This window comes from Canis lupus, chromosome 3 (genome assembly GCF_003254725.2).
Source record: "Canis lupus dingo isolate Sandy chromosome 3, ASM325472v2, whole genome shotgun sequence".
NCBI lineage: Eukaryota > Metazoa > Chordata > Mammalia > Carnivora > Canidae > Canis > Canis lupus.
In genome coordinates this window covers 35,731,087-35,875,265 of record NC_064245.1, presented here as the reverse complement: position 1 = coordinate 35,875,265, position 144,179 = coordinate 35,731,087, and the positions used below count along the sequence as shown (strand labels likewise).

At 37.4% G+C, this 144,179-nt stretch overlaps 2 protein-coding genes, 1 long non-coding RNA gene and 3 other non-coding genes across 9 annotated transcripts; 5 read left to right on the top strand and 1 right to left on the bottom strand.

Annotated features, from left to right (window-relative positions):
• Nucleotides 1-49,555: 49,555 nt before the first annotated feature.
• Nucleotides 49,556-76,141, bottom strand: LOC112653420 (uncharacterized). Its single transcript, XR_003132179.3, has 3 exons — nucleotides 75,639-76,141; nucleotides 70,716-70,966; nucleotides 49,556-50,939 (listed from the first exon to the last, which is right to left on the bottom strand). It is a non-coding gene; the product is annotated as an uncharacterized LOC112653420 (long non-coding RNA).
• A 12-nt stretch (nucleotides 76,142-76,153) lies between these two features.
• SNURF (SNRPN upstream open reading frame) lies at nucleotides 76,154-91,080 on the top strand. Its single transcript, XM_035714416.2, has 4 exons — nucleotides 76,154-76,295; nucleotides 85,819-85,914; nucleotides 90,171-90,296; nucleotides 91,022-91,080. The coding sequence occupies exons 1-3, from the start codon at nucleotides 76,282-76,284 to the stop codon at nucleotides 90,274-90,276; spliced, it is 216 nt and encodes a 71-aa protein (XP_035570309.1). The 5' UTR covers nucleotides 76,154-76,281; the 3' UTR covers nucleotides 90,277-90,296; nucleotides 91,022-91,080.
• On the top strand, nucleotides 90,171-101,324 carry SNRPN (small nuclear ribonucleoprotein polypeptide N). 4 transcript variants are annotated; one of them, XM_035714414.1, is made up of 7 exons: nucleotides 90,171-90,296; nucleotides 97,341-97,492; nucleotides 99,311-99,422; nucleotides 99,843-99,995; nucleotides 100,430-100,568; nucleotides 100,923-101,048; nucleotides 101,151-101,324. In XM_035714414.1, exons 2-7 carry the CDS (start codon nucleotides 97,362-97,364, stop codon nucleotides 101,186-101,188), a joined length of 699 nt encoding a protein of 232 aa, XP_035570307.1. In that variant the 5' UTR covers nucleotides 90,171-90,296; nucleotides 97,341-97,361; the 3' UTR covers nucleotides 101,189-101,324. The 4 variants fall into 4 exon arrangements, with proteins under 4 accessions (XP_035570307.1, XP_048963957.1, XP_035570306.1 ...); XM_049108000.1 differs by lacking the exon at nucleotides 90,171-90,296 and adding an exon at nucleotides 95,980-96,120; XM_035714413.1 differs by lacking the exon at nucleotides 90,171-90,296 and adding an exon at nucleotides 95,982-96,120 and having other exon boundaries at nucleotides 97,322-97,492.
• Nucleotides 101,325-104,907: 3,583 nt separating this feature from the next.
• Nucleotides 104,908-104,979, top strand: LOC112654216 (small nucleolar RNA SNORD107). The gene has a single exon (XR_003132877.1). It is a non-coding gene; the product is annotated as a small nucleolar RNA SNORD107 (small nucleolar RNA).
• A 3,363-nt stretch (nucleotides 104,980-108,342) lies between these two features.
• Nucleotides 108,343-108,403, top strand: LOC112654213 (small nucleolar RNA SNORD64). Its single transcript, XR_003132874.1, has one exon. It is a non-coding gene; the product is annotated as a small nucleolar RNA SNORD64 (small nucleolar RNA).
• Nucleotides 108,404-110,456: 2,053 nt separating this feature from the next.
• LOC112654214 (small nucleolar RNA SNORD108) lies at nucleotides 110,457-110,528 on the top strand. The gene has a single exon (XR_003132875.1). It is a non-coding gene; the product is annotated as a small nucleolar RNA SNORD108 (small nucleolar RNA).
• Nucleotides 110,529-144,179: the final 33,651 nt, after the last annotated feature.

Here is a 144,179-nt window from a genome sequence, read left to right as displayed (position 1 = left end):
TTTATTTCTTTTCCCCCGTCTTCCTACCTTGATAGAAGTACGAACTCTTCTCACTGTAGCATTTCAGCTGTTCTCTCTTTCAATCTCAGGCAGAAGTTGTAGATTTTCAGGATAATTTGAAGGTTATCTAGGTAATTTGATGAGGACAGGTGATTTGGGGACCCTACTCTTCCGCCATCTTGCCCCTCCTACCTATTTGCTTATTTATTCTCAAGAGACACACAGAGAGAGGCAGAGACACAGGCAGAGGGAGAAGCAGGCTCCATTCAGGAAGCCTGATATGGGACTTAATCCGGGGACCCCTAGATCACGCCCTTAGCCAAAGGCAGATGCTCAACCGCTGAGCCACCCAGGCACCCCTTGAGTCAGTCTTTAAATGGACAACTTCACCAGTGTCAGTCATAATTAGAATATGCCCTTATTTACCGATGAAATGAACCACGGAATGTGAGGTACTCAATATGTTATGGCAAAGCCATAGGAGAGATAATAATAAGTATCAACAACCTTCTCTCTTTCTTAAAGATTAACTGTAACTATTTCCCCTAAAAATATGTGCTTTAGAAGTAGAATGCTAGTCCAGTGACCAAAAACCATAGATTTGAAATAGTTCTTGCTTTCTTCCTGATTGAGTTTATACCACAATTCCATTCAAATGCCATTATACATATTCAGCTTGAGGAACTTAAGTGGAATTTCTTAATAGGTGTATGGTTGAGTTAACATATGGAAAATATAGAGAGTGCTGTGGAGTTCTGAAATTTTCTAGGTGACTCTGGGGTGTGATAACTGTTTAAAGTAGAGCAGGAAGCCCAAAACCTGTGTGCAGTGTGATCTCAAAGGCAAATGGCAAGCTGTGGGGTCGGTGTGAGAAAAGGATAAGGAAAGTCAAGACTAAAGAGAAGATAGTATATGAGAAATATATCTGCTCTTAAAACCTGTGTAGTTTGGAAAAGACACAAGGTGGAATAAGTAGAAACAGTTGGGAAGGTTTGTCCCTCAGTGGCATTTAAGGAATCATTCTTGCACACTGCATACTTTTCATGTGCAGTGGTACCAGGAAAAATGCTTTCTTTTTTTATATATTTTTATTTTTTATTGGTGTTAAATTTGCCAACATATAGAATAACACCCAGTGCTCATCCATCAAGTGCCTCCCCTCAGTGCCCATCACCCAGTCACCCCCACCCCTGCCCACCTCCCCTTCCATCCCCCCTAGTTCATTTCCCAGAGTTACAAGTCTCTCATGTTCTGTCTCCCTTTCTGATATTTCCCACTCATTTTTTATCCTTTCCCCTTTATTCCCTTTCACTATCTTATATTCCCCAAATGAATGAGACCATATAATGTTTGACTTATTTCACTCAGCATAATACCCTCCAGTTCCATCCACGTCAAAGCAAATGGTGGGTATTTGTCGTTTCTAATGGCTGAGTAATATTCCATTGTATACAAAGACCACATCTTCTTTATCCATTCATCTTTCGATGGACACTGAGGCTCCTTCCACAGTTTGGCTATTGTGGACATTGCTGCTAGAAACATCGGGGTGCAGGTGTCCCGGCGTTTCATTGCATCTGTATCTTTGGGGTAAATCCCCAACAGTGCAATTCCTGGGTCATAGGGCAGATCTATTTTTAACTCTTTGAGGAACCTCCACACAGTTTTCCAGAGTGGCTGTACCAGTTCACATTCCCACCAACAGTGCAAGAGGGCTCCCTTTCTCCACATCCTCTCCAACACTTGTTGTTTCCTGTCTTGTTAATTTTCCCCATTCTCACTGGTGTGAGGTGGTATCTCATTGTGGTTTTGATTTGTATCTCCTTGATGGCAAGTGATGCAGAGCATTTCCTCATGTGCTTGGTGGCCATGTCTATGTCTTCCTCTGTGAGATTTCTGTTCATGTCTTTTGCCCATTTCATGATTGGATTGTCTGTTTCTTTGCTGTTGAGTTTAATAAGTTCTTTATAGATCTTGGAAACTAGCTCTTTATCTGATTACATCATCATTTGCAAATATCTTCTCCCACTCTGTAGGTTGTCCTTTAGTTATGTTGACTGTTTCTTTTGCTATGCAGAAGCTTTTTATATGGATGAAGTCCCAATAATTCCTTTTTGGTTTTGTTTCTCTTGCCTTCATGGACGTATCTTGCAAGAAGTTACTGTGGCCAAGTTCAAAAAGGGTGTTGCCTGTGTTTTTCTCTAGGATTTTGATGGAATCTTGTCTCACATTTAGATCTTTTATCCATTTTGAGTTCATCTTTGTGTATGGTGAAAGAGAGTGGTCTAGTTTCATTCCTCTGCATGTGGATGTCCAATTTTCCCAGCACCATTCATTGAAGAGACTGTCTTTTTTCCAGTGGATAGTCTTTCCTCCTTTGTCGAATATTAGTTGACCATAAAGTTCAGGGTCCACTTCTGGGTTCTCTATTCTGTTCCATTAATCTATGTGTCTGTTTTTGTGCCAGTACCACACTGTCTTGATGACCACAGCTTTGTAGTACACCCTGAAATCTGGCATTGTGATGCCCCCAGATATGGTTTTCTTTTTAAAATTCCCCTGGCTATTCGGGGTCTTTTCTGATTCCACACAAATCTTAAAATAATTTGTTCCAACTCTCTGAGGAAAGTCCATAGTATTTTGATAGAGATTTCATTAAGCATGTAGATTGCCCTGGGTAACATTGACATTTTCACAATATTAATTTTCCAATCCATGAGCATGGAATATTTTTCCATGTTTGTGTCTTCCTCAATTTCTTTCAGAAGTCTTCTGTATTTTTGAGGGTATAGATCCTTTACCTCTTTGGTTAGGTTTATTCCTAGATATCTTATGCTTTTGGGTGCAACTGTAAATGGGATTAACTCCTTAATTTCTTTCTTCAGGCTCATTGTTAGTGTAGAGAAATGCCACTGATTTCTGGGCATTGATTTTGTATCCTGCCACACTACCAAATTGCTGTATGAGTTCTAGCAATCTTGGGGTGGAGTCTTTTGGGTTTTCTGTGTACAGTATCATGTCATCTGCGAAGAGTGAAAGTGTGACTTCTTCTTTGTCAATTTGAATGCCTTTTATTTCTTTTTGTTTTCTGGTTGTTGAGGCTAGGACTTCTATATGTTGGCAAATTGAACACCAATAAAAAATAAATTTAAAAAAGGAACAGTTCCACAAACTTTTTTAAAACTTGAAAATTTAAATATATGCTAAATTAAGGTAAATAATGAATATTCATTGAACATCTTAATCATTCCCAAATAGGATAAATTTTGAAATACTAATTGATGAACAAAATTTTATCTAATTTTGTCATTTTTTAAAAGATTTTATTTATTTATTCATAAGAGATACAGAGAGAGAGAGAGAGAGAGAGAGAGGCAGAGACAGGGGCAGAGGAAAAGCAGACCCCTGGGATCAAGACCTGAATTAAAGCCAGACATTCAACCACTGAGCCTACCCAAGCATCCCTAATTTTGCCATTTTTAAAATACAGTTTAGGAACATATACTGGCCTTTTAATAAACATGACAAATTATACAATGAAAATGGATATAAATCTAGAAAATATGAAATGATTTATCCATAAGTTTGCTGCAGATGATTCTGTGACAGTTAAAAATTGTTTACATCCTGGTTTTCTCTGTACACTAAACATGACAAATTATTATAAATTCTAATCAGTATATATGAATGACAGTACTCTGATTTATAAGGTTAAAATAAAAACTTCTATATGTAGGGACAGAAAGATGTGGTTTTATAAGTAAAGAAATGAGGGATGTGTTTCTGGTAGTGACAATATAAGAATAAGTTTGATTTAAATTAGTGTGACTGTGTGTTCCAAATTGAGAAAAATAAATAGAAGATGAAAACAATGAACATAAAAAAAATCATAGAAGTTTTATGGGGAAAAGATTTTGAAAAAAGAATTTTGTCCTGTGTAGTCAAAGCTGGCTAAAATTGGATAGATTTATTTATAACAATTTTTAAAATTAATACTATAATTATACAAAATCGGAATGTGGCTGTGTCTGTGGTTACACAAAACATTTTACAGAGATTATTGGATGGCTCTTAATAGGAATTGTTAAAAAAACATTTCCCTTACCTTTTAAGTAATCAGCTTGGGAAAAGTAATTTCTTCCATTTCATGTTGTCCTAATCAGACATTTGATTACTTAGAAAAAATCAATTATATCTTTATGAACATAGATACAACAATTAATTTTTCTCCCTAATTAATCTTCCCAGAATTTGAACATTCAGTATTCTTATTTTTATGGGCATATATTTATTTGGATAGTTTCAGTAGAATCTGTATTGTTTATAACAGGAAATAATTAGAAACATTGGCTATATATTACTAAGGTTTTGACTGGAAAGCCATATCTGAGAATGATGTGCATTGAATCAAATATGACCAGACAGTGTTAAGGACTAGGTCAACTTTTAGAACCAATGTTTATAAAGCCCACTTTGGAAAAACTTGCATGAACAAAGCTAATAGTGTTCCTAGGGAAGTAAGAATGACAACTTATTGGCAGAACCTGGAACTTCAGGGTAATTGGGGGAACTCAAGAAAGAGGAATTTGCTCAGCTCTATAGGCATTGCCAGCAAAATGTGGTGGGTGGTAATAACCAGGCTTAAAATCTTACCCTAAAGAGTTTTTGGAAATCTAATCTGAGATTGCTTAAGAAAAATTCCAGCATCAAACCCAAAAGACCCATGTAGCCAATCATTATTATTACTACTGTCTTAGGAAAATCATCAGGCAAAGTTTAGTAAGATAGATGTATTTTGCAAACAAACTCATTTGACTTTGATCTTCTCTGACAGAAAAGATGCTGACCATAGAGAGGAAAAACTATGCTTCAGTGGATAATTCTAATGTACACTTTAGGTTCAATATTACACATTTTGCCTTCCTTTGAAAAATCTCAAATTCTTCTAGTGTCATCAATATCTAATTACAAGTATCCAGATTAATATGCCTAATATTTTCCATTCTGAGTTGGAGAAACTAAAACTAAAAAAGTATGTTTACCAAGTGGCCCAAGCTGAAACTGTACAACTTGATGGGAAAAAACTTCATGGAAATGTTCACAACATATTGCAAATGGGCAAATTTATGCCAGCTTCTGTGTGAACCACTCAGAAAGTTCAGTGGAACACCTGATACCATTACCACAGACATTGAAACTGCACAGCTGTAATACCATGCTTCTTCTGTCCTACTCCACCAATTAATGATGCCTTGAGGCCAATAGTTTCAGGTGCACAATATACTGATTCAACAATTCCATATCACCCAGTGCTCATCACAACATGTGTACCCCTTAATTCCTTTCACCTATTTCACCCACCTCTCCTCTGTAACTATCAATTTGTTCTCTATAGTTAAGAGTCTGTTTCTTGGTTTCTCTATATATCTTTTTCCTTTCTCATTTATTTTGTCCTTCTCTGACTAATTTATTTTGCTTAACATTATAGTCTCTAGCTCCATTCGTAACATTGCAAATGCAAAGATTTCATTCATTTTTATGGCTGAAAAATATTATATATAATGTCTCCTTTATCCATTCATCAGATGATGGATAGTTGGGCTGTTTCCATATCTTAGCTATGGTAAATAATGCTGCTATAAACATAAGGATGCACGTATCCACTTGAATTAGAGTTTATGTATTTGGATAAGTAGTATTTCCAGTAATTCCTGGATCTTAGGATAGTTCTATTTTTAACTTCTTGAAGAAACTCCATACTGTTTTTCACAGTGGCTGCACCAGTTTGCATTCCTACCAACAGTGTAAGAAGTTTCCTCTTTCTCAACATTCTTATCAGCACCTGTTGCTACTTAAGATGTTGATTTTAGCCATTCTGAAGGGCATAAAGTAATATCGCATTGTAGTGTTAATTTTCATTTCCCAAATGATAAGTGATGATGAGCATCTTTTCATGTGCCTGTCTGCCATCTAGATGGTTGTTTTAGAGAAATGTCTGTTGATGTATTCTGCCCATTTTTATAGGATTACTTGTTATTTGGGTGTTGATTTTTTAAGTTCTTTATATACATACTATCCCTTTATTGGGTATAACATTTGCAAATACCTTCTCCCATTCTGTAGGTTACCTTTTCATTTTCTTGTTTTCCCTTGCTTTTGTATTTTGAGATAGTCCCAATAGTTAATTTTCCCTTTTGTTCCTTTTGCTTCAGGAGTCTATCTAGAAAAAGCTGCTACATCTGCCTGTGTTCTCTTCTAGGATTTTCATGGTTTCAGCTCTCACATTTAGACCTTTAATCCATTTTGAATATATTTTTGTGTATGGTTTAAGAATAAAGACAGTTTCATTTTTTGCATGTAACTATCCAGTTTTCTCAACACCATTTGTTGAAGAGACTGTATTTTGTGTGGATATTCCTTTCTGCTTTACCAAATATTAATCAACCATATAGCTGTGGAGTTATTTCTGTGCTTTCTATTCTTTTTTTTAAATTATTATTATTTTTTTTATGATAGTCACACAGAGAGATAGAGAGAGGCAAAGACAGGCAGAGGGAGAAGCAGGCTCCATGCACCGGGAGCCCGACGTGGGATTCAATCCCGGGTCTCCAGGATCATGCCCTGGGCCAAAGGCAGGCACTAAACTGCTGCGCCACCCAGGGATCCCTGTACTTTCTATTCTGTTCTCTTGATCAGTGTGTCTATATTTGTGCAAATATCATACTGTTATCTTTTTTTAAGATTTTATTTATGTATTCATGAGAGACAGAGAGAGAGAGAGAGAGAGGCAGAGACAAGGCAGATGGAGAAGCAGGCTCCATGTAGGAAGCCTAATGCGGGATTTGATCCCAGGACTCCAGGATCATGCCCTGAGCCAAAGGCAGACACTCAACCGCTGAGCCACCCAGGTGTCCCCATACTGTTTTCTATTACAATTTTTTAAATGATTTATTTATTTATTTATTTATTCATGAGTGAAAGAAAGAGAGAGAGAGGCAGAGAGAGAAGCAGGCTCCATGCTGGGAGCCCTACGCCGGACTCCATCTCGAGATTCCAGGATCCCTGGCTGTTCGGGGTCTTTTCTGATGCCACTCAAATCTTAGATGATTTGTTCCAACTCTCTGAAGAAGGTTCATGTGTAAATTGCCCTGGGTAACATTGACATTTTCACAATATTAACTTTGCAATCCATGAGCATGGAATATTTTTCCATCTCTTTGTGTCTTCCTCAATTTCTTTCAGAAGTGCTCTGTAGTTTTTAGGATATGGATCCTTTACCTCTTTGGTTAGGTTTGTTCCTAGGTATCCTATGCTTTTGGGTGCAATTGTAAATGGGATTGACTCCTTAATTTCTCTGTCCTCAGTCTCATTGTTAGTGTAGAGAAATGCCACTGATTTCTGGGCATTGATTTTGTATCCTGCCACACTGCCGATTTGTTGTATGAGTTCTAGCCATCTTGGGGTGGAGTCTTTTGGGTTTTCTAAGTACAGTATCATGGCATCTGCAAAGAGGGAGAGTTTGACTTATTCTTTGCCAATTTGAATGTTTTCTTATTTCTTTTTGTTGCCTGATTGCTGAGGCTAGGACTTCTAGAACTATGTTGAATAGCAGTGGTGAGAGTGGACATCCCTGGTGTGTTCCTGATCTTAGGGGAAAGGCTCCCAGTGCTTCCCCATTGAGAATGATATTTGCTGTGGGCTTTTTGTAGATGGTTTTTAAAATGCTGAGGAATGGTTCCACTATCCCTACACTCTGAAGAGTTTTTGATCAGGAATGGATGCTGTATTTTGTCAAATGCTTTCTCTGCATCTACTGAGAGGTTCACATAGTTATTGTTTTTCCTCTTGTTGATATGATCCATCACGTTGATTGTTTTACAAGTGTTTAGCAGTCTTGCATCCTAGGGCTGAATCCCACTTGGTCATGGTGAATAATCTTAATGTACCGTTGGATCCTGTTAGCTAGTATCTTCTTTAGAATATTTCCAACTGTGTTCATCAGGGCTAATGGTCTATAATTCTCCTTTTTGATGGAGTCTTTGTCTGGTTTTGGAATTAAGGTGATGCTGGCCTCATAGGATGAGTTTGGGAGTATTCCATCCCTTTCTATCTTTTGGAACCACTTCGTAGAATAGGAATTGTTTCTTCTTTAAACGTTTGATAGAATTCCTGTGGGAAGCCATCTGGCCCTGGACTTTTATGTCCTGGGTTTTTTTTTTAATAATAAATTTATTTTTTATTGGTGTTCAACTTGCCAACATACAGAATAACACCCAGTGCTCATCCCGTCAAGTGTCCCCCTCAGTGCCCACCACCCAGTCACCCCCACCCCCCACCCTCCTCCTCTTCCACCACCCCTAGTTCGTTTCCCAGAGTTAGGAGTCTCTCATGTTTTAATTTCCCTTTCTGCTATTTCCTACACATTTCTTCTCCCTTCCCCTCTATTCCCTTTCACTATTATTTATATTGTCCTGGGAGGTTTTTGATGACTGCTTCAATTTCCTCCCTGGTTATCGGCCTGTTCAGGTTTTCTATTTCTTCCTGTTCCAGTTTTGGTAGTTTGTGGTTTTCCAGAAATGCGTCCATTTCTTCTAGATTGCCTAATTTATTGGCATATAGCTGCTCATAATATGTTTTTTAAAATTGTTTGTATATCCTTGGTATGGGTTGTGATCTCTCCTTTTTCATTTGTGATTTTATTAATTTGAGTCCTTTCTCTCTTCTTTTTAATAAGACTGGCTAATGGTTTTTCTATCTTATTAATTCTTTCAAAGAATCAACTCCTGGTTTTGTTGATCTGTTCTACAGTTCTTCCGGTCTCTATTTCATTGAGTTCTGCTTGAATCTTTATTAATTCTCTTCTTATGCTTGGTGTAGGTTTTATTTGCTGTTCTTTCTTCAATTCCTTTAGGTGCAAGTTTAGCTTGTATATTTGAGGTTTTTTTTGCAATTTTTGAGAGATGCTTGTATTGCGATGTATTTCCCCCTCAGGACTGCTTTTGCTGCATCCCAAAGTTTTTAAACAGTTGTATCTTCATTCTCATTAGTTTCCAGGAATCATTTTAATTCTTCTGTAATTTCCTGGTTGACCCTTATATCTTTTAGCAGGATGCTTTATAACCTCCACGTGTTTGAAATCCTTCCAAAATTCTTCTTGTGATTGAGTTCAAGTTTCAAAGCATTCTGGTCTAAAAATATGCAAGGGACAATCCCAGTCTTTTGGCATCAGTTGAGGCCTGATTTGTGACCCAGTATGTGGTCTATTCTGGAGAAAGTTCCATGTGCACTTGAGAAGAACATGTATTCAGTTGCATTTGGATGCAAAATTGTGTAAATATGTGTGAAATCCATCTGGTCCAGTATCATTTAAACCTCTTGTTTCTTTGGGGATGCTGTGCTTGGAATATCTGTCATTTGCAGAAAGCGCCGTGTTGAAGTCTCCCAGTATTAGTGTAGTATTATCTAAGTATGTCTTTACTTTGGTTTTTAATTGATTGATATGCTTGGCAGCTCCCAAATTAGGGGCACAAATATTCATGATTGTTAGGTCCTCTTGCTGGATATAGATCCTTTAAGTATGATATAGTGGCCCTCTTTATCTCTTACTACGGTCTTTGAGATAAACTTTAATTTATCTGATATGAGGATAGCTACCTCAGTTTTCTTTTGAGGACCATTTGAATGGTAAATGGTTCTCTACCTTTCATTTTCAGGCTGGAGGTGTTCTTAGGTCTAAAATGAGTCTCTTATAGATAGCGAATAGATGGATCTTATTTTTTATCTGGTTGAAACCCTGTGCCTTTTGGTGGGATATTAAGCCCATTCACGTTCAGAGTTACTATTGAAATATATGAATTTAGTGTCATCATAATACCTATTCAGTCTCTGTTTTTGTGGGTTATTTTTGGGCTTCCTCTTTCTTTTACAGAGTCCCCCTCAATATTTCTTGCAGAGCTGGTTTGGTGGTCACAAATTCTTTCAGTTTCTGCCTATCTTGGAAGCTCTTTATCTCTCCTTCTATTCTGAATGAGTGCCTTGCTGGATAAAGTATTCTTGGCTGCATGTCCTTCTCATTTAGGATCCTGAATATCTCTTGCCAACTCTTTCTGGCCTGCCATGTCTCTGTTGAGTGGTCTGCTGTTTGGAATTAAGGTTACTTCTCCCCATAAAGGTTAGGGATTTCTTGTCTCTTGATGCTTTAAGGATTTTCTCTTTATCTTTGGAATTTGCAAGTTTCACTATGAAATGTTGGGGTGTTGAACAGTTTTTATTAATTTTAGGGGGGGATCTCTCTATCTCCTTGATGAATGCCTGTTTCCCTCTCCAAGTTAGGGAAGTTCTCAGCTATCATTTGTTCAAATACACTTTCTGGTTCTCTGTCCCTTTCGGTGCCCTCTGGAATACCAATTAAACATAGATTTTTCCTTCTGAGGCCATCATATATTTCCCTTAACCTTTCCTCATGATCTTTTGTTTTTCTCTTTTTTCCTCAGCTTCCTTCCTTGCCATCAACTTGTCTTCTATATCACTCACTCATTCTTCTACCTCATTAACCCTCATCGTTAGGACCTCCAGTTTGGATTGCATCTCATTTAATTGATTTTTAATTTCAGCCTTATTAAATCTAAATTCTGCAGTCATGAAGTGTCTTGATTCCTTTATGCTTTTTTCTAGAGCCACCAGTAGCTTTATAATTGTGCTTCTGAATTGGCTTTCTGACATCAAATTGTAATCCAAATTTTGTATCTTTGTGGCAGAGAGTACTGTTTCTGATCCTTTCTTTTGTGGTGAGTCCTTCTTTCTAGTCATTTTGCTCAGTGCAGAGTCACTAAAAACAGTTTGTATTGCAACAAGGAAGAAAAAAATAACAAACAAACAAAAAAACCAAGTAGGGGTATCCTCTGGTTCTCTATACTGTAAATCCCTTGACGTCCCCTGGAGCTTTCCAGCACTTCTCCACGAAGAACTTGTTCTTCCCCTGTCCTTCCTCTAATCTTCTGTGGGAGGGGCCTGCTGTGCTGATTCTCAGGTGTGTGCACAGGTCAGTGGGAGCTGTTTATCCTGTGAGGCCTCTGTTGTTTATCCTGTGACACCAGGAGGAGCATAACACTGGCCCCGGCCAGCCTCCCAGCTCTGGAGTCAGCCTTCACGGTAACTACTGCAGCTCCCAGTCCACATTGGCCTGGATGCTTCCAGAGTGTGGGGTGATGACCTACACAGCTCAGGGGTGCCTGGGGGCAGGAATGTTCTCGCTGTCCTGTGCCCTCTCCGCTTCCACATGTCCCAGGGGTAGTGCAGGATAGTGGGCTGTGTTTGCTCAGCGCCCTGGGATCCCGGGCCTGTGCTGCTGAAATCAGCTCCCGGGGCTGCGGCTCCCCATGGCAGCAGGGCACAGCCCCCTGTGCTTGGACCCTCCGACTGACCGACAGGCTTCTCCTCAAGACCCCACCAGGCACGTGCTCCAGCTCTTTACCGAGCTTGGCCGACAGTCTGTGGCACACTCTCCCTGGGGCGCACTTCCTCTGTTAGTGACCCCAGGAACCTGGAGCTCTACTGCTCCACCTGTGGTTCTGCCCAGTTTTCCTGCTAAGCACCTTTCCATTCGGGAAGAATCTGGTGCGGATTTTTAAAGTTCCTGCTTCTCTGGGACTGGGCTCTCCTGTCCTGGAGGCTCTCACTCCCAGGCTTTAGCTTAGCTCCTTGTGGGGGCCCTCCCCCACTTGATTCTTTTTTATTTTTTTTTCCTGCCTTCCTACTTTGTTAGAAGCACAAACTCTTCTCTCTGTAGTGTTCCAGCTGTTCTCTCTTTGAATCTCAGGTCGAATTCGTAGGTTTTTTAGGATGATTTGAAAGTTATCTAGGTAAGTTGGTGGGGACAGGTGACATGGGGACCCTACTCCTAGCCATCTTGTTCCGCCCCCGCCCCCCCCCCCTCCTGGTCTTGATTGGCTAATATCTTTTCCAAATTTCGGACATTCTCAGCTACTTTGCTCAAATATACCTTCTGTACTTCTCTCCTCTTCATCTGGAGCACCAATTATTTTAATATTGTTTTGCTTTACTGTATTGCTGATCTCTTGAATCCTCCTCTAGTGATCTAATAGCTGTTTATCTCTTTTTCTCATTTTCTTTATTCTCCATCATTTTATCTTCTATATCACTGATTTCTCTTCTGCCTCATTTATCCTAGTAATTAGAGCCTCCATTTTTTATTGCACCTAAGTAATAACCTTTTTTATTTTGACCTGATTAGATTTTAGTTCTTTTATTTCTCCAGAAAGGTTTCTATAGTGTCTTCTATGCTTTATTTTAAGCCCAGCTTGTATCTTTGTAATTGTTATTCTGAATCTAGCTTTGGCATCTTACTTGTATCCATATTGATTAAGTCTGTGGCAGTTAGTACTGCCTCTAGCTCTGTTTTCTGGAATGATTTTTTCTATCTTGTCATTTTGTCCACAGAAAAATAGTTGAACAAGGGAACAGAATACAAATATATCAACTGTGATCCCAGCAACATATACACTAAACAAATCAGAAGAAATTAGAAACCAAAAAAGTAAAAGGAAAAAAAGAGATAATATAATCCAACAAGTGACAGAACAGAATAATGCACTAGATCCTGGGTGTATTTTTTTAGAAGAAACTAAATTCCAAAATTGTACAGAAAGAAAAACATATATACATAAAACATATACACAAAATGTATATGTGTGTTTGTATATATATATATATATATACACATATATATGTAAAAAATTGAATATAATGAAAAGAAGCCAAAAGTAAAGAATATGTATATAAAATGAAAAAAATGAAAATTTTAAAAAAGACTTTAAAAAAAGTTGTTAAAATAAGAAACTATTTGAAAAGTAATTAAAAAAAGAAAAAAATTAACTGAAAGATTGAAGAATCATGAGGAAAAAAAACAAATTCTACACACTATTTTCCCCTAACACTGGAATTTTACAATTCTGTGCAATAGGTAAATTTGCTATTACCCAGATGGTCTTCTGGGGGAAAGGCCTGTTGACCTGATTCTCAGGTGTCTTTGCCCCAGTGAAATCACACCCCTCTTGCCAAGGAGCCAGATTCATTTTAAGTGGCTTCATATTACTCTATGTGGGTTTTGTTTCCTGAAGGCTTCTGGATGGCTTTAGAGGTTGAAACTGTGCCCCAGTCTCCAGCCTCAGAGCTGAAAATTTGTGCCACCCAACTCTTCAGTGACTCCTCACAGAAAAGCAATCAATCACCCTTGTCTCCCTAGTTTCTGTTTGCACTCTATGTTCACCCAGCCTGAACTGAGCGTTTTTATCTCAGGCACTTGACCCTGTTTTGAGTCTCCAAACTTTTTTTATTTTTTAAGATTTTATTTATTTATTCACGAGAGGCACAGAGAGAGAGAGGCAGAGACATGGGCAGAGGGAAAATAAGGCTCCTTGAGGGGAGACCGATGTGTGACTCAATCCCAGAACTCTAGGATCACGACCTGAGCCAAAGGCAGAAGCTCAATCACTGAGCCATCCAGGTGTGCCCAAAAGAGTACACAAAGTGTAGTAACTTGTATGTTGAGATGATTGTATGTTCTGTATAGAATAACTGAGTTAAGTTCTTACAAAAGCACCTGGAATATCTCATCTAAAAAATAAACCATTTTCTACATTAAAAAAAGAAAAAAATAAGTAAAAGACAGTGAAGGTATATTTCTGACATTGGTATCTGAAAGGAAACTGCTTTTGGTGGGCCACGTGGATAGGTATTAGGAAAAAGGCATTTGCCAGATCAGTAGCTGCTTATCAAATGCCAGGGAATGTGTGAATTTGCTCAAACAATAATACAAGTGTTACAGCAACTACAATTAGCATCATCATTGGTCTAAATTTCCCTAACCTGTTGTTATTCTCCAAGAGCCATCTAGCCTCTGCCCAGGCCAAATAGAAGAGTTTTGAGGGATGTGTGGGAATCACCAGTACTTCATTTTTTAAATTCTTGATAGTGGCATGAAATTCTGCAATTCTAGGAATTCAATATTAGTTTTGATTTACTATTTTACCAGGCAGAGACAGTACAAATGACTTTCTTATGGCCTTTTCACCATAACAGCCCTCACTTGACACTTTAGGAAACCAAGGAGGGGATTCTGACAGCTGTGAAACATTTCTATTCCAACTATACATTCTACATATGGGAAATAACCACAGGATGGGTTCAAGAAACTTCTGGACCAACTGTGAAACAGTACTCAGTTAAAATCCATCATCTGACCTCCATAAGGACTTCCTCTTAACATAAGGTTATTGTGATTTTTTTGTCTCCTGGAAACAATGTCAGTTCAGAGCTAGTGTCTAAGCAGTCCCCAAAAGGTCTGATTGTATCAGTTCCCCCAATGCACAGATTTCCTATCAAAGGCTGTATGCCCCTTTGAGAAAAGCTGGGAAATATTTTAACAGTAATGTAATATTGTCCTCTCTCAAGGAGACTGGTCTCTCCTACATTTGAATGGTTCTATGTTTGTAAACTGGCTAAAGTCATGGAACTGGTTAATGGGCTGTGACTCTATTTTTATGATTCACATTAGACATTCATTCCCTTGATCTAGAAATTTTCTGTTTATACAGATTAACTAATAATTTGGTAGTCTTTCTTTTACTTCTAAGAATACTATGATAATCAGCCAATGCCCTAGGACTGTGACAGACTTTTTGTTTTTATTTTTCTATAATAAATTTATTTTTTATTGGTGTTCAATTTGCCAACATACCGAACAACACCCAGTGCTCATCCCGTCAAGTGCCCCCCTCAGTGCCCGTGTGACAGACTTTTTAAAACATTCCCTTCACCCAAGTTTTGAGAGCAAGCAAGCAGGGAGAGGGGCATGGAGAGAGGGAGAGATAGAATCTCAAACAGACTGTGCTGAGTATGGAGCTCACAGGACTCAATCCCACAACCCTGAGATCACAATCTAAGCTGCAATCTAGTCAGACATTTAACCGAGTCACTCAGGTGCCCCTGTGACAGACTATTCTGATTGTGGCTTTGTCTCCACTGTCCATTATAGTAATTATATCAAACTTGCTTATGTCAATTGAGTGAGGTCATTGGCCATTGCCACCTTGGGATCTAATTATTCCTGGATATTTAGATTTTCCACATGAGTGGTTGTGGTTCCCACTGTAATGTCTGGTCTCAAGAGAAGAGAAATCACAAAGCTTATTACAAATTCTGGGGTTCTACTCTCAAATATATTTCTGAAGTACTATTATATGTCTCCCTAAATTTTAAATCTCTTGCTCTGTATTAAACTAAGGGAAATTGGACATTTCCATTTCACTCTCAGTGAGCCATAACTTAATAATGTCTCAGCCAATAAACCCAATAAACTGATAGTGCCCTTCACCACTACCCAACTGGCAACATTAAATACACAAACTCTAAGTGGGCCCATTTCATTAAATTTAGCTTATCAATTTTATGTTGCTTCCAAATTATCATACAACCTTTAATGCCCATTCCTACAATTCTCATAAATTATGTTTATATAAATTGGAAAACTAAAGTAGCTCTTTTATTTTTAAAATATTTTTTCCTGGGATCCCTGGGTGGCGCAGCGGTTTAGCGCCTGCCTTTGGCCCAGGGCGCGATCCTGGAGACCCGGAATCGAATCCCACATCGGGCTCCCAGTGCATGGAGCCTGCTTCTCCCTCTGCCTGTGTCTCTGCCTCTCTCTGTGTGTGTGACTATTATAAATAAATAAAAATTAAAAAAAATAAATAAATAAAAATAAAATATTTTTTCCAAGTTTCTTTTTCAATTCTAGTTAGTTAACATACAGTAAAATATTAGTTTCAGGTGTAGAATTTAGTGACTCATCAATTACATACAACACCCAGGGCTCATCATAAGTGCCTTCCTTAATACCCATCACTCCTTTAACCCTTCCCCCTGTCCACTTCCCCTCCAATAACCCTAACTTCTCTATAGTTGAGCCTCTTTTGTGGTTTGCTTCTCTTCCCCCACTGCCATGTTAATCTATTTTCTTTCTCAAATTCCACATATGAGTAAAATAATATAGTATTTGTCTTTCTCTGACTGACTTAATTCACTTAGCATAATACTCTCTAGCACGTCACTGTAAATGACAAGATTTTGTTCTTTTCTATGGCTCAGTAAAACACACACACACACACACACACACACATACACACACACAAACACACATACCATAACTTCTTTATCCACTCATTGGTTGATCAACATTTGGGCTCTTTCCCTAATTTGGCTATTGTTGATAATACTGCTATAAACAGGGTGCATGTGCCCCTTCAAATCAGTATTTTTGTATCCTTTAGATAAATATTCAGCAGTGCAATCGCAGAGTCATAGGGTAGCACTATTTTTAACTTTTTGAGGAATCTCCATAGTGTTTTCCACAGTGACCGTGCCAGTTTGCATTCCCAACAGTACAAGAGGGTTCCCCTTTCTCTATGTTCTCACTAACACCTGTTGTTTCTTGTGTGGTTAATTTTAGCCATTCTGACATGTATGAGGTGATATCTCATTGTAGTTTTGATTTGTATTTCCTAGATGATGAGTGATGGTGAGCATCTTTTTATGTGTCTATCAGCCATGTGTATGTCTTTGGAAGAAAGGTCTATAAATGTCTTCTGCCCATTTTTTAAACTGGACAGCAATATGTAAAAGAATGGAACTGGACCATTTTCTTATACCACACACAAAAATAAATTTAATATGAATGAATTACCTAAATATGAGATAAGAAACCATCAAAATCCTAGAGGAAAACAGGCAGCAACCTCTTTGACATTGCTATAGCAATGTCTTATTAGATACATCTCATGAGTCAAGGAAAGCAAAAGCAAAAATGAATTATTGGACTTCAATCAAGATAAAAAAAGCTTTCTGCACAGTGAAGGAATTAATCAACAAAACTGAAAGGCAACCTTCAGAATGGGAGATAATATTTGCAAATGACATATCTGATAAAGGGTTATATCCAAAATATATATAAAGAACTTTAAAAACTCAATACTCAAAAAATCAGGTAGTTCTTTTAAAAATGTAACACACCTCTTCTTGGATCACAGATTGCCCCTTTAGGGGTCTGCTAGGACATGAGTCCAGCCATATGTAGCAACTGCTTCAGGTTTTGCCTCTACCATTTTCTCAGGCAATGCAGAGTTGATCATCTCAGAGTAAAATGAGGGTTTTTTCGGCGGATACGCAGGCTGCAATCTCTTGGGGTGAAACTTCTGCTGCCACTAGTGTTGGTGAGACCATTTCCATAGGCAAAAAGACTCAACAAAATTAAGATTTCCACATACTCAGCTTCAAAAGGTGTTCCCCTGCATCTACAACCAACATTAAAGATAAATGTCTTCACAATAACAGTACACACCTTAAGTACCTGGGGATTCAATTTGTCTTTTAAATCAGAAAATCAGTTTTATTTTCTGCTCCATCTCTGCCTAAAATAAGACTCTCTGACAGGACACACTGAGAAGCTCTTAGGTCATTGATGCATTGACTGTGTAACCAAATCCAGCTTCTTCTGCCCAATGTGCAAAGACAGTCAGTCACTAAGATGTTAAATATGCAGCAAAGAAAGGGGTTATTCAAGAAGCAAATAAGATGGGAGGGTAAGCCTCAAATCCACTTCCCCCAAAAGAAGCTAGTCAAGTAAATTTAAAAGCAAACTAAAACTGTCTGAATAAAAAAGTTGCAGTTGGTGCAACTGTGTTTAGTCCCATTAATCCTTTGGTTACTGGTTTCAATTCCCACTGTCTTTTGAATATTTCTCATTCTTGAGGACATTGGGATAATGACCACTGTAGATACTTCTTGCAGAAATTGTGCTAGAGAAGTGGAAACTATCTCCACTCATTTAGAAATATTATTTCAAACAGCTTGATTTCTGGTGTTCTCAGCAATGGACAATAGTGGATGGGTCACCACTACATCCACTTCTTGTCTTTGACCCATAAAACTGTTCCCATCCATCAATATCTCAAATTCTGCATTTTCCAATGATAAGTCCACCAAATGAGAAAGGTTGAAATGAACTTGTTCAACTATCTGCATGTCTCTGGTAATCTTTCTCAGTGTCTATACAGCAACAGGCATGAACAGGCATGGGTTGTTTTGGTGATTTTTCTTTGAAGATTACCTCAAGTTTTGTAGCTTCAACTTTCAGGGAAAGAGAGCAGTTTTAGTTGTCAATGATCCCAAGCCAAGAGAATGGGAGAAAATTGGAAACAACTTGGCCTAGTTATTTACAAAAGCATAGCAAGAATAGTGATTAACCGGGGATCCCTGGGTGGCGCAGCGGTTTGGCGCCTGCCTTTGGCCCAGGGCGCGATCCTGGAGACCCGGGATCAAATCCCACGGCGGGCTCCTGGTGCATGAAGCCTGCTTCTCCCTCTGCCTGTGTCTCTGCCTCTCTCTCTTTCTCTCTCTGTGAATATCATAAATAAATAAAAATTAGAAAAAAAAAAGAATCTGTAAAAGAATAGTGATTAACCATATAGTGTTAGTTTTTGTTGTTGTTGTTTTTAGACTGCTTTACTGGAACATTCCATAAGGAATTTCAAATTGGACTTTTAACAGCCTTTTACAGCTAATAAGACAAGCCAAATACTTGTCATCAGACTTTGCCTGCAATACCTATAGATTTGAGTGAAGTCTTCTCGGGGGCCCCAAAATAATCTTGAGGTTTCTGCACCTGCCAGGAAGTGACCTTCTTTACTCACTATACAAGGCTTCTGGGAACTCTGTAAGCAAAGTGCCAATTTTTCCAAGGGGCTTCATTGCCTCTGTAAAGGCAAACTTAATTCCTCAAATCTGCATTGTCATACTTGAGTCTCTACCTAGCTCCCTCAAATATGACATTCCATTGATATATATAATCAATTTTTTCTATTGTATTCTGTCATAAATCCAGATTCTTATTGAAGTAATGTAAATAAATACATTGCTATGAAAACATAATAATCTTAAAGTTATCTGAGACTTGTACTTGTCATTAGAATGCAATTGACAAGGAAATTTGGTGACACGCACTTCAATAATTAAAATTATAAGTGATGACATTAGACAAGGACATATCAAAACCTTAGAAATTTTATATAGCAATTAACCATATAATAAGCTAAGAAGGTTTGTCATTTTTTAAAGATTTTATTTATTCATGGGAGACACAGAGAGAGAGGCAGAGGAAGAAGCAGGCTCCCTGTGGGGACCCTGATGTGGGACTCTATCCCAGGACCCCAGGATCATGACCTGAGCCAAAGGCAGATGCTCAACCACTGAGCCAGTCATCCCAGATTTATCATCATTTATTTGACAATACTTCCAAAATGATTTGACATACCAAATAAACAAGCCTAATTAGTCAAGAAGACTTCATTTAGAAGTTCTATTTTGTAACATTTGATATATCAGAAGGCTTTAAAGCACATGTTTAAATAATATTAAAGATTATTACAAAAATTATTATCTAGCCAAGGTGACAATTAGACATTCTAAAAGCAAATACAGAGGATTATACAGTTAACGAAACTTAGCTCTTTTAATGTTGAGAAGATTCAACTTTAAGTAATTAAAGACTTATTAAAGACAAAACATAGGATCCATGTTTTTCTAGGCAGATTAAAGATAAGGAAAAATCTTTATTTACAATTTAAACCAATAATATGAGAAAACTGTCGTTATAATGAAGAAAACACAATTCCAATCTTAAGCAAGTGTACTCCTGATATTAAAACCCATTCATTCCAACAAGATAATTTTTTTTATGTAGTCCCTCTTTTCCCTTCCTGTTATCTCCCATGTTGATATATACTTACTGAAAGGAGCACCGGGCATTATATGGAAGTGTGGAATCACTAATATTACACTGTATGTTAACTAACTGTAATTTAAATAAAAACTTTTTAAAAAACACTGCGTCAAGGGGATGCCTGGGTGGCTCAGTGGTTGAGCATCTGCCTTTGGCTCAGGGCATGATCCCAGGATCCGGGATCAAGTCCCATGTTGGGGTCCCGTCAGGGAGCCTGCTTCTCCCTCTGCCTGTGTTTCTGCTTCTTTCTATGTCTCTGATTAATAAATAAATCTTAAAAATATATTGCATTAAGGATATCCAGTGCACTGCATGGATAGTAATTCCTATGGTGGATGACACAATGTGCTGATCATAATTTCCATCAGGAGTGAAAGACTCTCAGATGTAGGAATGCTACCAACAGTTCTCAGCTGTCAAATACCATCAGGGATTATCTTGATTGAACACAGCTGCTTTGCCACTGTCATGCCCTCTTCTCAGATGGTCCTGTTGAGGGACCGTTGTAGAAGTCCAGCCATTTGCTTCAATTTAAAATGGTTCCAAAGGGTAATCCATTTTTGTATCTCTTCAGAGAATCAATTAAGTTTTCTGTTGATATTGTATCATTGATCAATTTCTGCCTAGTTTTCCTCTCTTATTCTCCCTTCTTCACCCCAGATGTTGATCACCCCCTAACTTTACACACTGAACTCCATAATTTTAGTCACAGCCATGTACAAAAATTCCTTTTCAAAGATTCCTTACAGGACTTCTACAACTTTCCTTTCAACATTCATTTATATTTTTCCTATATTTTTCCTCTTTATTTTTTTTAGATTTATATATTCAAGAGACAGAGCACACAGTAGGAGGCGGGGATAGAGGGAGACAGAGAGAATCTCAAGCACTTTTCTTGCTGAGTACAGAGCTAACCTGGGGCTCAATCTCACAACTCTAACATTGCAACATGAACAGAAAGGAAGAGTTGGACTCAACCGACTGCACTATCCAGTGAACCCATTTTCCTTTTTTAAATAACTGGTCTCAATCCCCTTGCATGCAGAGATGTTTCCCTTATAATTTACAGTAGTCTTAATTACAGTTATTAAAATTTGAAAAAAATTAATTGAGGGGCACCTGGGTAGTTCAATCAGTTAAGCATCTGCCTTCAGCTCAGGGCTCAATCTCAGCTTCCTAGGATAGATCCCCACAGGATGAGCAGGGAGCTTGCTTTTCTCTTTCCTGCTCCCCCCCTTGTGTGCTCTCATTATCAAATAAATAATATATTTTTAAAAAATTAAAATAAAATAAAATTTAAATTTGTGTATTCTTAGATTACCATTAACACTTCATGAGGCCTTAGATAAAATTCTAATGTCTTTTTATTCTGCTAAATTTTGTTTAACTTTTTTTATTGGAGTTCACTTTGCGAACATATAGCATAACACCCAGTGCTCATCCCGCCAAGTGCCCCCCTCAGTACTCATCACCTAGTCACCCCAACCCCCCACCCACCTCCCCGTCCACTACCCCTGGTTGCTTCCCAGAGTTAGGTGTCCCCCATGTTTTGTCACCCTCACTGATATTTCCACTCATATTCTCTCATTTCCCCTTTATTCCCTTTCACGAATTTTTATATTTCCCAAATGAATGAGACCATATAATTTTGTCCTTCTCTAATTGACTTATTTCACCCAGCATAATACTCACCAGCTTCATCCACGTTGAAGCAAATGGTAGGTATTTGTCATTTCTAAAGGCTGAGTAATATTCCATTGTATACATAGACCCCCTAAGATCAGGAACAAGACAGGATGTCCACTCTCACCACTGCTGTTCAATATAGTACTAGAAGTCCTAGCCTCAGCAATCAGACAACAAAAAGACATTAAAGGCATTCAAATTGGCAAAGAAGAAGTCAAACTCTCCCTCTTCCCAGATGACATGATACTCTACATAGAAAACCCAAAAGTCTCCACCCCAAGATTGCTAGAACTCATACAGCAATTCGGTAGCGTGGCAGGATACAAAATCAATGCCCAGAAGTCAGTGGCATTTCTATACACTAACAATGAGACTGAAGAAAGAGAAATTAAGGAGTCAATCCCATTTACAATTGCACCCAAAAGCATAAGATACCTAGGAATAAACCTAACCAAAGATGTAAAGGATCTATACCCTCAAAACTATAGAACACTTCTGAAAGAAATTGAGGAAGACACAAAGAGATGGAAAAATATTCCATGCTCATGGATTGGCAGAATTAATATTGTGAAAATGTCAATGTTACCCAGGGCAATATACACGTTTAATGCAATCCTTATCAAAATACCATGGACTTTCTTCAGAGAGTTAGAACAAATTATTTTAAGATTTGTGTGGAATCAGAAAAGACCCCGAATAGCCAGGGGAATTTTAAAAAAGAAAACCATATCTGGGGGCATCACAATGCCAGATTTCAGGTTGTAGTACAAAGCTGTGGTCATCAAGACAGTGTGGTACTGGCACAAAAACAGACACATAGATCAGTGGAACAGAATAGAGAATCCAGAAGTGGACCCTGAACTTTATGGGCAACTAATATTCGATAAAGGAGGAAAGACTATCCATTGGAAGAAAGACAGTCTCTTCAATAAATGGTGCTGGGAAAATTGGACATCCACATATCTTCTTTATCCATTCATCTCTCTATGGGCACCGAGGCTCCTTCCACATTTCGGCTAATGTAGACATTGCTGCTATAAACATTGGTGTGTAGGTGTCCCAGCGTTTCACTGCATCTGTATCTTTGGGCTAAATCCCCAGCAGTGCAATTGCTGGGTCATAGGGCACACCTATTTTTAACTCTTTGAAGGAACGTCCAGACAGTTTTCCAGAAGGCTACACCAGTTCATATTGCCACCAACAGTGTAAGAGGGTTCCCCTTTCTCCACATCCTCTCCAACATTTGTTGTTTCCTGCCTTGTTAATTTTCACCATTCTCGATGGTGTGAGGTGGTATCTCATTGTGGTTTTGATTTGTATTTACCTGATGGCCAGTGATGTGGAGCATTTTCTCATGTGCTTGTTGGCCATGTCTATGTCTTCCTCTTTGAGATTTCTGTTCATGTCTTTTGCCCATTTCATGATTGGATTGTTTGTTTCTTTGCTGTTGAGTTTAATAAGTTCCTTATAGATCTTGGATACTAGTGCTTTATCTAATAGGTCATTTGCAAATATCTTCTCCCATTCTGTTGGTTGTCTTTTGGTTTTCTTGACTGTTTATTTTGATATACAGAAGCTTTTTATCTTGATAAAGACCCAATATTCATTTTTGCTTTTGATTACCTTGCCTTCATGGATGTATCTTGCAAGAAGTTGCTGTGGCCAAGTTCAAAAAGGATGTTGCCTATAGTCTCCTCTAGGATTTTGATGGAATCTTGTCTCACATTAAGATCATTCATCCATTTTGAGTTTATCTATGTGTATGGTGTAAGGGAATAATCTAGTTTCATTTTTCTGCATGTGGATGTCCAATTTTCCCAGCACCACTGATTGAAGAGACTGTCTTTTTTCCAGTGGATAGTCTTTCCAAGACTTTGATTTGTCGAATATTAGTTGACCATACTGGCACAAAAACAGACATATAGATCAATGGAACAGAATAGAGAATCCAGAAGTGGACCCTCAACTTTATGGTCAACTAATATTCAACAAAGCTGGAAAGACTATCCACTAGAAAAAGGCAGTCTAGTCTATTTAATAAATTTGTTCCAACTCTCTGAAGAAAGTCCATGGTATTTTGATAAGGATTGCACTAAATGTGTCAATTGCCCTGGGTAACATTGACATTTTCACAATATTAATTCTTCTAATCTATGAGCATGGGATATTTTTCCATCTCTTTGTGTCTTCCTCAAATTATTTCAGAAGTGTTCTGCAGTTTTTAGGGTATAGGTCCTTTACCTCTTTGGTTAGGTTTATTCCTAGGTATCTGATGCTTTTGGGTGCAATTGTAAATGGGATTGACTCCTTAATTTCTCTTTCTTCAGTCTCATTGTTAGTGTATAGAAATGCCACTGATTTCTGGGCATTGATTTTGTATCCTGCCACACTGCCAAATTGCTGTATGAGTTCTAGCAATCTTGGGGTGCAGACTTTTTGGTATTCTATGTACAGTATCATGTCATATGTAAAGAGAGAGAGTTTTACTTCTTCTTTGCCAATTAGAATGTTTTTTATTTCTTTTTTGTTGCCTGATTGCTGAGGCTAGGACTTCTAGTACAATGTTGAATAGCAGTGGTGAGAGTGGACATCCCTGTCATGTTCCTGATCTTAGGGTAAAGGTTCCCAGTGTTTCCCCATTGAGAATGATATTTCCTGTGGGCTTTTTGTAGGTGGCTTTTAAGATGCTGAGAATGTTCCCTCTATTCCTACAATGAGATACCAGATGACACCAGTGAGAATGGTGAAAATTAACAAGACAGGAAACAACAAATGTTGGAGAGGATGTGAAGAAAGGGGAACCCTCTTGCACTGGTTGGTGGAAATGTGAACTGGTACTGCCACTCATGAAATCTGTGTGGAGGTTCCTTAAAGATTTTAAAATAGAGCTACCCTACGATCCAGCAATTGCACTGCTGGGGATTTACCCCAAAGATACAGATGCACTGAAAAGCTGAGACACCTGCACCCCAATGTTTATAAGCCACAATGTCCACAATAGCCAAACTGTGGAAGGAGCCTCGGTGTCCATTGAAATATGAATGGATAAAGAAGATGTGGTCTATATATACAATGGGATTTTACTCAGCCATTAGAAACGACGAATACCCACCCTTTGCTTCAACATGGATAGAACTGGAGAGTATTATGCTGAGTGAAGTAAGTCAATCAGAGAAGGACAAACATTATATGGTATCATTCATATGGGGAATATAAAAAAAAATAGTGAAAGGGATTATAGGGGAAAGGAGAGAAAATGAGTGGGAAAAATCAGAGAAGGTGACAGAACATGAGAGACTCCTAACTCTGGGAAACTAACAAGGGGTAGTGGAAGGGGAGGGAGTGGATGGGGTGACTGGGTGACGGGCATTAGGGGGGCACTTGATGGCATGAGCACTGGGTGATGTAGTATATGGTGGCAAATTGAACTCCAATAAAAAATATACCAAAAAATGTTCAATCTAGGGTTGCCTGGGTGGCTCAGTGGTTGAGAGTCTGCCTTTGGCTCAGGTTGTGATCCTGGGGTCCTGGGATCAAGTTCCGCATCAGGCTCCCCACAGGGAGCCTGGTTCTACCTCTGCTTATGTGTTTGCCTCTCTCTGTTTCTCATGAATAAATAAATAAGATCTTAGAAAAATAGTTCTATCTAGAAATTCCTTATGAAAAGATCCAGCAAAGTTTAAAGAGGCTATGTAGAGTCAGTATTCTCTCTCTGCTTATTTAAATAATCAGGTCAAGTTATTTATTTTTTTGAAATCATACCTATTTTGTAAAAGAAATTAGAATTATGTTGGCTATCTTTGGTAAAAATTAGGGTGATTATAGAGAGAAAATATGTTTCAGTAACATCTTTTTAGATACTAGATTTTAACACCATTCATTATAAACTGGACTAGTTCCTGGGTTCTTTTAATGTTCTCCAATACCTGGCTACAAATGTCCAATCTAACATTTTGATTTTGTTCCCACCTTTCTGACTTGAAATCATTTGAGAATTTAAACTGCCCTTTATCCTGAAGCCCTGCAAATTAAATACAAATGACTTTCTGTAAAGAAATTGCTATAATAGCTCATGCATAGACAATCTTTGAACCTTTTCTATGGTCCACTCAAAAGATCATCAGAGACATTTGAGAACACTTGGCAAAAAACAAAACAAAACAAAACAAAACAGGAAAATCTGTCAGATTCCCATTTCCTGCCATCACATTATTCACACTATCTGAAGATGCTACAAGTCTGACATCCTTAAGTCTTTGTAACCAGCAGCATTAGGACCCAGAAACTGTCTTAACATTTGACCCAATCATTAACCACCAGTTTTGTTTGTTTGTTTTTTTCCATAGAAATTCCTCCTTAATACCTGATTTCTTGAATCACAGGCCTGACTTTGAAAATATGCCTACATCACTGCCTCCTGAAGTGACTTCGACTAAACTGATCTATTGTATTGTCAGGACTAAGAAATTGGATTGATGAGATGAAAGAACCTACCAGCTCATCTACTAATATGTGAAATTCTCAAAGAAGTTTCCGGCAGTGAAACTGAAGGGGGGTTCAGGATAGGACCCTTCCCCAGAATGTGCCTCTTTGGCATGTGGATTATCTTGAATTGAAGGCACTTGAGATCCTGTGGGCTCAAGAGAAACTTTTGTCTCTCCCTTAATCACACAGTGGAATCTAAACTGAGGGTCTTTCCCAGAATAGGGTTATTAACAGATAAATTTTATCTGAATGACCCATCTGTATGTTAGAGCAAACATATGATTACCAAAACATCTGTTCCATAATGCATTCCTTTTCTCTGAAATCCCAGACCCCAACTCTCGTCTCCTTAGGTCAGAAAGACATATATACATCAGTTTGCCTGACTGTCTTTGGAATTTCCATGTCTATGTGGATTCTCCGTATGCCTCTTAAATTTGATTTTCTCCTCTTAATCTATCTCCTATAAATTTGATTCTTAGTCCAGTTCCTTGAAAGGACAGAATTTCTTGCTCTCTAACAAGGACGTATGTGAGACTGGGGATCAGAGAAGCAAGCCATCTTTGAAAAGGCAAAAATACTAGTGAAGCAGATGAAAGGTCTGGATATCTCACAAGTATCTAACAATTTAGTTAATTTAGTTAAAGAGGTCTTTGACTAAAAATTATGAATAGGCACTATAGCAGAAACAGCAGAAGAATGCCCTTAGCATTCTGGTCCCAGTTCTGAAAGGGGACAGATTTTGTCCCCTTAGAGCAACAGCTCCTAGCAGTGGACACAACACTCCTCCAGGTAGGGCCTCTCACACTTCAGATAATGCAGCAGCCAATGAGCTGAGCTCAGAGCAGTCTGTCTGGTGATTACTCATGAGCACTTTGCAATCACAGTCATACTCCAAAGGGATTAATCTTACAGCTCAGACAATAGAAAGCCAAGGGATGGATGATTATGAATAAGCCCATGTGAGGTCAAGACATGTAGAGAGACATTTGGGTCCATATGCAAGAGTCTATGGCAGCCCTCACTGTTTTCCATGTCACAGCTAACAAGGCACTATCACCACCTGTCTATGAGGAAGCTGATGCCTTAGCTTGGGTATAAGCCTTAGCTACTGACCCATCAGTAGATACAGCAGATTGAGTGCAGAGAAAGAATGGCTATCGAAAGACCCTGGTGAAATGACATATTGCCAAGGATGTCAGATTTCCTTTAAAATACAGTGACTTAGTGCAATAATAGCCTGTCATGTCTGTTCTAAAAAAAGACCTACAGCAACTGCCAGAAGAATTTGGGGCCGTTCATCAGACTTCTCGGCCAGTGAGGAATTAGAAAATTTATTATATTGGCCCCCTCCCCTGAGAGATGGTTCTAAATATGCTTTGGTTTGTGTGGAAACCACATCTAGCCTAACACAAGCTTTCCCCTGCTGTCATGCAAACCAGGCTGCCACCATTAGGGGATTGGAGAAATTTAAGTACTATGAATGGATACTCCCATTGAATAGATAGTAATTGGGGGGGGGGTCACATTTCAAAGGTCAATCTCTGTAATACTGAGAAAAAAACAAACACAGAAACTTGATATTAAATAGAGGATTCATCTTCCCTATAACCTACAAGTGACAAGGTTAATAAAAATAAAAATAAAATAAAATGATAAAACAGCAGAATAGATTGTTCACAGATAAAACCACTTTGGTCACAGGGGAGAAGTTAAGATGGCAGAAGAGTAGGGGGACAAACTCCAAGTTTGTTTCATCCCTTGAATACAACTAGATAACTATCAAATAATTCTGAACACCTGAGAAATCAATCAGAGAACTGAGAAAACCAAAGCTGCAAGCCTACAAGTAGAGAAGCATGACCATTTGGAAGGTTAAAGGTGTGGAGACTTGAAACCAGTGTGATATAGCTGAGGATATGGTGGAGAAAAGGGAGCCTTCTTAAGGAGGTTTCTGCAAAGTATTACAAACAGAGGAGTGCAACTTTCAGAAGTTGGCTACAGTGGGGGACATCCCTAGCTTATAAGTAGGTGCTCAGGTGCTGAAGCAGGGTGGAAATGCCAGCTATGACAGTGTGGTCTCAGGATCCTTGGGTCACAAGAAGAACCATTGGTGCCTGAGTATGGCAGAATTCCTAGGCATAGCAGCAGTGAAGCCAGCTGAAAACAGGGAGTCTAGGTGCTAACTTTCTGTTCTGCGTTGCCATAAACTGCAAACCATTGCACAGTTGGGTGACCACTTTCCTGGGAGGGGTCTGGCAAAAAGCAGAAGTGTGGCAAGACCTCCCCTTCACCCCAAAGCAGAACAGCATAGGTCTTCGCCACAGGAGTCCATAAAATTTGGAGTTTTGGAACTCAGTAATGTGCCTGAAATAAAAACACTCAGTCACAGGGTGGGTGAACACAGAGTTTGTATGGAAACCAAGGAGACAAGTGATTGATTGCTTTTCTGTGATGGCTTACTGAAGAGTGGGGGACACGAATTCTCAGCTCCAGGGATAGAGAGTCGGGTATAGTCATATTCACCCCACTCATCAGTGTTGAAAGCCTTCAAGGAGCAAAACGGAGCCACATAGTGGAATCCAGAGCCCCTTATTCTGAGCCCTGTCTCTGTGCATGAAAGGCACATTTATACTAGGGCAAGTGTACCTGAGGATCAGTGCTAGAGGCTCCTCCCCCAGAGGACCAGCACAAACAACTCACTGGACCAAGTTTACTGATCATAGAGAGCTGCAAAATTTCAGCTCTTGGGGAAAACAGTATATAGCATTCATTGTATTTTTATTCTTTATTCTTTTTGTATTATTTTTGTTTTTTTATTTTTTACTTCTTTTTAATTGTTTTTTTATTTTAATTTTGTTATATATATTATTTTGCTTCCTTTCATTGTATTTTACTCTTAGTATTTTATTTAAATTCAATTTAATTAACATATAACATATTATTAGTTTCAGAGGTAGAATCTAGTGATCCCTCAGTTGCATATTACATCCATTACATCATTACATCAAATATGTTCCTTAATGCCCATCACCTTGTTACCCCATCGCCCCACCAGCAACTCTGTTTATTTCCTATAGTTAAGACACTTTATTCTATTTTTATACATATAAGTTTTCCTTTCTAATTTTGTGATCTAACTTCCTTTAACAAGCAGACCAAAACACGCCCAGGATATATATAGATTTTTGTTGGGTTTTTATTTTCTGTTGTCGTTGTTTATTCTCTTTTTTTCTTCTTTTCTTTTCTGGACAAAATGACAAGACAAAGAAGTTCATACCAAAAGAAGGAACAGGAGGTAGTACTAATTGCCAGGGATTTAATCAATACAGTTATAAGTAAGATGTCTGAACTAGAATTTAAAAAACAATGATTATAAATATACTAGCTAGGTTTGCAAAAAACATAGAAGACACTAGAGAATCCCTTACTGTAGAGCTAAAAGAATTAAAATCTAGTCATACCAAAATTTAAAAAGCTATTTGTTATGCAGTCCCAGGTGGAGGCCATAAAATGAAAATGAACATGAACAAAGTAGAAGTGTGAATCAGTAACATGAAAGATGATGGAAAATAAGGAAGATGAAAAGAAGACAGAATGAAAACTATTAGATCATGAAGGGAGATTTAGATAAATTAGCAATTCCATAAAGCAAAATAATATCTGTATTCTAGGGATCCTAGAATATGAGGAGTGGGATATAGAGGCAGAATGTTTATTTGAACAAATTATAGCTGAGAACTCCCCTGACCTGGGGAAGGAAACGGGCATTCAAGTCCAAGAGGCACAGAGAACCTCCCTAAAAATCAATGAAAACAGGTCACCTCAACATATTATAGCAAAACTTGCAAATTTACAAGATAAAGAGAAAATCCTGAAAGTAGCTTGGGACAAGAAGTCCTTAACCTATAAGGGTAGGCATAAGGCTATCAGCAGACCTATCCACAGAAATGGAACATCCACCTTGAGAGAAGAGAGAAGTTGGGTGTTCTGCTCTGGTATATCCCATCCCTATTTCATCTTCTCATGTTTGATAATGCTTCTTCCCCTGGCCAATATGTATGGCATTTATAACCAAGGCAAGTTCCTAAAGCTGCCTACCTCCCTCTCCTCACAGCCATTTAGACCTTGTTTTTCACAGGTATGATCATTTGGTCACTGCCTTTGTTCCCCCCATAGGCCAAGAAGATGTTATAGCACAAACAGGATACCTTACTAAATTCACCCAGCAAGCCCTGCATGATAACCAACAAAGCCTGGTCCTACTCAACCCTGAAATGACTCTTATGTCCTCCTAAGTAGGATGGTATTAGACATTATTATGCATCACAAGAAGGCACCTGTACTATTATCCATACAGAATGATGTATGCTCATACCTGATGAGTCTGTTAATATATCATCTTTATTAAATGACAGGAGGACACAAGTAAATGTCGTGAGTGACCCAACCCACAGAAAGATTTAATAAGTTAATGGTTGGATCCTATCTCTTGGTAGAAAAAGTTTTCACTAATTTTAAAAATCATTGTTTTGGGGCACCTGGGTTACTCAGTGGGTTGGGTGTTAGCCTTCAGCTCAGGTCATGATTCCGAGGTGTTGGGATCAAGCCCTAAGTCAGGATCCCTGCTTGGCAGGGAACCTGCTTCTCCCTCTCTCTCTGCTCCTTGCCTGCTTGTGCTCTCTCCCTCTCTCTGTGTCAAATAAATAAATAATTTTAAAAAATATATTGCCTTAATCTGAATTTTCTCTTGCATGTGCCTATATTATTGTTGTGACATCTGTCTCTAATGTGGCCAGATAGCCACCACAAGAGCCACCTCCATGCTATGAAACCCTTTGCTGACCACTCAGGCCCATTGCAGAAAAGAGGGGCATATTATATTGTAAGAGCCAGTCACAAGGGGTGGAATGTTGGGGAATGTGATCAAAAAAGATATGACAACTGATTGTGCCATAAGCTGGACCCACTAATCTCCCCCTGGGTGTAGGTTCCACTTGCCCTTTTTGCTCCAAGGACATGAGCCTTGAGTTGATGCTATAATACTGAAAATGTCTTCATCTTAACAGTGACTGAGCCCAAACACATGCAAAAGATGCTCAACATCACTCGTCATCAGGGAAATACAAATCAAAACCATACGTCATTTACAAATATCTTCTCCCATTCTGTAGGTTGTCTTTTAGTTTTGTTAACTGTATCTTTTGCTGTGCAAAAGCTTCTTATCTTGATGAAGTCCCAATAGCTCATTTTTGCTTTTGTTTCTCTTGCCTTCATGGATGTACCTTGCAAGAAGTTACTGTGGCCAAGTTCAAAAAGGGTGTTGCCTGTGTTCTCCTCTAGGATTTTGATGGATTCTTGTCTCACATTTAGATCTTTCATCCATTTTGAGTTTAGCTTTGTGTATGGTGAAAGAGAGTGGTCTAGTATCATTCTTCTGCATGCGGATGTCCAATTTTCCCAGCACCATTTATTGAAAAGACTGTCTTTTTTCCAGTGGATAGTCTTTCCTCCTTTGCCAAATATTAGTTGACCATAAAGATCAGGGTCCATTTCTGGATTCTCTATTCTGTTCCATTGATCTATGTGTCTGTTTTTGTGCCAGTACCACACTGTCTTGATGACCGCAGCTTTGTAGTACAACCTGAAATCTGGCATTGTGATGCCCCCAGATATGGTTTTCTTTTTTAAAATTCTCCTGGCTATTCGGGGTCTTTTCTGATTCCACACAAATCTTAAAATAATTTGTTCTAACTCTCTGAAGAAAGTCCATGGTATTCTGATAGGGATTGCATTAAATGTGTAAATTGCCCTGGGTAACATTGACATTTTCACAATATTAATTCTGCCAATCCATGAGCATGGAATATTTTTCCATCTCTTTGTGTCTTCCTCAATTTCTTTCAGAAGTGCCCTGTAGTTTTTAGGATATAGATCCTTTACCTCTTTGGTTAGGTTTATTCCTAGATATCTTATGCTTTTGGGTGCAATTGTAAATAGGATTGACTCCTTAATTTCTCTTTCTTCAGTCTCATTGTTAGTGTATAGAAATGCCATTGACTTCTGGGCATTGATTTTGTATCCTGCCACACTGGCAAATCTGTATGAGTTCTAGCAATCTTGGGGTGGAGTCTTTTGGGTTTTCTATGTAGAGTATCATATCATTAGCGAAGAGGGAAAGTTTGACTTCTTCTTTGCCAATTTGAATGCATTTTATTTCTTTTTCATCAGATAAAGGGCTAGTATCCAAGATCTATAAAGAACTTATTAAACTCAACAGCAAAGAACCAAACAAACCAATCATGAAATGGGCAAAAAACATGAACAGAAATCTCACAGAGGAAGACATAGACATGGCTAACATGCACATGAGAAAATGCTCTGCATCACTTGCCATCAGGGAAATACAAATCAAAACCACAATGAGATACCACCTCACACCAGTGAGAATGGGGAAAATTAACAAGGCAGGAAACCACAAATGTTGGAGAGGACGTGGAGAAAGGGGAACCCTCCTGCACTGTTGGTGGGAATGTGAACTGATGCAGCCACCCTGGAAAACTGTGTGGAGGTTCCTCAAAGAGTTAAAAATAGATCTGCCCTACGACCCAGCAATTGCACTCCTGGGGATTTACCCCAAAGATACAGATGCAATGAAACGCCGGGACACCTGCACCCCGATGTTTATAGCAGCAATGTCCACTATAGCCAAACTGTGGAAGGAGCCTCGGTGTCCATCAAAAGATGAATGGATAAAGAAGATGTGGTCTATGTATACAATGGAATATTACTCAGCCATTAGAAACGACAAATACCCACCATTTGCTTCGACAAGGATGGAACTGGAGGGTATTATGCTGAGTGTAATAAGTCAATCAGAGAAGGACAAACATTATATGGTCTCATTCATTTGGGGAATATAAAAAATAGTGACAGGGAATAAAGAGGAAAGGAGAAAAAATGAGTGGGAAATATCAGAAAGGGAGACAGAATATGAGAGACTCGTAACTCTGAGAAATGAACTAGGGGGGTGGAAGGGGAGGTGGACGGGGGGTGGGGGTGACTGGGTGACGGGCACCAAGGGGCGCACTTGATGGGATGAGCACTGGGTGTTATTCTATATGTTGGCAAATTGAACACCAATAAAAATAAATTTATATTTAAAAAAAATCAAAACCACGATGAGATAATACCTCACACCTGACAGAATGGCTAAATTTAGCGACACAAGAAACAATAGGTGTTAGTGAGGATGCAGAGAAGGGAAAACACTCCTATGGTGTTGGTGGGAATGCAAACTGGTGAAGCCATGCTAGGAAACAGATTAGAGGTTCCTCAAAAAAGTTAAAAATAGAACTACCCTATGATCCAGCAATTGCACTACTAGATAGTTACCCAAAGGATACAAAAGTATTGATTCAAAGGGGTACATGCATCCCGATGTTTATAGTACTATTGTCAATAGCCTATGAAGAGAGCTCAAATACAATGCCCATCAACTGCTGAATGGATAAAGAATTTGTAGACATACATCACATCTTTATCCATTCAGCAGTAATGGAATAATATATATAAGGAATATGACTCAGCCAATCAAAAAAGTTAAATCTTGGGACACCTGGGTGGCTCAGCAGTTGGCCCAGGGCGTGATCCTGGAGTCCCAGGATCGGGTCCCATATCAGGCTCCCTGAAGCGAGCCTGCTTCTCCCTCTGCCTGTGTCTCTGTCTCTCTCTGTGTATGTCTCTCATGAATAAATACATAAAATCTTTAAAAAAAAAAGTTAAATCTTGCCATTTGCAATGAGGTGGATGGAGCAGGAGTGTACTATACTAAGTGAAATAAGTCAGAGAAAGAAAAATACCATATCTCACTCATATGTGGGATTTAAGAAAGAAAACAACTAAACATACGGGAAAGGGTAAAGGAAAAAAGAAGAGAATGAAACACACTACAAGACTCATAAGGACAGGGGAGCCTGGGTGGCTTAGTCAGTTAAATGTCTGCCTTTGACTTGGGTCATGATCTCAGTGTCCTGGTATTGAGTCCTGTGTTGACCTCCTTGCTCATTGAGGAGCTTACTTCTCTTTCTCCCTCTGCCTGAAGATTCCTTTGCTTGTGTTCTGTCTCTCTCTATATATATACCTCTCTCTGTCTCTCTGTCTCTCTGTCAAATAAATAATTAAAATCTTTTTAAGGTGCCTAGGTGGCTCAGCGGTTGAGCATCTGCCTTTGGCTCTGGGTGCGATCCTGGGATCCAGAATCAAGTCCCTGGGATCCCAGCTCCTGGCTGGGAGCCTGCTTCTCCCTTTGCCTGTGTTTCTGCCTCTCTCTCTCTGCATCTCTCATGAATGAATGAATGAATTAATTAATTAATTAATCTATCTTTAAAAAATCTTTTTTTAAAAAAAGACGATAGAGAACAAACAGGATTGATGGAGGGAGGTAGCTGGGTGATGAGCTAGATAGGTGATGGGTATTAAAGAGTGATGAGCACTCATCATTTGTGATAAGCACTAGGGTTTTGTTTTGTTTTTTAAGATTTTATCCACTTATTCATGAGAGACACAGAGAGAAAGGCAGAAACATAGGCAGAGGGAGAAGCAGGCTCCATGTGGGGACCCTGATGTGGGACTTGATCACAGGACCCTGGGATCATGCCCTGAGCTAACAGCAGATGCTCAACCACTGAGCTACCCAGGCATCCTGAGCACTAGGTTTTTGTTTGTTTGTTTGTTTGTTTGTTTGTTTGTTTTTTAATGTTTTCTTTATTCTTTGGCTTCTTTTTTTTAAGATTTTATTTATTTATTCATGAGAGACACAGAGAGAGAGAGGCAGAGACACAGGCAGAGGGAGAAGCAGGCTCCATACAGGGAGCCCGATATGGGACTCGATCCCAGAACTCCAGGATCAGGCCCTGGCCGAAAGTAGGCACTAAACCGCTGAGCCATCCAGGGATCCCAGCACTAGGTTTTATATGTAGGTGATAAATCACTGAATTCTACTCCAGAAACCAATATTGCACTCCATATAAACTAACTAAAATTTAAACTTAGGGATGCCTGGGTGGCTCAGTGGTTGAGCATCTGCTTTTGACTCAGGGCATGATCTCGGGATCTGGGATTGAGTCCCATAGTGGGATCCCTGTGGGGAGCCTGCTTCTCCCTCTGCCTATATCTCTGCCTCTCTCTGTGTGTCTCTCATGAATAAATAAATAAATCTTTTAAAAAAATAACTAAAATGTATTATTTATTTATTTTAACAATAAATTTATTTTTTATTGGTGTTCAATTTGCCAACATACAGAATAACACCCAGTGCTCGCCCCACTCAGTGCCCGTCACCCATTCACCCCCACCCCCCGCCCTCCTCCTCTTCCACCACCCCTAGTTCGTTTCCCAGAGTTAGGAGTCTTCATGTTCTGTCTCCCTAAAATTTAAATTTAAAAAAAAAGTGTCTGAGCCAAGTTAGGGCCTTTTTGTAAACTTTTAAGATTTGATGAGTCAATGTGATTATAATAACAATATCATCATCATTATTACTATTAATAAAATTACCATCTACCAAAAAATAATAAAATAATTAAAATAAAATAAAATAATTAAAATAAAATAAAATAACCACTTACCAACCTGTATTGGCTTGCCTTTTTCTTCAGTCTTTTCCTGCCCTATGCCAATCACAGATTATTTCAGAAAGGCTTCTGAGAGGGTCACGAATCTACACTTCATTATTGACTTTTAATTAATTAAAATGTAGACTATCTTTTGTGAGATTCATCTGATCAGATGAATCCTTTTTTTTTTTAAAGATTTTATTTATTTATTTATTCATGAAAGACACACACACACAGAGAGAGAGAGAGAGAGAGAGAGAGGCAGAGACACAGGCAGAGGGAGAAGCAGGCTCCATGCAGGAAGCCCAATGTGGGACTCGATCCTGGGACTCCAGGATCATGCCCTGGGCCTAAGGCAGGTGCTAAACCACTGAGCCACCCAGGGATCCCCCCAGATGAACCCCTTAAAACAGATACTAGGCCACCTCTGAAATTACTGCATGTTTGGAAGGGGAGTCTAAGGTGGTTATAACAAGGAGGGAAAATATAACACCTGATTGGTTTGAATTAATAATATCAGTGCAATTACCAGGGATTCAAGATTTATCATGTTGTCTTCTTCAGCTGCTGATGGCTTGAATAGTTTTGCTTTTGTGAGAACTTAACTGCCACAGTCATGGTGTATGATTTACCATAAAGTGAGGATATACTAGTAATCAGAATTTTTACCACACAGAGATCTATGATAGTAGAGGGTACCTAGAACTAGATGGGAAGCCTACTGGAGTATTATTTGAGCTATAAAAGAGGAAAAGACAAAAATGCAACAGATTTCCACCTAGCTTCCAAACTTAAGTCAATTCACAGACTTGGAGTGGCATTAAATACACCATGAACAGAACACTTTAACAGTATAAAGCTGAAATAAAGAGGCAATCACCTTATTTGATCTTAGCTGGGAACATACTCTCAAAGAAAGACTTAAAGTTTTTGTCAATCTTCACTTGTCTGCAAATGACCCTGAAAGCACCACAAACACTGATTTTGCTGTTACAAATAAATTTTAGTAAGTGGATTTGCAAATATTGAATCCACAAATAATCAGGATCAACTCATATCTTAAAATACCATGAGATATGAACATTGGTCTCTGGAGTAAAATGAGTGACTTCATTCTTAAAGGGTGAATACAGATTTCAAGTGCACAGAACATAGAAAGAAAAGGACACACAAGCAGAAAAGAAAATTTGCCAGTGTAAGAAGGCAAGAAGAAGCATGGCGCAACACTGACAAATTACAAAAAATCAGAATCACCTATTCATAGAGTTGTAAAATGGAGGTTTGGAGAAAGAGATGAGATAGGACAGGGAGAGGACTTGATGTCATTTTTATCTCTATGTAATTAGAAGAAACTGAGAAATTGTAATGTGGTAAAGGGTTTAATAATATTTTTGGACTTAGAAGTGGTACTATTTAAATACTAAATTGTGTTTAATTTGGGGAAGAGTAGATGAGTATAAGGAAACTGCTGCATGTATGCAAATTTTGAGTGGCAATCACATGGCACCTACTTTACCTGTAGTGGATGAAAAGACAGCTTTCCTTTTGTATTTAACATCAATGGAGTGGGAATTCAGATGAATTAATAGGCAATTAAATTGTGCATAGTGAGAGGGCTCAGGAGAGTACCCCAACATATGGTACCTTGGCATATTATTTTAAGCTGAAGGAATTTGAGAAACAATAGTTACTGAAAGGACTTGCTAACCTTCTTCGTGAAGCAAGTGTTAAGACACTCCTGTGAGAGCCGCTATCCCTATACCTGGAGGAAGGACCATCCTTGTCTCCTAAGACAGAGGGAGACACCAAAAGGAATCTGAATGAAAATAGGCCTTGTTAAATTTCCTCCAGTTTATTATAGTTAGCCCTTAACCTTTCGTCCTATCATATTTTTCTATGACTTTCAACTCTTATCAAACCTTGTATAAAAACATTCAGGTTTAAAATTCCTCTGGGTCCTCTCATTTCATTATGAAGGCTCTCATATCATGTAAAACTTAATGTGTAAACTTTTCTCTTGTTATTCTAACTTTTTGTTACAGTCTCAGTGGAGAATCTAGAATGATACAAAGAAAAACTTTTTTTTTCTTCTCCCTTAGTAGAAAAGTTGTGATTTGGATTGTGCACAGTACTGGAGGATTTCAGAGGATATATGAGCCTGTAGTTTAGATTTAAGTGGTCAGGGAAGACTCCCTGAAGGAAGCAAATAATGACTGATACATAAAAGGTAAATAGTAGAAACTAAAGGAAAAAAAAATTAGGGAAGATAAAACTAGGATTTCTGTTCCAGGTAGAAAATAGGGTATGAACAAAAGACAAAATATTTGAGGCACCACAAATAGAAAATATTTTATCTACCTGAAACAAGTGGAATATACTTGTAGGAGCTAAATTTTGAAAATGTTTAATGACACTTCAATTACTTGATTGTATGTTGTTCTTAAATTCATTAGCTACATTTGACATCTTCTCAACAGGAATATTGCTATTTGTCTATATTGAAAATTTTGTTTTCTTATTATCTGAAAACTTACTAATTCAAACCCTTGGTTTTAGAGAGAGTTTGTGCAGGAAAAAGGATAAAGGGTTTGTCAGAGAGAGAAAAATAATCCTGAAGTCCAAGGTAGAGACCACTAGGAATAATGGTTTGTAACTCACAGCATTCTCTACATCCACTTATTCTTCCCTGTGAGAGATCTCAAATCAGTCCATGAATATTCCATGCACAAGTTATTTGCATGCCTTTATTGCTCATGTTCGGGAATAGAAACTTCATTTCATTTATAGGACTCAAGATTGCAGTGCCATCTGGCATCAAGAAAATGAGAGGCCAAAGTCAATCTCATTGAAAAGCTCACAGCAGCTGCTGAGGAAAATGCAGAATTGTGTTGGGAGGGGTCAAGTCTCACTAGGCTGGAAAGAGAAAAAGTCTTAACAAGGAAAAGATGGGCTCAAGATCCAAAAATAACTGCATTCATTTGAGTAGGAATCTGTTTTTAAATCCTTATTTCTAAACTGAAACATAATACTATGTTTTGCTTCCACGGAAACAACACAACTCAGTTATTTACAGTAAAAACACAGGGAAGTATGGCTACATATCTATTTTGTAATGTCACTTCCTATAGTTAACTATTGTTCAGGTTGGTGTGAAACTCTGTTAGACTGATGGGTTTCATTTACAAACATGGGCTACAACAGGGTGTTTCTTTGGACACACATGCATAGTTCATATTTTCTTATAAAATGAAATGTTCATGGTTGTGCTTGTCTTGTGTCAAATTCATCCTTCTATAAATATGTGTCATTTTCCTCACCAATTGCAAGGTGGTTCCTAAGATAAATGTAACTTCACAGCCTAAATCATTGGTAGGTTGTTTTTAAAAAGTATTCCAATATGATTGAGGAAAAAAAATAAATCACTTTATATTCACCTTGTTGGAATTTCTCTAAGTGAATCATAGTGTTACTTTTCTTGATTTGCTAATCTTTCATTTGAAGGAGTCCAGTTACTAATTTTGAATTTTTCTATCCTTCTAACAACTAAAGTTCTGTTAGCATTTGTTTCCACCTACCTAGTGTCTTTACTTAAGCCATTTTTTCTACAGTTCTTCGAAATCGTTGGGATATAGTCAAAATTATATAACGATACAATTGTTAACTTACAGAGCATTTGAAGTTTTAAAACAAGACAAACCTGTCTTGAAATCTGTGGTTTCCTGACAGCATATTGGTACCTACTGAGTCTTGGTTTATAATGCTTTTATGGAAGATTGAATTTTATGTTATGTCAATTTTAGATTTTCTGCAGTGATCTGAAAATCTTACTTCTGGACCATCAGCAGGGTAGCAGGAAACCAGAAACAATGCAGCCTTTGTCCCAAAGCCTAGAAGCCAGGAGTTTGTCACTCCAGGTTCTATCAGGGCACCAGAACTGGCATTACCACCAGTGGAAAGCCCATAATCCTTCCATCCTGCTGGATCTCTCCAGGCACACCAGGGAAGGTCATGTGAATGGCAGGAGGACAGTGACCCCCATGGGATGATCCGGAGAGCATCTGCACTGCATGGGGATGTGGTACCCTATATGACTTCCTTCTGGCTCCTGGACTCTGTCTTCCTGGCTTCTGTAAGATTCCTCCTTTAGGGGAATTTCCATCATTTGTTTGCTCCACAGAGGAAAAGACCACCTATGAAGGTGGGGGAAAGATGCGGAATAATCTTGTGTTTTTGGTTTTAGTATTTATGCATGTAGAGTAATTAGCATTGAATCAGAAAAATAACGTGATGTTTTTATGTCCATAGACATTTTATTTTATAATTATTGTCTGTAAAATATTGCATAAGCATTTATTTTTATTTCTCTTTTTTTAATTTCATTGGTTTCAACTTTCAAATACTTTTAAAATTACATTGAAGCTATTAAGTTTCATTTGTTTATTTAAATGGGAATGCTATTTTAATACAATGAAATTTTAGGTTTTGTCTTGCATTCTTTGGGACTTACCTTAAAAATAAAATCATCAAATTAACTGAAGAACATTTGCTTGACTGAGACAAAATTTCCCGAGTTTCAAGAATTATGTTAAAAATAATAAAATGTTGAGTTTAAAAATATTCTTAGTTTGACAATTTTGGTGCATTCTGCAGAATTTTGAAATAAATAACTCTCAAAATTATATTCAAAGTAGCTACTGATCTTTGTTTACTTTCACCCCTACTCAATGCTCCACTGCTCCCTTTCTTTCCTCTCATCAGCTTGCACTGGAACTCACTATCTGCCTCAACTTTATTGTCCAGTGGATGCATTTCCTCAGTGCTGGTCCCCACTTTCTGATTTCAATGTGTATTACAAAGATATAGAAGAAACTTATATCTGTTGCATTCCTCAATTACTCCAAACTATTCCACAATATAGGATTTCTTATTTCCTTTATTCTTAATTATTTGGAAGTTGACTTGTAATTTTTAAATTCTATTAATTATTTATTTTATTATATAGTTTTTAATGTAATGATAGAAAATATTAAGACTATAGAAAATCTAAGAGGAGGCAGAGAATAATTCCAACATGATAAAACTCCTGGTACCACATTTAGGAATGATCCTCAACTATGTCCAGTCTTTTTTAAAAAATAATCAATTTTAAATAAATAAATATTTATAAAATAACATATATTTAGGTATTTTTCACCATTTTGACTTTTTTTTAAGAAGGACTACGTTCTAACGTAATTAAAAGAACAATTCAAAAATTAGGAAACTAAAGTTTACCTCAGCCTCTAATTGAGGTTACACAATGTTGCATTTTGGTTTCTTTCTGTTTAGATATCCACTTAAGAAATACCATCATTGCATGCTTCTATGTGTTTCATTGTATACATGCATATGTATTATATAAATCACGTTAATATTATTAAATTTAGCCAGTAGCTTGTATACATGCATATGTATTATATAGATCACGTTAATATTATTAAATTTAGCCAGTAGCTTGTATACATGCATATGTATTATATAGATCACGTTAATATTATTAAATTTAGCCAGTAGCAGCATGTATTTGTACAGTACGTACTGCATTCCAAGTTTGAAATTTTAATTAAGAACGCATTTCTGAAGGTCACAAATTTCAGAAAAATGGGAAAGAACGAAATAAAGGGAAACTTCCTTTGAAATGATATGGTGTCTTTTTTTTTTTTTTTTGGTCAGTGATTCAATTCCTGTGAATCAAACACTTTTTGTTTTTTTTTTAAGGTTTTATTTTTTTTAAGAGTTTATTTATTTATTCGTTGACACAGAGAGAGAGGCAGAGGCACAGGCAGAGGGAGAAGGCAGGCTCCATGCCGGGAGCCGGATGTGGGACTTGATCCCGGGTCTCCAGGATCACACCCCAGGCTGCAGGTGGCGCCAAACCGCTGCGCCACCAGGGCTGCCCTCAAACACTTTTTGGGATATATGTTTTATCACGGTGTTATGGTGTCCTAATGAGTTAGGGACAATGGGGCTAGGCAGGGCTAGGTGGGGGGCCACTCAGAAACAGGCTCCCAAAACAAAATCCCAAAAATGCTGAAGTGTAAGGAAACCAGAGATAAGGAAACAAGCCAGACAACCCGCCCTAGGTGTGGACAAGGGAGGGTGTCTTTTTTATGACAGTCATCTGTGACCAACAAAGAATAATCAGACCCCAAAGAATAAGTAAGCCGTTAAAGATGTTATCACTAGTACTTACTCAATGGTGATGTCAATAGATCATGTTAAAAGGATTTAGGTTTCCTGGTTGGCTTTCAATAAAAGGCCAAGTCTATAAGCCCTCAGTGGCAACCCAGTCGGGACCCTTCTCACTTCTGAGAGCTCTCTCTCCTCCACTTAAAACTTCTATCCCTTTACTCACTCTCCTTTGTCCACAACATTCATTCTTCGACTCCATGAGACAAGAACCACTCCCATATCACTAATTATTTAAAACTTATTTTTGGAGCATCCTGAAGGAATGAACTTAATTAGTAATTTTGAAGTTGTTGTTTTTTTTTTTTCAGGCTAATGGAGCCTATCCTGAAAACGAAAATCATTTAAAAACTATAATTATTACTAAAAGTATTATATTATAAGAAGTTTCTCTTGAGGTTCCATGCCTGCTAAGCCCTTGCTCCATGGGTTGGTTTCAGCAAACCATCCCTGGACCACATCCTGGAGGAAGTGAGCCAGGACCAGCATATCTCCGCCCCCATTCCTAGGCACGGTGGTAGGGAGATCTTGCTGACCAAGGCCGCCAGGGGTCAATTCTGCTGCTTCTGAGCTCTTCCTCTGTTTTCCTTTTCCAGGCCCCAGGAAACCTACCTGTTTCATATTTGAGTTTTTCAGTGCTTTCGTTATTATGTTTAGGATTTAGGTTTCTAAAACATGAATTTTTTTATGGGACACCTGGGTGGCTAGTGGTTAAGTGCCTGCCTTCAGCCCAGGACGTGAGACATCTGCCTATGTCTCTGCCTTTCTCTGTCTCTCATGAATAAATAAATAAATAAAAATATTTAAAATAAATAAATAAATAAATAAATAATAATAAATATGAATTTGCAGCTACAGCCTTAGAAATGTGCCCATATGATACACAATTTAAATGATTGAATTTTCCCCATTTATCTTTTACCTTCTTCCTTTAGTTCTGACTTTACAAATGTGCCCTGAAGAGAGCTTTGAATTTCACAGAAAACAACATGAAAACATTTTTTTGCATTAATTCTATGGCTACAGAAATCATCTGGGCACAAATTTGCATATGTGCCTTCCTTTCAAACCAATTATTTTGTGTTGTTTTTAACATTTGTTAAACACTTGAGATACTTTTCATTAAGTAATGGTAATTTTGTTTTTTTTTTAAATAAGACTCATATTATAAAAAAAACTCAGTTTTCTTTTAATTCCATCACTCTATCACTTTTCTATGAAGCCTGTCTGCTCACATAGAGCTGATACAAGGGCTTCTTAGAGCAAATTTGCCACAGTGCCACTTATTTTATCTTAAAAAATTATGTGGGTTTTATGCAACATATCAGTATATAGTTATTTCAGGTTCTTGCATGTGTGCATGTCTGCAGGAAATCAAGTGTGTAGTTGTTGTTGTTTTAATAATCTCTACAGTTGGGACGCCTGGGTGGCTCAGCAGTTTAGTGCCTGCCTTTGGCCCAGGGCATGATCCTGGAGTTCCGGGATGGAGTCCCACATCCGACTCCGGGCACGGAGCCTGCTTCTCCCTCTGCCTGTGTCTCTCATGAATAACTAAATAAAATCTTTAAAAATAATAATAATAATCTCTACACTCAATATGAGGCTTAATTTCACAGCCCCAAGACCAAAAGTTACACACTCTTGGGACGCCTGGGTGGTGCAGTGGTTGAGCATCTGCCTTTGGCTCAGGGCATGATCCCAGAGTCTCGGGGTCAAGTCCCACATCAGGATCCCTGCAAGGAGTCTGCTTCTCCCTCTGCCTGTGTTTCTCATGAATTAATAAATAAAATCTTTAAGAAAAAAAATTAAAAGAACCATTTATCAGGGTGCCAAGTTGGCACACTCGGTTAAGTGGCTGACTCTTGGTTTTGGCTCAGGTTGTGATCTCGGGGCCATGAGTTAGATGCCCACTTGGGGCTCTGTGCTCACCATTGAGTCTGTTTCTCTCTCCTTCTCCCTCTGACCCTCCTACTCATGTGCGTGCACTCTCTCTCGCTTGCTCTAAAATAAATCTTTAAAAAAAGAAACATTTTTCATATCAATAAAGCAATGAACATTTCAATTATAATATTGTGCAGTTATAAATATAATTTTTGGATATTTTATTTTCTCCAGTGGTTTTGCTTGATTGTTATAGCCTTCTGGCAAATGCATCAGCATAATCTGAAGACTTATCACCCCAGAATGAAACCCCTCTGCCCCCCTGCACCTCAGGTTTCTAACTTACTAGGTCTGGTTTGGGGCCTAATAATTTGTTTTTAACAAATGCCAGGATTGATCTGAAGATCACACTCTGAGAGATCACAGTAGCACAACCAGTGAGTGAGACTGGGGTTCACTAATTGGGATAGAGAAAATTACTGATGTGCCAAGTCTGAGAGTGCAGAACTGATGCTTGATTTAATATGTAAATGAATGCTTGACATACTCAAACCTCATCAAGGCAGAAGTGGGAGGAGGGTTAGTCATAAACTCAACTCTGGACGGAAATGTTCAAGATCACACAGAAGTTTAGTTAAAATTAGGATTCTATCTATATATGTCTCCCTGACAAGGACAACCTTAAGCAGGATGCTTAATCTTTGTTACTCTAAGTGAGGTTTGTGAACAAGCACCATTGGCATCAGCTGGAGTCTTCCGAGAAATGCAAATCTCAGCTCTTAAAAAAAAAAAAAAACTCAGCTCTCATCCAGACCTACCGAATCAGAATCCATAAAGTCTCCAGTGATTTCAAAGTTCCTTATAGTTTGAAAAGCACTCCTCCAAATCTCGAATCCCTGAAGCAGAGCTCTCAGCTCACTGAGAACATTTAGATAGCTAATGTTTTGTGATTATGTTGTAAGCTACTTTTCAGATTTGTTTGGGAGTGTTACCCAGGTGTGGCATCCTTTCAAGTAGGGATTTAATGAGCATGATCTAAAGGTACATTATCTTCTATTTCTATCTCAGAACAGCTTCTGACAGAGCAGAGGTATCTACAAGTTGCCTGGTGGGGACACTCACAAATTCTGGGATTGGCATAGATCCAAAGACAGTTACAATATTCCAACTGTATTGCTCTTCTTTTTCTCCTTTTTAAAAATGTATTTATTAAATTCAATTTGCCAGCATATAGTATAATACCCTGTGCTCTACACATGGCCAATAGGCACATGAAAATATGCTGTACATCATTTGTCATTAGGGAAATACAAATCAAAATCACAATAAGAAACCACTTTACACCAGTGAGAAAGGCTAAAATTAACATGATAGTAAACAACAAATGTCGACAAGGATGCAGAGCAAGAGGAACCATCTTACACTGTTGGTGGGAATGCCAGCAGGTGCAGCCGCTCTGGAAAACATTATGGAGGTTCCTCAAAAAGTTAAAAATAGAGCTTACCCTATGACCCAGCAATTGTACTACCAGGTATTTACCCCAATGATACAGATGTAATGCTCTTCTGACAGGATTGCCTTAGTGCAAGACTGGGTGTGACCCAGTCAGTGGAACTGGAACTATAAGTTCAGCTTTGTGAAGATTTCTGATGCAGGCATGTTTAAGAAGATTGACATTAGCAGGTGAACAGAGTTTGCCCTGAGGATTATTTGGGGGAATTAACAGGGAAGCAGGTGGGTGCTTTTATATGCTTGAAAAACACGGATCCTGGAAGAGTTGTAGTGGCTCCCAGAACGTATTGCTGCAGAGTAAGCTGAGAATCATGCCTATTTGCACTCAAGAATGAGTCTTTCTTCTATTAGTCTAAGGAGATCCCAACTAATTTTCCAGGTAAGGGAGTGGGAGTAACACTGATGTAGAATCTTAAAGCATGGGGTTTATTGCAACAGGGAACATATACGGTCAGTTTTTCCAAATCATCCTGTGGTTACTAGAGTTCCAGCTAGAGATAGATGAACTGAATGCCATTGTAAATGAACAGCCTTGGACTCGGTGAAAGACCTTATGTTTTGCCTTGAGCCTGTGAACATTTCAGAATGAGGTTTCAAGACCTGTTTCCTGCTTTTGCATCTCCAAGTCAAGTGGCCATTTCAAAAGGGCACAGTCATTTCAATGAATTTACCATGGTCCTCCTTGGTCTGTTAGAACAATTGTGCTTTTGAACAGAACCTCAGATTGTTGGGGTTGAATATAATAGACGATGTGAATGTAACCACCATCAGCAAGCATCTAGTGAATACTTGCTCTGTATTGGCCATTGTCCTTGCTTTCCATGGAATATTCCATCTTAAAAGTAAAAAATATCATACAGGGGCAGCCGGTGGCTCAGTTGGTTAAATATCCCACTCTTGATTTCAGCTGGGGTCCTGATCTCAGGGTCATGAGATTGAGCCCCACTTTGGGCTCTAGGCAGGGAGTAGAGCATGCTTGGGATTCTTTCTCTCCCTCTCCATCCCTCCCCCACCTACACTCCCAATCTCTCTCTCTCTCTGTCTCTCTCAAAAATCATCATCATCATCACCCAAAGAGGCTTATTCAGGCTCACACCCAAGTGAAGGAAGATCCCTGGATCTCTCACAACTATTGAGTATTCCTTCTCAATCTTTTGGTTTTTGCAGGGTGGGGAAGAGCAGTTTACAGCATTTATTGAAGATCTTCATATACTATTAAACAGAAAAAAAAAACAAAAAAATAAATGTAAAGCAAGACTTTTCAGCAAAAATTCTCTGCTATTTCTTATTTGGAGAACAGAAAATTTCAAGCCTACTTAGAATACATTTGTTAAAGAATTAACAACTGTGATACAGGAAGGTAAATTTTTCCCCACAAAAAGTTTTATCACTTTCTTTCTCCATCCCTTCCCAATTTTGATGTTCTCTTTTAATGGAGATGAATCTTCCATGTAGTCTTTAGAGTTTTATCCATTAAGATTACATATTTAAGCTATACAGTTTATAGAGTTTACTTGCTCTTACCTGCATATTTTTTTGTTTTTCCCCCCACTTACAACAGGCATACTTCATTTTATTGTGCTTCACAGACATTACATTTTTTATGTTGTTTGTTTTTAGTAATTTCTGTACTAAATGTGGGCCTCGAACTTACAACCCCAAGATCAAGTGTCTCACGCTCTTCCAACTGAGCCAGCCAGGATCCCCAAATGTTGCATTTTTTACAATATGAAGATCTGTGACAATCCTGACTCAAACAGCTGTACCTGTGCTATTTTTCCAACAGCACTTGCTTATTCCATGTCTCTGTGTCACATCCATAAAACTTAAAACTTTAAATTATTTGCATGATGATCTATGACAGTGATTATGTTTTATCAAAAGCTAACATGATGGTTAGCATTTTTGAAGCAATATTTTCAAAATAAGGTATGTACTTTTTTAAGACTTAATACTATTGCACACTTAAATTATAGTATAAACATAACTTTTATATGTACTGGAAAACCAAAAACTTCATTTGACCCACCTTATTGTGATAGTCACATTGTTGCAATGGTCTGAAACTGAACCCACAATATCTCCAAAGTATGGCTGTTATGTTTTCAATATTTATCTATGTTGTGTGTAGCTCCAGCTGTTAATTCTCCTCTCTAGACAGTTATCATTATCAAGATCTATCACCACTATAAATCTAATACCAACAATTATTCATATTTATGTATATAATATATACCATTTTATATGATATCTAAACAATTCCCAAGGCAGATGGGGCCCTCTGTATCTGATCATTGCTTGGGTCCTGTGTATTGTACAATATCAACAACACTGCTGCCATGAATTCAGTATGTTTATCCTTAGACCATTATACTTAAAAGTAAGACTAGACCAGATCCTTACACTCAGTAATGTGAAAACAGATAAATGACTATTGTCAATAGATGCAATACATACATCTCTAGCAGGAGGTTTGGGTACAGATTGAGGGAACACAACCTCTGGTTTAGCTGTAGTTATTTTCTTACTATTTAAATTCAAGCTTCATTAACTAGTTCTAATTCCTTATTAGTCTGTGAACACAATAAGGTTAAAATCCACATGATTATATTTTTGTTGACTTAAATAGAATTATATATGAAGGCATGCACTGAAGTTATTCAGGAGTGAGGCAGGTAAAGTTAAGATTTCAGGCCTTTTTTTTTTTGCCTATGCCACTCAGCATTATTATTAAGTTTATAAAGTGCTCCTGTGGGATGCCTGAGTGGCTCAGTGGTTAAGCGTCTGCCTTAGGCTCATGGCATGATCCTGGAGTCCCAGGATTGAGTCCTACATCAGGGTCCCTGCATGAAGCCTGCTTCTCCCTCTGCCTATGTCTTTGCCTCTCTCTCTATGTCTCTCTCTCTAGTCTCTCATGAATAAATAAATAAAATCCTTTTAAAAAAATAAAAAGTAAAGTGCTCCTAGGAGAGAGGACATTTCCATTGTTTTATGTCATTCATGGGTAAAGCATCTATATATCTACTAATTCTGTGATTCTTTGATTCTCAAAATTAGGATTGCAGGGCTTCCTTATGCATCCCACCCCCCCCCACCTCAATACGCCCCTTCCTCTGCTATCATTTCTGCCAGTGTTCTACTCTACAAAGTTCTCAATATTGTCCTCTTGGAGTCTTCCTTTGGGTATTAATTTTCCCAAATTATTTAGAAGGAGGGCTGAGAGAGAGAGGGCTAGAAACTGCAATCCAAGTGAAAGTGATGGTGGCTCAAAACATGACAAACCAAATGTGGCAAAATATTTAAAATTAGTGAGTCTAGGTAAAAGGTAAATGTGAATTCTTTTCAATATTTTTGCAATTTCTATATATGTAAGTTTACTTCAAAATAAAGTTAAAGGGATCCCTGGGTGGCGCAGCGGTTTGGCGCCTGCCTTTGGCCCAGGGCGCTGATCCTGGAGACCCAGGATCGAATCCCACATCGGGCTCCCGGTGCATGGAGCCTGCTTCTCCCTCTGCCTGTGTCTCTGCCTCTCTCTCTCTCTCTCTCTCTCTCTCTCTGTGACTATCATAAATAAATAAAAATTTAAAAAAATTTTTTAAAAAAATAATAAAGTTAAAATACCGTGGATATATTCATTTCTTAAAAAAAAAAAAACAGAATTTACGTATGTATTTACTTATATGCATAAAGTTTCTCCAGAAGTATACACTGATAACACAGGTGACTCTGTATGTCTTGGAGCAACAGCACGCTGAATGAAGAGGGTTCCAAGTAGACTGATAATTTATCATCCAAAATAGCATACTTCTGAGAGAAAGAAGGGGTTATTCATTATTATGCCAGGATAATGATTGTAAAATGAGTCTTCACTAGGAAAATGGGGATATATGGTCATTGGGCATGGAAGGCAGATTTTACATGGTATGCTATTTTGTACATTTTTATTTCTCAACATGTGACTATATTAGCCATTCAAATTCATAAATAAAAAAATAGACATCAGGAAAGTTGTTTATGAAAATAAGGTCTCAGCACTACTAATAATGCTTTTAGGTCACTTCAGATAAAGATATGTAGATATAGCTATATACATAGCTATAGTTATAGTTATATATACATATATACATATATATATATAAGAGAGGAGAGAGTTCTAGTAAGTATGATAGTCCCCAATTTACAATGGTTTGACCTATGATTTTTTAGCTTTACAATGGTGTGAATGCAATACTCAGTAGAAATCATACTTAAATTTTTTTAGAGTATAATCTCCATTTTATTATTTTTTCACCCCAGTTTTTCTTCAATGATTAAGGATTTAGCCCTTTACATGGCCTTTGGTGGAGGTGGTGGGACAGCACCCATGGATTAAATCAGAGTGAGGTGTTTAGTCCTTCTGTGCTTCACCAGCACAATTCCTGGCCACCTTTCTGTGAATGGCACAGTTCACATAGTAATGGACTTTCACACACAGCTTGGGAAGCACAGAGACATCAAAGACACTTGCTTTGGAAATGTTCCTGCTGGCGGTGTTCCCATTAAGAACTTCTCAATTGTGCTGTCCTCAGACACACAATGATTGCAGATGGTGCAGTGAATGGGCTGCATGTGGCCCTTTTTGGCACACCATCATTCCTTCTTGTCTTGGTCATTTGGAAGCCAGAATATGAGAGAGCAATATTTCAAATTTTAATTTTTACTATTTTCTCAGGATGATGATACATCATGATATTGATCATGTATGTGTGATATTCTCCCACGATGCTGGACAGAGAGCCACAGCTACCAGGTAGCCATGCAACCATTCTGTTTTACACTTTCAATAAATTACATTAGATATTCAACACTTTATTATACAATAGTCATCTACTGCATTTTGTCCAACTATAGGCTAATATAAGTGTTCTAAACATGTCTAAGTTAGGCTAGATTAAGCTATGATGTTTGGTAGGTTATGTGTGTTAAACATTTTTGATTACAATATTTTCAACTCAGTTTTATCAGGACATAACCCCAAAATAAGTTGGTGAAGATCTGTGTACAGATATATAGATATTTAAAACTGTGTGAGCATGTATCTTTTCCATGTATTTATAATGATACTTTCAATCCCAATCTGGTTACACAGTTTTGGTTTGCCTTCCTCCATTCCCTATCTGCATGATATTCTTCCACACTGAGAACACTCTTTCCCTGAGTCTTCCCTGTTTTGTCTTCTCTCCTCCTTTCTTTTCTCCTCCCTTTTCATCTTCTGTTCTCCTTCTTTCCCATTGGTTGACAAACCAGAGGAGCACAATGCAGGTATCATAGGTTTAATGTCAAATTTTTAAAAATGTCACAGAAAATGCAAGCAGTTTTCTGGAAAGTGAAAGGGGTTTGGCCTAGGGGGATGAGGAATACTTACAAGTACCCAGGGCCTGAGGTTACCTTGGCTCAGAGAAGCTGCAGGGACCCTGTCAGGTGGGTGTCCCCTCATGAAGTTAGCAGCTTGTCTGCCTGAACCTTGGGTAACAGAAGCCCAGGGCCTTGGCCAAGGCCCAGACAACCTTCCATGGTGCTGCCCCACAGTTTCCTATAAAAGCCGAATGTGCATTTTTTCCCAAGCTGGCTCCAACAATTCTTTTCCTGTGGAATAGAATTTTCAGGGTACATGTGATACTTTTCATGTCAGCAACCAGTCTCTGCAACAGGAGAAAAATAAATATTTTTCAAGTGAACTGAATAAAGGAGGTAATAAATTGTATTGTTATTGTTTTATTTAAGAGAGGAAAGGATATTTTATGCATAGATATTTTTTCATTCATTCTGCCTAGTCCTTATTTTAAACTCTCAGAAGATAGATCACCATCTCCAGAAGTTTCTGAATGTGTTTCCTGTTGCATCTATACATTATCAGAAATGAACTTTTTTTTTAATTATTTGAAAGCATGTAATCACAAGTGGGAGGGGCAGAGAGAGAAGGATAGAGAATCCCAAGTAAACTCTGTGCTGAGTGTGGAGCCCCACTTGGACATCGATCTTCTGACCCTGAAATCAGAACCTGAGCTGAAACCAAGAGATGGATATTTAACCGACTCTGGCACCCACCCAGATGCCCCAGAAATGAAGTATGGTTTCTTTTAGTTTTTAAATTCTAGTTAACACAGTATAATATTAGTTTTAGTTCTATAATATAGTGATTCAATGCTTCCATACAACTCCTGATGCTCATTAAAAGTGTATTCCTTAATCCTTATCACCTTTTTAACCCATCCCTCCAACCACCTCCTGTCTGCTAACCATCAGTCCCTTCTCTATAATTAAGGGTCCATTATTTGCTTTCTCTCTTTCTCTCTCTCTCTCTCTCTGTCTCTCTCTCGTTTTTGTGTTGCTTGCTTGTTTTGTTTCTAAATTCCACATAGGGGTAAAATATGGTATTTGTCTTTCTTTGATTTGTTTCACCTAGCATTATATTCTCTAGCTCCATCCATGTCTTTGCAAATGACAAGATTTTATTCTTTTTATGGCTTAGTAATACTCCATTTTATGTATTTGTAAGTGTGTGTGTGTGTATGTGTGTGTGTGAGTGTATACACATATATATATCACAATTTTACTCATTCATCCATCAATAGACACTTGAGCTGTTCCCATAGTTTGGCGATTGTAGATAATGCCACTATAAACGTTGGGATTGATGCATCCCCTTGAATTAGTATTTTTGTATCCTTTGGATAAATACCTAGTAATGCAATTGCTGAGTCAAAGTGTAGTTCTATTTTTAGCTTTTTGAGGAAACTCTATACTATTTTTCCAGAGTGGTTGTTCCAGTTTGCATTCCCAGGAACAAACAGTGCAAGAGAGTTCTCCTCTCTCTACATCCTTGCCAATACCTGTTGTGTCTTGTGTTTTTATTTTAGCCATTCCAATAGATATCTCTTTGTAGTTTTGATGTGTGTTTTCCTCATGATGAGTGATGTTAAGTATCTTTTCATCTATTGGATATACATATATACACATACTATGTAGCATAGTATATATATAGTATTATAGTATATATATAGTATTATATATTATTATATAGTATTTATTATTATAATTCCTAAATATAAAAGAGTTAAGCACGAAATGGAACCTAAAGGCATTAAAAACTATTGAAACTTAATGGAAAATATTACATTAGCAACATCATAAATAATTTTCCAAAGAATATTGCATGAAGTAAGGTACATTAAATATTTTATATTAAGTCTAGAATTTTTTTTTAGTCTAGAATATTTTTAATTGCCTACTTGTCCATATAGTTTAAAACTCCAAAGCAGTAACTGAATGAGAGAGGACCATTTTAAAATAATTTAAAATAAGGGACCTGACTGGCTCAGTTGGTTAAGTGTTTGCCTTGGGCTCAGGTCATGATCCTGGGGTCCTGGGATTGAGTACTAAATCAGGCTCCCTGCTCAATGGGGAATCTGGTTCTCCCTCTCCCTCTGTCCCTCACCCTGCTTGTGCTTCCTCCTTTGCAATCTCTCAAATAAATAAAATCTTTTAAAAGTTAATAGATTGTGTCATATGGCTTTTTATTTTAAGGTTTTATTTTTAGGTAATGTATATACCCAACATGGCACTTGGACTCACAACCCAGATATCAAAAGTCACACATTCTGCTGAGCTAGCCAGGTACCACTTTGGCACATTCATTTTAATGACAAAGGGAAGATGGAGTATGTGCTTTGAATTGCAAATAATGTTCTTTATCCAAGTAGTCCTCAGTGTTTTCTTTTTTTTTAATAAATTAATTTTTTATTGGTGTTCAATTTACCAACATACAGAATAACACCCAGTGCTCATCCCGTCAAGTGCCCGCCTCAGAGCCCGTCACCCATTCACCCCCACCCCCTGCCCTCCTCCCCTTCCACCACCCCTAGTTCATTTCCCAGAGTTAGGAGTCTTTATGTTCTGTCTCCCTTTCTGATATTTCACACATGTCTTCTCCCTTCCCTTCTATTCCCTTTCACTATTATTTATATTCCCCAAATGAATGAGAACATACACTGTTTGTCCTTCTCCGATTGACTTACTTCACTCAGCATAATACCCTCAAGTTCCATCCACGTTGAAGCAAATGGTGGGTATTTGTTGTTTCTAATGGCTGAGTAATATTCCATTGTATACAAAAACCACATCTTCTTGATCCATTCATCTTTCGATGGACACTGAGGCTCCTTCCACAGTTTGGCTATTGTGGACATTGCTGCTAGAAACATCGGGGTGCAGGTGTCCCTGTGTTTCATTGCATCTGTATCTTTGGGGTAAATCCCCAACAGTGGAATTCCTGGGTCATAGGGCAGGTATTTTTAACTCTTTGAGGAACCTCCACACAGTTTACCAGAGTGGCTGCACCAATTCACATTCCCACCAACAGTGTAAGAGGGTTCCCTTTTCTCCACATCCTCTCCAACATTTGTGGTTTCCTGCCTTGTTAATTTTCCCCATTCTCACTGGTGGGAGGTGGTATCTCATTGTGGTTTTGATTTGTATTTCCCTGATGGCAAGTGATGCAGAAATTTTCTCATGTGCATGTTGGCCATGTCTATGTCTTACTCTGTGAGATTTCTCTTCATGTCTTTTGCCTATTTCATGATTGGATTGTTTGCTTCTTTGGTGTTGAGTTTAAGAAGTTCATTATAGATCTTGGAAACTAGGCCTTTATCTGATACGTCATTTGCAAATATCTCCTCCCATTCTGTAGGTTGTCTTTTAGTTTTGTTGACTGTATCCTTTGCTGTGCAAAAGCTTCTTATCTTGATGAAATCCCAATAGTTCAATTTTGCTTTTGTTTCTTTTGCCTTCGTGGATGTATCTTGCAAGAAGTTACTGTGGCCAAGTTCAAAAAGGGTGTTGCCTGTGTTCTCCTCTAGGATTTTGATGGATTCTTGTCTCACATTTAGATCTTTCATCCATTTTGAGTTTATCTTTGTGGATGGTGAAAGAGAGTGGTCCAGTTTCATTCTTCTGCATGTGGATGTCCAATTTTCCCAGCACCATCTATTGAAGAGACTGTTTTTCTTCCAATGGATAGTCTTTCCTCCTTTATCGAGTATTAGTAGACCATAAAGTTCAGGGTCCACTTCTGGGTTCTCTATTCTGTTCCATTGATCTATGTGTCTGTTTTTGTGCCAATACCACACTGTCTTGATGACCACAGCTTTGTACTACAACCTGAAATCTGACATTGTGATGCCCCCAGATATGGTTTTCTTTTTTAAAATTCCCCTGGCTATTCAGGGTCTTTTCTGATTCCACACAAATCTTAAAATAATTTGTTCCAACTCTCTGAAGAAAGTCCATGGTATTTTGATAGGGATTGCATTAAACGTGTAAATTGCCCTGGGTAACATTGACATTTTCACAATATTAATTCTGCCAATCCATGAGCATGGAATATTTTACCATCTCTCTGTGTCTTCCTCAATTTCTTTCAGACGTGTTCTATAGTTTTTAGGGTATAGATGCTTTACCTCTTTGGTTAGGTTTATTCCTAGATATCTTATGCTTTTGGGTGCAATTGTAAATGGGATTGACTCCTTAATTTCTCTTTCTTCAGTCTCATTGTTAGTGTATAGAAATGCCATTGCTTTATGGGCATTGATTTTGTATCCTGCCACGCTACCAAATTGCTGTATGAGTTCTAGCAATCTTGGGGTGGAGGCTTTTGGGTTTTCTATGTAGAGTATCATGTCATTGGCGCAGAGGGAGAGTTTGACTTCTTCTTTGCCTATTTGAATGCCTTTAATGTCTTTTTGTTGTCTGATTGCTGAGGCTAGGACTTCCAGTACTATGTTGAATAGCAGTGGTGAGAGTGGACATCCCTGTCTTGTTCCTGATCTTAGGGGAAACGCTCTCAGTGCTTCCCCATTGAGAATGATATTTGCTGTGGGCTTTTCATAGATGGCTTTTAAGATGTTGAGGAATGTTCCCTCTATCCCTACACTCTGAAGAGTTTTCATCAGGAATGGATGCTGTATTTTGTCAAATGCTTTCTCTGCATCTAATGAGAGGATCATATGGTTCTTGGTTTTTCTCTTGCTGATATGATGAATCACATTGATTGTTTTATGAGTGTTGAACCAGCCTTGTGTCCTGGGGATAAATCCTACCTGGTCACGGTGAATAATTTTCTTAATGTATTGTTGGATCCTCTTGGCCAGTATCTTGTTGAGAATATTTGCATCCATGTTCATCAGGGATATTGGTCTGTAATTCTCCTTTTTGGCGGGGTCTTTGTCTGGTTTTGGAATTAAGGGGATGCTGGCCTCATAGAACGAATTTGGAAGTACTCCATCTCTTTCTATCTTTCCAAACAGCTTTAGTAGAATAGGTATGGTTTCTTGTTTAAACGTTTGATAGAATTCCCCAGGGAAGCCATCTGGCCCTGGACTTTTGTGTCTTGGGAGGTGTTTGATGACTGCTTCAATTTCCTCCCTGATTATTGGCCTGTTCAGGTTTTCTATTTCTTCCTGTTCCAGTTTTGGTAGTTTGTGGCTTTCCAGGAATGCATCCATTTCTTCTAGATTGCCTAATTTATTGGTTTATAGCTGTTCATAATGTGTTTTTAAAATCGTTTGTATTTCCTTGGTGTTGGTAGTGATCTCTCCGTTCTCTCATGATTTTATTAATTTGAGTCTTCTCTCTCTTCTTTTTAATAAGGCTGCCTAATGGTTTATCTATCTTATTAATTCTTTCAAAGAACCAACTCCTGGTTTTGTTGATCTGTTCCACAGTTCTTCTGGTCTCGACTTCGTTGAGTTCTGCTCGAATCTTAATTAACTCTCTTCTGCTGGGTGTAGGATCTATCTGCTGTTTGTTTTCTAGCTCCTTTAAGTGTAAGATTAGCTTTTGTATTTGAGTTATTTCCAGTTTTTGAATGGATGCTTGTATTGCTATGTATTTCCCCCTCAGGAAAGCTTTTGCTGCATCCCAAAGATTTTGAACGAATGTATCTTCATTCTCATTAGTTTCCATGAATCTTTGTAATTCTTCCTTAATTTCCTGGTTGACCCTTTCATCTTTTAGCAGGATGGTCGTTAACCTCCACGTGTTTGAGGTCCTTCCAAACTTCTTGTTGTGATTTAGTTCTAATTTCAAGGCATTATGGTCTGAGAATATGCAGGGGACAATCCCAATCTTTTGGTATCAGTTCAGACCCGATTTGTGACCCAGTATGTGGTCTATTCTGGAGGAAGTTCCATGTGCACTTGAGAAGAATGTGTATTCAGTTGAGTTTGGATGTAAAGTTCTGTAGATATCTGTGAAATCCATCTGGTCCAGTGTATCATTTAAAGCTCTTGTTTCTTTGGAGATGTTGTGCTTAGAAGACTTATCTAGTATAGAAAGAGGTAGATTGAAGTCACCAAGTATAATTGTATTATTATCTAAGTATTTCTTCACTGTGGTTATTAATTGGTTTAAATATTTGGGAGCTCCCACATTCGGGGCATATATATTGAGGCTGTTAAGTCCTCTTGTTGGATAGATCCTTTAAGTATGAGATAGTGTCCCTCTTCATCTCTCACTACAGTCTTCGGGGTAAATTTTAGTTTCTCTGATTTAAGGACGGCTACCCTGCTCTCTTTTGAGGACCATTTGAATGGTAAATGGTTCTCCAACCTTTTATTTTCAGGCTGTAGGTGTCCTGTCTAAAATCAGTTTCTTGTAGATGGGTCCTGCTTTTTTATCCAGTCTGAAACCCTGCGCCTTTTGATGGGGTCATTAATCCCGTTCACGTTCAGAGTTACTATTGAAAGATATGAGTTTAGTGTCATCATGATATCTATTCAGTCCTTGTTTTTGTGGATTGTTCCACTGAACTTCTTCTTAAAGGGGAATTTTTAGAGTCCCCCTTAAAATTTCTTGCAGAGCTGGTTTGGAGGTCACATATTCTTTCAGTTGCTGCCTGTCATGGAAGCTCTTTATCTCTCCTTTCATTTTGAATGAGAGCCCTGCTGGATAAAGTATTTTTGGTTGCATGTTCTTCTCATTTAGGACCCTGAATATATCTTGCCAGCCCTTTCTGGCCTGCCAGGTCTCTGTGGAGAGGTCTGCTGTTACCCTAATATTCCTCCCCATAAAAGTCAGGGATTTCTTGCCTCTTGCTGCTTTAAGAATCTTCTCTTTATCTTTGGAATTTGCAAGCTTCACTATTAAATGTCGAGGTGTTGAACGGTTTTTATTGATTTTAGGGGGGGATCTCTCTATTTCCTCGATCTGAATGCCTGTTTCCCTTCCCAGATTAGGAAAGTTTTCAGCTAGGATGTTCAAATACATATTCTGGCCCTCTGGCCCTTTCGGTGCCCTCGGGAACCCCAATTAAGTGTAGGTTTTTCTTCCCCAGGCTGTCGTTTATTTCCCTTAATCTGTCTTCATGGTCTTTTAATTGTCTGTCTCTTTTTTCCTCAGTTTCCCTCTTTGCCATCAACTTGTCTTCTATGTCACTCACTCGTTCTTCCACCTCGTTAACCCTCGTCGTTAGGACTTCTAGTTTGGATTGCATCTCATTCAATTGATTTTTAATTTCTGCCTGATTGGACCTAAATTCTGCAGTCATGAAGTCTCTTGAGTCCTTTATGCTTTTTTTCTAGAGCCACCAGTAGCTTTGTAATAGTGCTTTCTAACATTGAATTGTAATCCAGATTTTGTAACTCTGTGGGAGAGAGGACTGTTTCTGATTCTTTCTTTTGAGGTGAGGTTTTCCTTCTAGTCATTTTGCTCAGTGCAGAGTGACCAAAAACAAGTTGTATTGGGAAAAGGAGAAAAAGAGGAGAGAAAGAAGGAAAGAAAAGAGAAAAGAAAAAAGAAAAAAGAAAAAAGGAAAAAAAAGAGAAAGAAAAAGAAAGAAAGGAAAAAAAAAGGTGGGGGAAGCAAACAGAAATCAAAAAGCAGAACAACAACAACAACAACAACAAAAAACACGGGGGAGTATCTTTAGATTCTGTATACTTTAAGTCCCTTGACTTCCCCTGGAACTTGTCTGTCTAGCGCTCTTCTGGGGGAGGCGCCTGTTGTGCTGATTTTCAGGTGTTAGCACTTGGGGGAGCTGCTCTACCCCCTGCCTGGTTCAGGGCTCAGTGGGGGTTGTTTACCCCGTGAGGCCCCAGGAGGAACAATCCCAGTGGCTGCGGCAGCTCTGGAAACCTGGATTCAGCTCCCGCAGGAACTACTCCCGTCTGCAGGGCCTGGAGGCTCCGGGGCGGGGCCGCTGATCTGCTCAGCTCCGGGCAGGAGCGTCCTTGCTGTACTGGGCCCTCCCGCCTCTGCCTGTCCCGGGGGGAGGCCGGATCCTGAGCTGTGTCCTGGCGCCCAGTGCTCCCGGACCTGTGCTCCGGCCGCGCAGCCTCCTCTGCGGAGCCACCGCCTGAGCCCCCGGAGCTGCTCCCGGAGCCGTGCAGCCCCCTCCACACGGAGCCTCTTCCTCTGGAGGAGCAGCCTCGGAGCTGCTCCCGGCTGCGCAGCCCCTTCCGCGCAGAGCCGCTGCCCGAGCCCCTCTGAGCTGCTCCTGGGTCAATGCGTGCGCGCTGCAGCCCTTTGGGAGATCGGTGGGCTCTCCTCCTGGGGCCCAGGTGTCTGTTAGTGTCCCAGGGAGCCTGAGGGCATCCCCGCCCTCCTGGTTCCTGCTCTAACTCCTTGCGAGTGCCTTTCAGCCGGGGAAGATTGGTGCAGCTCCTGCTTCTCCGGGCGGGGGCTCTCCTGTTTTGGGGACACTTGCCGGCCTTAGCCCGGCTCCTTGCGGGGCCCCTCCCCCTTGCATGCCTTTTGTTTCTTTATTTCTTTTTCCCCCGTCTTCTTACCTTGATAGAAGCGCGAACTCTTCTCACTGTAGCGTTCCAGCTGTTCTCTCTTTAAATCTCAGGCCGAATTCGTAGATTTTCAGGATGATTTGAAGGTTATCTAGGTAATTTGGTGGGGACAGGTGATTTGGGGACCCTACTCTTTCACCATCTTGCCCCTCCTCAGTGTTTTCATGATCACTGACAAGATTCTTAGAGCACTATGTGAAAAAGAAATCATCCTTTCACTGATGGAATATTTCAGTTTTAACTAGGTTGAATCTTTTGGATGTGTACAGGCAATTCCATTAAGTAACAGCAGCTCAATATAAGGTGGCCAAAAGGAATTACTAATTTTGATAGGGATCTTGTGGAATATATAATCTATTTATATGAATCTGTAACATTTCACACAATGCTATCAGCCATGCAGTTGATTTTTTTAAAAAATTGTTTATTTTTCAGTAATCTCTACACCCACGTGGGGACTCAAGCCCATGATTCCAATATCAAAAGCTGCACACCCGGGGGATCCCTGGGTGGCTCAGCAGTTTAGCGCCTGCCTTTGGCCCGGGGCGCGATCCTGGAGTCCCAGATCAAGTCCTATGTCGGGCTCCCAGCATGGAGCCTGTTTCTCCCTCCTCCTGTGTCTCTGCCTCTCTCTCTCTCTCTATGTCTACCATAAATAAATAAATAATAAGTAAAATCTTAAAAAAAAAAAATCTGCACACCCTTCCAGTTGAGCCAACCAGGCACCCCTATGCAGTTGATCCTTGAGTTTATTTTTTCTTTTTAACATCTCTTTCAGGTAGAGGAAAATGGTCTTCTAGATACCTAAGTAATCAAGAGTGTCTCCTATTCTTTTAATAATTTTTTTAAAGTAGGCTCCACACTAAACATGGAGCTTGAACTTGTTATCCTAAAATTAAGAGTCACATACTCAGCCAGCCAGAAGTTCCTCTTTTAAATATTTTTATTTTCAGCTTATTGAAAGTTTTCAATTCAGGAAATGTCGCTATATGATACTTCCATTCATTGTGTATAGTACATTAAGGGATTGCAGTATCTGCTGCTATTTATCCAATCCTTTAATTCTCTTTCCAAGTCTTCCTTAACTATTCATTCTTTGACTAAGTGCAGTATCATTTCCAGATCATATCTCAATTTTTGGAACTCTTCCTTATGTTACCAGAACATCTCCATTCAGTAGAACTATATCAGGAGTTTGTCATTAACTGAGTTCAGTGGTTAGATATTTCACCTATATAACTAAAAATGATCATTGGGGCTTTCAATCAGTTACTCTCTCTATAAATGATTAATAATTTGTTCTAACATTACTTCCTATCATTCCATGTTCTTTCATATTCTTTGTTTTTTTAAGTAATCTCTACACCCCACCTGAGGCTTGAACTCACAACCCCAAGATAAAGAGTCATGTGCTTCACTAACTGAGCCAGCCAAACACTGCTCTTCACATTCCTTAGTAAGTTCTTCTTAAACATCTTAACATCTTCCACATCTGTAGCACTGTCTGGATCTAAATCTTGCCAATTCACTGGCATGTGCACGTGATTTTCTTAGCCTTATGATGGTAATAGAGAAAAAAGGTGTGGGAACTTGGGCAAGTCACTTAAGTTACCAGTGTATCAGTTTCTTTACTCTTTCCAGAGAATGCACTAGAAAAAGAAGTTCAGACAAAGAAACATGTTTGGAGTACTTGAAGGGAAGCCCACAGGTTAACCAGTTCTTTCAGTTCCCCCACTCTTTGTCTTTCTCTCCTATCCAGTAGTGTTCTGGAGCTGATGTTGGTGTGGGAGCTAGAGAACAGTGATATTTATGCTGGCTGAATCGTGGGTGTTATGGTTTCTTCACTCAATTCCAAGGTGTGGAGGACTTTCCCCCACATCATCAAGGGACTCTTGGACACCAATTGGGTGACCTGTAATTCAACTCCATTCTGACACCATCTACCCAAAGATAGCATCAGATTCCACAGGCCAAGGATTCAGACTCACAAGACTGTCCTCCAATTCATATGCCAATTGTTAACTCCAGATTGTTATCTGTGCTTCTGACTAAGTGGCTATACATCAAAGATCCCTATGACCTCCTCCTGGGTTGGATTAATTTGCTAGATTGATTCACAGGACTCAAGAAACCAGTTTATTCACTAGACTGCCAGCTTATTACCAAGCATATAAAGAATAGGAATCAGCAACCAGATGAAAAGATATGTAGGGTGAGGTTCCAAACAAAGGAACTTGTTTACCCTTGGGGTTTGTGCCCAGCACAATGGCACACAGAAACATTGTTTCAACAACCTGGAAACTCTCCTAACCCTATCCTTATGGGATTTTATGGAGGCTTTATTACATAGGAGCAATTGATTAAATATTGGCCACTGGAAATTGATTCTATCTTCAGCCTGTCTCCCCTCCCCAATATTAGGGAGATGGGATTGAAAATTCCAACCTCCTAATCACATGGTCCTCCTGGCAACCAAACCAGACCCCATCTGGCCTGGCCTTCCAATACATCTCATTAATATAGCAAAAGGTACTTTATCAACCTCATCACAGGAAATTCCAAGAGTTTCAGAAGCTCTATGCCAGAAAGGGGGATGAAGACCAAATATATATTTCTTATTCTAAATCACAGTATCACAGGCAGCCAGTTCCCCAGAGGTAAGGCTGTCACCTTTGGGGCTGGAGCTCTATATTCTGTGAGCCAGGAGCCAGCCCTGCTAGCAAGTTTCTTTCTTTCTTTATTTTTTAAGATTTTATTTATTCATTCATGAGAGACACACAGAGAGAGAGGCAGAGACACAGGCAGAGGGAGAAGCAGGCTTCATGCAGGGAGCCCCACGCGGGACTTGATCCCGGGATTTCAGGACCACGCCCTGGGCTGAAGGCAGGCGCTAAACTGCTGAGCCACCCAGGGATCACCCTGCTAGCAAGTTTCAATCATTATAGCACTCTCCCCAGCCCATCTTTTAGCACGACAGAGCCACTGCTTCTATTACTTAGTTTTGCCTAGTGACACCCCTCTCCTAAACATACTATGCTTAGTCCCTGTCTTATTAGCAAAGATGTCACATATATCAAATGATTTCTAGTTTATTTCAGTTTTATTCTTTTTTTTTTAAATATATTTCCCAACAGTGAGAGTCATTGATTCTATAGTGGTAATTGAAAATTCACTTTTTACCAGCTCATTTGTGGAATTGTTGGTAAAATATCGATGGCTCTTGTTAGGAGCTTATTTGGAAAAGAAAGAAAGTAAGCAGACAACCTGCTGTCCATGACAAGACAATGAGCAAAGTACAGTGTTTGGGACCCTGATAGAGGGTAGTCGGGTAGGAATTCTTAAGGAAGACAATGATTGGGTTAGGACTCTAGGGTATGGAAAGGTTTGGGTTTAATGGAAGTTCACAAATCAGGAAACTAAACATTTGGAGATACTGCCAAAAAGGGGAATGATCTGCCTCACAAATATAGAGATAGAAGGGAGAGGGGTTTAATGGTTTTAGAGGCCCCAAAGAATGGAGGGCACATGGCATACACTGAAAGATTTTCACTGGGATAGTCCTCTGGTAAGATATGGAGAAGTCTGTAGGAAAACTGTAAAAATAAATAATGGAATCCTAGACACACATCTGGAACTGACTTAAATTGTATCAATTTATACCATTGGCCAGTAAACTACAATCTATGGCCAAATCTAGACTGTTACCTGTATCTATATGGCATGTAGCTAAAAGTGATTTTTATGTTTCCAAGTAGTTGGGAAAAAATCTTTAAAAATATGATTTAAGGGCATTTGAGTGGCTCAGTTGGTGGAGTATCTGCCTTCAATTTAGGTCATAATCCCGGGGTCCTGGGATTGAGCCTCCTGTCAGGCTCCTTGCTCAGTGGGGAGACTGTTTCTCCCTCTTCTCTGCACCTCCCCCTGCTTGTGCTCTCTCTTGTTCACTCTCAACTGAATAAATAAAATCTCTTAATAAATATGATTTCTTCAAATTTCAGTGTCCATAAGTAGAATTTTATTGGAGTACAATTAAATCCATTTATTTACACACTGTCTATGGCTCTTTTGCACTATATAGCAGCAAAGTGGTTGCAACAGAGACCTATGTCTCTTAATGCCTAAAATATTTACTCTCTGACTCTTTCCAGAAAAGAGTTTCTGACCTCTGATTTATACAATTAAGCTCTTATTGAATGCTCATGTGGGGGGCAGGCATTCAGTTACTTGTGTGTATGTTTAGGGGATCACCAGTTAGGAGGATAAGACCCCTTTTCAAGATTACATTCTAGTGGAAGATAGATTTTGTTTAATTGGTGAGTTTTATTTGAAATCCAGGTAGAAGTACTGGCATAGGGAATGTGCTTTGTGTTAAGATGTCTCTACCTCCAATAGCTTCCTTAGAGGCTTCCTTAAGTTTGTAACTATCCAAACTGAAACAAGGATGGAAAGAAAGAGGTTCTAGGCTACAAGCAAGAGTCTGACCTGAGATTTAGATGAGACAGAACCATGGAGGAATGGGGAGTGTTATGAGGACTGTACTGGAAAGAGAGGAATCATAAAAGGTTTCAAGGGGAGTGACACATGCCAAGTCATTTGGATTGGAGATTGTGTTGCTCTAAATATGTCATCTCTAGCACATGTTGCCTGTTTGGAACAAATGCAATCAAGGGAAATTTCTAACAAGAGATCTCTCAAACCATTGGAATCTGAAAAGTTGTCCTCAAATAAGCTTAAATATAAGAAGGTCCTTCTTGCTTTTGGGAAAAGTGAACTATAGGTCAGTTCATTCTTTGCATTATTTATATTATTTCTCCATTTTTGCACCCTTCCTGCTCTATGAGTATCCTGTAGATTGTTATGTAGCAAAAGATGTTAGAGTCCAAAACCAATGGCCAAGAAAAAATTCTTGAGACATCTTTGGTGCAAAAAGGTGGTTTTATTTAAGCATAGGGACAGGACCTATGGGCAAAAATAGCTGCACTGTGGTTGTAAGGAGTGGCCCATTATATAGTTTCAAGTTGGGAGGGGTTTCGGCATAGTGTAAGTCTAAGGAATTTGGAAGCAAGGTTCCCAGGACCTTGAGGAGGCTAGCTATTGTTGGGGAAAGGTCATTTATAACTGTCTAAAAAACCTTAGTCATGAGATCCTTTAGGTCATATGCTTGGGGCATGATTGCCAACACATATCTTGGGGAGTAGAGATAAAGGAAATTGGTAGAGAAATTTTTATATGTTAAGGTAGACTTACAGGGTCCTGGGGATCAGGCTAAGATTGTCTGTTGACCTAAACAAAGTATTAACATCAGGGCAGTTGAGTCCCTAGAGAAATGTCACTCTGCCTGTTTCTTTCTTTCTTTTTTTTCTTTTCATTTTATTTACTTATTCATGTGAGAGACAGAGAGGCAGAGACATAGGCAGAAGGAGAAGCAGGCTCCCTGAGGGGAGCCCAATGTGGAACTTGATTCCAGGACCCCAGGATCATGACCTAAGCCAAAGGTAGATGCTCAATTGCTGCTGAGCCACTCAGGCATCCCACTCTGCCTATTTCAAGGACTTGTCAATGGACTGTAGGTGGTGAGGAAATTTAGTAATCTTTCATCTGCCTTTGCTTCCCACATCAAATTAATAATGAATGTAACAATGAGTCTCCTGCTAAAAAGTATACTTACCTATATTCCTTGATTTTTTTCTTAAAAATTGTCTCTAAGAATCAAGGTTGCCTGACATACCCTTTGTCATCAAGAGTTGGGAGAGACTGGGGTGCCTGAGTTTCAGTTGATTAGGTGTCCAACTCTTGATTTCAGCTCAGGTCATGATCTCAGAGTTGTGAGATCAAGCTCCATATTGGGTGTGGAGACTGCTTAAGATTCTCTTTCTCCATGTGCTTGGGTGGCTCAGTCAGTTAAATGTCTGCCTTCGGCCCATGTCGTGATCCTGGGGTCCTGGGATCGAGTCCCACCTTAGGCTTCCCGCAGGGAGTCTGCTTCTCCTTCTGCCTATGTCTCTGCCTCTCTGTCTCTGTCTCTCATTAATGAATGAATGAATGAATGAATAAACTAACTCTTTAAAGAAAAGAGTTGAGAGGCCAAGTTTGATGCCATATCTTCAGGGAGCCCAGATTCCTGAAATTATCAGATTCCTGATATAGGAATGGTGAGGGGATTGGGAACCAGAATCTCAGTGGGAGGAGACTCAGATTTAGGCATAGCATAGGTATGGATCAATGGACTAGTGATGGTTGAGGCCAGGGGAGTGGGAACCCAAAAAAACACTTATTTTGAATAACATAATTAGTTGTTGATAAAAAATAAATGTTTTACCAGTACCTTTTAATAAAGTAATTAGTGAAAACCAAAACTATTTCCTTGGAAATGTATAATACACTGACATTTTTTAGTACTTTAAAATTTGCATCTGGACTTGATTTTCATGAATCTAATAATTTGCTCCTTTGTCATAAGGCTTTGCATTATCTTTGTGTGTGTGTGGTCAAATGCATATTACATAAAATTTATCATCTTAACCATTTTTAAGTGTAAACTCAGTGGCATTTGGTGTGTCACATTGCTCTCCTATCATCGACCATGCATCTCCAGAACTCTTCTCATCTTGCCAAACTGAAACTCTGTAAGTAACAATTCCCATTCTTCTCTATCCTCAGCCCTTGGCAATGAGTATTCTATTTTCTGTCTCTGTGAATTTGACTAGTCGAGATACTTCCTTAAGTGGAATCCTATAGCATTTGTTCTTTGCTCTTTGGCATATTTCACTGGCATAATATCTTCAAAGTTCATCCATGTTACAGCAGGTGTCAGACTTTTCTTCCTTTCTAAAACTGAATAATATTCTGTTGCTTGTATATACAACATATACATGCCACATATGCTAATTATGTTTTTTTGTTTGTTTTTTGGAAACACTGTTTCCTGTAGCAGATGTACCATTTTACATTTCTAAGGGCAAAGCACAAGGGTTCTAGTTTCCCTATATCCTTGTCGATACTTGTTATTCTGTTTTTGTTGTTGCTGTTTAATAGCCACTATAATGGGTGTAAAATGGTAACTCATTGTATTCTGATTTTTACTGAATGGTTTCTCTTTTTTGGAGAAATTCTTATTCCAGTCCTTTGCACATTTTCTTTCTTCCTTCCTTTCTTTCTCTTTATTTCTTTCTTTCCTTTTTTAACATTTTATTTGAGAGAAGAGAGAGAGAGAAAGTGCATGCACAAGTAGGGGGAGTAGTAGGCAGTGGGAAAAGCAAACTCCCTGCTGAGCAGGGAGCCCAACACAGAACTCAATCCCAGGACCCAGGGATCATGACCTGAACTGAAGATAGAGGCTTAACCAACTGAGCAACCCATGCATCCCTGCCCATTTCTTAATCAGGTTGTTTTGTTGTTGTTGAGTTATAGGAATTCTTATATATTGTGGATATTAACCACTTATCAGATATGATTTACAAAGATTTTCTCCCATTCTGCAGATTGCTTTCATCACACTGCTATTACACAGAAGTTTTAAATCTTGGTATACTCCATTTGATCTATTTTTTGTTTATTTCCTCTGCTTTTGGTGTCATATCAAAGAAATCATTGCCAAATTTAATGTCTTGAAGCATTTATGAGATTTTTAAAAAATATTTTATTTATATACTTCAGAGAGAGAGGGAGGGAGAGAGAAGAGAGTATAGCTGGGGCAGAGGGAAAGGGAGAAGCAGGCTCCCCATTGAGCAGGGAGCCCATTGCAGGACAGGATCCCAGGACCCTGGGATCATGACCTGAGCTGAAGGCAGACACCTAACTGACTGAGTCACCTAGATGTCCCTCTCTATGAGATTTATAATTTTAGCTCTCAGGTTTAGGTCTTTGATCCAAATTCATTGTTTTGCCTGTGGATATTCAATTTTTCCAGTACTGTGTATTGAACAGACTGTCCTATCCCCAGATGAATGGTCTTTGTACTCTTGTTAAAATCATTTTACTACAAGCAAAAGTTTATTTCTGGACTCTTCCATTGGTCTATGTGTTTTGCATGTTTTAAAAGAATATTTCTTAGGCTTTACATTTCAAAATTAGGGTACCAGGATGGCTCAGTTGCTTAAGCATCTGCCTTCAGCTCAGGTCATGATCCCAGGGTCCTAGAATCAAGCCCCACATTGGGTTCCCTGCTGAGCAGGGAGCCAGCTTTTCCTTCTCCCTCTGCCCCCACCCCCTGCTTGTGCTCTCTCATGCTCTCTCTGAAATTAATAATTAAAATATTTTTAAAAAATCAAAATTAGCATTCCTAGTAGAGCTTGTAAGAATAAATACAATGAGGAGGATTTTATTTTATTTTTATATTTTTTCTATTTTTTTTATTGAAGTTTGATTTGCCAACATATAGTATAACACCCATTGCTAATCCCGTCAAGTCCCTCCCCAGTGCCCATTGCACTATTCTGATTAGGAGTCCCTGACAACTTTTGTGATGTAGGCCATGTGACCAGGATACAGATCAGCAAAACCTTTTCTCTAAAGGGCCAGTTTAATAGGGACAGAAAGATTTATTTTAATAAATGGACTCATGTGATTATGAAGGCTGGCAGGCCCAAAATTTACAAAGTAGGCTAGGAGGTTGGAGATCCGGTAAAGGGTGGATGTTGAAGCTTGAGTCCAAAGTCAGTCATACCCACTTGGGACCCCTGTTTGTTTTCTCTTAAGACCTTCAGTTGAGGGGCACCTGGGTGGCTCAGTCAGTGAGGTGTCTGACTCTTGATTTCAGCGCAGGTCATGATCTCAGGGTCATGGGACTGAGACCCATGTTGGCATCTGTTTGATATTCTCTCTATCCCTCTCTTTCTCTTTTTCTGCCTCTCCCCATGCTGGCACACAGTCTTTCTCTCTCTCTCTCTCTCTCTCAAAAAAAAGAAAAGGACCTTCAATTGAATAAGGATCACCTACATTATGTAATCTGTTTTATTCTAAGTCTACATATTTAAATATATTTTTAAAAGATTTTATTTATTTATTCATGAGAGACACAGAGAGAGGGAGAGAGGCAGAGACACAGGCAGAGGGAGAACCAGGTTCCATGCAGGGAGCCCAACATGGGACTCCATCCCAGGTCTCCAGGATCATGCCCTGGGCTGAAGGTGGTGCTAAACCGCTGAGCCATCCAGGCTGCCCTAAATCTACATATTTAAATATTAATCCTATCTAAAAGTATATTCACAAAAATATACAGGTTGACATTTGACCAAATATCTAGGTATAATGGCTTACTCAATTTGACACATAATATTACCATTACAGTCATTTAGTAAATATTTTTGTTTTGTGTACCCTCTGGTTTCCACCGTGTAGGGGAGGAAAAGTTTCCTCAAGTGTCTTAGGGCCTCTGTCTGGGTCTGAAAATGTAAGTTTATTTTATTTTATTAATTTATCTATCTATCTATCTATCTATCTATCTATCTATCTATCATACATCTATCTAATGTAAGTTTTGTGTGACCCAGAAGCCTTCATTTTTAAGGAAATGAACACCCAAAGAAACAGATGATATTTTTTTGCCAGATCTGATGAAAGGTGGGGAGTCATGGAAGAATATGATAGGTCAGAGAACATGAGCTTAGTGTGGGGGGAAATTGAGCAAGATCTGTTTGTTTATTTTTATTTTTTTTTTATTTTTTGATATGTTTGTTTAGATTCTTGGCATTCCTTTCTCTTTGGAAATAAGGATATACCTTCACTCTAGGTATAGAGAGGGCCCCGTTCACTTGAGGATTTTGTGTCCTATTTCAGAGGAGAAGGGTTGGGGAGGAGATCAAAGTGAATTTTTTTTTTCTGAGAGAGAAAGGATGGTGAGTTGAAGAGGGAGATGAGAGAAATCTTAAACAGGTTACCTGCCCAGTGTAGAACTCAATGCAGGGCTATATCTCACAACCCTGAGCCGAAATCAAGAGGGGCACTTAACCAACTAAGCTATCCAGGTGCCCCCAAAGTGAACTTTTTTTCTTCTGCAATTTCCTCAAACTCTGTCAGCTTAAAATATTCAATATGCCAAGGTACCATATTCATGGGTAGTATGGCCTGAACCCCATCAGTTGTAACTATTCAATTGTGAAGTTGTAGCCACAGATAAATATATAAACAAATGGATATGGCTGTGTGAGATAATATAAAAAAATACATCAAGTATACTTCAACAAAAGAAATATACACAATACACACATTCATGGCACAGAGTTCCTAAAACCCTTGTAATTTTTTTTTGATTGATAAGGATGCTAAAGGCAACTCTTTTTTAGATATTTGGTCTTTGACCCCATCCCTGACACAGAGCTCCTAAAACCCTTGCAAATTCCTGACTGATAGAATCCTAGCAACATTTTTTTGTTCTAATGAGGCAATTGTGGGTGGGCTTCTGGATGGCTCCTGGATAGGAGCTGACCACCAGAAAGATGAAGTCATGATTGGGAGCTTAGAATTTTTTTAGTCCCAACCCCTACTTCTGTAGAGAGGAGGAGAGGGGCTAGAAATGGAACTAATCATTGATCATGTCTCCCTAATGAAGTCTCCACAAAAATTCCCAACGGACAGTACTCACCTTCCAGGCTGGTGAAAACATCCATGTGCCTAGAAGATGATACACCCCAGCTCCATGGACAAATGTTCCTGCTCTTAGAAACCTCCTAGACTTAGGACTATGTATCTCCTCATATGGTTGTTCATGTGTATCCTTTTATCATATCCTTAATTAAACTGGTCAAGGTAAGTACAATTGAGCTTTGAACAATGTGGGGATTAGGGGGCCCAACTCCCACATAGTTGAAATTTATGCATAATTTTGACTCCACCCCCAAATTAACTACTAATAGCCTACTGTTGACCAGAGAAGCCTTACTGAAAACAAATAGTTGATTATCACCTATTTTACATGTCATGTATTATATACTATATTTTTACAATACTTTTTCTTATTTTTTTCAGTATTTCTGGGCTATGTGATGTACCTGAAAGATTTTTCAAATTGTCACAAATCTCTCAAAATGTTTCTAATTTATTTACTGAAAAAGACCCATATATAAAGTATACCCATGCAGTTCCAACTTGTGTTGTTCAAGGGGAAACTGTAAACGTTTTCCTGAGTTTTGTGAGCCGCTCTAGCACATTAATTAAACTAAAAGGCTCAGAAGGTCATGGGAACCTCTGATTTGTAGCCACACCAGACAGAAGTTGCAGGTGACCTCTGGACCCACTACTTGTAATTGGCATCTGAAGTAGGTGGAAGCAATCTTCTGTAGGATCTGTCAGTCTCCACATAAGACAGTATCCGAGTTGAGTTCAATTGTACAACACCCTGCTGGTGTCATAGAGAATCATTTGATGTGGAGAAAACCCCACAAATTCAGTGACAGAAGTATCAGTAGTGAAGTATTCTATGTGAATGTGATAGTAGTGTGAGAGTAAGGGAGAAACACATAAAGTGGAGAACTGAATTTTTCCCAATCAGGAAGGAAAGACTGGGTTTTCCTATACACCTGTGTTCTAATTATATTTCATTTATGGATACTGAAATTTGAACTTTATATGATTTTCATGTGCCACAAAATTGCCCTTCTTTTGTTTGATTCCCTCCCAACTACTTACAAAATGGACAGGCAGTAGGTAAGATTTGGTGTCCTTTGCTGACCAAGTAGTGTGTTCTTGCCCAAAGCCTGGATACCGTGAGGATGTGTGCAAGAGCTGCTGCTGGAAGAGTATCTTTTGTTGTTGTTGTTTCTTGTGACCTGCTGGAGTATTATCAAGGGGAGTAGGTACTTCCTTTCCCTGCTCAGCCTCTTCTGGAGCTGATTTTGGGATTTTCAAGAATGCTGTTCCTCAGACTGGGGGAAGGGAACCTACAACAAAAATATATCCTGGTCAGTTTCCTGTGAATAGATTGTGCCTGTAGGGAAAGGCTGCCACCCAGTGCCTTGAGCAAAGAACTTGTAGGGGTTGTCTTGGGCTTTTGTGTTGAAAGTGTGTGTTCTGTTTTGTCTTCCACCCAGCTTTCTGCTTGGGCTTTAACTTTGTGGAATAAAAATTATAATGAGAGTCACTGCCTATAATACTCACTGTAGCATACAATAGTGGTTAAGAGCAGAGGCAAAGTAAGCAGAGTGCTAGGCTTGAATCTGAGTTCAACTACTTGTGAACTGTGTGACTTTGAGTGTGGATCTGGACATTTTTGGGCCTCAGTCCTAATGTGCAAAAGGGATGGAAATAGGAAACAATTCATATGGTTGTTATTTGGGTTAGGTAAAGTACCTGCAAAATTACTAGATAACATAGTAAGTAATTACTAGATAACAATTTGTAAAATAAATGAATAATGAAAAATAGCTGCTCACATAGAATGCAGATTTTAAACCATTGTAGTCTTTATAGTTTTATTGCCTTGAATTTCTGCTTCTGAATTTTAAATTTTATTATAAAAATGACTTTAGTCTCTCTGCAGTATCATTTCAAATATTGTCCATATTCCGCAAATGTTTAAGATTCGAAGTCATTTTACCTGTATCTCAAATTGTTTGCATCTCATTTTTTTAATTTTAACTTTTGTAATTGTTTTAGTTCTGATACATTGGAATAAAAATTTCAAAAAAGTTGTTTTAGTGGGTATGACTTTTATTTTCATCCAGCAAAAATGTATTTAAATAAAAAAGACAAAAATCATATTTTAAATATTCCTCCATAAAAGTCCTTCTAATGGCAGAAAAGATAGACTAGAGATTGTCTAGTGGTCCCACAAACAAAATTTCATAATATCTTGTTTTATACTTAAAGATTTTATACCTTGTTCTGTAATATAGTTCTGTTTATTTTATTTTAAAGTATATTTTTATCCCCTACAAAGGGCTTTTATCGAAGTAGCAGGACATCTTATTTTCAAGCCTGGGTAGGATTTTTATACTTGCCTCAAATTCAGGAAATACAAAACAGTTTATATGAGTCAAAATCACACAATCTATCACTTGTCTATAACAATTTATTAATGTATTAATATACATTTTCAACATATAATTGCACAATATTACAAACTCAACATAGAAATCTACTTTCAAAACAAACTTTTTCTTTGCTCCTTCCTGTCCTCAAATTTTTCCTCTATGATTGACTGAGTTACTTCAAAAACATCATGTTTGTATATTTGAACTTATCACTGTTTATTTGGATTATTTCAAAAAGCAAGAAAATTCAAAATAATGCTGTTGGGATTTACCCATTCATTAGCTGATAGACATTTGAGTTATTTCCTCTGACTATTATAGTAACACTGCTATGAAAATTCAGATTAAAATTTTTGCATAGATGTGTATTTTCATTTCTTTTGGGTTATATACTTAAGAGTAGAGTTGTGGGTCATAGGAAAAATTTATGGTTAAATTTTTAGGTATTCCTAAACTTTTTTCTAAAGGGGCTTCACTAATTTACATTCCTTTCAGCAAAATATGCAGGTTCTCCATACACTTGTTATTGTCTTTTAGATTATAGCCCTCCTACTGAGTGTGAAGTGGCACCTCATTGAGCTAATCTTTTGCATTTCCCTAATGACTAATAATGGTGAACATTTTTTTCATGTGCAGATTGGCCATTTGTTTATTGTTTTGGGGTGAATTATTTATTCAAATCTTTTGAACTTAAATTTTTTATCCTTTTATTGTTGAGTAGTAAGACTTCCTTTATATGATATTTGCAAATATTTTCTACCATTCTGCTGGTTGTCATTTTATTTTCTTAATGGTGTCTTTCTAAAAACAAATTTTTATGTAATTGTGATGAAGTCCACTTTATTTTTTTGGTTGCTTATGCATTAGGTATCCTATCAAAGAAAACATTGCTTACTTAAGTCAAGGTCACACAGATTTACACCGTGTTTTCATCTAAGAGTTTTATATTTTAAAGTTTTACATTGTCTTTAATCCATTTTGATTTAATTTTTGTATATGATGTAGGAGTTCTGATCACTTTTGCAGATTCCTTAGCTTCATTGTATAGAGAATCTTTTTTTTTTTTTTTTGAGAATAGTTTTATTCCAGATTTGTTGTTCCTTAAGCTCATACATTTGAGTGTATGACTGGAGGATAGGTCTAGACTTTGGGAAAAAAAATGGAATTTTTGGGAGATGTATGACTTGGGGATAGGTCTAGACTTTGGAAAAAAAATTGAATTTTTGGGAGATGTATCTGAGTCTAGCCACATAGTCCTTATAGCAAAGCTTATTGGTAAAGTCTCTCTCTCTCTCTCTTACTCTTTGTATATTTACTTCCAAATTGCAGAGCATGCTCAATCAGGTTTATAAAGTGATATAAATTAAACTCTTTAAATACATGAGTGATCCAATATGGCAGCTCTCTTTGGATTGTGTGTAAGGCTCAGGGAGCTTATACCTTCTTTGGCATGTAGAACTAGATTCTTAGGGTGGTAGAACATCTAGAAAATTATGACAGTGGATAGAGTTATCAGAAAGAGCAGACTGGAAAGGATTTGGAAGATGGATCGATAAACTAGGCAATCAAGTACATCAGAGTTGAGAAGTATAATTTTGTTATGTCTTTTAATTCTAAAAGTAATTAATGATCACTATAAAAAGTGTAAACAGTAAAAACATAAAAAACCCCAAATTTCCAAATTTTTATAGCCAGCAGGACATGACTACTGAACATGTGTTACCAAAATAAGAAATTTACATTATGAAAAATCTGAGGTGGGGCAGCCCGGGTGGCTCAGCGGTTTAGCGCTGCCTTCAGCCCTCAGGTGGAGACCTGGGATTGAGTCCCACGTCAGACTCCCTGAATGGAATGGAGCCGGGTTCTCCCTCCGCCTGTGTCTGTGCCTCTCTCTCTCTCTCTCTCTTCCCCCGCCCCGTGTCTCTCATGAATAAATAAATAAAATCTTAAAAAAAAATCTGAGGAAATATGAATAAGGTACAGATTTTAACTAACAATTACATATATGTGTACATATGTGTGCATATATACACATATATATGCAATAAGTAAATATGTGTATATATTACATATATTACACAATCAGTAGGAGGGCTATAATCTAAAAGACATATATTACATATATACATATATATACACATACACACATATACATATATATATGTATATACACATACACACCCAATTTTCATTTCCTAGTGAAAGTTACCACTATAATATTTGGGGCAATTTGAAGAGCTAATAACACTTTCACAGAGTTTTAGTCTGAACCAAGCCCTGTTCTATATATACATATTAACTTATTTAGCTGTCAAATAGTTGTATAAGTACAATTCCTCCATATTTTACAAATTAAAAAAAGGCACAGAAAGATAAATTGCCTAAAGTAACATTGCTGTCAAGTTTCAAAAGTATAATTTGACTCAAATGAATCTGAGTCCAAGGTGGTTTTCATCACTAACTGTAGTGGTGTGTGTTCTTTCATACATTTTTTCAATATGCATGTAAACATATATTTACATAAAATATCCACATAGCATTAATTTTATATAATATATTCCTTTTTGCTCTTCTGATCAGAGTTAACTTTCTATGGGTAGGGGAGTAAATAGTGAATAGTCAATACTACTTTTGGGGAAGTATGTTATGAACTCCTTATGTTACTTCACAAGAATGTGTAAAAAATGAACTGTTAGTCAATATTGTAAATCAAAATCTGCTTATTTTTATTTTTTTTATTTAAACAAATTTTTAAAAAAAGATTTTATTTATTCATGAGAGACACAGAGAGAGACAGAGACACAGGCAGAGGGAGAAGCAGGCTCCCTGCCAGGAGCCCAATGCAGGACTCCATCCCATAACCAGGATCACACCTTGAGCCAAAGGCGGATGCTCAACTGTTGAGCCACCCAGGCATCTCTCAAAATCTGTTTAATATTGATAGTTTCAAATGATTCATTCTTTATATGAGCCATATTTATATATATAAGCCTATTATTATTTATGTATATGTAAACATTTATTTTTATATGTCTATAAAATAGATGCATCTTTCATGAGGCACATTAGTTTCCAATATTTTATTATGATAGATGTCTGCATTAGTATATCTCTTCACACTTGTTTGTATAGTATGACTCGGAACAAAGCACTAACTTAGGAGGATGGGGAGGGGATTTTAGCCATTTAGTCATCATTAGCCCACCCTCACCCTGAGTTCTTTGACATGGAGAATTGTGAAAATAACAATGCTATGCAAAATTCTATGCAACTATAGCTCCAGGATTACTTCCTTAGCTTTTACTTCCTAGCATTTTCTTTTTCCATGTTACACATCGGTAACGATTTTGGAGTTACTAAAGTGTCCCTTAAATCTGTAGATGCTGTTATATGAAAAAACCAAAATCATTGTATCTACTTATTCATCCCTGTTGTATGAAGCTGCCATTTCCCCCACTCTGGTTATCACTGATTATAAGTAAAAATTTCAACGTACCGATGTAAAAGGTTTTATGTAGGAATCCAAGTTCATTTTTCGTTTTATATGAAATGAGTAACCAACTTTCCTAATTATACTTACCCATTCTGTATTGGAGAATTTAATTGTATCATAATTGTTTTGTCATCTTTTTTTTCACAACTTGCAAAAAAAATTGTAGAAAGCAGAAAAAGGGGAAAAGAAACCCAACAAAGTTCAAACAATGTATTTTTTAAAAGAGATTTTCTTCTAGACTGGGCTTTGATTATCTGGCAATATTGCATGGACTGTGCTTTTGCATCAATTAACTTTTCCGAATCAGCATTTCTGACACGGTCTACAGGAAGACACGAAGGTGATTATTACCAGGATTGTTTGGCTCACGGTGCCTGCGAAGATTTATCTCAACATTTTACACATATTAAAAAGGGGAGAGAGAGACTTTGCCTTTAAGCCGAAGGTGGTGGTGCAGTCCCTGAGGTCTCATTCTCCAGGTGCTAACTCTCTGGCTACTCAGAATCCAACTACTCCTGCTAGCAGAGGTACTGGCCTGCCCGCACTGCGGCAGGACCTCAGCACTGCGGCAAGCTGTTGCGCTTGCGCAGCCTGCAGGAGGGGCGTCTTGCTGCGCATGCGCAGGTAGAGCTGGCGTGACTGGTTGGCTTTGGCGCAGTGACTTGGGCGCAGAGTGGAGTGGTCGCCGGAGATGCGTGACTGTCTGTTCTGAGGAGCGGCTGACAGCGCGATGGAGCGGGCCAGGTCAGCTGTGTGTCCATCTGCCCTTACAGACAATCTGGGGGAATAGTTGCTTTGTTCGTTCAGTGTTCCACGTTTGCGGAACTTGCCGCGTTGTATATACTCGGAACCCGGGCTCTGAAGTCTTTGTTCCGGAGAACAAGGAGGCACCTTGCGGGTCTGAGGGTCCGTTGTACCTCCCTGGACGGTGCCCTCTCCGTCTCCTGTGGGAGATCTGTCCTCTCACGTCAGATCGTTTCTGAACTGGCCCTTTGTCCTTGAGAGATCTGAGGCCATGTCCATGGCTGCGGTGGTGCGAATGGCAGGGAGATGGGGCGGGGTGGGGTCGGTGGGGTTCCGAAGTGCAAAAGACGGGGTGACCGTGCTGTCTGGGAGGTAGCAGAGCGGCCACAGTGGTGAGAAGGAGGGGTCCTCAGGGTGAAGTGTCCCCTGCGGTATGGCCGCCATGGTAGGGGGGGTAGGAAGTCGGCTGTTCGTGGTGGTGGTAAGGGGTTGGCCAGGGCGGCAGTATTGGAGGTTTGGGGGTCCACCAGGTGATCCCTGTGGCAGTCATAGGGAAGTGATGGCGGGGTCATCAGCAGCGAAGTGACCGTCACGGTGGGGTAGGGAGGGGCAGTTCTAGGAGGAGCGGCGGGTGGCTGACAGGGCAGTGTTCAGGAGGGGGCGGCTGGGAGACCACCATGAGGGCAGTAGAGAGGCTGGCGTGGTGGGCCAGTGACCCTCTTGGATGTGGTGTGTGCGGGGGGGGGGGGGGGGGCGGGGGGCAGGGAGGCGGCCGTGATGGTGGTGATGGGAGGGGCGGCCAGGGGCGGTGGTGATGGTGATGGCGGTGTGTGTGCGGGTTCCAGGGGCGGCGATGGTGGTGGTCTGTGCCGGATCCCTGGAAGAGCGGTCACCATGGTGGTGGTAATGGTGACGTGTGGTGCGATCATGGTGGGTGTGTGGGATCTGGAGGCGGTGGGAGGTGACGGTGACTGTGGTGGTGGTGATGGTGTGATGGACCTCAGATCCCTGGAAGAGCGGTCACTATGGCGGTGATGGGAGGATCGGTGGGGGTGACGGTGATGATGACGGTGTGGTGTTGGGATCCCTGGAAGAGCGGTTCTCACCGCAGTGGCTGACGGAGCGTGGTAACGGGGTGCAGGCAGTGCACAGCGTCTGGTGAAGGGCAGACCGTGGGGACAGCAGGTGGTCCACAGCACTTAGCAGAAGAGGGGCGAACGTCCAGTTCTCTGACCCGAGGCCGTCTTAAGAGTTGGTATCAGGGCGAACCAGTGGTCCATTGCTCCCCGGAAGCGGTAGCAGAAGAAATGTTTGTCTTTGGATACTTTACTCATTTGTAATTGCTCACTTTTGTGGTTCTGGCGTAAGATTCAGGCAGTGGTATGCAGAGCTTATGCGAGGCGTGTCGAGTTCCAGGATGTAGTGCCGGAGAGGTGGGGTCTTCCCTGCATTCCGTGTACGGTCTGCAGGGCTCTGGTGGTGCCGCGTCACAGCCATTGTGAGGCTCGCCAAGATGGCTGCCACTGCAGAGCTGTGGATGTGCGCAGGCGTGGGGGGGCCTGGCGGGAGGTGGGGAGAGGGGATGGAGGGGGGGCAACCGGCGCCGTGCCCCTGCCGCAGTAGGGGAGGGGGGCCTCCGCCGCTCTCCCGACGCGGCCGGGTCTGCAGCATCTTCAGAGCGCAGGGCTGAGGAGAGGAGGCTGCCTGGCGGGCGGCGAGCCCCTCCCCAGAGTGCCGCAGTGGGGGAGGCTGTGGGCTCTGGATGCGCGGGCGCAGCTGGGATGGGCGGGCACCGGGGAGGCCTGTGTGCATTGTCTGCGGGGCGTGGTGGGCAGCTACCCCGTCACCTGTCTGTTCTGACGGCTGCAGTGGGTGCAGGGAGAGAAGACGTGGGTTTGATGAGCGTGTACCGTGGCTGCCCTTCCCTGTGAGGCCACACTGCGTTGCAGAGGGCGAGAAGGCAGTGCGTTCGTGTCTCTGTTGCCCGTGTGCACCAGCCGCAGTGCTGCTTCCCTGCCTCTCCGCTTCAAGGTGGAAGAGAAAGACAGGGCCTGCAGGCAGGGTGGAAGGGCGAGGTCATCCCTGCATCTGGAGTGCCACCTCAGGCGGCCTCCATTACTGGTGAAGATTTTAAATGTTTTCAGAGAGGTCCCCCCTTTCATTGTCGTAGATTTCCCAGGTTGCATTATGAACAGTCTAGTTCTTGATATTCAAAGGGGATCCAGTCACCTTTGAAACAACCCCCTTCTTACAACATTTTACTTCGTGTTCCAGATTGGGTAATCCCACAGCTGCAGCACCTTCAAGAGTCAATTTCTTAGTCTCTGGATATTCTTTTTGTGATGCTGCCTTTATGTTCAGTTTCCTTAAACCGGGGGGTCAGGGCTCCTGCAGGGTTTGTAGAAGTTGAGAGCTATAGGCTGTTTGCTGAAGGGGAGCAGAGGAGAGACTCAGAAGATTAGAATGCTTCACGGCTGTAAGTATGTGCACTGGATCAGGGGAACCTTGCCTGGGTCAGATTCTTTGTGATGCTATTGAAGCATCATTTTTGAAGTTTGAGCTACTGTGAAAATTGGGTGAGAATGAATAATTAACAAGTTAACTATCCAGTATTCTGTATTCCACCTTTGCGTATAGGTGGGCATTTTCAAGAACTTCATTTTTTCCCCCCACAATGTTAATAGGCTGGCCTTTTTTCCTCTATGAAACAGGATGTCTGCTTGTGCTGTGTTGGAATGTAATTTAGGAAAACCTAAACCCAGAAACCTTGGAAAGTTCTGTTATGGATTGTTTGAGTAGTTTTAAAAAACAGGCTGGAAGTCTGTTATACTATTTATTTTCCGCACTTGTATACACATACTGCTTCAAATAATTTCATTTTGCTTTGACATCTGATCCCTTTGGCTCCTTGCAGGTCGAGCATGTACTGCCCTGGTCAGGGCGGCCATTTTGTGGTTGGTGGTGCAGGCTCAGGGTCTCAACATGGCGGGCCCTGTGGTCAGACCTGGGCATGTGGTCAGGGTCAGGGCGGCCATTTTGTGGTCCGTGGCGGAGGCTTGCAACATAGCGGGCCCTGTGAGCAGACCTGGGTATGTGGTAGGGGTCAGTGCGGCCATTTTGTGGTCCGTGGCGCAGGCTCAAGGTCTCAACATGGCGGGCCCTGTGGGCAGACCTGGGTAGGTGGTCAGGGTCAGTGCGGCCATTTTGTGGTCCGTGGCACAGGCCCAGGGTCTCAACATGGCGGGCCCTGTGGCCAGACCAGGGTAGGTGGTCAGGGTCAGCGCGGCCATTTTGTGGTCAGTGGCGCAGGCTCAGGGTCTAAACATGGCGGGCCCTATGGGCAGACCTGGGTATGTGGTCAGGGTCAGGGATACCTGAGAATGACTGGGCAGTGGGAACCCTGTCTGTAGTTAGTGCTCAGAAACAATCAGGGACTGTGGTATGGCTAAAGCAAGGGACTGTCTGGCTGGGGCTTCTACAGTTTATTTTGTGTTATCTTGGTTTGCCCAGTGCATCTGTCTAGTGCTCCATTGCTCATACTTTCCTCTATCTGGTGATGCTGGATTTTTATTCCTCCCTTTTCTCTCAATGTGCTCAGATTTGTTGCTGAAAAATTCCACATTTAAGATGTCAGAGCCTCAAAGTTAATTTTTGGGGCGGGGTGTGGGGAGTTTAGTTGACACACAATGCTTCATTAGTTTCAGGTGTACAACGTCGTGATTCAACAGCTCCATGTTGTGCAATGTTCACAAGTGCAGTTACTATGTCATTATGCGGTGCTGTGAACAGTACACATCATTGACTACACTTTCTCCTCCTGTAGCTGGAAGCCTGTACCTCCCACTCCCTTCTCCATGGTAACCAGCAGTTTTCATCTTGGTATTTTTGGGTATCTCTTTGTGTTTGTTTTAGTCCCCCCCCTCCTTTTTTTTTATTCCACAGGTAAGTGAAATAATAAGATATTTGGCATTTTCTGACTTATCTCACTCATATCCTTTGGGTCCATTCATCTTGTTAAAAATGGCAACATTTTCTTTGTGGCTGAGTAATAGTCATTGTGTGTGTATATATATATATATATGTATTTATATACTGCAGCTTTTTTGATTCATCTATTGGTAAACAGATGATTGTTTTAGTGACTTGGCTATATTGGTACAGTCAACTAGGGTACATGTATCTTTATGAATTAGTGCTTTTTTCTTTGGGTACATACTCAGGTGAAATTACTGTATCAATGTAATATTTCTGTTTTTAATATTTTGAGTAACCTATATACTGTTTTCTACAGTGATTGTACTGGTTTTCTTTCCCACCAAGAGTGCATGAGTTTTCATTCTTCCACCTCTTCCCCAACAGTTACTTCTTGTCTTTTTTGATACTCACTATTCTGATTGGTTTGAGATGATGCCTCGATATGGTATTGTTTTGCATTTTCCTGATGCTTAGTGATGTTGAGCATCTTTTTATGTATCTGTTGGCCTGCTATCTTTGAAAAACAATGTTCAGTTCCTCTGCCTATTTTTTAATGAGTTTTTTTTTCATTTCTGTGTGTGTGCACATGTTGGATTTTTAAATTTTATATATTTTGGATATTAACCCTTTATCACATTTATCATTTGCAAATACCAGTTCCCATTCAGGTGGCCTGTTCATTTTGTTGATATTGTCCATTGCTGTTCAAAAGCTTTTTATCTTTTTCCCTTGCCAGAGGAGACCTAAGGAGGAAAATATTGCTAATAAAGCCAACGTCCAAGAAATTACTGCTTATATTTTCTTTGAGTATTATGATTTTAGGTTTCACATTTAGATCTATAATCCATTTGGAGTTTCATCACTTACTTCAGTGCACTCTGCTGCTTAGTTATATTTAGGAAGAATCCTTGAAGTAAGCAGGGTAGGAGTATTGTCTCAACATGACAGGAACAGCGAGGTTTTTGATCTTAAGTGTACATTAAGGAATTTAATACTGGTCTCCTTCCACTTTTGTGGCCCAGAGCCAGAAAGCTTGAGTAAGAGTTGGTGGTGGCTAAGATTGTCTCTTTCAGTAACAAATATTGTGTAGGCCAGTTACTTCTTTTGCCTTCTAGTTCCTGAGTGTTGGCTGGATTAGAATTTCCTATTTGGTGGTTCCACAAATTTTGGTTGGGAGCTCTGATTTTCTCTATGGGAAGATACGTAGACTGATATTAATTACCTCACATGTTATGTTTTCTTTTTCATTTTGAGATCTTAGTAGAATTTTTATTAGTCTTTTTTTTGGCAGGATATAAGGCATTAAATATTTGACAATGCTAGGCTATTTGGAAAAACATTGTATAGTGTCATCACTTGTTGCTTCTCTGTGTTATTTCCAAATCAGTATTATTATTATTATTTTTAATAATAAATTTATTTTTTATTGGTGTTCAATTTACCAACATACAGAATAACACCCAGTGCTCATCCAGTCAAGTGCCCCCTTCAGTGCCCGTCACCCATTCACCCCCACCCCTGCCCTCCTCCCCTTCCACCACCCCTAGTTCGTTTCCCAGAGTTAGGAGTCTTTATGTTCTGTCTCCCTTTCTGATATTTCCCACACATTTCTTCTACCTTCCCTTCTATTCCCTTTCACTATTATTTATATTCCCCAAATGAATGAGAACATATAATGTTTGCCCTTCTCCTATTGACTTATTTCACTCAGCATAATACCCTCCAGTTCCATCCACATCGAAGCAAATGGTGGGTACTTGTCATTTCTAATGGCTGAGTAATATTCCATTGTATGCATAAACCACATCTTCTTTATTCATTTATCTTTCGATGGACACCAAGGCTCCTTCCACAGTTTGGCTATTGTGGCCATTGCTGCTAGAAACATCGGAGTGCAGGTGTCCCGACATTTCATTGCATCTGTATCTTTGGGGTAAATCCCCAGCAGTGCAATTGCTGGGTCATACGGCAGGTCTATTTTTAACTCTTTGAGGAACCTCCACACAGTTTTCCAGAGTGGCTGCCCCAGTTCACATTCCCACCAATAGTGTAAGAGGGTTCCCTTTTCTGCGCATCCTCTCCAACATTTGTGGTTTCCTGCCTTGTTAATTTTCCCCATTCTCACTGGTGGGAGGTGGTATCTCATTGTGATTTTGATTTGTATTTCCCTGATGGCAAGTGATGCAGAGCATTTTCTCATGTGCTTGTTGGCCATGTCTATGTCTTCCTCTGTGAAATTTCTCTTCATGTCTTTTGCCCATTTCATGATTGGATTATTTCTTTTCTGTTGAGTTTAATGAGTTCTTTATAGATCTTGGAAACTAGCCCTTTATCTGATACGTCATTTGAAAATATCTTCTCCCATTCATTTTTTTTAATGAAAGTAATTTTGGAGCAAAAAAACTAACTGCACATATAACATTTCCCTGGTATTTGTATTCATTTTTTTAGTATTTTCTTTTTAAGATTTTATTTATTTATTTGTGAGAGACGCACAGAGAGAGAGAGATGCAGAGGGAGAAGCAGGCTCCATGCAGGGAGCCTGACATGGGACTCCACCCGGTCTCCAGGATCACACTCTGGGCTGAAAGTGGTGGTAATCCACTGAGCAACCCGGGCTGCCCTTCATTTTTGAAGTAAGTTCTTTACCCAGTGTGGGGCTTGAGCTCACACAACTCTGAAGTCAAGAGTCACATGCTCTACTAACTGAGCCAATCAGGCACCCCATCTTTTATTTTCCTTTATTACTTACTTATTTAAGATTTTACTTTTAGGTAATATCTACACCCAATGAGGGGCTAGAATCCTCAATCTACAGATGAAGAGTTAAATGCTTTACTGAGTCAGCCAGGCCTCCCCACTTTTTTTTTTTAAATATTTTATTTATTTACTCATGAGAGACACACACAGTGAGAGAGAGAGAGAGAGAGAGAGACAGAGACAGAGACACAGACAGAGGGAGAAGCAGGCTCCACATAAGAAGCCCGATGTGGGACTTGATCCCTGATCCCGGAACTCCAGGATCACGCCCTGGGCCAAAGGCATGCACCAAACTGCTGAGCCATCCAGGGATCCCGGCTTCCCCACTTTTTTCCCTTTAAATGCTTATTTTCTGAAAGCTGGTTTTTAGGTTGAGAATGCAGGAGGTTTATAATGTATAAATGTACATATATTTATTTATTTTTTTAAATTATTTTTTAATAATAAATTTATTTTTTATTGGTGTTCAATTTGACAACATACAGAATAACACCCAGTGCTCATTCTGTCAAGTGCCCCCCCTTAGAACAAAGTTCTAGATTATCAAAACAAAGCTGTTCCTTGATTATCTTACATGTAACTTTAAAATGGATTTAGAAAATTTAATACTTTTATGTGCTGGTTCCTTTCTCCAATGAACTCAGACGTTTTCATACTGAGCAACTGCTATGAAAGGGATAAAGGAACTGAAATTTTTAGTTTTTTAAAGGTTTTTTTGGTAATGAGTTATTTTTAATGAACTATTAATCATAATTGACAGTCTTACAATGTAGTGGTCCATGATAGTTCTTTATTATATAATTTTAATGTTTTAATGACTATATCTGTGAAACTGTTTCATCTATAAATACTTCATTCCTCTTCAGGACTGAATGACAGACATTCCATTGTACTGAATATACGATACCACACCATATTTTATCTTTTTTTTAGTGGTTCTATTTTGGGTTGTTTCCACTCTTTGGCACTTTGATTAATGCTGCTAGGAACCTTCACACTCAAGTTTATGTTTTTATTTTACTCCCTCTAGGATTGGAATTACAATGTCAAATGCAAACTACGTGGTTCACATTATTAGGAAGTGCCAGAGGCTCCACCATTTCACATTCCCACTACCAGTTTCTCCACCTCCTCCTCCACTCCTGAGGTGTGAAGTAGTGTGTTTGTAGTTTTGATTTGCATTTCCCTAGGGGCTATAGTGATATTAAGTATCTTTTCTTGTGCTGATACAAATTTGTAAGTCTTTGGAAATCAATCTGTTCAATTTTTCACCTATTTTTAAATGGAGTTTTTTCATTTTATTACTGAGTTCTAAGAGTTTTTTAAATATTCTGCATACTGGGCTTTAATCAGCTGTGTGAATTGTAGATATTTTCTCCCATTTGGCCAGTTGTATTTTCACTTTCTTAATAGTATATTTTGAAGCAAATGCTTTTTATTTTTTTTAATTTTTATTTTTTACTTTTGATGAAATCCAATTTATGGATTCCTTTCTCTGGTACTTTAGGTATCTAAGAAACCATTGCCTGATCAAAGGTCAAGGAGATGAGCAAATTCTATACTTTTATTATTTAAAAATCTCCTGTACATTTTTAAATGATTTCTATTGCTTGATTGGAAAACTGTAGTTTTTGAAGCAGTAAAACAACTTGGGCTTATTTAAAAGCTATTTATTTGATTGGTTACCTTGCACAGTATAGCATGAATTTTAAAATAGCAAGGGTTCAAAGAATTAGTTTTGGGGATGCTTCATTTGAATTCTGTTGAAATATATGCATGACTTTCATAAAATGATTTTTCTTCTTTCCTTTCTGATAAGCATTGTTAAATTGCAGTTTTAAGAGTGGTTCTTGTAGTTTCTAACATGGATGACCCAGGTGGGAGACTTCATATTCAGATCCCTTGAGCAGCCATTTTGTGAGTTCTGCAGTCATGATATGGTGGTAGCTGTGTTGGTTTTATGTATTTATTTTTTGCTTAAGCAACCTTTTATTTTTTGTTTTGCAGACCCCAGGAAAATAACATTTCAACAAGAGGTTGCTTAAGTAGAAATCGTATATGAGCACTGCTTAAGTAGTAATCGTATAATTTAAACTTTATGCTTTATTCCATTATACTAAAACATCTGTCCTAATAAAATATTTTCCAACATTACTATTTTTTCATGGTATGTAGGTATGGGTAGTAGGTCAGTGTATAGAAATATGTTTCTGCAAATGTATAGTTTTATATCTGTATATGTAAAAGTAAGTGGAAATGAATATTTTCTTTTTGCCTAATTCTCTGATATCTCCATCACTCCCAGTTTTCTGATGTCAGGAGCTTTTTCTTTTTTTAAGATTTATTTATTTGAGAGAAAGAAACAAGGTGCTTGCAGGTAGGGAATGGGGCAGAGGGAGAGACTCTGAAGCAAACTAGCCGCTGTGCCCCATATGGGGCTTGATGTCACCACCCTGAGATCATGACCTTGCCATTCTGAGATCACCAACTAAGCCAAAACCAAGAGTCAGATGCTCACTTGAGCCACCCAGGCACCCCTGATGTTAATGGACTTCTAATGGGAGAAAGAGGCTTTCGGATAGATCGTGACTATTGGAGGATTTTCTCATTTAAATTTTGCCTCATTTCCTTTCCACCATTTTTATTGAGATATAGTTTACATACATTACTACCTTGTTTTAATTAGATTACAAGTACTTTAAATACTCCATTATATAAAAATAGTTCTAAGTACAGCCTTTAAATAAGTGGTTATTTTAAGGTTGATGATGGATGTCCCCTACTTCAGGGACCGCTTACACCTGAGACGGACTACGGAACAGCACGTCCCAGAGGTGGAAGTCCAAGTCAAACGTAGAAGGACAGCCTCACTGAGCAACCAAGAGTGAGTATAGTGTGGCTTGAGAACCAATTTAGTTTAGAATTCTTGTTCATATTGGGATGGAATATCCTGCAATGAAGGGTACTGAAATTAATTTAATGAAAGAAATCTATGCTTATAATATAGAATATAGAACAAAACAGTGGAGTCAACCTTAACCATGTAGTACTAACTTTTGTAAAAATTTTAGTAAAAGGCATTTTTTTCCCAAATATGTAGGTGGATTTTATCTTCATAAAATTCTTCATCCTTAACCTTTAATATTTGTTATTTCTGTTTTATTCATATTGTTACTAAATCACTTCTATGTTTGCCAAATTTTTTATGAATTGATGGAATGCTAATTTATATATTCATACTTAATGTTGCACTATCCAGATTTTTCTTTCGGTTAAAAAATAACATTTATCCAATTAAAAACTTGAAATGAATGTATTTGTTCCTTTCCTTACATAGGATATTTATGCATAGATACACTTTTATTTTTAAAAATTTTTTTAAAGACTTATTTATTTATTTTAGAAAGAGTGCAAGAGTGAGCAGGGGAGGGGCAGAGGGAGAGAGTTGCCACCAGACTCCCCACCAAGCAGCCTGATGGGGGAGACCATCCTACAACTCCAAGGTCATGCGCCGAGCTGAAATCAAGAGTCAGACACTTAACCAACTGAGCTCCCTAGGCACCCCTACATACTTTTAAATTTAGCTTTCCAGAAGGATTACTTTAATGCAAAATATACCAACATTTTAATGACCTGACACATACTGGTATTCATTGGATCTTGTATTTTGTTATTATCATGTATCTTGACAGAATCAATGGGTAACATTTTTCTTCCCTTGCCAAAGCTGTTTTATTTATTTTCCAAAACTACAAGTATTAAAAATACATGAATATTATATATTCATGTACATGTATATTGCATGTATGTTATAAAACATAACTTTGAGATAAAAAGTATCTACGTCAAATTACCAGCAGTCCATTTCCTCCATTGTCCTTCCCTGCCTAGAGATCATCTACAGGTATGTAGATGTCTGTACTTTAAGACCTTTCCTATTCATTCATTTGTATACACACATGGAAGGAAGAAGGGACAGAGGCATACTTTTGATCTGCTTACATCTATGAGATTTATTGTTCTGCAGCAATATGTCTTGGAGATCTATGTCATTGCATGTAAATACCTTATTATATAAATTGTAGAGCATAGGTAGCATAATAATTTCATTTATCATTAGCTTAAAGTTGGTTAACAGGTTTGCATTAGCTATTAACAAAGATACAGAAGTCAATTTGAAAGTTAATATTTGTTATTAATATTACTTACATTTTATTTTACTTAAATATAAGGCTTTCTTTACAAAGCTATTATAAGATGGGGGTAGAATTTTGTTTTCTATTTTTGTTACTCATTTTATTTGTGGGAAAGTTGCAAGACATTTATTTGCACATTAAATTACTGATGAGGCTAATGATATCTCCATTTTCTCTGTTTATTTTATTCTTTTGAGCTCATAATTCTTTTATTACATTTTTATTTTGGGAATTACTTTTTTTCCCTTTTTTTTGGTATATTTTTTATTGCAGTTCGATTTGCCAACATATAGTACAACACCCAGTGCTCATTCCATCAAGTGCCCTCCTCAGGGCCTATCACCCAGTCACCCCATCCCCTGCTCACCTCCACTTCCACTACCCCTTGTTCATTTCCTAGATTTAGGAGTCTCTTCTGTTCTGTCACCCTCTCTGATTTTTCCCACTCATTTTCTCCCCTTTCCCCTTTAATCCCTTTCACTATTTTTTATATTCCCCGTATGAGTGAAAAGAGATGATGTTTGTCCTTTGATTGACTTACTTCACACAGCATAATACTCTCCAGTTCCATCCACAGCAAAGCAAATGGTGGGTATTTGTCATTTCTAATGGCTGAGTAATATTCCATTGTATACATAAACCACATCTTCTTTATCCATTCATCTGTTGATGGACACCGAGGCTCCTCCCATAGTTTGGCTATAACTGCTATAAACATTGGGGTGCAGATGTCTCGGTCTTTCACTGCATCTGTATCTTTGGGGTTAAATCCCCAGTAGTGCAATTGCTAGGTGGTAGGGTAGCTCTATTTTTAACTCTTTGAGGAACCTCCACACAGTTTTCCAAAGTGGCTGCACCAGTCCACATTCCCACCAACAGTGCAAGAGGGTTCCCCTTTCTCTACATCCTCTCCAACATTTGTTGTTTCTTGTCTTGTTAATTTTCACTCACTGGTATAAAAAAAGATTTTATTTTTTTGAGAGAGAGAGAGAACGTGCATGCAAAAAGCAGGTGGAGGGGCCAGAGAGGAGAGAAGCTGACTTGACTCTCCCTACCCCTAACCACCACTGATGAGGGAGCCTGATGGACTCAGTCCCAGGATCCTGAGATCATGACCTGAGCTAAAGGCAGACCTTAACTGACTGAGCCACCTGGGTGCCCCCTTTCCTGTTTTTTGATGTATTATAAATTTGAGAGAATTTGGAGGTTGGGGTTGGAGAGTCTATTTTATGCAACCTTTTAGATGTCGTTCTAAATTATATTCTGCATTTTATGAAATGAATGTTAGGTGTACTGTATTCGATGTTCCCAGTTTTAGTTTGCAGTTGGGTTTCAGGTTAAACACAAGAGGAACACTCCAGTAGCTTTTTAAAAACTAAAAATTTTTTTTATCTGAAACACTTTTTAGAACTGATTAAGTCAGACTTTCAGTTACCGTTTGGTAATAAAGGATTGGACTAAGAATGCCTATATAAAAGTGGGCTATTTTTGAAAGCATGAGCAGTGTAATTCAGACTCTTAATGGAGTTAGTGCAGGTTTGACACATTAAGGGTACAGTCCCTCCATAAGATTACCTTCATCAGATACCAACCAGCTGCAAATCCCAGATTTTCTAGGCCCCCTGCACTTCTCAACAGCTGGATATAGATTCAAGATTTCCACTATTTCCTCAGGTTCCGTAATTTGCTAGAATGATTCACAGCACTCAAGAAAAACACGGTGCTTACTATTAAGTTTACTATAGGGGATACAAATCAGGATAAGCCAAATGAAGAGATTCATAGGACAAGATCTGTAACTTCATGTCCTTCGGATAATACTCTCAGCACATTAGTGTTTATATATCACCAACTGGGAAACTGACTAGACCTTTGGGTGCCTTCTAAAGTTTTACTAGAGTTTCATTACTAAAAATGATTGAATCATTGATCATGTGACCAGGAACTCTATCTCCCTTGATGCCATCCCTTCCCAAGAGGTCAAGTCCAAGGCCCCACACTCTAATCACATGGTTGGTCTTTTTGGCTTTGCCAGCCCCTATCCTGAATCTTCTTGTTAGCTTTAGCTCCAGTATGATCCAAGGGGCTCACCAAGAATAATGAAGATACTTCTATCACTTGGTAAATTCAAGGATTTAGAGGTTATTTCCCAGGAGTCCTGGACAAAGTCTAACCTAATTCTTTATTATATAACAATACTAAAAATGTCATTTAAAAACTGTATTAAAATAATGCAATAAACCTTTTTTCAGGCTCATTTCCAAATCTAACTGCTGTGTAGATCTATATTTCTATACATATACACATGCATATATATACACATATACATTTAACAAGGGCAGAATTGGTGGTGATTTTTTTTTTCATGCTTGTCTTTGTTAGCTAGTAACACATCATTCTCAGAATTAGATTCACAGCCAGATTACTGATCCAAAGAGATATGTTGAGGACTTTTCATCTGGAATTCCCTTCTAATAGGTAGTCAGTTTATATAGTTTGAGATCCGAAAAACTTGGGCTCTGGTAGTTCCTTGTTTTAGGTGGTAACTCATCAGCGTATCAGTATGGATAACAATAGCCTTAATGTCTTGCTGGAATTGACTTAGCAAATACCTCCTTGCTAGGGGCTAAAAAATTATTTCCATATAGGGTTAGAAAATGAGTAATGGATATGGTTCTAATGGTTTTTCCACAGGGCTTTTTAAAACAAAACTTTTTAAGTTTCTTGGGTGCTATCCCCCCAATAGTACCTCTGTTCCTTGCACATTCCTGTGTAGATTGGAGACTCCTGTTATAGTCTCTTCATAAGGTAATAGCAAGCTGTGATCTTAATTCAGGCTCTCTTTAAATGTAAGGGTCTCCACATTTTCTTTTCTATTATTATCCATATAGGCAATACTCTTTTAACTTATATTTGTTTTTTACGTATTGTATTCTTGTCATAGGTGTCAGCTGTACCCAAGGCGATCTCAGCAGCAGCAAGTCCCTGTGGTGGATTTCCAGGCAGAACTGAGACAGGCATTCTTGGCTGAGACACCAAGAGGTGGTTAAAGCAGTATTGGAACATCCAGGTAGCTAATATCCAAGTGAAAAACCAGGTTAGAACTGATACAGTCATGGTTAGGAATAAATAAATGGTGTGTTTGGAGGTCAATTATTTGGGATACGTTAAAATAAATCTTTTAAAAATATTTCACATTTTCTTAAAACTTTCACACCCGCAGAAAGTTTAAAAAAGTAAAAGCAAGCAATAGAACCTTGATCTTCTTAAGCTGGCACTTTCTCAGTCATTTGTAGTGTATGCTTTTTAGGTAGTTTTATTATTACCTAATTTCCATTGATTTTTCTAATTAACATTGTATAAAAATACTGCATTATATAAATGACTGCTTTAATATTGAATGTTTTGTAGTTAACTTTTGTGAGAAACTTCATTTTTTTCTGGTAGTTTCAATAAAACTTCAGTGAACTGCTGAGAATAACAGATTAGGATCATTTCCTCAGGTATGCAGATATGAAAATAAACTGAATTAGAAATATAAGCTTAGGTACATTTTCTAAATTGTTTTACAAAATATTAGTCTGTGTTGCCTTGAGAAAATGGAATGCTAGTCACAATACGCTTTTACCTGTATTGGTTGTTTTAATTATATATCATTTATGCCTACTGAATGATAAATACACATCACATTCATAATCAAATAAGCTAAATATTTTCCCATGCATGTTTACTAATTTACCTTTTTTGTTCTGTCTTTTTTTTCATTTTTCATTTTCAACAATGTATTTGGATCAGCTGACACTGTATCAATGTGTTTGATTCAGCTGACAGTGTAATAAAAATATTATGCAGGATTTTTTCAATGTGATGTAGATTTATTTACAGTGTGTCTTTTTATGTTTTATGTGAATTTTTAAAAATTTTAAGATTTGAATGACTGTAATCCAAAGGGTTTAATATACTTTTTAGAAACTAGGAGAGGAAGGGGGCTTATAGATGAGTTTCCTTCTAGATTTTCTTTATTTCTGCTTTGGTGTCTTAAACCTCAACTCACAATAATTAGGATTGTTTATAGCCACTATTTTGAGTTTTAATGATTTTTTTTAAATTTTATTTATTTATGATAGTCACACAGAGAGAGAGAGAGAGAGAGGCAGAGACACAGGCAGAGGGAGAAGCAGGCTCCATGCACCGGGAGCCTGACGTGGGATTCGATCCCGGGTCTCCAGGATCGCGCCCCGGGCCAAAGGCAGGCGCCAAACCGCTGCGCCACCCAGGGATCCCTATTTTGAGTTTTAAAGTAAAGGATGAAAAACAGATTCTCTGAGAAAAATTCTCCTGCTGAATCCTTTACTCAGGATTCTCCAGTAATTACCTGGAGTTGATTACGGGGCATTGGAATTGATTTCAAGCAGTGGAATCTTATCTTTGTCCCCAGCTGTTCCCCCAGAGAAAGGCCATTTTTAAATATATTAGAATAGTTGACTATTTTTTTTTAACCAGGAATTTTTTTGGCTCTTCTGTGCAGTTCATATCCTCTTGTAAGTTCTAAGTATAATTTTATTTATTTACTTACTTACACGATACTCAAACTTAATGACCCTGAGATCAAGAGTCACATGCATTACCAACTGAACCAGCCAAGGATCCCTATATATTATGATCTGTAAGTAGAATCCTCTGATTTTCTGATATCATGATTTATTCTAGTTTCAAGTGCTAGTTAACAGCACTAGTTTCTAGGATTATTTTAGAACAGGTTAGTAAAGTAACTCACTCACTGTTTTTGTAAAGGAAATTGTATTGGCACACAGCCATGTAACTTTATTTTGTCTATGGTCTGTAGCTGTATTTGTAACTACAGGAGCAGACTGGAGTGGTTGTGACAGATTGAATGGCAGGCAAAGCCTGAGATACTATCTTCTCCCTTTTAAAGCAAGTTCTCTCTTTCTTAGAGAACCACATTTAAAGATGAAAACACCAGGTTGGGACAGTTGGGGAATGGTGAAAACTATAGAAGATAAAGATGAGAAACGGTTATAGGCAGGAAGGTATATGAAAGTAAACATTAGGGATCCCTGGGTGGCGCAGCGGTTTGGCGCCTGCCTTTGGCCCGGGGCGTGATCCTGGAGACCCGGGATCGAATCCCACATCGGGCTCCCGGTGCATGGAGCCTGCTTCTCCCTCTGCCTGTGTCTCTGCCTCTCTGTCTCTCTCTGTGTGACTATCATGAATAAATAAATAAAATCTTTAAAAAAAAAAAAAAAAGAAAAAAAGAAAGTAAACATTAGAGAGTAGGGAACCAGATGAATTTCTAGAAAAAGGTCCAGTCTAAGAATTGGGTTAAAGAATCAGGTCTTTTTTTTTAAAGATTTTATTTATTCATGAGTGACACAGAGAGAGAGAGAGGCAGAGAAACAGGCAGAGGGAGAAGCAGGCTCCATGCAGGGAGCCCGACGTGGGACCCGATCCCGGGACTCCAGGACCAAGCCCTGGGCCGAAGGCAGGCACCAAACCACTGAACCATCCCAGGGATTCCCTAAAGAATCAGGTCTAAAGAATATATGTAGATGGAGAGTTTTAAAAGACATTTTAACAATTGACAGAAGAAAAAAAAAATATAGGTTTCTTTTTTACTATAGAAATCTAAAGCATCCAAGCGCTATCCAAGAAAAATGGGGAAGTAACCCAAAGATTTTAAAATCCATGTTTCAATCACAGTGCAAGATTGAATTTTCTTTCATTTTGCCCATTTGCTTTTTTTAGTTGGAATCGTGCCTTTAAATGATTTTATTTTGTATTTATTCCACTTAAATGTATATCATTAATGCTTCCTCATTTAATTATCACTTGCAATGAATAAATGATAGTTTATTCATGATTTGCTTTTCCCTTGTACTTGTTTTTTTTCTAGTTTGCTATGCTTTTATAAATATTAGTTATATATTTTAAAGACATATTTGGTATCTTAAATTTATTAGGATAAAGATCCAATTGTGGAATGTAGGGTATACATATTAGTATGACTCTTAAGTGTTCTTTTATTTTGCTTTCTGACAGCATCATAAGCACTGTCAATTGCCATCCAGAATAATTACTTATTAGCACAGTTTCTCAGTACCATCTTTGCTGTCCTTTTTTTTTCCTTTGATAAATAAATAGTTCCAAAAATGGAAAATTGGTGTGTGTGTGTGTGTGTGTGTGTGTGTGTGTGGTTTTAATTGGCATTGTTTTGTGGATGAATATTTTCTGTTTATTTGTGTTTTCTTTTACATTTTCTGTTAAGGATGTGATATTTACCAGATTTAAATGAGCACTAATAGATTCCCATTATTACATGATTTCTCATTTGTTCTATTATGTATCTTGGCCAAGTTTGACCACTTTATCTTTTCACTTAGGTTTTTATAAAGATTAAACATTTTAAAGTGCAGACTTTCTAGAAGTTAGAACTTTTGTGAGGAATCTTAGGAAGTTTGAGTTCGGGACTTGGAGCCGTTTGTTTGCTTAAATGCTTTTTAATGTGAGGAGATTTATCATAACCATATAATCAGTGCAGTGTTATGTTCCTGCTCTTGTGCTCTTCTTCTTGAAGCATTTTGTCTTTTGCTATGGAGGTAAATTTGATCAATCTGCAAAGTGATAGTCTTTTCCCTTACAAGGGTTCATGATTATGGTGTATTAGGGATAAGAGATAAACTGTTTCTAAATTTTAGGTGCTATTCATTAAGGGAAATCTTTCTTAGCCATCCCAGTTAACCCCTACTCTGATTTGCACATAAAATGTATGTCTTAGTTTATCAAATATTTTACATTAACTACATAACTACACCTAATTTTTTGTAAATTTACTGACTTTTGAAACCATTGCCAGGTAATTTGGGGACTCTATATTACCAAAGTACGATCCCTCGTGCCCCTTTACATATATTCCCTGTTTCCACCACCAACTTCAGATTACCATTTAATTTGTGTTTCTATGTGTTTCTTTTTATTTCCGTAGAGAATCCACTTTGTTACAATAGATTGTTGAAGATTTTATATTTTAATAGATATAATATAAAAATGAAAATTGCTAATCTAAAAAATATACAAATATACAAGGATTTAGACTCTGCTTTATAGATTATCCTGTCAGGACTCAGAACATCTATATTATAGGCCTTAAACTAGTCATGTGAGCTTGGGTTAGAAACTACATTTTTATGGGGAGGGTATGAATAGATCTTTGGAGATCATCACATGTCAGTTTTATGTAAAACATAAATCTGTGTACAAATTTTGGGTGCTACAAAAGGAGGTCTCCTTGATGTCATTGTATGTTTGAAGACATAAATTGGGTAGATGGGAGAAACAGCAAGTGAATAGATATTATAGACAGTTAAGATAAATGTTAGAGAAGTATGGACAGTGTTGAGGATGTATATAGGTAAATTGTCATTCAGAAAGAAATGTACAAAACGTACATGGCAGTTTGCATTTGGAGAACAAAATTTAAGAGGTATTCTGAGTAATGGTGAGGAATTTATTTTTTAGACATTCTGATACTCCCAGTTCTCCTACAAATGCATTTAACTGCCATCAGATTTTTGTAATTATAAGGAAACCTCTACATCTTACACCCTTAAGTGAATCATTTCTTTCATGCTATTATGTTCTTTTCTGATCTAGTATTCTATAGTTCCACATGGAAAACTATCCTCAAAACATCCGTTACCTTCTTGTATTTTTTTTTACCTTTTTTTTTTTTACCTTCTTGTTTTGATGTTACACTTCACAACCACAGCTTAAATGATTTTATTTTACATCTTGAAATAGATAACTCATAATTTATTTAACGAGTGTATTTCACTGGTTGAAAGGTGTTTCTATTGAAAATAGAAGAAAGATTTTACTGGAAATACCTGTATTGTTAAAAGTAAAATTACATCAGATTTTGCTTATGATATGGGGCTACTTTTATGCATAGAGCCAAATTCTCTTTAAAGTCGTATTTGTGTGTTTACTTTTCAAATAAGTATAATTGGTAGTTTGAGACCCTTTTCCAGTTTTGACAGTTTGTTTGCCATCGAGCATTTTCATTCGTATAATGGGAAGAACAACACTTTTGTAATATTGCATATTCTTTAGATGACTAAGAAAGTTCCCCATATATCCACATAAGGTATTCAGTTGTTTTGTGTTCTAGTTTAATGTACAAAGTCAAAAGCAGGTACATGATGGTGTATAACGTAGCATTATTTTGAAGAGATTTCAGCTGGGGCAAGGGAGGGAGTCAGGGGGTCATTGAAATTGAAAATATTTAGGTGCTTTAGCTAAGAAGCAAAAGTTTTAACCTAACTCCTAACTGAGGGGAGTAATTCAGATGTGTAAAACGTGTGTAAAATGTTGACATTGAGATGACATGGGACCAGAGAAAAAAGAGCTACACCTAAAATAAGAATGGAAAGAAAAAAGATTACATTTTTGGAATGGGAAATGAAAGTGATTTTGAGGCCTGTAAAATTTCTGTATAAAACAAAAATTATTTATAAACTTTGTCAATTTTAGGTGCACAAATATGGAGATTAAGGTGAGAATAATGAAATTTTGTATACACTGAGTGGGTATAAGAAAATGGGAAGTGGAAAAAAAAGAAAATGGGAAGTGTTTTTGAACATGTCTGTTATAATGATTTTCATGAAAAGTTGTCTACCTGTTTTTAAACATGGTAGATTGCAGTGCAGCTAGATCATGCTTTCCTCTACAGGCTCCATCTACTGTTTGAAGCTTCTGCCCCAAGCTTGCATTGTTTGTAGGAGAACCTGCATCATACCTTTATCTGTAGCCTTCCCTTAGGTCTTAAGGATCCTGAAACCTAACTGGACATTGGATTTGGTGGAACAGCAACCATGGTAAGATGTATATTAAGACAAGAGTGAAAAACTGCTAGAAGGGCTTAATATAATGATTTGCCATAGTGTGTAGGGCATCTTTGGGTTTTTAATGTTAGAAATAAGGAATCAATCTTATTTGATGTTTTATATCTTGTCCTGTTGTAGTGATAAAATGGTTGAAAAAACGTCTTAACAGGAATCTTACATGTGAGAAAATACAGAACAGAGTTTTGGTTATGATTTACAATAGTAAGGGACCATCCTGTGGATGGAGGATTCTTATGTTAAAATAGACATGGAGTCTATTTAGAAAATGGAGAGGGGGTTTGTGCTTCACAGCTTGAGAAGTAAGTACACACACAATAATAAGCAGTCTGTAGAGAGATAGAACATCCTAATCAGTTTTGTGGTTCTGTTAAACTTCAGATAACTTACAGCATGTATTATCAACAAGAGGGATATACCAAGGCAAAAAAACCTAATTTAGCAAAAAAACCTAATTTTGAGAGGTGCAAGGAATATTAGATTTTAAAATAGCTTGCAGTCTTTCTAAGGACTATAGTAAATGAATAGAGGTATGGTATGGTATTATCAGCATATTAAAATTTCAGCGGAGTTAGTGACATAGGATAAAAGTATTTTTAAAAGGTGACGTAGTAGGATAAATGAAACAAATATTTGAGAAACACTGATCCACATTCTGAATGGGAAGGGATGTGGGGTGTGATGTAACTACGATAAAGGTCTTGGGGAACTAAATAGTACTTTGTAATTGCATTGGGTTGATGGGGATTGGAAAGTTTTTGATGGATGTAGGAATTTTCCACTGCTTGTCTGGGGGCCTGGGGGAAAGAAATAGTCCATAGGATCAAGTGTTCTGAAAGAGGGTGGTATTTGGGGTTAAAATTGGGAAAGGCAAGGAATTAGAATGATAAAATACTAACGGGAAACTAGATTTGTGAATCTGTTGGGGAAGAAATATAGTTAGGATGATGGGAAACTGCATAGGGTGACATTTTGAGAAGTAGAGGGTTCTGCAAAGGAATATAGATGTCCTGGTCCTAAATTTGGTCCAGTATCTTGAGACTGAAAGGGATTTTTAGAGAAAACATGGGAGGGAGGATATGATAAGGAAACTCAAATTTGGCTTGATTAAAGAGTAGGGAAGACATGATGTGGAGAGTTCTAACACAATTGCAGGCAAGTTAATGACTGACAGCTTTTCTTATTCCTTTCAGACTGTTGGAAAGAGCAGCAAGATGCTGCAGCACATTGACTATAGAATGAGATGTATCTTGCAAGATGGCCGAATCTTCATTGGCACCTTTAAGGCTTTTGACAAGCATATGAACTTGATCCTCTGCGATTGTGATGAATTCAGGAAGATCAAGTAAGACCACTCTAGGTTTGGTTAGTGGGAGACTGAGGAAGAGGGTCATAGAACTGAGAGATTATAGGCGGTAATTGTGAAGGGAAGGAAGGAAACTATGGAAGGACTAGCTTATTGCCTAATCCTCCTTGAACCATCTCTGAATTGGATCAGAACCTCTGTCTTAGAGTCACTGTGTTTATTACTACTTTTCTAATTTTGCAAACATAATCATGAACTTAATTTAGAATAGAACTGCACGGTATGAGCAGAGTACCAGAATATGTTTATTTAAAAAGTTAAGAAATGTTGTCAATAGGTTAGGTTCTAAAAATAAAGAAGAAAAACCAGATTGGGTTCTGTAGCATTCCTTCAGGCTGAAGGAATCTTTAGAAGAATAATTTGCTCTTAATGGTTGAGGAGTTTGGGATATGATTAGTATACTCTAGGCTAGGAGTATACTAACATTTGTTCTGCTAGCTTCTTTGCATGCTCCCTTGTTTTGTCTAAATAATCATGTACAGTGCTGATTTGATGTCCGTTCTTAACCCACTTCACTTATTTTGTGATTTGCCCATTTCATTTGTTCAGGAATAACCTCTGTATTTGTGCCTTACACCATTAGTCTACCCTCTTTATACCTGTGAGCAGGGAGTTTCCTTTCACAGGCTACTCAATGACTATTTGCAACAAGATCACAGAAATTGGTGGATATTAGTGTGGCATCCTACTTCCTTCCATTCCACTCTGTTGACTTTTCCAGAGCATTTGAGTTGGTGATTGTAGTATCTCTGGACCTCTGAGATCTTGGATTGATTTACTTTATTTCCACAGTCAATGATGTTCTGTCCAGAAGTTTAATTTGCCTACTTCACCTAGGTTTGTTAAATGTGAAGAAAAAGGTGATGCTCAGCATCAGTTGTCTGCTGTACTCTTAAGACTTCACTTCACTTGTCAGGCAAATTTGAAGAGAATTCAAAATCTATTCCTCCTCTTTCCTTTTCATGTATTCTAAGTGTCCTCCCAATATATCAAGTAGGATTATTTCAGAAATTCTAGGATGGTGAATATTTGTGTTTTGTTTTACATAATCCAAAATTTTCCTGAAAATAGAATAAACCCAATGATGTTGAAAATTGTGAAGATACTTGATGAGAGTTTTAGGCATATGGATTTCTTTGTTTCACTATTCTCACTAAGTTATGGTGATAATTTCACATGCATAATGCTTTAAACTGTGCATTATTCTCTGGTAGTATTTAGAGAGGATTGTTAAATGGCATTATCAATTGATTTTATCTGTCTTATGTAGTATAAAGCTCATGAATGTATGATTTTTGCTGCTGACAGTTGTTACTGTATGCAAGGTTTCTCTTTTTTAAATTTGTTTTTAATTCCATGTGGTTATATAGTAAGTGGTAAAGCCAAGAATACAGATGCATCTCTATTACTCAAAACCTTTTTTTCTTTATCATTTGGTATGACCTCATTGCCTGTTCTTGTTACTGTTTTAGTTGCCTGTCATCCAGATTTACTTAAGAATGATGTACAAAACTTACTTCCATTGGCTACATTTACATCTGTGTTTCATGAAGAAATTACTCTTGCTCTGTAGTCTAACATTGAGGGAACATTCTGGAATAAATTGTAGGAAAAGGACTTCACCATTTACCCTGATGTCAGTGAGTCTAGAGTTACTGTATTTGTTTTTGTTTTGTAATAACTTAGTAATAGCAAGGATATCTTGGCATCAGATTATTGTTTTGATAGTTAATGAACTGTAAATCTTCTATTGAGTGATCTAAACTTACCTTACCAAAGTTTACTTTTGATTTGTAGGCCAAAGAATGCGAAGCAGCCAGAGCGTGAAGAAAAGCGTGTTTTGGGTCTCGTGTTACTACGTGGAGAGAACTTGGTTTCCATGACTGTGGAAGGACCACCCCCCAAAGATGTAAGGAACATGTAGGACAGGACAGAATGAATGTGGAAGGCTATACCACACTTTAAATGTTTGCTAAATCAGGGTACAATGAAGCATAATAATTATACATTTGTCAAGTAAAATGTGCCCAGCACTTAATGTTAGTATTTTTCTATACTTGTTGATTAAGGACTTTCTGATGAATTACTTTGTGTGCTAGGTACTACCTAGACATGGGTGGAATGGCTGATTCATATATATGTACTCAAAATTTGACATGTACATTGAACCTGTAGAATGCCTTTATGGCATACCTGTCTGTTACTTTGATCTTCATAACTATTACAAGGCAAGTGGTATGGAAAAATAGTTGGAAGGAGTAATCTTTTAGGAATAAGATTATTAACATTAGTAAATCATTTGATTTCAAACTAATTTTTCTTGTTTCAGACTGGCATTGCTCGAGTACCACTTGCTGGAGCTGCAGGAGGTCCTGGGGTTGGGAGGGCAGCTGGCAGAGGAGTTCCAGCTGGTGTTCCAATTCCCCAGGCTCCTGCTGGATTAGCAGGCCCTGTCCGAGGGGTTGGGGGACCATCCCAACAGGTGAGGAACTAGGAGAGAAGGTTTTATATTATTGAGAGAAATTGCCTAGAGGCTGAATAGATTTAAAAGCCTGAGTGTACATCCTATTCTATGTAAGCAGCATATGCTATCAAGGGTGCTGAAGGACAAATACACATTAGGAGGGGAAAAGTTTAAAGTCACCTTGATAAGAAACTTATCACTATTGGTGAGTAAAGAGAAATATGGATGGGTAAACCAGAATTGAGAAAATGAAAGGACTTAATAGATTAAAATAGGGCATGTTGGGTGTTAGGAGGTTATATTAGTATGCCAAGATTTTTAAAAAGAAAATAATGGGAGAAGTACAAAATTGCTATAATTATTTCATATTTAATAGGCCCAGTATCCACCACTTATTTTGTGTTTGAATAATGTGAGAATGTCCCTTTTCGTATCTAACCCTGCCTTCTCAGGTAATGACTCCACAGGGAAGAGGAACTGTAGCAGCGGCTGCAGTTGCTGCTACTGCCAGCATTGCTGGGGCCCCAACTCAATACCCACCAGGACGGGGGACCCCACCCACTCCTGTAGGGCGAGCAACACCACCTCCAGGTAAGAAATTGAAAAAAGAAGTAAGAATTTGGTTCTTAAGGATATATGTGGGTGGGGGGTGATTCTGTGAAAAGACTGTATTATCTTCAGGAAGTGATGGCTAAAAATACTCTAAGAAGATACTGAACTAAGGAGCAACCTAAGTACCACCAGTTGCTTAAAGTATGTTTCCCATTTTTAAACAGTAGTTTTTTAGTGAAATGCTGTGGATTGTTGAGTTGGGGATGGCTTACATGGTAATGATCCAGGAGAAATTGTTCAACCCTCTACTTAGTATCTGTACCCATTTCTTTAAATATTATCTTGTATTTTATTCTGTCAGCTGAGCTTATTTCCACCCTTTTTCTTCTCTAGGCATTATGGCTCCTCCACCTGGTATGAGACCACCTATGGGCCCACCAATTGGGCTTCCGCCTGCTCGAGGGACGCCTATAGGCATGCCCCCTCCAGGAATGAGACCCCCTCCACCAGGAATTAGAGGTGAATGGATACACTTTTATGCAGTGGTGCAGGCTGGGGGCCCTGAATATTTATGTGCTGTTTTTCTAATGGTCCCATGGAATTTTGCTTTTTTTCCCCCAGGTCCACCTCCCCCAGGAATGCGTCCACCAAGACCCTAGGATACTGTTGATCCTTCTTAAGTCCATTTTTTCCCTGCTATGTGTCTTGTGAAACTGTGTGATTGTTTGTGAGCTTTTGTTCCCTCCTTGATGAATTAATATTAGCTAATAAATGCACAAAGCAATTAAACTGCAAGGTACTGTTGTATGTTGTACATTTTTTTGACTGTTGATTTTGTTGAGATCAAAGAGAAGACTGGGTTTGTTTTGGTCTTGAAGTTACATGGATGAGATGAATTCTGTTAAGCAGTTCATTAAATTACTTTTCTCTTAAATTTTTAAGATAAAATGATTGTGATACCTGATTAAACTTCCTAACATTCACTTTATGCATTGACTGGTATCAGTCAGTAACCTTGACACAGAAGAAAACTGTTAACCAGGGGTTTAAGTGGCTAGGTTAAGACTCACATGCGACATCCTCCACTTTGTTATGTCATACATACTTGAAGGGAAGAAGGAATGTATAGGGAAAGGCCTTGTAAGGCTACCTATGGAAGGAAACTATGGTAATGAATCAGAATTTGTTCATTTAAATCAAACCATTTGGAATTGGAGATTTTCTTTTTCTTGGAGGTTTACCTCAGTTTGAGCTTTTCTAGTAGTTCCCTTGTGCCTGTGTGAGCAGAGTAGAAGATATGATCCTGGAATAATCATCACCACATGCCAGTAAGTATTTACTTATAAATTTTTAAATAAATGGAAAAGCCTGGGTATTGGGAGGAAGAGGGATTTCATATTTGGAGTAAATTGTGTTACTTAAATATAACTTACCCCTAAAATGTAGTTGATGTTCTTGAGTACAAATTATATCCAGCTGTATCACTTAGTAATACACTGGAAGTGTTTAGAGGAGTGGACAGTCTCTTCCACTTAAATAGCTAAGGGATGCCCAAGTATCTAGGTTCAGTTTGAGTTGATTTTTCAATAGTGATGAACTCCCTTTTAAAAAGAAGAGGAAAGAGGTTTTTAGATTTTACTGCTAAGCTTTCAACTAGACAATGAATCGATCCTTATTGATTATAGGAAATACCAGTTGAAGATTGTCTTTAATTCCTTACCTTAGTAACCTAAGACTAGTAGATTGTGCCTTCTCCTTTCATTTTACCAACAAGGTTGTATGTATATCACCATTTCATCTTTTTTATTTTTTATTTTTTTCATCTTTTATATTTTAAATGGTTTAAAGATTTTATTTTTAAATAATCTCAATACCCAAAGTGGGGTCCCTGCTCACAACCCTGAGACCAATGGCTATATGTTCTACTGATTGAGCCTGCCAGGTGCCCCTTCATTTCCACCTTTCATCATGGCCTTTTAACTAATAGTCTCCTAAGGAAAAGGGACCCTCAAAATTACTGCAATTGTCACCAAACTTATATGGTATTTCCTAAGGTAGTTTCTAGTATTGATTGCCCCTATCAGAAAAGGAACATAAAGTTGCCAGATTCTCCTTAGTTTAGGTAATTTATATAAGACAGATATGATACTTATTTTAGAGATTGTGAATGTTACTGTGGAGCTTCTTGGTTACCAGAGCCCCAGGCAAAGTACTTTTCTAGATCTCTGGAGTCAAAGCAGTTCTGTTAAGATAAAATTGACTGATGCATATAACGTATAACTTTTTGCTCTAAAAATTGTATGGATTATATGCAAAGATCTTTGTTTTCTATGCAGTTGGTTTTCTGGACTAACGTCAATAATCTATGTTACTTTTTCCTGTTTTAGAAGGAAAATTCCTTCTTACATAGACCTGACATCCATGGTCCTTAAAATTTTGCATGAGTGATCGTGCATCATACTCAAAGAAAACCTATTCTCTGGTATTTCCTTAAGTAAAGATGATGACCTCTTTTGCAAGATAGAGGTGAGTGACAAGAACTCTAGATTTTGCAAGATGTTTACTTCTAATGGCTATTTTGATTTGGTGGTAATATTCTCTGTTTTCAGAACTACTTTGAAATCTCAATTGTGGAACATATATTGAAAAAAACATTTGGTGAAGACACTCCTATAATGACATATGGAATGTAAGATGACTGGATCTTTTATTATGGAGTACTAGATGTAACCTTCTACAGAGGTCCATTATGAACATGTAATAACATAAGAATTTTCAAGCATTCATGGCAATAAATACATGTCCTTGGGATTTTTTCCTCCATCTGCATTCAAATGAGTTCCATACTATATCTAAAACACAGTTGGGCAACAACTTTTTGATTTCCTGGTCACATTTATTAGCAGGAACCTCATGAATATGTACACATTGCATATCAATATAGGTTTTCATTGTGGCTGAATAGTTTCAAATAGAATTCTGGAATTTAATAGTTATCCTACTTTAAATCTTTATGGTTTTGAGTTATTTGTGTTATTCTGTATTTTATGATCTGATGGGTAAACTGGACTTACTATAAAAATGTATAAAAAGTAATATAGCTTCCTGCCTTCGTAAACTCATTACTCTTAAATCCTGTGAGATTTTAGAAGTCCTATAATTTTTTAGCTTTATCAATATATAATTGATAAGTAATATTGTATAATTTTATTTTATTTTATTTTATTTTATTTTTAAATATATTTTTAATTTTTATTTATTTATGATAGTCACAGAGAGAGAGAGAGGCAGAGACACAGGCAGAGGGAGAAGCAGGCTCCATGCACCGGGAGCCCGATGTGGGACTCAATCCCGGGTCTCCAGGATCGCGCCCTGGGCCAAAGGCAGGGGCCAAACCGCTGCGCCACCCAGGGATCCCGTATAATTTTAAGATGTGCTGCATGATTCGTTATACACCTATACTGTGAAAAGGTTACAACAAAGTTTAGTAATACAGCCATCACCTTACATAGTTAACCTTTTTTTTGTGGTGAGAACTTTTAAGATCTACTGTTGGCATGTTTCAAATATTATAATACAATACTGTTAAGTATAGTCACCATGCTGCATATTATATCTTTAGGACTTTTTTTTCATCTTTTAATTAAAAGTCTGTACTCTTTGATCAGCATCTCCCCATTTGACACACCCCTCAGCCCCTGATAGCACCATTACACTGTGTTTCTATGAGTTTAACTTTTTCAGATTTCATATGCAGGTGACATGTCAAAAATCTTGTAATTTTTGTAAACCTAACTGGTACTTCATTACTTGTAAGTCTTAACTTGTGGTAGAGTAAAACCAGGTAACTTACAGAATTATGTGACAGTATTAATAGTTGTCTAGAATTTTCATAATCTGATTTCAAGATTAGGAAAAATATTTATTTTCAAATAAACTTTGATTTTAGCAAGTCCTCCATGAGAGCCTCCATTTGATTTATGACGTTTGTAAATAGATATTATCCAGGTGATCATACATTGCCAGATTCTTACTCATCTTTGTGTTTTAGTTCCCTTGGGACTGACCATTCATATAATAAAGCTCAATATTTGAATTATAGTAAATGAGTAAAGGAGAGTATATTATCATGGGTTTTTGGTATTACAGTTTTTTAAAAAAATCTTATGAAGTGCTTTTTTGCTCACATAGTTGATGACTCTGAAAGAAGAAGAGAATATGACCACTCAGTTTTCTGACCTGTCACTGGATTCTTACCAATAGTATCATCCCAAGGAAGCTGAACACGATGTTAGCTGCGTTTAGGACAAACGTAAACCACTCCAGGTAAAAGAACCTTGTAAAGAAAAGTAATAGTGTATTACAGAGGCCTTGGCTAGGTTCATGATGACATAGGACCTTGTCTGAACATAATGATTCAAAATTTGAGCTTAAATGACACTCTGAAATCCAGTCAATGTGCCTCAGTAGAATTTTCAGAGAACATTATTTTCAGAAGAAAATTTGGCTTACCATGAAAACTTTGAATACATAGAAATGGCAGGTGTAGCAGTACACACTGCCAATTCCTCATACAGCTTTTTAAAAATCTTCATACATATTCAGAGCTCATTATTTTTTTCCTTTTTTATTAAACATATATGCTGTTGAAAGCAAATAAGGAAACTCATCCTTAGATCCCAGAAGGCACGCACATATGCTGAGTTGGAAGCAAGGATGTGTAAAGGGAAACTACCACCTCTTGGATCAAAATTAAATGCCAGAGTTGGCGGAATCCTTAAGTGATGTCCAGGAAAGAGAGAGGAACTTATATTTATGGAATATATGTTATGAAATGCAGTGAGTATGGGTAAGTGTCTTCACATGGACACCATTGATGTTTGTGGACAATTTATTTTGGTTTTTATGTAGTTGTCTGCAGTGATCAATGAGTATAGAGCCTATCATATAGTAGATGTATAAGAAATGTGTCAGAATTACTAATTTTTTTAAAATGTTGGGGTATGCATTTTTAGATTTATTATAGTTACTTCCATATAGTGGAATGTCTGTGATTAGACTCTGTATCTAATATTCAGCTTCATACTCTTAACACAGAAGGAGTCTGCTTTTCCTAAATAGTAGCCAATCCAAACCATTTGGTGTCTATTTTGACTTGTTTTAATAAGCTAGGTACTTTGTCATTGAAGTTTACACTGTGTTTGTAGGAATACTTTTCAGTTATTTTTGGTCAAAAAGTGGAAATAAGAAAGTTCTGTTTAATTTTACAGGGGTGAGAATATCTCTTGCTTATGTGAGATGAAGGCCCAATAAGAAAGCAGTATTTGAAATCCAGTTCCAAGGATATGTTTGTTCTAGTATGAATGTTGATTAGTGACTTCAGGTGTTAATGCAGCAAGTCCATCTCCACCAAAAGTGAGTAGACGGTGAAGGGAAGCAACTGGGTGTTGGCTAGAGTATATACTTCATTTAACTTTAAAAATGATACATGAAGAAACCTCAAGGGACCTTCCTTATACTAAAAGGGATGTGTCCTTTTATCCTTCATATCCTCTGGTGGCAGGGAGGCAGACTGGAAGAAACAGATCCACTAGTTTCTTCTGCATTCAGTATCACCTCAGTTTGATTCTGGAATCCATGTTGTTAATATAATGGGGGTTTTTTGCCTATAATTTAGGTAGGTCTAATGTGGAATAGAAATGATTAGAAGACTTGACTGGGTTAATTTTCTTTGGTTAACAGTATTAATCTTAAAAGTAGTTGAGATAGCCAAGATTCAATAAAAAGGCTCACAGATCAACCAGATGTTTAATGATATTGAATCATTTGTATTAGATTTATAGTTGATGAGGATAACACAGTGATGTAGAGAGGTTATATATTTGTACACCTGAAATCTTTGGGCTATTTCTGTATTTTTGTATTTAAATTCAATTAGCCAACATATAGCGCATCATTAATTTCAGATGAAGAATTCAGTAATTCTTCAATTGTGTACAAGACCCAGTGCTCATGGCATCATAGAGCCTCCTTAATGCCCATCACCCAATTACAACATCCCCCCCGTCTGCCTCCTGTCCAGCAACCCTTAGTTTGTTTCCTATAATTAAGACTCTCTTCAAAATTTTTCTCCCTATCTGATGACTTCCCATTCAGGTTTCCCTCCCTTCACCTATGATCATCTATGATGTTTCTTATGTTCTACATATTATTGATACATTTTATGATAATTCTTTCTTTGATTCACCTATTTCACTCAGTAAAATACCTTCCAGTTCCATCAACATCAATGTAAATGATAATACCTATTCCCATATTATATAAAATTTATTTTTACCCCTATGTAGATAGGTTCTTTTTTTCTCCTTTTTTTTTTTTTTTTTTTTTTTTTTTTTATTGGTGTTCAATTTACTAACATACAGAATAACACCCAGTGCCCGTCACCCATTCACTCCCACCCCCTGCCCTCCTCCCCTTCTACCACCCCTAGTTCGTTTCCCAGAGTTAGCAGTCTTTATGTTCTGTCTCCCTTTCTGATATTTCCCACACATTTCTTCTCCCTTCCCTTATTTTCCCTTTCACTATTATTTATATTCCCCAAATGAATGAGAACATTATATGTTCTCATTTTTTTCTCCTTTTTTAAAAAAGTTTTTATTTAATTTACAGTTGGTTTAACATATAATGTAATATTAGATTCCAGTGACTAATATTGTGATCCTCAAACACCGGACCTTTAAACATCAGATGTGCTGATGTTTCATAATTCCCTTCTCCCCTTATTTGTGCTATTATAGCAGAAATAAAGTTAAAATTACAGTTGCTGAGGCACCTAGGTGTCTCAGTGGTTGAGCATCTACCTTTGGCTCAGGGCCTGATCCCAGGATCAGGCTTCACATAGGGAGCTTGCTTATCCCTCTGCCTAGGTCTCTGCTACTCTGTGTGTCTCTCATTAATTAATAAATGAAACCTTTAAGAAAATGTAGTTCCTGATAGCCATAATTTATTTTCTGTTGGAAAACCTATATTAGAAAAAGTAGTAAGTGCTCTATTCTTTCCCTGATAATGTGGGTTATATTACCATATCACTTAGGTTCTTTGTGTCAGAGATGTTAGACCAACTTCAGAGCCCTCAACACTATGTGTCAGTAGGCTTCTTGTTGGACTTTGTGTTTTACCTATTTGATCTGCCTTAATTTTATTTGACCATGTATGTTGATTCTAATTATTTTGGTAGATATTTTTATTTTTTTAAATTTCCTTAAAGATTTTATTTATTCGTGACACACACACACACACACACACACACACACAGAAAAAGAGAGGCAGAGAAACAGGCAGAGGGAGAAGCAGACTCCCTGCAGGGTACCGAACATGGGACTCAATCCCAGGTCTCCAGGATGATGCCCCGGGCGGAAAGTGGTGCTAAACTGCTGAGCCACCCAGGTTGCCCTGGTAGATGTTTTTAATTTAATCTAAATCCTTAAGATATTTGAATATTTTATTTTTCAATTTGTTGGATGATATGCTTGTAGAAGTAGATTATAAGCTATTCTATTTAGTTCTAAAACACCAAAGATCCTAATGTTATTCTGGCACATTGCTAGGGTTTTGTTGTCTTTAATTTTTTCCCATATTTTCACCTTATTTCTGTGTCAGCTGACTGATAGTGCTGCCATTTAACTTACATTGTTACATAAAGATGATCATTAATTTTCCCAAGCTAAAAGACTTCAGGTTAGTCGAGATAAACTATCCAGAAGTATTAAACTCTTTAGAGAGTTGTAGTTGGGAAACTTGATTGAGTTTATAATGATATGATGAGGTGTACTGAGCATGATGAAGTGTAGCTCAATGTAAGTACTCTAAAGTCCAGCCTAAGTGTCAATTCAAGTATTTGGGACATACATATTCTGAGTGTAAGTTCTTAGGTTGTAAATTTCATAAGGTATTTTGAGCAATATTGTGCGGAATAGGGAGAATAGAAGTGTAGATTTTTCCAATGAGACAAAGGGAAGTGGATTCTAATTTACACTACTGCGTTTTCTTTTTTTTTTTTTTTTAATAATTTTTTTAAATTTATTTATGATAGGCACACAGTGAGAGAGAGAGGCAGAGACACAGGTAGAGGGAGAAGCAGGCTCCATGCACCGGGAGCCCGATGTGGGATTCGATCCCGGGTCTCCAGGATCACGCCCTGGGGCAAAGAAAGGCACCAAACCACTGCGCCACCCAGGGATCCCCTGCGTTTTCTTTTTGTAGAGTATCTTCTATGTAGCATTTGTGTATCTTTTTCATTATGAATTTCAAGTGATAATTTCAAGAGTAAAGAATTAGTAACTATTATGTTGTATGTGTTTTTAAAAATATTTATTTGACAGAGAGCACAAGCAGGGGGAGCAGCAGAAGGAAAGGGAGAAGCAGAATCCCCACTGAGCAAGGGAGCCTGATGATTCAGGACCCCCAGATCATGACTTGAGCCAAAGCAGTCACTTAACTGACTGAGCCACCCAGGTGACTCATGGTTTTGTTTTTGTTTCTTATATATATAATATATAAATATATTATTATATGAACTATGTAAATATTACTATGTCATTCAGCTCCAGTGCTTATACTTGTTTCCCAAGAGCGTGTCTGGAAACTATGAGGAAGTGCCAATTACCACATGAATAAGAAATTGCTGGTTTGTTGTTGACATTGCTTTGGTCTGAAATGCGAATTTACACCTTAGGCAGAATGCTTAAAGATACATCAGATGGGTTACTCTAATTCCCTTAGGAAGTTACCACTTTCTGTATATTGGTGAGTCCTAGATGGAAATTTAGAAGCTCTGACTCATTTTGATTCAAGGGGATGAAATTGGCAATTTGCATTTAATATGGAGCCCTGGAGAGGAACTTATTTGCTAATAAATACCATGCATTTATTTTGAATCAAGGCTTTAATCTGCTAGTATTCTTCATTATTTATCTTGTATGAGTAATGGAGCTTTTGTTATATATAATTGGCATTCTGTGATTAGGTCCTTGTGATTTGCTTTATTATAGTTATGAGGGTATTGAGTGGTAATTAGATAATTTTGGAAAACTTCATAAAGTACCATAGATAAGTTGAATATACCAGGATTTTATCCTTAGATTCCTTAATTTGATAAGGAAAGATAGGGTATGTATGTTTGTGTGTATGTATGTATGTATGTATAAATAACATGGGTGTTGATACTATGACAAGTAGTAGTTTATAGGAAAAGCTTTTGGGATTCAGAAAAATCACATTTTTTTAAAGGAGCAAGTCTTTTCACAGGTCTTTCCCTTATCAACTCCCTGTTTCTCCCTGCCGGAAATTTTATAATATTTATAACCTCATATTTGTTTGGCTTTTTTCCATGTTCCTGATTCTGCCCAAGTAAGGATATGCTAGATGAATTCAGTTACTATAACTGAATTCGATTAGAAACATACTTTTGAATGAGGGAGAAAGGAAATACTCCTTGCAGTCTGTGGGGGAGTAGTGTTAATTTAAGGTCATTTAATCTTGGATGTTTGGTACAGCCTAAGGTGGTCAGTTAATACAGTGAGAAAGCATGCAGTGGTATTTGCTATCTCAACTCTGTCCAAAAAATGCCATTTTAAAAACTTTAATTAATTAATTTGAGAAAGAACAGGAGCAGGAGGGAGAGGAAGAGAGAATCTGAAGCTTTCTGTATATTGCTACATGCTGAGGGCAGAGCCCAATGCAGGGCTCAATCCCAGGACCATGAGAGTTGTATACTCCATTAACCAGGAGTTGGCCACTTAAACAACTGTGCCACCTAGATGCCCCCACATAACCCATTTCTTGGGGTGCTGCATCTAAAGAAAATCCTCCATAATAGGAATCTCTAGAGAATGATCAGTTTTTGTCCTTTTTTGGAAGGGGGAATTGGCTCTGATGATTAGACTCCTTGTTTATTGAACCTGATGACAACATTCATTCCTACAAAGAGAATGCGGGGTTCAGCCAAGCTAATTTATGATAGGAACTTTGGTGAGAGTTTTTAGAAGGAACAAATTAGCAATAGATGGTAAGAGCATAGGTGTATATGATAAAGGAAGGTGAGAAGGAAAAAAGACAAGGTTTAAGTGATTATAGCATCTGCTTAGTGTTGTAGAAGTGTGATGGAAACTTGTAAATTGAGAGCAGTGTTAGGATTCTTTAAATTGTTAGAAATAGGAAAGCTCCCCTGTTTAAATATTGGACAAGTCAATGTAGGTTAGGAGTCAGAATTACAACCATTTATCGGCTTCTTTGTTGTTAACTTCAATGTATGGGTCTCAGCCAGCTTTGTAATGTTAGACCCTGTGTGTCTCTTTTCTGGAGATGGCTTGGCAGTATTATATCTACTGTTGAAATTACTCTGATCAAGAATATGTGTTGATCAACTCTTTGTTCCTTATACAATTACTGGAAAGGATAGAGTTATATATTTCTAGACAACTTAGATTGCATCAAACTTTCTCAACTTTAGTATACTTTAAGGGTCATCTGGAGGGCTTAGGCAGTTTGGGAGTTTCTGGCTCAGATCTGAGAAGTCAGTAAATGATTGCAGCAGGACATGTAGAAAATGCCTTGGTTTTTATACAGAGAAAAAATTACCAATACACATTTAAATTATGTACTTCAATTGAGGAAGTAAATTTCTTTTGGTAATGAATCGAGTATACAAATTTTCACCAAGTTCACATTGGATAAAATGACCAAAAAAATTTACAAGTATCCATGAATTTTTTTGAAAAATGGATGTGATCTCAGTGAATAGTGTGTTGATTTCCAGGACATGGTAATTTCTGCCTAAAACTTCTACTTGGATGCAAAGTTTATCTTGTTTGTGTTCTGTTAGTCACAGAACAACATAACTTGAAGTACTTTATGGGGTTTTTTTCTTGAGGATTTTTTTAAAAAGATTGATTTATTTATTCATGAGAGAGACACGCAGAGAGAAAAGCAGGCTCCCAGCGGGGGGAGCCCGATGTGGGACTTGATCCCGGGACCCTGGGATCACGACCTGAGCCAAAGGCAGACGCTCAGCCACTGAGCTACTCAGGCACCCGAGGATTTTATTTTTAAGTAATCTCTACAACCTTGTATGGAGATAAAACTCATGATGCTATGATCAAGAGTTGCATGCTCTATCGACTGAGGCAGCCAGGTGCCCCTGTTTTGTTTTAAGCATCTACTTCTCGATACTTTAAGTAGGCCAGAAACTGGTAATACCAATGCAGTGGATTTCTTGGTGTACTGAGTTTGAGGTAGAGTTTGTGCCCTGGGGAAATTTCAACTACTGTATTATAGCTTGGCTGTGAATATTCTGGTGGCTGTACATGGTTATTGAAATCCAGTGCTGTTTTCTAATGATGCTTCTTTATGGGAATAGTTTTACAATGGACTAATTTTCTCCAATATTGGAAGTGCTGAAGAATATATATATAGGTCAAATCAGTCACTTCCACATGCTATAGCAAATAAGGAACCCAGAATTGAAATGAGGGGAATTCTTTCTGTGGCTTGGAGTGAGTAAAAGAAATTACAGAGGATTTTATAATATTGTAACTTATGATTTCTGAAAATAAGTTATTGCAGTGAAACCGGTTTTCTAATTTTGAAGGACGGCAGAAGATCTGAGGCACTGTATTTTTCTTATTTACATTTTGTGTAATGTATAAATTTCCCTAGTGAAGTTGTCTGGAAAATGGACTTTTATTTAGACAGATGGGATGCTTTCTCAACTGAGGGAGTCCTGGCCCTAAATTATGTCAAAGTAACAATAGAAACATTGATTCTTCTAAGATTTGTTGAAGTCCCAATGAGAAAACAATGTGTGAAAGCCCTGACTTAAAAAAAATAAAAAGAAAGCCCTACCTTAACCAAATAATATTTGTGTATATCTAAGATTATAACATGGAAGATTCATAAAAATAGTACCAAGAAGCAAGACTTACTCTAACCTTATAGGGAGAAGAAAACATTAATGGTATCAGGTAGGAGTTTGGATACTTAGTAATTTCTTTTGTATTGATACATTGTTTTTTTTTAAATAATAAATTTATTTTTTATTGGTGTTCAATTTGCCAACATACAGAATAACACCCAGTGCTCATCCCGTCAAGTACCCCCCTCAGCGCCCATCACCCATTCACCAGCACCCCCTGCCCTGCTCCCCTTCCACCACCCCTAGTTCATTTCCCAGAGTTAGGAGTCTTTATGTTCTGTCTCCCTTTTTGATATTTCCTACCCATTTCTTCTCCCTTCCCTTCTATTCACTTTCACTATTATTTATATTCCCCAAATGAATGAGAACATAAAATGTTTGTCCTTCTCCGATTGACTTATTTCACTCAGCATGATACCCTCCAGTTACATCCACGTTGAAGGAAATGGTGGGTATTTGTCGTTTCTAATGGCTGAGTAATATTCCATTGTATACATAAACCACATCTTCTTTATCCATTCATCTTTCGATGGACACGGAAGCTCCTTCTACAGTTTGGGTATAGTGGACATTGCTGCTATAAACATTGGAGTGCAGGTGTCCCGGTGTTTCATTGCATCTGTATCTTTGGGGTAAATCCCCAACAGTGCAATTGCTGGGTCTTAGGGTAGGTCTATTTTTAACTCTTTGAGGAACCTCCAGTTCCAAAGTGGCTGCACCAGTTTTCCACAGTGGCTGCACCAGTTCACATTCCCACCAACAGTGTAAGAGGGTTCCCTTTTCTCCGCATCCTCTCCAACATTTGTGGTTTCCTGCCTTGTTAATTTTCCCCATTCTCACTGGTGTGAGGTGCTATCTCATTGTGGTTTTGATTTGTATTTCCTTGATGGCAAGTGATGCAGAGCATTTCTTCATGTGCTTGTTGGCTATGTCTATGTCTTCCTCTGTGAGATTTCTCTTCATGTCTTTTGCCCATTTCATGATTGGATTGTTTGCTTCTTTGGTGTTGAGTTTAATGAGTTATTTATAGATCTTGGAAACTAGTCCTTTATCTGATACATCATTTGCAAATATCTTCTCCCATTCTGTAGGTTGTCTTTTAGTTTTGTTGACTGTATCCTTTGCTGTGCAAAAGCTTCTTATCTTGATGAAGTCCCAATAGTTCATTTTTGCTTTTGTTTCTTATGCCTTCCTGCATGTATCTTGCAAAAAGTTACTGTGGCCAAGTTCAAAAAGGGTGTTGCCTGTGTTCTCCTCTAGGATTTTGATGGAATCTTGTCTCACATTTAGATCTTTCATCCATTTTGAGTTTATCTTTGTGTATGGTGCAAGAGAGTGGTCCAGTTTCATTCTTCTGCATGTGGATGTCCATTTTTCCCACCACCATTTATTGATGAGACTAATTTTCTTCCAGTGGATAGTCTTTCCTCCTTTGTCGAATGTTAGTTGACCATAAAGTTGAGGGTCCACTTCTGGGTTCTCTATTCTGTTCCATTGATCTGTGTGTCTGTTTTTGTGCCAGTACCACACTGTCTTGATGACCACAGCTTTGTAGTACAACCTGAAATCTGGCATTGTGATGCCCCCAGATATGGTTTTCTTTATTAAAATTCCCCTGGCTATTCGGAGTCTTTTCTGATTCCACACAAATCTTAAAATAATTTGTTCTAACTCTCTGAAGAAAGTCCATGGTATTTAGATAGGGATTGCATTAAACGTGTAAATTGCCCTGGGTAACATTGACATTTTCACAATATTTATTCTGCCAATCCATGAGCATGGAATATTTTTCCATCTCTTTGTGTCTTCCTCAATTTCTTTCAGAAGTGTTCTATAGTTTTTAGGGTATAGATCCTTTACCTTTTTGGTTAGGTTTCTTCCTAGGTATCTTATGCTTTTGGGTACAATTGTAGATGGGATTGACTCCTTAATTTCTCTTTCTTCAGTCTCACTGTTAGTGTATAGAAATGCCACTGACTTCTGGGCATTGATTTTTGTACCTTGCAACGCTGCCAAATTGCTGTATGAATTCAAGCAATCTTGGGGTGGAGGCTTTTGGGTTTTCTATGTAGAGTATCATGTCATTCGTGAAGAGGGAGGGTTTGACTTCCTTGCCAATTTGAATGCGTTTAATGTCTTTTTGTTGTCTGATTGCTGAGGCTATGACTTCCAGTACTATGTTGAATAGCAGTGGTGAGAGTGGACATCCCTGTCTTGTTCCTGATCTTACGGGAAAGGCTCCCAGTGCTTCCCCATTGAGAATGATATTTGCTGTGGGCTTTTCATAGATGGCTTTTAAGATGTTGAGGAATGTTCCCTCTATCCCTACACTCTGAAGAGTTTTCATCAGGAATGGATGCTGTATTTTGTCAAATGCTTTCTCTCCATTTCTTGAGAGAATCATATGGTTCTTGGTTTTTCTCTTGCTGATATGATGAATCACATTGATTGTTTTACGAGTGTTGAACCAGCCTTGTGTCCCGGGAATAAATCCCACTTGGTCCCATGGTGAATAATCTTCTTAATGTATTCTTGGATCCTATTGGCTAGTATCTTGTTGAGAATTTCTGCATCCATGTTCATCAAGGATATTGGTCTGTAATTCTCCTTTTTGAGGGGGTCTTTGTCTGGTTTTGGAATTAAGGGGATGCTGGCCTCATAGAACGAATTTGGAAATACTCCATCTCTTTCTATCTTTCCAAACAGCTTTAGTAGAATAGGTATGGTTTCTTGTTTAAACGTTTGATAGAATTCCCCAGGGAAGCCATCTGGCCCTGGACTTTTGTGTCTTCGGAGGTGTTTGATGACTGCTTCAATTTTCTTCCTGGTTTTTGGCCTGTTCAGGTTTTCTATTTCTTCCTGTTCCAGTTTTGGTAGTTTGTGGCTTTCCAGAAATACGTCCATTTCTTCTAGATTGCCTAATTTATTGGCGTATAGCTGTTCGTAGTATGTTTTTAAAATCGTTTGTATGGGATCCCTGGGTGGCGCAGCGGTTTGGCGCCTGCCTTTGGCCTAGGGCTCGATCCTGGAGACCCGGGATCGATTCCCACATCGGGCTCCCGGTGCATGGAGCCCGCTTCTGTCTGCCTGTGTCTCTGCCTCTCTTTCTCTCTCTGTGACTATCATAAATAAATAAAAATTAAAAAAAAAACCTTTAAAATCGTTTGTGTTTCCTTGGTGTTCGTAGTGATCTCTCCTTTCTCATTCGTGATTTATTAATTTGAGTCTTCTCTTCTTTTTAATAAGGCTGCCTAATGGTTTATTTATCTTATTAATTCTTTCAAAGAACCAACTCCTGGTTTGTTGATCTGTTCCACAGTTCTGGTCTCGATTTCATGGAGTTCTGCTCGAATCTTTATTAACTCTCTTCTTCTGCTGGGTGTAGGATCTATCTGCTGTTTTTTCTCCTGCTCCTTTATGTGTAAGGTTATCTTTTGTATTTGAGTTCTCTCCAGTTTTGGAATGGATGCTTGTATTGCGATGTATTTCCCCCTTAGGACTGCTTTTGCTGCATCCCAAAGATTTTGAACAGTTGTATCTTCATTCTCATTAGTTTCCATGAATCTTTTTAATTCTTCCTTAATTTCCTGGTTGACCCTTTCACCTTTTTGCAGGATGGTTCTTAACCTCCACGTGTCTGAAGTCCTTCCAAACTTCTTGTTGTGATTTAGTTCTAATTTCAAGGTATTATGTTCTGAGAATATGCAGGGGAAGATCCCAATCTTTTGGTATCAGTTCAGACCCGATTTGTGACCCAGTATGTCATCTCTTCTGGAGAAAGTTCTATGTGCACTTGAGAAGAATGTGTATTCAGTTGAGTTTGGATGTAAAGTTCTGTAGATATCTGTGAAATCCATCTGGTCCAGTGTATCATTTAAAGCTCTCGTTTCTTTGGAGATGTTGTGTTCAGAAGACCTATAGAGTGTAGAAAGCGCTAGATTGAAGTCACCAAGTATAAGTGTATTATTATGTAAGTATGTCTTGACTTTGGTTATTAATTGATATATTTGGCAGCTCCCATATTCGGGGCATATATATTGAGGATTGTTAAGTCCTCTTGTTGGATAGATCCTTCAAGTGTGATATAGTGTTCCTCTTCATCTCTCACTACAGTCTTCAGGTAAATTTTAGTTTATGTGATATAAGAATGGCTACCCCTACTTTCTTTTGAGGACCATTTGAATGTTAAATGGTTCTCCAACCTTTTATTTTCAGGCTGTAGGTGTCATTCTGTCTAAAATGAGTCTCTTGTAGACAGCAAATAGATGGGTCCTGCTTTTTTATCCAGTCTGACACCCTGTGCCTTTTGATGGGGTCATTAAGCCCATTCACATTTAGAGTTACTATTGAAAGATATGAGTTTAGTGCCATCATGATATCTATTCAGTCCTTGTTTTTGTGGATTGTTCCACTGGACTTCTTCTTAAAGGGGAATTTTAAGAGTCCCCCTTAAAATTTCTTGCAGAGCTGGTTTGGAGGTCACATAATGTTTCAGTTCCTGCCTGTCTTGGAAGCTCTTTATCTCTCCTTCCATTCTGAATGAGAGCCTTGCTGGATAAAGAATTCGTGGTTACATGTTTTTCTAATTTAGGACCCTGAATATATCCTGCCAGCCCTTTCTGGCCTGCCAGGTCTCTGTGGAGAGGTCTCCTGTTACCCTAATACTCCTCCCCATAAAATTCAGGGATTTCTTGTGTCTTGCTGCTTTAAGGAACTTCTCTTAATCTTTGGAATCTGGAGCTTAACTATCATATGTCGAGGTGTTGAACGGTTTGTATTGTTTTTAAGGGGGGATCTCTCTATTTCCTGGATCTGAATGCCTGTTTCCCTTCCCAGATTAGGAAAGTTTTCAGCTGTGATTTGTTCAAATACATATTCTGGACCTCTGTCCTTTTCAGTGCCCTCGGGAACCCCAATTAAACGTAGGTTTTTTTTCCTCAGGCTGTCACTTATTTCCCTTATTCTATCTTCATGGTCTTTTAATTGTTTGTCTCTTTTTTCCTCAGCTTCCCTCTTTGCCATCAACTTGTCTTCTATGTCACTCAGTTGTTCTTCCACCTCGTTAACCCTCGTCTAGTTTGGTTTGCATCTCATTTAATTGATTTTTAATTTCTGCCTGATTATATCTAAATTATGCAGTCATAAAGTCTGTTGAGTCCTTTATGCTTTTTTCTAGAGTCACCAGTAGCTTTATAATAGTCCTTCTGAATTGGCTCTCTGACATTGAATTGTAATCCAGATTTTGTAACTCTGTGGGAGAGGACTGTTTCTGATTATTTCTTTTGAGGTGAGGTTTTCCTTCTAGTCATTTTGCTCAGTGCAGAGTGGCCAAAATAAGTTGTATTGGGAAAAGGAGAAAAAGAGAGGAGAGCAAGAAGGAAAGAAAAGAGAAAAAGAAAAAAGAAAAAAGGAAGAACAAAAAAGAGAAGAAAAAGAAAAAAAGGTGGGGGTGAGGGTGGGGGAAGCAAACAGAAATCAAAAAGCAAAAAAAAAAAACCAAAAAAAAAACAGCACAGAGGGGAGTATCTTTAGATTCTGTATACTTTAAATCCCTTGACTTCCCCTGGAACTGTTCTGTCTAGCTGGTCTTCTGGGGGAGGGGCCTGGTTTGCTGATTTTCAGGTGTTAGCACTTGGGGGAGCTGCTCTGCCCCCTGCTGGGTGCAGGGATCAGTGGGGGTTGTTTACCCCCTGAGGCTCCAGGAGAAACAACCACAGTGGAGGTTGCCAGCCCTGGAGCCCTGGAGTCAGCTCCTGCAGTAACTATGGAGCTCTCAGTCTGCATGGGCCTGGTTGCTCCCGGGGCGAGGCTGCTGATCTGCTAAGCTTGAGACAGGAGTGTCCTTGCTGTCCTGTGCCCTTCTGGGCTCTGCCTGTCCCGGGGGGAGGTTGGATCTTGGGCTGTGTCCCCCGCACCATGTGCTCCTGGGCCTTCGCTCCAGGGCCTGTGCTGTTGGATTCGTGCTTCTGGCCAGGCAGCCCCCTCTCCATGGAGCCGCCCCCCCCCCCCCCCCCAGCCTTCCCTGCCCAGCTGCTCCTGGATCCAGCCATGCACGCTGCAGCCCTTTAGGGAGCTCGGCGCACTCTCCCTGGGGCGCAGGTGTCTGTTAGTGTCCCAGGGAGTCTGAGGGCATCCTCACCCCTCCTGCGATCCTGCTCCAACTCCCGGGATGATTGGTGAAGCTCCTGCTTCTCCGGGATGGAGCTTTCCTGTCCTGGGGGTCCCTCCCCTTTGGATGCCTTTTGTTTCTTTATTTCTCCCCCCGCCCTCCCCCCCGGTCTTCCTACCTTGATAGAAGCGTGAACTCTTCTCACTGTAGCATTCCAGATGTTCTCTCTTTAAATCTCAGGCCAAATTCGTAGATTCAGGATGATTTGAAGGTTATCTAGTTAATTTGGTGGGGACAGGTGACTTGGGGACCCCACTCTTCCACCATCTTGCCCCTCCCCTTATTGATACATTGTTATAGTTGCTGGTAGAATCAAGACATAAATGAATAAAAGGCACAGGAAATTTTCTTTATGGTATAGGCAAGGCTTGCTTCAGAATAAAGTTCCAATTTCTCTTTCTTTTTAATGTTTTTAGTCGCAAAACATGGGAATTTTGTTGTGCCACATTGCTGACGGTACAAAATTGGGTGGTATTTTCTTAAATTCAGCTTGCCTTTTCTCTCCATTAGAGTGCCAAATTTTTATTTGGGGCTTGGTGGAAAGGGAAGAGGGTGTCCTTAAGGTTTTGTACTCTTATTGGATACTTACACCTGTTTCAGTATAGCTCACAGGAGAATAAATCTTCCATGTTTAAATTTTTAGAAAACCACATGTTCAGTTGAACTCAACCCTTTGTGCACCTTTCTTAAAAATCAAGAGAGCACTGTTGACAATATATGACAGTTTATTGACATAGGTAATAGAGTACTTGACTACATAAAAGATATGAAAATGTGTCATTATTTGGGTTGGAAAAATATATTGGTTATTCTCTTGGTTTTTGTAATGCACATAAATATCTGTACAGCTCTTTTCAAAAGACTTGGAGCAAATTGTAATCAAAATGACAAAAACATGTATTGATAATTCAGAGAAGAAAATACTGGCAAGTAAAATGAAATGCCTACAAATCACTCATAAACATCCTTTAAAAGTCATTGTATGATATGTTTGTCAGTTTTACACACATGTAAAAAGGCAATGCTGGCTAGGTGAGGAAGTGGCTGTCATTCATGGACATGAATGGAGCCTAAGAAACATGGACAAATATTTCATCCAGAAACTTAGGAAAATTTATTGGACAGCAGATACTGTGCAAAAATCTATTAGATCATGTTTTGGATATGTCTTTCTAGATTAGTTTTGTTGTTAATTATTGCTGTATTTTAACTGTATTAAAATTTCTAACTGCTCCCCTTACTTCCAGCTTCAGATTCTCTAATTCATCTGTCTGCCAGAACATTCTTTGGGAAAGATATGACAAACCACGTCACCGTGCTTCAAAAATCTGCAGTTGACATTGAGATGTTTCAAGAGTGTTAGAAATAAGCAATAATCAGTGAAGAGGACAAAGATTATATAAACTGATAATATTAAGAGCTTTTTTTTGCCACTCTTAAAACTGGAAGTTTTTCCACTTTCAGTCACTGAACATTTGTATTCGTAAATATTGTGACCTTCTTTCACTTTTATCTCCTGAATAAGAAATTTGTGCCGCAAAAAACAATGTGATTAAAATTTAGGATGATTTAGGATAATGTACATACCTTTTCTCCATTAACATGAACAGGAGAGAATAGTCTGAATATCTGCATTGATAAAATTGTAATTTTCAAATTCTTTTGGAGTATCATGTGCAATTTTACTTACAGGGACTGCTATGAAAGTTTAAACCTCATGCTGATTTAAGGGTTCTTTGACCAGGACCCTATAGAGACACTCTGTACATCATCTACTCTATTTCATGGTACACATGATCATCATAGCATCTCATTCCAAATTATTCCCCAAAATGGAAGTGTGTGAACGTATTTCTACTGAATTGAAAATGATTTTCAAATGGATGGCACTTGTTGTATTGGTCTAGTGTGGACAATCTCAAGTAAATACAAGCCAGCCTTCTAGGAATATGTGGAGAGAAACCACACGTCCTGAATTGAGCTAGAAGCATTAACAACTACAAAAATCACAGACAAAATAAATTAGACGTATACTATCCTGAAATTCATCTTTCTTTTCAAATATTTATATTTCATTGTCAGTCTTTGGATTTGGAAAATATATCTCAGTATTTTTCATTCTATGGAGTATCAACTTGCCATCAAAATATTGACCGGTAATTGTCCTGCATTAGACATTTATTGCATACGTGATAAACACAAATATTAGTCGTTTTTTTTCTTCCCCTACCTGCCATTTTAAAACAGCTAGGAACCTAATCTGTTAACTAATTTATTGGACATATATAGCTTAAAAATTTATTTAAATGCTTAAGAAAATTATGATTAGGAAATGGTATTGAAATGGAAATGTGAAATACTTAGTAAATGATGAGTATGTATGAACTATTCATTGGATATTAGGAGGTGAAGAGAATGAAATTCAACATGTATTAGTTTTTTATTGTGTTTTCTTTCTTTGCTTAATCTTTTTTGGAATCTAATGCTTAAGCACAGAGACCTACATTTATAAGCCAATCTTTATTGTGGATAGATCCTTTTTTAAGTGGTTGCTGTGATAATAGAGTTGGTTTCCTAAGGAGGTTTCTAAAAACATGTTTGGTAAGACTTCTTTCTGAAAAAGACTTTAGAAAGAAGTGAAGCAGTTTTGTAAAGATCTACACAATTCTGGATTCATTGTTTGAGTGCTTATGGGTAGCAAAAAGGAAATGGACATGGGGAGTCTTTATTAATCAGGAAAAAATGTAAGGTACTATTTAATTATGTGCATTTTGAGAGTATTTAGATGAAATAACCAAATGTAATTGCTTTGTGACTTTAAGGTATTATGATTGCTAAGAAAGAGTTTGCTAACATATGTATAGGAAATATTTTCAATACACGGTTATAGAAACAGACCTGTTAGGATACCTCTTGGCAATGGACATTTTAAAATCTGATTGGATTATTGCTGTTGCATTTTGTGGGGGATGGGGATTGTTCTGTATGCAGTTGTCACATAGTAATATTGTTAAGGCTGCTCTGTGTGGTGTAGATGTTATTCTGTAAATAGTCTTTATGTTACTACTTGTATTAGATTTAATATTCAAGATGGAATTGTTGCATAAGAGGCCTGCCTCTATGCATGTTTGATGGGCTTTTTTATTTCCCTGTATATAATTGAAAAAAAAAAGTGTGTTAAAACATCCTATTAAGCAGGAGATGGCTGATATTTGGGGCATTTTAATTGTTAGAATATAGAGGAATTTTTATATTAGAATGTTTATATTAGAAAAACAAAAGCAGAATTTAGAAGTTAGAGAACAGGGAATTATGGAGGGCTATATGTGTATGCATAAGTTCAGAGATAGTTCTTTAACAGCCAGGTTTTACTCCATGCTCAGATGTTGGGAACCTGCATATGTGTTATTAATACTGTAATGTTAGTACAGGTGTGGGAATTTGTTAATGTTTTAAGGGTGGAATTGTTAAATTGCCTCTCAACATTAATTCCTATTCAGTGGATATTGTTACATCTTTTGTTAAAATATATAATGTAATTGTTTAACATCTAATCTTGGTATTAGGCATTGCTAAAAATACGTATCATCTTATTAGGATAGGCATTTTTGTTTCTCAAAAGTGATATTATATCTAGTCTCAGGTGTTCATCAGATCATTAGGTTATGGTAATATGTAGTGTGTAATATAATATTTAATATTGTTTTAGATAAGAATCATCATGGTAGAAATGTCATAAGTGTTGATTTGCCTTTGTTCATGGTTTTCAGATGTTTGTATACAAACAGAATAGGGTTACCAGGTAAATCCTACAAGTGGTTAAACAACAGGTTATGAAAGTTCTCATAGGTCAGTGGAATTTAACATTTAATGATAACTGGATTGTTGTTATTTTAAAATACTCTTATAGTTGTATAGGTGATTATAAGTTCCTATGGGGGATGTTTGCGATTGTTTTGTCAAACCTATGGTCATTAAATATGGCCTGAACAAAGAAATGTTTATAAAATGTATATATAATAGGCACAGTTACTGTTTTCCTAATGTATAGAAACTATTATATCAACATGTTTTGTATAAATACATGAATTCTATATCGTGTGAAAATTTACCCATAAGAGTTTTCAGATTATCTATTAGTAAATATTTGGGCAGCTGAAGTCCAGGGTGTATATTCTTAGATTATTTTGTGTAAAACAGCTAGGATAATATATAATAGTTTCTGCTTTAAACTTTTAATACTCGATTTTAGGGGTTGGTTTCATACACACATGTATATATACACACAGATGTATTGGATACATGTCTATAAAATAAGTATTTATTAAGGATCCTAGCATAAGAATACTTATTGGCCAAATAATTATCACTCAGCTTTAGTCTGCTCTTTGTGTTGTTTGGTGATGGATGATATAGGGAGTTTTAGCTTATGAGCTTTAGCTGCTGGAAGGTATTGATAGCTACCTGAATTATATAGACTGATAGATCTTAGTTTTTGTTTTAGAACATCTGCACAAAATTTGCTGATAGGCACATATTTTGAAATACCAATCTGAGAGACAATTAAAACATTTTATTTTGGCAAATTGAATTACTGTACCATTTCTATTTGGGATGTATTTGGTGCTGGAGATTGTAGTAGTATTTGTGTATATATAGGTCAGTGTCATTTTATAAAACGTTAGATAAATAATTTATGTCAATAATTTCAGAAATATATTTTCATTGAAATGTTAAAAGTGAAAACATTGCTATAATTGATATAGGTAGCTATAGTAGATTGAGCATCCTCATGAGTTAGGATTGATTTTGATGTTTATTTTTGTGGGTTTTTTTTAAGTTGTTATTTAAATTCTAGTTAGTTTAGCCTTCAGTATAATAATAGTTTCAGGTGAACAATATAGTGATTCAGCACTTCCATACAACACTCAGTGCTCATCACAAGTGCATTCTTTAATATCCATCGCTTAATTAACCCATGCCCTCCACCTCCCCTATGGTAACCCTCAGTTTGTTCTCTATAGTTGAAAGTCTCTTTATGTTATTGAGATTTTTTAAGACACTTTTTTAAATATAGAAATTATTTACATTCATATTTTTAAATATGAGATTTGAATAATTTCAAATTTCAGTATAAATTTTGGATGTTAAATGTTGAACAGAGCAGGGAAGCATTTTAGCGCTGCATATATATAATGGACAAGCTTTCCTAAGTGTATAGAAATAACCCTATTGACAAACACACAAATACACAGCATGCATACATACACACACAGTAAATCTATTAATGTTGAACAACTATGGCCAAAACTATATTACCAATAGAAGTATTATAAAACCACCCCTATGTGTTTTCACTTGGTGTGTGGCAAGTTGTTATTAAATAGTGTGCAAATGTGAACAGATCTTTGTTTTTATACTACATATAACTATTGATGGACAGACATTTCTGTCATATTTTTGAATATATTCCACCTAAAGTTAGAGCACATAAACTTTTTCTCATGCTTGTAGACATGAAATGGTAAAATAAGCCTGTACTGTTAAGTATGATTTCTAGATTGCTGTGTATTTAGTTATCTAAAACACTTGTTATTTCCAGATATACAGACATTACTGACAAACCTACTTTTAAATACCATACTTTAAAAAAATCAATATAGTAATTAATTTTTCTGCATGATCAGTGGTTTGTTGTGACATATATATGGGCAGGACAGTGGATGCTTTCCAGTCCCATCTATAATGTATGATTCATTTGCTTCCTATCCTTTTTGGTTTAAAGAGATTCTGAACATCATGTATATGTTGCAGTTATGCTATTGATAAACCAGAAGTTTGAAACGTTAAACATTTGCAAATTATTCTAAGAATTGTACTTGGGTGGCTTTTTATGGTTTGTTGGTAAACACTGGTATTTATAGTAGTTGATAAATGTCTAACTTAGGAAGTCTGTAGAATTGTTGATGAACAAAATAGAGGGTAGAAACGTTTTGTTTTTAATATTATGCACCCTTGAATAGGATAACATGGATTGATGACATAATTAAAAACAAATGACTTAAATTGAGGTAAAAGATTCTTAGCTATATTTTTGTTAACACACACACACACACACACACATATATATATATATATATATATATATATATATATATAGTCAGGGAGAAGAGGGGGTTAAAAGTTTTTTTCCTCACAGTTTCATTTAGAAGAAATTTTAGACTGCAGTAGTTAAATTGTACCTGTTTATATTTCTGCCGATTTAAGGGACATGTAAGTCTATCTTACTTTCCCAGATGTACTGAAGTTCTTGATGAAAGTGATTTTTCTGAAGAACATTTTATAGAATCTAAATCACAAAATTTCTATGTTCATTGTTAAGTGGTAGTAAGACAACTTTGTAAATAATTGGCAAATGAATTTTAAACCTCTAATATTTTTAGATGTATTGAGTCATAGTATAATTTTGTAAATATTTTCATTGTAAATGTGTTAGGATTATTGTCTTTTAAAATCAGTATTGCAAAGCATTGATCATTGATAAATAGGCTCTTAGAGCGATACAACATTTAACATTAATTTGGTTGTTAAGAGGAAAAAAGGTTATGCATTATAGCATTCTCGTAATAGAATAGGGTGCCATTATATAAATTGTATATTAAAAAACTTAAATCATGTAAATTCATTTGGTGTTTCTGGATTTATCATAATGTATTTCATTAGTAGCATCCTGATATACATATCTTGATTGTTTTTACATTAAGACTATTTTTTAACAGTAGATTTAGGTTCATAGCAAAATTGAGGGCAAGGTACCAAGATTTGCAATATAGGCCATGCCCCACGATTGCATAATTCCCACTACTATCCACTTGGCACCCCCATTATCAATCTCCCTTACCATACTGGTACATTTGTTCCTACTGAATTTACATGACATATCATGAATTAACCAAAGTTCATGGTTTGTTATGGTTACCTCTTGGTGTACATTTTGTTGGTTTGGACATAATGTTTGGACATAATGTTTGGACATAATGGCCTGTATTCATCATGGTATTATACAGACTCTTTTAGTTGTCCTAAAATTCCTCTGTGCTCCACCTATACATCCCTCCCCCACATTTATTTTTATTGTTGTTTTTTACATTGGAGATATAAATGACTTTGTTAAAGAGACTTTATACTACCTCTTGGAACTATACACAGTTCTGTATGTGTTCCTTTGGTTGCATGACAATATTCAAGACAACTTTGTAAATAATAGGCAGGCACAAGCTTTTAATTTTTAACATCTAGTCTTTCTAGATGTGTAGAGTCTCACAAAGTATAATTTTGTAAATAATTCATTGTAAAATTTCATATTTTCATTGTTCTCAAATGTAATAGCAATGCAAGTGTAATAGCACTTGCAATTACAGATTGCAACAATTTTAGGTTTCTAGAGCTATACATATTTTGGTATCTGAGTTGTTAGAAGAAGGAGAAAGTTAAGAGTGTACTACTCTTGCATTCTCTAATAGAAAATTTTACATTTTAATCACTGTTTAGTCCTCGTATTTATTATGCATTAAAAATTCTAAGTTGTAATTTTATAGTTGTATTGCTGATAGGGTGTTATGTATTTTAATCATAGGAAATATGTAAGAAATTGTATTCTCCTTCAAGCCATTCAGTTTTATATTTAACTGGATAACATGACAACATTCAAGACGACTTTATAAATTACAAATTAATAAATTATTTATAAATACCTAGTTTATCCAGAAGCATGGAATTTCATGACATGTAAATTTGTAAATACTTCATTGTCAGATACCACAGGTTGTTTTTTGTAAATGGTTTGGAAGTATAGTAAGTGACTAATAATTTGTTCTGTTAGATATATGTAACAGTTTGATGTTAGGTGGATCGTCTTCCTTTTTCTTAAGATTATTATGTTTTCATGTAGAAGAAAGTATTAGATTTTATATTCCAAAACAAAAATACCCAGGATGTATTTTAACTTTAGAATGAATACATGAGAAGTGAATTGTTGCTTAATATCAGATAAATTCATAGTTAGAAGACATTTTGTATTCTAATTATTATTTTACTCATTGCAAATTTATATGTCTATATCCATATATACATATATAATATAAATGTTAAGTACATGTATACATGTAAAATTAGTTTTAGGAATATAAATCTGATAATGTTCTTTTTCTTATTTGTAGGTTACTGCTTTGTATTTTATTTTTCTGAAAATTGTAGAAATAGTATTTCGATTCCAAACTTAATTAAACATTTCTAAAATTGACTCTATGTTCTATCTAAATATGTTATTTCTAATATGAAATGCTTGAGTAGCTATCCATATGTTTGTCTTCTGATCTGTTACCATGTGTATATATATCCAAATTAAAATAGAATTTCTGTGATTATTTTGTTATTCTAAAAGGTTTTTTTGAAAATTTCCAGTGTATAGTTATATTTGTATGTTATGTAATAAACAAATGTCAAAAATGTTCCATCTCAGTAGCCTGTAATAAATTATGAAAATTTCTCAGAAAAGTATAAACAAACATCGAAGGCAGTGTAGTTTTTGAACAGAGGTTTGGCATAATAATTGAAATTCAAGTGTGAAAACATTTGAAGTAATATAACTTACTGCTGGGATTTTGTCTATTTTACATCTCAGATTTACAAAGAAGAAAGTTACATTGAGTATAACATTGGAGCATCTGAAATAAACACCCATAAAAAATCGTAATGGTTATAGCTTATTCATTATACTAATATAATTTAAACACTGGAACATTTTCTGATATGAAAGGATGTTTTAAAGGGACATTTAAAATTATTTCACCTTTTGAACAAACATCAACTAATAGTGTGTTTACAGAGGTATGTCCATATATGTCTGTTGTTCTAATGGAAATATTAATGGTTACTATTCCTGAGGAATGTAATTATTTTGACATGGTTAAAGAGTTAAGTAATGAGTACTCATCAGTTTTATCATATTGGTGATTATTTTAGCACTCTTAAAATTTTGTGTATGTGTAAGTTAAGTGGTAATACATTGTTAATTATCTGTATTATTACTACTTGGCGGTCTGAAATGAATATATGAATTGTTGAATAGAAATTTCCCTAGAAGATCATATGGCAAAAATTTATCATTACTGTGTGGGGAGATGGGAATGGAGGACTGTTCTGCTTTCTGCATTTGAAATTTTAAAGATTTCAAAAGGAACATTTAAACAATGAAAGGGGTTTTTTAAAGGTACTACCAATCTGTGCCTCTCTGCTTCGTTGCCTATTATCCTCTTTGGAGTATTGGGCTGTTATATCCAATTTTGTATTCCCAGTGGCCATTATGAATAATTTGTGAGTGATCTAGAGACTCCAATAGAGCAGAAAGTCTACACACTGAAACAGTATTATGGGACCTATGAAAAGAAATGAGAGAAGATGGGATTTGAGGTAGGTGCTAAACAATTATATTTGGGTTTATAAACACTTCAGTGATTTAAAGAAATCCTTGAAACTCTATAAAGGGAAAATTTTCGTAATATACTGCCATTTTTGTGATTACTGACTAGATCAAATTGTTTGAAGGAGCGTTTATTGGTATATTTTGGAAATGACTTTTAATGGGCATGATAGAGAATGGATTCTTTCATGGTAGAGTCTGTCAGCAGGATTTCAGCAAGCTGTTGGTTTTATATTATTTAGTAAGTTATTGTACAGTAATATTAGCTGCTTGTTTAATTATCTGCATTCAATAATCATTATAATTCTACAGTTATCCTAATCTGTGTGTCCTCGTGTCTCATTTGTAACTGATTGGCTATAATGTGTACTTACTTATCAGATGTACATTATGAAAAGAAGAAATGTATAGATAACCCAAGAACAGCTCATATCAGGAACATTCCTTCCTCATCCAATGGACTTTCTTAATTTCAAAGTCTTCACTGGGAACTACAGGTAAGAAGGTTTTGGATCAAGTAGTGCTGTTTTAGGACAAGGGTTATACTACTAAGCTCAGGAAAATATCACTAATGGCTGACTTTGGAATATTCAACCAAGTCTGAGAATTCGTGAGAAAGTTAATTATTTCCAAAGATAATTTTATGAAAATAGAAATGAATAGTATATGCAGAATGTAGATTATTTGTCTTCTTTCAATTATTTACCTCATTTATAATCAATTATGATGTAATTAATGTTATAAAGGAAATGATCAGTTCATGAATTGGAAAAAACTTTGAAATAGGATCTTTGCAAATATATCTTATATTTTATATATATTTTATAGTTTATATTTTATATATATATATATATATTTTTTTTTTTAAAGATTTTATTTATTTATTCATGATAGTCACACAGAGAGAGAGAGAGAGGCAGAGACACAGGCAGAGGGAGAAGCAGGCTCCATGCAGGGAGCCCGATGTGGGATTCGATCCCGGGTCTCCAGGATCGCGCCCTGGGCCAAAGGCAGGCGCCAAACCGCTGCGCCACCCAGGGATCCCTATTTTATATATTTTATAGTTCATAGAAACTGAAAATAAAGGGGAACCCTCCTGAACCTTTGGTGGGAATGCAAACTGGTGCAGCCACTGTGGAATAAAAAAAGGTAGGTTACTTAAAAAGTTAAAAATATAAGCCAGCAATTAATTGAACAGGGCAATTATGCAAAGAATACAAAAATACTAATTGAAAGGGATACATGCACCCCAGTGTTTATACAGCATTATTTACAATGGCTAAATTATGGAAATAGCCCAAGGGTCCATCATTTGATGGATAAGAGAGAACTGATAAATAAACACAATGGGTTACTCAGCCATAAAACAAGAATGAGACATTGCCAGTTGGAATAAAGTAGATGGAGCTAGAGAGTACAGTGCTAAGTTAAATAAAGCAGTTAAAGAAAGATAAATGCAGTATGATTTCACTAATATGTGAAAGTGAAGAAACAAAACAAAGTAGCAAAGGTAAGAGTCTGAGGCAAAACAAGAAACATAATTATAGAGAAGAAACTAATGGTTACCAGCAGGGAGGTAGGTAGAGGAAATGGGTGAAACACGCAATGGGGATTAAAGAGTGCACTTGTGATGAAGAAGGGGTGTTGTATGGAAGTGCTGAATCACTAAATTGTACGTCTGAAGCTGGTATTATGCTCTTTGTTAACTAACTGGAATTTAAATAAAAGCTTGAAAAGTATTGATAAACTAAATGCTGATGGAGAGTTGTATCATATATGGGATTGATTAATGAGGAGTTGTGTGTAAGCATTAAAAGAAATTTGTAAGAAAGTTCGTGATGAGCCTCCACTTACCTGCTGCTTTAGCTATTCTATGAGAATAGTATATATCTTACTTTACAATGTTTCTTCTTTTTTTTTTCCTGTTAGGAGATGATAGTTCCATGAAAACACAATTCTGCCATCTTTCTTTGTAATTGCAAGATTTGGTATCACCAGACCTCCATTGGCAGTATTACTCATTCAAGTGTTCTTCACTTCCCATCTCTGGTTCCAGGAATACCCCTTGGTGAAACGATTGTAAGGACGGATAAGTGTTCATTTGATCTAGAGAGGGACAATTTGGGTAGACAGGAGTTAATATTATGCTTTTTTTAAGATTAATGTTTTATTTTGGTGGCAGCTAGTGGGGAATGAGATCTGTTCAGGTTAATATTGCTGAGTAATAAATAACCCTGAAAGTTGTTGGCATAATGCATCTCTTGAGTTATAATTTCATGATTTCTGTGTGTGAAGATTTCAGACCGTGCCAGAATGTAGGCTTAAGCCCAGGAGAACCTGTGTTTAACAATTACTCAAACAGCTTAAGGCTGGAGTTATTTGGTCTACCCTATTTCATACATGTTTTTACATTTGGTTTGGGATGACATGGAAGGCTGCGGTTAGGTTAAAGCACCTTCACACAATGAGTTTACCCCAGAGGAAGCATCATAAAAATGAGTATTAGCTTTGTGTAAGTGCCTGTGACCTTTATGATCCAACTTTAGAAGTCATGTAGTATCACTTTGCCATATTTTGTTGGCTAGCGTTGTTATATGACCACCCACTTTCTAGTAGAGATTCCATCTTAATAGGAGTAGTGCCAGGGTAACAGCTGACCTGATGTTACAGGTAAGAATAGATGAAAGAAGGTACCTAGTTAAGACCTACAACTATGGAATTTCAGAAGTTTTTTTTTTTTTTTAATTTTGGGATCCATTCACAATTTTCCCATCAAATCACACATCATTATGAGCTCAATCCCAAAATTGATTTTCATAATATCACTTCTCACATTATGTATTTCTTGCTGATATTTTTCAAAAAGCATTTTACTTATTGCCTGCCACAGAATACAATTTTACTGAACTCTCTTGTGACTTTGGAATTAAATTATGTAAAAGATAAGAAATTAGAGAAATAAGAAAAAGTGATTATTTTAAATTAAGTGAGTTTCAGGAATGCAAAAGAGGCTAGAGCCCACTTGCACTAAGCTAATGATATGCAATCTTAGAAGTAACTAAAATGAATTATAAAAATAGAGGGAGCAGTTTTTAATGAAACCATTGATGTTATAGCAAATAGTGAATTCCAGATCCTGATGGACCTAGGAGTATTAGGATTCTCATTTTTCTTTTATTACCCACTCTGCCCCTTTGGAAGATTAATTGATGAGATGTGAGGTCAAGATAGAAAGCTGTCAGATTCCTTAGATATTCTTTTTCAGAGAGACTTATTGCCTACTTGTTAATCCCAGAATAACCTTAAAGGTGTGAAAGCTTTAATCATAAAGTATTTTTTCACATGATTACTAAATAGAAGATTAAGAACTTCTTGGGGTAGTGCCTATTCAACAATTTTGGTAGCCAGTTGGAATAATGGATTTAGGATCTAAATCTATTCCTGAATTCCATTGTAGTGTCTGTATCATTAGTATAGTTACCATTTTTCGCACCAAATGCACTGATGTCCTTTTGATATTTTCATTGGAATTTTTGGTACTGTTGTCATGTTTTGTGTACAGAAATGCATAGAGATTATGTGAAATAATTCTGTATGTAAATGAGCAATTTAGAGATACAAGCAAGAATTCAAATACATAGTTGGAAAGATAACATAAAATGAGAATGTTGGAATCAGTCCATTTATCAAGGTATAAGGAGAAAGAATACCAATAACTGGCTTTGGAAAAACTTGACCTACAATTTTATGTTAGATTCAGGTATATAGATAGCGAACAGTGATAGTGAATTGATAATTCTATGTGTTATGCAGTGGTCAACACAATAAATGTAGTTATGTCTAGCCTTATTAAAAAAATTCCAAAAGTAATTCTCCATCTATTATTTCTTCACAATAAAATGGCTGTTGCATTTGATGGTACATAATTTGTTACCCATTTCCTAATGTGTGATGTCTAAACCGGAAACTGATGCTATTTCTGCCACCATCTTCAAATCCAAAAGACAATCTCTATAATGTATGGAGACTTCTCATTCTTGTGTTGGGGTGGATACTTTTCAGATCAGAAAAACTGGACTGAGAAAAATCATGTTTGAAAGTTATCTAAAGATGAGTGTCATTGGAGGGAATTGTAACAAGGCATGTTGTTTTCATTATTGACATTTGACTAAATCTCAGGAGCTTGAATGGTGTAGATGTTAATACACAGAAAAGCTCAGGATGGTATGATTGTAAGGCTTCATTTCAGTGTTCTCATAAATACATAGTGCACATATTTATACATTTCACTTTTCACTGGGTAAATTTAAAATTGATTGATAAAAAAATCTTCCAGATTCCAAAGGTCACAGAAACATTATCTACTGTTAATGAAGTTTTGTGTATTTCCTTTTGGGGTATATTGCTGAACAAATTGTTAGGCTAGTAGTCTTTTGCACCCATACATAGCTACAGATTTTCTAGGCATATAACGTGCTTATATATAAATTATTTTTAATTCCTCCAGCTAATTTGTTGAAATAGTCCTAGTATTTGCACTTTATTGAATTAATGCTCTCCAAAATTTATATTCTGAGTCTACAGTAGAAATTTTCAATTTTCACCAAATTACATTGTCTTCATCAATCTTGCCTCTCAGCATTTAAGATACCTGTTTTCTGAAACCGTACAAATGTTAGATTTCAGTGTTTTAATCTTTGATAACATGGTATTACAAGGGAATTGTTCTTCTGTTACTGTTCAGTTTAGTCATCTTCATATGTCTTTAAACCTGCTAATCACTTACTTTTTTTATTTACCTTAGAATATTAGTGCATTTGTTACTGGTTTCTAAGAGATTATTTATGACTAAGGATGTTAACCATTTGCCATGCATTGCAAGTGAAATACTATGTGTTTCTCACTACCATTTTACTGTGATGTTTTACTTTTTGGTTGTACAGAAGTTGTGTATTGAAATATAATGTTATAATTCATGCCTTTTGAGTTTTGTGTTTTTATTGTAAAACATGGGCATTACCATCATGCATTCTTTGTCTGTATTTTCTTCTACGTTTTTGTCCGTTGTTCTGTCATTTTTTTCATTAATCATTAACTGTGGTTTTAAAGCATTACATACTCAAGTTATTTACCCTGACTTAAGCAGTTACCACTCATTTTAAATTTTACCATAGTTATTTAGAAATTCCCACATATAATCAGCTGCATTTCTATTTGTTTGCCTCACATTCTATTGATACTTTAAAATTATTGATGATTTTTAGTCTATTCCATTGAGTTCTATCTCATTTCTCTTCTTTCTTTTCAGAATATTCCCTGTCTATAGTCGCATTTTTTTCTCTGAATTGATGCTTAAAATTATTTTGCAAGTTGGAAAAAAATGCAGTTTTAATTTCATTTGCACCAAATTTAATAGATTAATTAGGAGAGAATAGATCTCTTTAAAATTGAATCATCCAACTACAAGGTATGTCTTTCTATTTTTAATCAAATTGTTATGTTGGAAAATTGCTAGTGTAATTTTTTTAATCATTCCCAGTCATATCATAGTTTTGTTAGTGGAGTGATGGGGATTGTATAATTAGTTTACTTTCCTAATAGTATTTCATTAAAGTTCCAAAATTGTGCTTTTCTTTATTTTTTCATGGTTATTACAGAATATAGGAAAGCAGAAAGGGCTCTTGGTTATTTGACAGTGAATATTAAACCTGTTAGTTTAAGTATCACTTAATTATGGGACATTTTAGGTATCCTTCCTTTGTTGAGCATTTATTGCAAAATTTGTTGACAGGTTTAATAAAATGTTTTGTATTTGTCATGTATTATAGGTGATCATACTTGCTATTATAATCATTGATTAGGCTAAAAACTAACATTTCCTAAAAATGAACATTCTTGCATCTTCTCAATGAATGAACTACATTTGTGTGTGAATGTGCATGAAGGTGTGTGTGAATTCATATATATTTCCCTATTATAATTGTTAAAGTTTTATTTGCAAATTCTAAACAAACATATTCAAATTCTAAACATTTGCAAATAAACATTCTAAACATACATGTTTATTCCTAAATAAACAGCTTATATTGTTCTTTTTTGCCAGGTTTTTGTATTTGGTTTGCCTGCTCTACCAAAATGTTTGGAGCATTATTTTTTATAGGCTGGAAACAAAAAGTATTAATATTAATTCTTAAATATTTATTTTGAAATAATTTTTGGCTTACAGAAATGTATATTGTTCTGTAACTTATATTAACATCTTTTTGTTTGCCTGAGAGAGTTATCTAAACCAGGAAGTTGATAAACTGCTTTTACCTGATCCTTTTATAATCCATGTTTGAAAGTAGAATCCCGTGTTTCATATACTTCTCATACTTTCCTTAATGTCCCATCTGCTTGTGACCATTGACGAGTTTTGTTTGGTTTTCATGATTTTGATATTTTTGAAGGGTCTGTAAAATATCGCTTAATGTTCATCAGTATGAGTTTGTGCGATTTTTGTCATTGAAATTGTGCATATTACTACAGAAATGGTGCTCCCTTCTCAATTCATCACTAGAGATCATATACTGTTGATATGCCTTGTCACTAGTGATGTTCCTTTGATTTCTTAGTGTTACATATTAAATATCTGTAGGGGATAATCCCACAAATTCTGTTATACTATATCTGCTAATTTTAGAATGTATTGATGTTTGTTGCTTACAATAATTCATACACAGTGACAATTTTTTTTTGACAAAACAAATTTTTTGGTTTCAGTTGTAGAGTTTAGGTATTCCTCAGTTCTGTATAACGCCCAGTGCTTATTGTATCATGTGCCCTCCTTAATGCCCATCACCCAGTTACAGTTACCCCAATTCCCCACCTCAGCACACAGTATGTTTTCTATAGTTGTCTCTTAGTTTGTCTCCCTCTTTCTGCCTTTAATTTTCGCTCCTTTCCCCTGTGTTCTTTTTTATTTCTTAAATTACACATATGATCAAAAATAATATTTGTCTCTCTTTGATTTTTTTCACTTTAGCCCCTAATACCTTCTAATTCCATCCACATTGTTGCAAATGGTAAGGTTTCATTTTTCTGATGGCTGAGTAATATTCCATTGTGTGTGTGTGGTGACTATGAGTGTGTGTGTGAGTGTACGCACCACATCTTTACCCATTCCAATGTTGATGGACATCTGGGCTCTTTACATATTTTGGCTATTGTGGATACTGCTGCCATAACCATTCAGGTGCATGTGCCCCTTCAAATAACTATGTTTATATCCTTTGGGTAAGTACCTAGTAGTGCAATTGGCGGGTCATAGCATAGATCTGTTATTAACGTTTTGAGGAACCTCCAACTGGTTTACAGAGTGGCTGGACCAGTTTACATTCCCACCAACAGTGTAAGAGGGTTCCTCTCTTCTCTGCATCCTCACCAACATCTGGTGTTTCCTGAGTTGTTAATTTTAGCCATTGTGACTGGTGTGAGGTATCTCATTGTGGTTTTGATCTGTATTTCCCTAATGCTGAGTGATGCTGAGCATTTTTTCATGTGTCTGTTGGCAATTTAAATGGCCATTTGGAGAATGTTTATTCATGTCTTCTGCCCATTTCTTGATTGCATTTTTTTATTTTGGGGTGTTGAATTTGATAAATTCTTTATAGATTTTTGATAATAGCCCTTTATCTAGGATGATATTTGGTAATAGGATCCAACAGTACATTAAAACGATTATTCACAACAACCAAGTGGGATTTATTCCTGGGCTGCAAGGGTGGTGCAGTATCTGGAAATCAATGTGATACATCACATTAACAAAGGACAAGAAGCATATGATTATCTCAATAGATGCAGGAAAAGCATTTAAGAAAATACAGCATCCTTTCTTGATTAAAACTCTGCACTTGGGCTGTTTAGATATTTCCCTATTTAGATATTTAGATATCTATATCTATATTATATATTAGATATTTCCCTGTTTAGATATTTTCCTAAAAGCCTTATTGGAGAAACCCACAGCAAATACCATTTTCTGGAGAAATGCAGAGCTTTTCCCCTAAGGTGTGGAACATAACAAGAATGTCCATTCTCAACCACTGTTGTCCTAGCCTCAGCAATCAGACAACAAAAAGAAATACGTCCAGATCGGCAAAGAAGTCAAACTTGCACTCTTTCACTAACTTCCAGATAATATTCTGTGTTGACAACATAAATCGTGATTTTTAAAAATTTGTCTTACACTTTATTAATTAAAATTTGAATTTTGTACTATAAAAGTTATTCCTTTCCCCTCTCCCTACCCCCATTTAATTTTGAGTGTCATTTCAATGTGGACTCATGGATATTTTACTTGTATGGATTAAGATCATTGTTCTTTTTTAGATTTTATTTATTTATTTGACAGAGAGATTGTGTGCTATAAGTAGACTAGCAGTTAGAGAGAGGGAAAGGGAGCAACAGGCTCACCAGAGAGCAGAGAGCCCAATGTGGGGCTCAATCCAGGACTCTAGGATCATGACCTGAGCCAAAGGCATTCTCTTAACCTCCTGAGCTACCGAGGTGCCCCTCATTACTCTTCCTTAATCAGTTTGTCCCCCATTTGGCCATTCAGGTCTCTCAAGGTGGTCTCAGTCTTGTCTATGTGTTCATATATCCTTTCCTGAGGACCACTTACTCTCTGGCCACCTAACAGTATCCAGGTTTATTTTGCTCCAGTTGTGCAGCCAGCAACTCATAGAGGATGCCTAGTTCCTTACAGGGTATGGAATGGTACTTAGGAAGTAAGTTCTATATCAGAATTTCATTTACTTTCATGGCCTAGTAATATTCTGAGGCATATATTTGTCATGTTTTATTAGATTTTGAATACTTGGCTGTTTGTACTTTTTGATTTTGTGAATAGTGGCTTTGTGGCTGTCCACATTGTGAATAGTGGTGCTAAGAATTTGCATGAAAATGTCTTGACTCCCTGTTTTCATTTCCTTTGGGTATATATCTAAGGAAAATTGCTAGAAGTCATGATGTATTCATGTTTTACTCTGAGGAATGATTTGTTTTCATATTCATAGATAATTGAGACCATAATAGCTTTGACATCTGAACAACTAAAACTAATTATCAGTGTTTTACCATATTTTGAAAATGACAAATCAATCTTTAATTTTTGTAGACATATAGAGCACAATTTTAAGTAAGTACAGTATCCTATTTCTTATTAAGTAGAATCTCTTAGTGAGTTTTAAAATAGATTATCATGTAAATTTGTGAATTGGTCCAAAGAGATCATAAGAATTGGAACAAATCTGGATCAAAGCTGGGACCATGAATTTTTATTTAGGCCATTTTTATATTGATTATTTTTAGTAATTTATTAATATTAAATCATTTAATTTTTTAGTATAGGACTTTCTACGTGCTTTTTTGTTTCATATGTGTTAAATATTTTAGAAACATTTACTCTTTTGCAATTCATTTCAATCAGGAGGAACTTAAGTTTATGGTTTCTCATATTCCTGTTGATTACACACTATTTCTAGTATTTTAAATGAATTTTGGTGAAGTAATGTGGTCGAGGTTATTTCTGCCTTGAGGTTTTCTCTTTCATATATTCTCTCACATACCTATGTATCTATAACTATAAACGTTTATATTTATACAATGTGTAAATACCTTTGTAAACTAATACATAAAAACCTATGTAGACATTTGTAAGTATGTGTAAAAAATGTTTACATAAAAACCTATGTAAATATAAATGTACATGTAGACCATAACAAAACTATGGCTCATATTTCTAAATACATGAAGGGTATTAGGAAAGAGGCATTGTTTCCAATGTACAGAGCATTCTAAGTAATTGTAACAGGCTCACTATTTTTATAGGTCTGTATCTCTACTAGGGACCATCTTAGTTGTACTAATATGACTTGATATTGATGCACCAATAGCAATTTTCTTTTGTTTCATTTCATGTTGAATATTTGACCATTTTGTCAATTTTTGATGAGTAATTCTTACAATATGTCCCAAATTGATTATGAATAAGTACTTATATTTTTCTATGTCCTATCCTAGAAATAATAACTAATTGCTTTATAGTTTTTCAGTGGACTTTGTTGTATCTGAAGATTTGGGGACTCCAGTACTTGTCAAGGATAATCATGGTCACCTGGGTAGCCCAGTGGTTGAGCGCCTGCCTTCCACCCAGGGTGTGATCCTGGGGTCATGGGATCGAGTCCCACATTGGGATCCCTGCATGGAGCATGCTTCTCCCTCTGCCTATGTCTCTGCCTCTCTCTCTCTCTCTCTCTCTCTGTCTCTGTCTCTCATGAATAAATAAAATCTTTAAAAAAATAATCATAATGCCACCTACTGAAAAATATAAAATGTGATAATGTTTATAGTATGTCATTGTGTGATACCTAATGTACTTTGAGGTATTGCTAGATAAAATTTATTTAGACTTCGGTGTTTTTAAAATAGTGACATATACACCGGCACTTGAATGATCATGCGTTCCATTCCACTTGGTTTGTTAACCCATAATTCCTTGAATCTACAACAGCCTTTAATTTTTAAAAACTTTAATTATTTCTATTTAAATTTGGAAGAAATTTGCCTTTTACAACTATTATGTTTCTATATTCTACAAGTAGTATATGCTATCCCTGTAGTAGTGTATAACATTTTCCTCCATTTTCCAAGATAGCTAGATTTAAATGCCACATCGGCTTGGTTTTGTTAATTCTTTAGTCATTTATTATAGGAATATTTCAAAGAATAGTATAAATTTTTAAATTTTAATTCTGGTCTAGTTAACATACAGTGTTATATTGGTTTCTGGTGTACAATACCAAGCATCACCCACTTCATATCAGAAGTGCACTCAATTCCCATAATCTAGTTCACCTATCCCTCCCCACCCACCCAGTTTTGTGTTAGTCATCAGCTTTTTCTCTACAGTTAAGAGTTTTGGTTCCTCTCCCTCCCTCCACTTGGCTAGTTTGTTTAATTCCCTCACAAGTGAAATAATACGATATTTGTCTTTTTATAACTGACTTATTTCAAATAGCGTAACACTCTCTAGCTCCATCTGTGTGGTTGCAGATGACAAGATTTCATTCTTTTTAATTTTTTTAACATTTTATTTTTTATTTATGAGACACACAGGCAGAGACATAGGCAGAGAGAGAAGTAGGCTCCATGCAAGGAGCCTGATGTGGGACTCTATCCCATGACTCCAGGATCATGCCCTGGGCTGATGGAAGATGCTCAACAGCTGAGCCACCCAGGCATCCCAGATCTCATTCTTTTTATAGCTGAGTAATACTCCATCATATATATGGCATATATTTCATAACATACATTAGATATATACCACATCTTTATCCATTCATCACTCAGTGGATACTTGGGCTATTTCCATGATTTGACTATTGTAAATAATTCTGCAATAAACATAGAGTTGCTTGTATATCTTTGAATTAGTGCTTTTGTATTATTTGAGTAAATACCCAGTAGTGTGATTCCTAGATCATAAGAAGTACTATTTTTAAATTCTTGATGAACCCCCCCACCCCACCCCCTGTACTGTTTTCCAGAGTGGCTGCACCAGTCTGCATTCCCACCAACAATATAAGAGGGTTCCTTTTTTTCCACGTTCTCCCCAAAACTTGCTATTCCTTATGATGTTGATTTTAGCCATTCAGGTATAAGGTGATATTGTAGTTTTGATTTGTGTTTTGCTGATGATATGAGCATCTTTTCATGTGTCTGTTGGTTATATGTATGTCTTTTTTTTTTTTTTTTTGAGAAATGGGTGTTTTGTCTTCTGCCATTTCTTGACTGGATTGTTTTTAGGGTGTTGAGTTGTATAACTTTGGAAAAGAATCCGTTACCAGATATGTCTTTTGCAAATATCTTTTCCCATTTGATAAGTTGCTTTTTAGTTTTGTTGAGTGTTTCTTTCACCAAGCAGAAGCTTTTTATTTTTATTATGTATTTTTTTAGTTTTCTTAGAGACCTAGTGGGTGGAGGAGAGAAAAAGAGAGAATGGCTGCATCCTCAGCACAGATCTCATGACCCTGTGGTCATGACCTCAGCTGAAATCAAGAGCTGCCAGGCACACTCAGCAGCTTTTTATTTCAATGTATCCCCAATAGTTTATTTTTGTTCTTGTTTACCTTGCCTCAGGAGACCTATCTAGATAGAAAAATGTCGTCTCTGCTGATTCAAAGGAGTTACTGCCCGTGTTCCTTTCTAGAATTTTTATTTTTTTGAGGTCTCACATTTAGGTATTTTAGTCATTTTGAATTTATTTTTCTGTATGGTGTAAGAAAGTGGTCCAATTTCACTGTTTTGCATGATGCTGTCCAGTTTTCCCAAAACCATTTATTGGAGAGAAAGTCTTTTTCCTAATGGATATACTTTCCTGCTATGTTGATTACTTGGATAATTAAGGGTTTATTTTCTATTTTGTTCTACTTTTCTGTGTGTGTTTTTGTGTCAACATCACACTGTTTTGATTACTTGATATTTGTAATAAATTCCATACTTGTGATTCCTCCAGGTTTTCTTTTCATTTTCAAAGTTGATACGTCTATCAGAGTCACTTGTTGCATGCAAATTTTAGGATTAATCTATTCCAGCCCTGAAAAATGCTGTTGGTATTTTGGTAGATATTGCATTATGTGAGTATTTTGTTTTGGATGCTATAAATATCTTGAGCATATTTGTTCTAATTAATGAGCATTGAATTGTTTTCCATTTCTTCATGTCCTCTTCAATTTCTTTTATCAGTGTTTTATAGTTTTCAGAGTATAGGTCTATTAGGTCTTTGGTTAGGTTTATTTCATTGTTTTTGGTGCAATTTTAATTGGGACTGGTTCCTTAATTTTTCTTTTTTCTGCTTCATTACTGGCAGAGGAATTCCCCTAAATTATTGTAAAAGTTTATATTTGTATCCTGTGATTTTTATTGAGTTTGTGTGTTAGTTCTAGCAGGTTTTGGTGGAGTCTTTTGAGTTTTGTATACGGAATATCATGTTACCTGCAAATAGTATAAATAATTGCTTCCTTGCAAATTTGGATTTCTTTTTGTTGTCTGATTGCTGTTGAAACGACTTCCAGTACTATAGTAAATAACAGCTATGAGAGTGCATATCCCTCTCTTGTTCCAGAATGCAGAAGGAAAGCTGTTCTCCCCACTGATGATGATATTAGCTGTGAGTATATGGCCTTTATTATATTGAGGTATGTTTCCTCCAAACCTACTTTTTTTTTATTTTTTAAAATTATTTATTTATTTTTTATTGGCGTTCAATTTGCCAACATACAGCATAACACCCAGTGCTCATCCCATCAAATGCCCCCCTCAGTGCCCATCACCCAGTTCCCCCCCCCACCCCGCCCACCTCCCTTTCCACCACCCCTTGTTTGTTTCCCTGAATTAGGACTGTCTCTTGTTCTGTCTCCCTTTCTGATATTTCCCACTCATTTTTTCTCCTTTCCCCTTTATTCCCTTTCACGATTTTTTATATTCCCCAAATGAATGAGACCATATAATGCTTGTCCTCCGATAAAGAAGATGGGGTATATGTATACAATGGAATATTATTACTCAGTCATTAGAAATGACAAATATCCACCATTTGCTTTGACGTGGCTGGAACTGGAGGGTATTATGCTGAATCTAAACCTACTTTGAAAAAAAAATCTAGTTTGTTGATGGTTTGGGTTTTTGTTTTTGCTTTTTATTATCAATGAGTGTTGTACTTTGTCAAATCATTTTTCCACATCTATTAAAATGATCCTATAGTTCTCATTCTTTCTGTGGTCAATGTTGATTTATCATATTGATTGATTTTTATAAAGATTTTATTTATTCATGAGGGGCACAGAGAGGCAGAGATGCAGGCAGAGGAAGAACCAGGCTCCCTCCGGGGAGCCCAATGTGGGACTTGATCCCAGGACACTGGGATCATGCCCCACGTGGAAGGCAGATGCTCAACCACTGAGCCACCAAGGTGCCCTCACATCGATTGATTTGAATTTTGGACCACCCTTGAAGCCCATGAATACATCCAACATGATTGTGGTTGAATGATTTTTTTTGATGTATTGTTGGATTTGTTTTGCTAGTGTTTTATTGAGAATTTTGCATCCATGTTCAGGGATATTGGCTTGCAGTTCTCTTTTTTTAGTGGAATCTTTGTTTGCTTTTGGTATCAGGGTAATGCTATCCTTATAGAATGAATCTGGCAGTTTTCTTTATTTTCTATTTTTTTGGAATAGTTTGAGAAGAATAAGTATTTTTCTTTAAGTGCTTCGTAGAATTCCCCTGTGATGCCGTCTGCCCTTGACTTTTTTATTTTGGGAGATTTTTGATGACTGCTACAATTTCATTTCTGGTTATTAATCTTTCAAATGTTCCATTCCTTCCTGTTTCAATTTCAATAGTATATATTTTTCTAGGCCATTATCCATTCTTCCAGGTTGTCCAGTTTGTTGGTATATATTTTTTCATTATATTCTCATAATTGTATTTCTTTGGTGGTCTTATTTCCCCTTTCAAGTTGTGGGATTTTATTTATTTGGGTCCATTTTTTCTAAGTCTAAGTAAAGCTTTATCAATTTTTATTAATTTTTCTCAATGAACCTTTTGATTTCATTGATTTGTTTTTTTTTTTTTTAATATTGTTTATTTCTCCTCTAATGTTTATTATTTCTTTCTGCTGGCTTTCAGCTTTGTTCTACTTTTTCTAGCTCCTTTTGGTGTAAATTTAGATTGTTAGAGATTTTTCTTGCTTCTTGAGGTGGGTGCGTATTACCATAAACGTTTTCCATAGAACAGCTTTTGCTGAATCCCATAGGTTTTGGATATTGTTTTCATTTTCATTTCATCCTATGTATATTTTGGTTTCTTCTGTAATTTCTTGTTTGGCCCATTTGCTGTTTTGTAACCTGTTTTTTGATCTCCATATATTTGTGGTCTTTCTGATTCTTTTTTTCTTGTGGTTGATTTCTAATTTCATAGTGTTGTGGTCAGAAAAGATATAACTTTGATCTTTTTGAATTTGTTTAGGTATGTTTTGTGGCCTAATGTGTGATCTGTTTTGAAGAATGTTGCATGTGCTCTTGAAGATAATATATATTGTCTTGTAGGATGGAATGTTTCAAATATATCTCTTAAATCCATCTGGCCCAGTGTATTTTTCAGAGCCACTATTTTCTTGTTTATTTGCTGTATGGATGATCTATACATCCGTGTCAGTGGAGTATTCAAGTCTCCTACTTTTATTGTATTACTATCAATTAGTTCCTTTTTGTTTTTTGGTTAATTGTTTTATGTATCTGTATGCTCCCATAATGGGTACATAAATATTTACAATCATTGGATCTTCTTTTTAGATTGCCCCCTTTATCATTATTTGGTATCATACTGTGTCTCATTTTATAGACTAAAGTTCATTTTTTTCCAGGATGAGTATTGCTATCATGGCTAAGCCCATTTGCATGATAAATATTTCTCCATTCCCTCACTTAAAGTCTTTGAATTCTAGTCTGAAATGAAACTCTTATAGGCAGCATATAGATGAGTCTTATTTTTTAATACTTTATAAATTTTTATGTAGTGTCTTTGCCCAACATGGAACTTGAACTTGTGACCCCAAGAGTCAAATCCTCTGCCAACTGAGGGAGACAGGGACCCATGGGACATGGTTTTTCATCTAATCTTACACTCTCTGTCTTTTGATTGGAGCATTTAGTCCCTCTTCATTCAAAGTAATTAATGATATACATGTACTTATTGCCATTTCGCTACTTTTTTTGCAGTTCTCTGATTTTTTGTTTTGTTTTACTTTTTTGTTGTTTTTTGATAAATATATATATATATATATATATATATTCTTTTTTTTTTTTTTAGATTTCTCAAATAAATTCCAGTTAGTTAACATTTGGTAAATGTTAGATTCACGTGTACAATATTGTGGTTTAACACTTCCATACAATACCTAGTGCTCATCACAAGTACACTCCCTAG

What these genes read in the sequence shown, in the direction of transcription:
- SNURF (XM_035714416.2), top strand. An exon ending in GCCTCACTGAGCAACCAAGA is followed by an intron (nt 85,915 to 90,170) that starts GTGAGTATAGTG and finishes TTCTTGTCATAG; the next exon opens with GTGTCAGCTGTACCCAAGGC.
- SNRPN (XM_049108000.1), top strand. An exon ending in GATGAATTCAGGAAGATCAA is followed by an intron (nt 97,493 to 99,310) that starts GTAAGACCACTC and finishes TTTGATTTGTAG; the next exon opens with GCCAAAGAATGCGAAGCAGC. An exon ending in TTGGGGGACCATCCCAACAG is followed by an intron (nt 99,996 to 100,429) that starts GTGAGGAACTAG and finishes CTGCCTTCTCAG; the next exon opens with GTAATGACTCCACAGGGAAG.